This window comes from Prenolepis imparis, unplaced genomic scaffold (genome assembly GCF_030444845.1).
Source record: "Prenolepis imparis isolate NDT839.2.m4 unplaced genomic scaffold, iyPreImpa1.0 SCAF_1, whole genome shotgun sequence".
NCBI lineage: Eukaryota > Metazoa > Arthropoda > Insecta > Hymenoptera > Formicidae > Prenolepis > Prenolepis imparis.
Genome location: NW_028141159.1, coordinates 162,728 through 306,906, shown reverse-complemented (window position 1 = coordinate 306,906; position 144,179 = coordinate 162,728). Strand labels below are relative to the sequence as shown.

At 35.8% G+C, this 144,179-nt stretch overlaps 8 protein-coding genes and 1 long non-coding RNA gene across 20 annotated transcripts in view; 3 read left to right on the top strand and 6 right to left on the bottom strand.

The window, feature by feature from the left end:
- The window catches only part of LOC145940182 (osmotic avoidance abnormal protein 3), a 13,981-nt gene extending 2,471 nt beyond the window's left edge, over window positions 1–11,510 (bottom strand). The window contains exons 1-8 of the mRNA XM_083045102.1: window positions 11,293–11,510; window positions 9,577–9,648; window positions 3,876–4,165; window positions 3,047–3,523; window positions 2,479–2,800; window positions 1,744–2,120; window positions 1,084–1,589; window positions 405–726 (exon numbers count right to left, since the gene is read on the bottom strand). Of these exons, the coding sequence (XP_082901228.1) occupies window positions 405–726; window positions 1,084–1,589; window positions 1,744–2,120; window positions 2,479–2,800; window positions 3,047–3,523; window positions 3,876–4,165; window positions 9,577–9,648 (2,366 nt within the window). The 5' untranslated portion in view covers window positions 11,293–11,510. The remainder of the gene's footprint in view (window positions 1–404; window positions 727–1,083; window positions 1,590–1,743; window positions 2,121–2,478; window positions 2,801–3,046; window positions 3,524–3,875; window positions 4,166–9,576; window positions 9,649–11,292) is intronic.
- A 2,853-nt stretch (window positions 11,511–14,363) lies between these two features.
- Window positions 14,364–16,526, top strand: Serrs (Seryl-tRNA synthetase). The gene is made up of 5 exons (XM_083045095.1): window positions 14,364–14,964; window positions 15,058–15,342; window positions 15,440–15,661; window positions 15,747–16,003; window positions 16,086–16,526. Exons 1-5 carry the CDS (start codon window positions 14,503–14,505, stop codon window positions 16,339–16,341), a joined length of 1,482 nt encoding a protein of 493 aa, XP_082901221.1. The 5' UTR covers window positions 14,364–14,502; the 3' UTR covers window positions 16,342–16,526.
- Window positions 16,527–19,852: 3,326 nt separating this feature from the next.
- Window positions 19,853–48,909, bottom strand: Cic (Putative transcription factor capicua). 10 transcript variants are annotated; one of them, XM_083045041.1, is made up of 24 exons: window positions 46,543–48,394; window positions 45,574–45,901; window positions 33,417–33,700; window positions 32,699–33,097; window positions 31,798–32,353; window positions 31,446–31,703; window positions 31,066–31,177; window positions 30,726–30,932; window positions 30,509–30,624; window positions 29,351–30,252; window positions 28,994–29,231; window positions 28,679–28,765; window positions 27,220–27,491; window positions 26,657–27,082; window positions 26,111–26,429; window positions 25,931–25,999; window positions 25,683–25,873; window positions 24,669–24,897; window positions 24,372–24,587; window positions 24,005–24,265; window positions 23,427–23,607; window positions 23,131–23,339; window positions 22,564–23,034; window positions 19,853–22,403 (listed from the first exon to the last, which is right to left on the bottom strand). In XM_083045041.1, exons 3-24 carry the CDS (start codon window positions 33,489–33,491, stop codon window positions 22,333–22,335), a joined length of 5,865 nt encoding a protein of 1,954 aa, XP_082901167.1. In that variant the 5' UTR covers window positions 33,492–33,700; window positions 45,574–45,901; window positions 46,543–48,394; the 3' UTR covers window positions 19,853–22,332. The 10 variants fall into 10 exon arrangements, with proteins under 10 accessions (XP_082901167.1, XP_082901176.1, XP_082901163.1 ...); XM_083045050.1 differs by having other exon boundaries at window positions 22,607–23,034; window positions 25,683–25,999; window positions 46,543–48,395; XM_083045037.1 differs by having other exon boundaries at window positions 25,683–25,981; window positions 46,543–48,395.
- A 26,808-nt stretch (window positions 48,910–75,717) lies between these two features.
- On the bottom strand, window positions 75,718–94,339 carry Trx (histone lysine N-methyltransferase trithorax). Of its 2 annotated transcripts, none has more exons than XM_083045002.1 (10): window positions 94,094–94,339; window positions 91,686–93,216; window positions 90,968–91,537; window positions 90,391–90,827; window positions 89,769–89,930; window positions 89,233–89,628; window positions 82,386–89,098; window positions 81,976–82,138; window positions 81,728–81,874; window positions 75,718–81,454 (listed from the first exon to the last, which is right to left on the bottom strand). In XM_083045002.1, the coding sequence occupies exons 1-10, from the start codon at window positions 94,187–94,189 to the stop codon at window positions 81,281–81,283; spliced, it is 10,389 nt and encodes a 3,462-aa protein (XP_082901128.1). In that variant the 5' UTR covers window positions 94,190–94,339; the 3' UTR covers window positions 75,718–81,280. The 2 variants fall into 2 exon arrangements, with proteins under 2 accessions (XP_082901128.1, XP_082901120.1); XM_083044994.1 differs by having other exon boundaries at window positions 75,719–81,454; window positions 94,025–94,339.
- A 117-nt stretch (window positions 94,340–94,456) lies between these two features.
- On the top strand, window positions 94,457–101,687 carry LOC145940101 (uncharacterized). The gene is made up of 3 exons (XR_014425963.1): window positions 94,457–94,741; window positions 99,574–99,725; window positions 99,951–101,687. It is a non-coding gene; the product is annotated as an uncharacterized LOC145940101 (long non-coding RNA).
- A 23,157-nt stretch (window positions 101,688–124,844) lies between these two features.
- On the bottom strand, window positions 124,845–130,816 carry Toll-7 (Toll-like receptor 7). The gene has a single exon (XM_083044948.1). The coding sequence runs from the start codon at window positions 130,656–130,658 to the stop codon at window positions 126,333–126,335; it is 4,326 nt and encodes a 1,441-aa protein (XP_082901074.1). The 5' UTR covers window positions 130,659–130,816; the 3' UTR covers window positions 124,845–126,332.
- Window positions 130,817–130,826: 10 nt separating this feature from the next.
- LOC145940093 (uncharacterized) lies at window positions 130,827–131,571 on the bottom strand. Its single transcript, XM_083044961.1, has one exon. It carries the CDS (start codon window positions 131,061–131,063, stop codon window positions 130,827–130,829), a length of 237 nt encoding a protein of 78 aa, XP_082901087.1. The 5' UTR covers window positions 131,064–131,571.
- A 2,392-nt stretch (window positions 131,572–133,963) lies between these two features.
- LOC145940080 (uncharacterized) lies at window positions 133,964–135,612 on the bottom strand. Its single transcript, XM_083044936.1, has 4 exons — window positions 135,394–135,612; window positions 135,004–135,169; window positions 134,686–134,893; window positions 133,964–134,307 (listed from the first exon to the last, which is right to left on the bottom strand). Exons 1-4 carry the CDS (start codon window positions 135,492–135,494, stop codon window positions 134,252–134,254), a joined length of 531 nt encoding a protein of 176 aa, XP_082901062.1. The 5' UTR covers window positions 135,495–135,612; the 3' UTR covers window positions 133,964–134,251.
- Window positions 135,613–141,125: 5,513 nt separating this feature from the next.
- Window positions 141,126–143,538, top strand: LOC145940074 (uncharacterized). 2 transcript variants are annotated; one of them, XM_083044913.1, is made up of 3 exons: window positions 141,126–141,390; window positions 142,511–142,870; window positions 143,178–143,538. In XM_083044913.1, exons 1-3 carry the CDS (start codon window positions 141,321–141,323, stop codon window positions 143,270–143,272), a joined length of 525 nt encoding a protein of 174 aa, XP_082901039.1. In that variant the 5' UTR covers window positions 141,126–141,320; the 3' UTR covers window positions 143,273–143,538. The 2 variants fall into 2 exon arrangements, with proteins under 2 accessions (XP_082901039.1, XP_082901047.1); XM_083044921.1 differs by having other exon boundaries at window positions 141,129–141,390; window positions 142,571–142,870.
- Window positions 143,539–144,179: the final 641 nt, after the last annotated feature.

Genomic DNA, 144,179 nt, shown 5'->3' with positions numbered 1-144,179 from the left:
GCGATATATATATTTATATATATTTTTATATATTTTTTATATATAATACATAAACTATAAATTTAAATAAAAGATCACATACATACACAAAAAATTAACAAAATAAATTGACTAAATATAATAAAACTATAATTTTAAAAAAAACTATAATTTTATTATAATAAAACTATAATTAAAAAAAACTATAATTATAAAAAACGATAATTTTAATAAAATTTAACTAAAGTTTTATAGATGCAATTTATTTAAATTTATTAAGAATTTGAACTGTAGTAAATTTTTAATAAATTAATAAATTACTAGAGCAAAAATTCGAACAAAAATTCTCAGAATTAAAAAAAAATTTATCAACTTATTTAAATTTACTTGATCAATTTTATTATAATTTATTTAAATAAACTTACTTTAATTCTTCCTTGCCGAGGCGAACAGGTGATTTGAAAGGCACTTCGTCGTGGGGGTACGAGGGTAAGGCTTCCAGTATCCTTGGAGGAGGCTTCTTCGTGGTGTTGATAAAAGAATTGTAGATATGCCGATTGGGTTGTTCATCGTGAACCCAGCCACCGCGAATCGCCGATCTATGCTGATTCGGACTGTAGCTGCTGTCTCCGCGCACCGGCGCGCTACTTTGTAAATTCAGCGCGTTTAGCTGCAGATAGCCGCCGCTATCCGCGATCGACATCGAGTCTTCCGAGCCGCCGGATCTGCTCAGACGACTCCCCGGTTCTGAAATATATTCATGTTATTATTATTAGTTGTTACACAAAATCCAAATTAATAAAATCTTTACAAAAACTACCTTTTTCTAAATCTAACGATTTTGTATTGTTATATCTATTTATCCGTTGAAGACATATGAAAATGCTGACAAATCTAACACAATCGATATTTTTAAATTTCTCGAATATTTTTTGGTAGAGAGATAAAATAAAAGCATGTGTATGTGTGTGTGATGAGAAAAACATATAATACATAATAAAAGTAAATAATATAATGAGTATAATATTAGAAAGAGTATAACATATATTGTATAATATACAATATAAAAAAAGTATGGCATACAATATATTGTAATATACTCACGAAAAGTTTTTGCTTCTCTCGCGTGTGCCAAGAGAGTATCCACTCTACTCCTCCGGAAATAACTGTCCACGATATCCCAACCCTTTTTTTTTTCTATGCCTTTACTATTTCTCTCGTTATCATTATCTTGATCACTCTCGTCCTCATCACTGTTATTACTATTATTATTGAGATCCGCCTTAGATGAATTTCCGGTCAGAAGAAGAACATCCCCCCGTGTAACAGGGGGGGCGGCTGGAGGTAGAGGAATGTGAGGAGACACGTCTGGCAATCGCCATCGTCCTAATTCGTCGCACCATGTTGCCGCCTCTCTCATCGCCGTGATATCTCGAAAAGGACAGCCCGGACGAAGATAGGGTATCATGAGATCACACAATTGAGATGTCAATAATTCCCTTCGAAGAAGCTCGCGACGCTCGGCATCCCAAGATGCCTGGAGATCCGCCGCTTCGGCTTCTAGTTGCTTCACTCGCTTCGCCATCCTTTTCAGCGCGTCTTCTGTCGATCTGTTAAATGTATCAATAAATTGCGTACGTGTATTATGAATATATTAAAATTTGAGTATAATTGCGTGAAAGAGCATAATTGCACTAAAAATTGAATTGCTCTCTCTATCAAGCTAAATATATATTAAATATAATGCATTGAAAATTAACAAACCTGAGTTGGCCATATACTTGGAAGACACTATCATTAGCGGCGTTAGCTTCTAACGCTCCTACAAGAGCTTCTAGCTTCTTCCTCCTTTTTTCTCTCCTCTTTTTCAGTTCCACATTCCCGATTTCCTCTCCGCCGATTGTCAGTTTTTCCAATCTTCTTAATACGTCTTGCAAAGCTGTTTCTCTCTTCTTCCTTCTTCTTTCTAATCGTTCTTTATCCGATTCATCCATCTCTTCATTTCCTTGATTAAGATTTTCAGTCTTATTTTTCGTCATATTTAATCCCGATTCATACCGAGACTTTAGGGCTTCTAGTTCTTCTTTTAGTTTCTGGGCCGATAAATTTGAGTTTTCGCATTCTCTTCTCAGTTTCTCCACCTTTTTATTCATAATTTTCTTTTATTATTACATTTTACATACAGTTTTCTGTAACAATGCTGATGAAAATTGTGTTAACTGCATTTTTACATAAAATTTAAACTCTGTCATAAATTATAGAATTTATAGAGGAAAAATATATATATGTATATATACATATGTATATGTGTGTGTTTTGTATAATATTGCGTGTATAAGCCCATATATAACATTAATTAATATGGATAATTTAATATAAGAAATTAAGATGACAAAAGATAATTTTTTTAATTATTAAGAAAGTTTATATATATTTCTAAAATTAGATTTCTAAATTAAGATAATAAGACGAATAAAAAAAATTATAAAATTATTATACCTCTTCGGCGTATTGTTTCTCTTTTAAACTTTCTCCCTCTTCCTCTGTATCCTTCTGGAAGTCCAATCCAATATTTAATTGATCATTAGAAATGAGCAACTTTTTCAAACGTTGAAGTTCTAACTGATACTGTCTGAGAAGAGCATCTTTGGGGTCTTCATTAACAATAGGTTTGTTCTTGATACAACGAGCTCGGGCGGCATAGCGCAAGGTACTGAGAGTCTCTTCAGCATCGATGTCGCTTGGACTCACACAGGCGATCATCAAAGTTCTGGCATTTCCACCCAAACTATCTCGTAGCAGTCTCGTCAGCTTGCTATCCCTAAAGAATATTTTCTTTTTTATTCGTAATATTTTGATTTATTTATTCATGATATTTTATATAATGTGTAACTATACTTTCCGTTATACATATGTTTCTATAAAAATATAGATATTATATGAGAAAAATAATATAAATATTATAAAATAACAATAGAATGAATTATTCTATGCAAGGAAAGATTGAAATGATTGAGAAAAGATTAGCGTAAAGATTTATACAAAGAAAAATAATCTTGTTTTATACCTATAAGGGACATGTCTTCCATTTCCAGCAGCCAAGGCACTAATGACATTCCCCAATGCCGACAAGCTTAGATTGATACTGGCAGCTTCCTTCAAACGATCACCTGTAGCTCCGGTCCTAGCTTGTCTTTCAGATCCTGCAAGATCGACCAGATGCAGTCGCCCCCTTCTAATAGCGTTGCCACGTTTATCATCGTCATTAATGGCGATTGCTTCGAGTGACAAAGTTAAAACGGCGTGACTTCTCGAACTGGCAGCGTTCATTTTCGTCGCGGCTGCTGCTCTTTTTCGATCCCCTTGCTGAACCAACGCGGTGCATTCGGCTGCATCTTTGACGGTGACCTCGCGCAGACCGCCTGCGACATATGTGCCTTTTGTGGGATCCTCCTTCAGAGTCAGAGTCTCCCCGGTATCGTCTTGCAACAGATCCCGCAATCGTTCATTGTAGATCTCAAGATAGCTCAGCAACGCCAAGTATCTAAACATAAAAAATATATATAATTAGAACTTTTAAAATTTTTAAACAGAGTTTTGAAAATGTAATAAAAATATAACTTTTAAAAATATTCTATTTAACTTTTAATTGAATTTATTTTAAGTATTCCAAGTGTACAATAAATTCATTAGAAACATTTACAATTTATTATTTCAATTTCTCTTAGTTTCTCAATAATTTTAAAAAATTAATTAAATAAAAATTGATTAATGATATAATATATAGAGATTACACTTCCTCTGTCAATGTATATACTATATGTATATACGTACATTATATGTTTGTAAAAATTGATTGAATGATTTGGAAAAGTTATGTTTGAATATATACATACCTTGTCTCGGAACTGGCAGTGGAGGTCGCCTCAAACAAATGTTCCAGCGCTCGTTCGATGAATCCTCGCATGGTGAATGATTTTCCGCAGCCTGTTTGTCCATAAGCAAACACGGTACCATTATAACCCTCCAAGACAGCCTCGACAATAACCGAACCCACATCTTCGTAAACCGATTCCGTCGTAGCGGATGGACTAAACGCGGCATCAAATTGATAAATTTTTCCACTTCCACCGGCGAAACTTTCCAGGGTGCAGGATTTCGTCAGCGAATCGATTGTCACGATGTTCTACAACAAACATGACAGTGAAAAATGAATAGTATATGATAAAAATCAACAAACGATATAGCACAATCGATATCTCCCATTTTCCGCACTAATGGTCGATTATTTTGTAGAATTTTAATATAGGAAAATTTTTTATAGAATTTTACAAAAAATTGTAAAATTTCACATAGATAGAGAGAAAAAAGAGATTATAATATTTTTATAATTATTTTAGATATAATAGTAAACGTCATTCATTCGTTTAGTCATTATTCTTTAAACTTATATTTAATAAATTAATCATAATAAAATGGCATTAATATATAAATAGCAGAAATAGAAATATTATTAATAATATACATATTGTGTGTATATTATATATATATATATATATATATATATATATATATGCAGTGTTAAAAAATTAGACCGACAAACTTTGAAGGGAGAAAGAAGACATATAAAAATAAACATTTTTTGTTAATAATAATTTTCTCTACAGCGTTTTAATACTACATTATATGAGATATGAGTTTGTGACTTTTCATGTATTATTAACTGGTTTATTCAAGATACCATACATAACTCATCTAAACAAACCCCTAGCAACCGTTCCTAGCCACTGTCCATTATCGACACGCATGAACTAAAGATCATTTCATACAGTACACAATAACATCATGCAACATCTCCTTTTTTTTAAAAAAAAGAAATACAGTTTTGAATTAATATTTCCTTTCTTCTATCTTCTCAATTTTCTTGATCTATCTTGAAGTTGTTGGCTTCGAACCACCTAAGGTTTCGTAACCCCACCGGTGAATCTTCTTGTGATCACGCGTAGGATACATCTTCACAGGTGTTTGACAAACTGGATTGGTGTTCTCTATAGAAACATCAGTTGAAACATCAGCTTCTCCATTTGAGATGGGTAAGTCAGCCTTCTCCTGTTCTTCAACATGCAAAGACTTCTTCTCTGGAGACTGTGGTGGAGTATGCCACTCTTCTTCCTCAGATACATTCTCCATATTATCAAAGTATCCAAGAGGTATATCCAAACGATGCAAGTGACTTCTGTTACGACGGTACTCTCCCGATCCTGACTGCACAATGAAAGATCTTGGTTGATTCGCAAGTTTCTTCACAATGCCCCAACGACGTAAATCTCGAATCCAAACACGATCACCAATTTCCAAATCTTCACGCTCTGTCTTGTGATGACGTCTATCGAAATCTTCTTTTTGACGACGAATTCTCTCTCTCTCTCTTGAAAAGAGCACCTCGCGATTGATAGTTTTTGGCTCCAAAAGAGAAGGTAAAATAGGAAGAAAAGACTTTATTCTTCGACCCATAGATAACTCACTAGGTGAAAAACCACATTTCAATGGAGTTGCGCGATATTCCAGTAACCATATAGTAAAATTCTTGCATTTTTCTAGGCCACCTTTAACTGTTTTAACCATCACCTCAATAAATCCATTACTTTGAGGAAAATGAGGAGACGATGTCTCACGTATAAATCCATAACTTTTTTTAAAAAATTGAAACTCCTTCGTTCTTAGAGAGTTAAATTGCGTTCCATTGTTTTATAATTATTTTAGATATAATAGTAAACGTCATTCATTCGTTTAGTCATTATTTTTTAAACTTATATTTAATAAATTAATCATAATAAAATGGCATTAATATATAAATAGCAGAAATAGAAATATTATTAATAATATACATATTGTGTGTATATTATATATATATATATATATATATATATATATATATATATGCAGAGTGTTAAAAAATTAGACCGACAAACTTTGAAGGGAGAAAGAAGACGTCAAAATAAACATTTTTTGTTAATAATAATTTTCTCTACAACGTTTTAATACTACATTATATGAGATATGAGTTTGTGACTTTTCAGTTTGTCACCTTTGTATTAAAATTAATGGAGGAATTTTTGAGCATTTACTGTAAAAGAGTTAATTACTTTTATGCATTTGTTCCGCGTTTTTGTTTAAGATTAAAATACAATTTAATTTTTCCACTTATATGTTTGTTTATGTTTAAGTCACAAACTCCTATTTCATTACCGCATGTATAGTATAAAATTAAAAACGTCGTAGAGAAAAATAGTATTAATATAAAAAAGGTTTATTTTGATGTCTTCTATTTCCCTTCAAAATTTGTCAGTCTAATCTTTTAACAGCCTGTGTATATTGTATATATATATATATACACTAAAGTTATATTAATAAAATTTCGAAGAAAGTTCTCATGTAGATGATAAATAACACATGATAATAGTACGAATTAACATAAAGAATGACTTCAATATAAAGAGTGACTTCAATACGAAATAATTTGAAGTAATCCCACGATATAAAATCCATTCAAAAAAACTGTTGTGTATAATAGCAAAAAATATGTTTGATAATGACAACTGCAATGACTCACTTATGCGGCAAATTCCGCGAAAAGATAGTTGCGCGGATATACAACTCTATGTATAGGAATGTGAATTACTAACTGCGAAACTTGGACGGAAATATATACGTCGACCTATAATCATCTAGTATGGTTATAAAATTGCAATAAACGATTTGTTAAACAGCTGCTATACACTTATGCCATACACACACGTATACACTGTAAAAAAATATGTAAAGTATTACATAAAAATATGTAAAATTACATAAATAACAAGTGTAAAATTACACATTAAGTAATAAAAATGTATTCATTTTATACTTTACATATTTTACATATTTTTTTTATACTTTACATATTTTTTACAGTGTACGCGCGCACGCACATCGCGCGCGCGTGTGTGTGTGTGTGTATATATATTTTATTAACTAAATTATTAAATAATTTAATAAAAATAATAAAAAATATGTATATAAAGAAAAAAAAAGAAAGAAAGTAGGAAATGATTACATAATCAATAATTAATTAAATACTAATATGAAAAGAATAAATAGAATTATAAATAAAAGTAAATTAATGTAAAAATAATAATTATAAAAGTGATAAGTGTGTAAATAAAAATAAAAATCATCACGTATAATGATATGATTTCGCAAGTGCATTCATATAAACGCAATTTTCCAGTAAATATTGATTTTTTAAATTAATTTCTTAATATAATACTTTTTGCCTTCTTTCGTCGGAGAACGACTTCGCTTCATTTTGATATACATAGGTAAATGCTGTAGGTAAAGCATGTTAATGTGGATTACGTATATCGATACATAAACTATTTAGCGATCTGCGAGGACGCGCACGTTATATCTGTTTTCATTCGTTATATCTACCTCCACGTTCCGCACTAACATGCCTTAAACGAAATCTAAATTCTTTTTTTTCATCCAGAAAATATTCATATAAATATACATATAAATATAAATAAATATACTAAAGTAAATAGAATTAATTATTATATTCTATATTTATGTGTGTCTGTTACATATATAAAATATTAATTATAATGGAGAATAGAATCTTATTTTTTGACAGAAGAAATAATTTTTAAATTAAAGCTTCTCATAGAATGTTGTGACACTTTCATATATGTATATATAATAACTGTTGCAATATGTAGAGCGTTCATGTATTTTCTAATTCAAAGCATTTTTTCAGAAAAAAAATTATTTTTCCAAATCATATCAAATTGGGGGGGAAAAAAAAAAAAAAAACAATGAAATCTTTAATTGAATTGTGGAATTAAATATATTTGAAAACAAATAAGTTTTTTTTGAAAAATGTTTGATTAAAAAATCTGGGAAGGCTTTGTATATTACAATAACTATCACGAAACAAAAGAAATAAAAATTTTATTCGAATTCCAGTAATTTAAAATCACTCAAATTTAAAATTGAAACGTGCAAAACTCTCTTCGCGTGAGTTGTCACATCACTGGAAGCGAGAAGTATAGATTGATGGCATATACAATACATATGTGTGGGTATATGTGTGCGTGTGTATACGAGATAGCGCGTATGTCATCATTTACAGGAAAGATGGTAAAGAGTAACTTGGCCGCACTATCGATTTGGCACATATTCTACGCCATCGATAAACGCCTACTAAATGCGCTGCTATCTGTATTGCATTGCATGCATTGACTCGCATAATGGTATGCGATAGTTAATAAAACTTTACATTTTTTAAAATTTTAATTAATTTTTTTAACATGAAATATTATACTTAAATCCATCTAATTTGATCATCCGAAATTTATAATAAATCTATAATAAATTTTATGCAGTATAATATATAATCATGTAATTTAAAAAATATAATTTTAATCAGTATAATAAAATATAATAAAATTCTATAAAATATAAAATTATATTTAGAATTGTAGAAGATACATGTCTCTCTTTTGTCTATGTATATTTAATAAATATGTGAGATATTATAAATACAAACACACAACACACACATATATATGTATACGTATATATGTATAAACACGTCATATAATAAAAAAAAATATATAATACAATGTAATATATCTAAAAATATATTTATATTAAAAAAAAATCATTCCACGAGGAAGGAAGGCAGAAGGTACGTGATTTTTTTAGTAAGATTTAAGTATGCCTAAATCGAGAGAAATCTGTGACAAGTATGAAGAACCCGTTGCGGCGTGGCATCTTGTTGCAGCGAAAAGTGCAACATCTGCATGCGTAGGCGTAGACAAACGCGCGCGTGTTTTGATGCGGTCGTCTAGGCTACAACGCGCTCGATATATAACAATGTCGTTTTTCGCGCGAGCTTTCCAGACCGGAAATAAACCAAATAAAAAAACTAATTGTCTAACAAGCCTACAAATTGAATACATAAATGTATGCACGCACGCACGCATGTATCATACACACATACACTGTATGACAGAAGCGAATATCTTCGCATTACGTTGCGTTTCTTCGTTATTATAGTCAGATTGATTGTGAGTCAAATCAGGATGAAGCAAATAAAATGAATATTTTTGAGTCTTTTAAAAGTTGATTGATTAGAATTGTTTTTCTTTTTGTTTTAATATAAATATCGATCTACTCGAGAAATAAATTAAAGGCATAAATTTGCACATGCTCTTCTTATATTCTTCTTATATATTTACATATATTAATAATATGTTATTACTTATATATATAGTTTATTATTTGTAAATTTTGAATTTTTTTGACATACAATACAATTAAAGAAATAGAATACAATTATATTCGATATTATTTCATTATTTTTCCTTATTAAACACGCATCACATATGTGTGTAACAGATTATGATTACCTAATACTTACTTTTACAATGACATTATTTAACATTAGTAAATATTAAAATTGAGATTTAAATTTTGTGATATTAATACTAGTAATGTATCGATGATAATTAAGAAATGTTACTTTATCCTTATAATATAAATATAACGTACCCGACATCCTTGCTGTAATTCCTTGTTGGACATAGGCCGACATCTTACTGCCACTTTCACGGATTCGGACATCTGGAAATGAAGAAAAAACTATCATCTATATTATTATTTAGCAAATTTGCATTAATATCAATTATATCTTTAAGAAAGACACGCATATAAGATGAGTAACAATAAGTAGACAGTAACAGCCAGTTCTGAGTTTATAATGGGATGACTATGAGAATCAATGATGAAAGCTATCAATATTATTCAATCAATATGCATCATTCGCATCTCATAAATAAAACACAGAAATTGTTATCAAATTTACTCATCAAATATTATAACTTTGAAAGCTTTTATCTCGATATTCTATTCTTACGTCAGCCAACTTTTGTAGGTGGGCTGACCTTGAACCTAAAATTGTCTGGCTCGTAACACACCACGTGCTCTTATCAATGCGTGAACGTACTCATACAACACATGTAAATGACACATGTATCTGTATTTATAGCAATCCAAATAAACATCGAAATGCCCAAAGGTATAATTAATCCAGAAATTATATTTTTCCAATTTACAAATCATACTTCTCTATGCGAAACATTAACATCTAAATATACTTTTATATTACTAAATATACTTTTGTTAAAGAAAAACATTGTCTAAAAAGATTCCTTAAAATTTATGTTACATTTATATTTAATATTTCTCTCTTTCGTTTTGTTTCATTAACTGATTAATTTTATTATAATTGATGTAACTACACGATCCAATATTATAACTTGAATTTATCTACAAATATAAATTTTCTCACCCAGAAAAATATTCCAGGGCTAAATATAACTTATGTGATTAGTAAAAGGATAAACATATTTTGAAAATTATTATAAATCTAGAAATATTAACTTAAGCAATGTTGTATATTTAATGTTAGATTGAAAATTAAAACTTTTTCTCTCTCTTTTTTTTATAATATTTTGCTTGCCACGATTTTTTACTTTGAGAAACAATCATGCGTGCGTGTATAGTAAATCAACTGTCTAATTTTTCTATAATATAATGCGTGATTGTAGTTATATATATAAGCAAATTTAGATCACAAAGGGTGATATGCAGTGACCCCTTGACCGAGTAAAGCCTAAAGTTTGATCCAATCATAGAATTGGCTACAACACTGCTACAATTTCTAAAAAAAAAAAATGAATAATGAAAAGAATTGTAATACGCATTTTTATGAAATATTTTTTTCAATTTTGGATATTATTATTAATACATTGTATAAAGTGTGCACTGCGTATATAGTTAAATATAATTAAATATATAGTTAAATATACACTTGTTTATTATACAATGTATATATTGTATATGTATATGAATTTTTAAATTAATTTATAAAAACACTTTTATTTCCAAAGAAATATTAATAATTACACGCCATATAGCTTTCTTTTTGCCTGCGCAATTTCTTAAATTTTCAACATTAATAAGTATCAATGACTAAGTTTTTAATTTATCGAAGATTTTTCATTAAGAATTCACAATTTACACAGATTCGTCGAAAAATGCATCCATATATAAAGAACGAAAATTCCTACATCTTAAATATATATAATCTATACATTTGGTGTGTGTTGTGTGTGTGTGTGTGTGTGTGTGTGTGTGTGTGTGTGTGTAAATACTATAAATTCAAGAACATCTATATATAATATGTGTAAATTTTTCATTACTTACACCGACTATGAGCGCGTTCCCTCGTAAGTTTATATTGGAAAACGGGAGAACATGACTATATATTCGTCGTACGAAATTCGGATCGAGAAAAATTCACGTAACAACGACACGCACGAAACGACGAACACGTACTAAAGACGCCGCGCATCGCGACGCTACATTCTCATCATGATGTATTGAATTTGAATCGTCGCAGCGATATGCGCGCGCATTCTTAATAGCGCTCGCTCGGTAAACGTAAATCTCTGTCCATATCAAGATTGACAAATTTTAGAAATTCTTTAAATCACAATTCTTTAAATTTTCACTATAATGCTGCCTCCTTTTACCTGATTTTATTTTCTCGATTTCTTATCATGCAATGTTCGTCAGTTTCAAATTTTTGCGATTTTCGCGCGCTTATACGCAATATAATATGTCAATATATATGATAAATAAAATTTTCTATTATAATCTAATGTTATCGATATTAGAAGATTGACAAGTTTTTTTTGCGAATTTATAACGACGATATAATTATATTGAGCACATATGAATAATTTTTTACAATACTTATTATTTTGTATACGACAGTGAAATAAGTTTCAATCACGCGTCATGTACAAATAAAATAATCGCGTAAATTCGAGGCTTAAATAAAGAATTGCAATGCCTAAAATTTTATGTCTGAATAAGATTTAAAAACTTAAACTCTCAAGCCGATTGGCTCGATAGAAAATTTCTATAGAGTTCCAAGAGTTTAAGGGTGAAAACCCATGGACTGATATTTTCCGCGTAACGCGTACCGCGTAACCAATCAGAGCCGTTCCACGTTTCCTTTACGCGGAATTGAATGTTCTGATTGGTTACGCGATACGTGTTACGCGGAAAATATCAGTCCATGGGTTTTCACCTTCAGTCCATGGGTTTTCACCCTATAAGGCCATTTCACGTACAAAAATTTTAGTCGTAATCGTAAAGCCATAAGCAAATCGTCCAATCATAGAGAAGAATTATCATCACGTAATAAGAATGCTTGACTGTGATTGGACAATTTGCTTAAGGCCATTGCACGTACAAAAATTTTAGTCGTAATCGTAAAGCCGTAAGCAAATCGTCCAATCATAGAGAAGAATTACCATAACGTTATAAGAATGCTTGACTGTGATTGGACGATTTGCTTACGGCCTTACTATTACGACTAAAATTTTTGTACGTGCAATGGCCTTTACGGCCTTGCGATTACGACTAAAATTTTTGTACGTGCAATGGCCTTTTAGCGATAGCAGCCAATCGATACTCTCGACAATTTATCGTAACGTTAAATATATTACTTTCCTATCATCTTATTTCTTATCTCTATGGTGTCAACATCAACAGAGCATTTGCAACCTATTGTGGAATGGCCCTAAAGCTCCATTTGTCATACGATCTCTCTTCAGACTAGAGACTAGAGACTAGACTAGAGTCCGACGAGTCCGAGGATAGTCCCATGGAACGGAAAACGCGGAAGCGTAATCTGCGCGAGCCAATAATATACACTGTTCCGATCATGGACGTAAGGGTGCCGTCACATGGGGCGTAACTTGCGTAAGCGTAACCAGCGGATCGCCAATCACCGAGTTATTCCGATAGAGCCCTTCGTCGAGCTCTATCGGAATAACTCGGTGATTGGCGATCCGCTGGTTACGCTTACGCAAGTTACGCCCCATGTGACGGCACCCTTAGAATATCTGGACGGAGCGTAAAGTACTCTTTTAGACGCGGGGAGTAATTCCTAAGGGGAGAGGGGTCCATGGTCACGTCCATCTTAGATGCCTCAGATTTGGCGTCTATTTTCACGTCGCACGACGTTAATTGAGACACACAGATTTGTATAGACATCTGTGTTGAACACATTACACATTCCAACGATAACATTCCGTGAAATTATCCGCCGCCGCCATCTTAGATGCCTCATATCCGTGTCAATAGACATTTCATTCCCTTCACCCTTTGTGCTTCACCCCCGCAGTATTGCGCCCGTTCAGATATTCTTATCTCCATGGATCCGATAGAGACAACAAAAGGATCTATGAGAAAGAATCTTGTGAATGGCCAGCGCCAATTGCGCTTCCGCGTTTTCCGCTCCATGGGACATAGGAAAATGCATTTCAGCCATGGACGTAAGAATACCTGGACGGAACGTAAAGTACCCTTTTAGACGCGGGGAGTAGTTCCTGAGGGGTGAGAGGTCTACGGTTGCGTCCATTTTAAATGCCTCAGATTTAGCGTCTATTTTCACGTCGCACGACGTTAATCGAGACACACAGATTTGTATAGACATCTGTGTTGAGACATTATACACATTCACAACGATAACATTCCGTGAAATTATCCGCCGCCGCCATCTTAGGTGCCTCATATCCGTGTCAATAGACATTTCATTCCCTTCACCTTTTGTGCTTCACCCCCGCAGTATTGCGTTCCGTCTAGGTATTCTTATGTCTATGATTTCAGCGGAACGCAATTGACGGAATGTCTGTGATTGAACGAACTTTCGTTCTGCCAATTCCGCATTCCGCATGTTCCGCACCAGTGTTAGGATCCGTACGATAATTATCGTATATGTACAATAATTTTAGCCATTGTACGATGTACGATAGCACTTTGGTATCGTACGTAAATTTACGATAATTTGAGAAAATTATAGAATTTTTCAGCCGACAACACAAATTGACATATGGCTCCTGTACACAGGACGCGGTAAAGCTTGCTGCGCGGCAAGAAGCGACGTGGTGGCCAATCGAAAGTTGAATTCAACTTTTTTCGCGCGGCGGAAGTTATTTCCGAAATAGCAAACATTTCATATTCACACACACACATATATGTATGTGTATGAATTTAAAGAATAAATAAAATATAAATAAATTAAAATTTTTAAGAATAAAGATTTTTTTCCAGCGTCTAATATTGATAACGAACTTATTTGCGATTATCTCTAATATAAGAAATAATATATAAATGATTATTTTATTAATATTTTTAAAAATACGATAATTTTAGTTCAAATACGATAATTTGGCGTCACGCATACGATAAGCGCCCTCTCGGGACCTGGGAACGCTGTTCCGCACCGCACCATGGGACCGCGAAGCGGCGTTGAAGCTGGTTTCCACGTGTTCTCCGGTTCCCCGCTCCCACGTTTCCAAGATAAAGTTTGTGCCTAGGTTTGATCAAAAAGCGTGAAAAATGGTTTTGGATCTAGATCTTTTTCGCAAGGACAAGGGTTTCGATCCGGAGAAGATCCGGGAGAACCAGAGGAAGCGTTTCAAGGATGTGCAGCTGGTGGATACTGTGATCGAGAAGGATAAGTGTTGGCGGCAGCTGCGGCATCGTGCCGACAACTTCAATAAGCTGAAGAACTTGTGTAGTAAGGAGATTGGCGAGAAAATGAAGAAGAAGGAACCACTCGGAGATAATGACGACGTACCTCGAGCGATCGCTGACAATCTCGCTGACTTGACTTCCGAGAGCCTGAAAATATTGACAGTGACGCAGATTAAGAGGATACGTAGTCTCATCGATGATGCGATACAGAAAAACGACGAGAGCCTGAAGACAACTGAATCAGAAAGGAATAGCGCTCTTAGAGAAGTAGGAAATCATCTACACGAATCCGTGCCTGTTAGCAATGACGAAGAAGAGAACAAGGTATGAGTATCGATGAATATCTCTTCTCTTATTCGACTTATAATTAAACATATAAAAATTGATTATTATTTTTCACATCTGCTCATATCTCAGGTAGAAAGAACTTGGGGAGACTGCACCGAGAGGAAAACATACTCTCACGTTGATCTGATTCACATGATTGCTGGAATGGATGGTGAACGCGGAACAGGCGTGTCTGGTGGACGAGGTTACTTCCTTACCGGACCAGCAGTGTTTCTTCAACAAGCTCTAATACAATTAGCATTGAGAAAATTATTAAAACGAGATTATGAACCTCTTTATACTCCATTTATTATGCGAAAAGATGCGATGCAAGAAGTAGCACAACTTTCTCAGTTTGATGAAGAATTATACAAAGTACATTTGTGTTGTGTTTACTATAAAGATTTTAACTATCTTTAACTATCATTATATATAATTAATTATAATGTTTATATATTTTTTTCTATTCTAGGTCATTGGTAAAGGTAGCGAACGTAATGAGGATAAGGAAATGGAGGAAAAATATCTCATCGCTACCTCTGAACAGCCAATAGCAGCTTTTCATAGGGGTGAATGGATAGCTGAAAATGCTTTACCAATCAAATATGCCGGTATCTCTACTTGCTTCAGACAAGAAGTCGGCTCTCATGGACGAGATACTAGAGGTATTTTTAGGGTACATCAGTTTGAAAAGGTACTTAGGGTTAAATGAGAATTAGTTATTATTCATGCATTAAACAAAACAGCACGATACATGTTCATTATTTTCTTATTTATAGGTAGAGCAGTTCTGCCTCACCTCACCTTATGACAATAAATCTTGGGAGATGATGGAAGAAATGATTTCCAATGCGGAAGAATTTTATCAGGCCTTAGAAATTCCTTATCGCATAGTTAATATTGTATCTGGTGCATTGAATCATGCAGCTTCTAAGAAGCTAGACTTGGAGGCCTGGTTTCCTGGATCTGGTGCATTCCGTGAACTTGTATCGTGTAGTAACTGCTTGGATTACCAAGCAAGGAGATTGCTAGTAAGGTCAGTACATTAAATAGTATATAAATATTACTAATATAACCAATATTATAAGAATCTTATAAAATTCTCATTTAATCCATAGATATGGTCAAACGAAGAAAATGAACACTACAACGGATTATGTCCATATGTTAAACGCAACAATGTGCGCAGTAACACGCGTAATTTGTGCAATTTTAGAAGTACATCAAACAGAAACTGGCATCAGGATGCCAAAAGTTCTGGCAGAATACATGCCCTCCAAATACGAAAGTGAGATTCCTTTTGTAAAGCCTGCGCCGATCGACGAAATCGAAACGAAAAAACAGAAAAAGCAGAAAGAAAATGTATCAAAGTGAAATAGTACGACTACGACTATTAAATATGGCAATGAAGCAAGTAGGACTGTCTATCTACAGATCTTATTTATTGCATTCTTAAATTGCATTTTTTAAAAATATTCCATTGCGATCTAATCGGATCGCATAGATGTAATGGTCAGTTAAGAAAATATATACACAAATGCTTTCAATTTTTCTCAATATTAAGATCTCAATATCAATGTATCTCGTAATATACCTCTTTCCCTTGGCCATATGAAAAAAGATTTCCTCTGGCCAGTTGTATCTGGAGACAAAAAGTTTAGATATATAATAATTTTTGTCCCCAAATATCAAAAAACCTCTATCACTCAAACAGGCATGTATCTGTTAACGATCGTGTTAAGCTTAGAACATTTGGCGATTGTCAACACAGATTACAACATTTTATTTGATAACACTTGTTCAATACTTCATAATCAGACATCAGTATATAATATATATGATTCTGTAATATTTATACATTTGATGAAGAATATTTTTTCGTATATTTCATTTTTTTTTTTTATCTGAAATCGATAATGTGCTCTAAGAATCTCTTCTTGCTTTTTGTTTATACAGTTATATCAATATCATTAATACTAATGTACAGAGGCCATTAAAATATCTCCCCAAGAATAATGCACTTCAGTGTATATATAAAAAAAAAAAGAAAAAAAAATTGCTTTTTATGTGCTTCGCTAACAAGTTATCATTTTTCTGCTCATAATTATATATATTTATATATATATATTTATCAGAAAAAAAGCACATGCCAACTCTATAAAACTAATTGCAATGTATTTATCATTAATAATAATACTTTGGCCAGGCATTAGATAATTCACCACACACTGTGCTTTTTCCATCTTATAATAAAATATACTTTACATTGTTACGAGCAAATTTTTTCATATAATTAATACATTTCATATAGTAAATTATCACTGTTTGCAGCAATGTGCCTTTCGCTAAAATAATATTAAAATTTTGTCAAACTCCACGCAACATCGCGGCCATATAACATGTACTATGATATTTATTACTGTGAGCAGAGATAACTTTGATGAAATTATATTAGAATGTGAGAGATATGGAAATGTTCGACAAGAAAATTGACAATGTGACATTATACAATTATGCTAAGAAATCGATTTATATATATAATTTACATATATATATATATATAAAATAAGAAATTAACTTGGATTTTTTAATAAAAAAATCATGACTCAAAATTTTCGAATTTTTATCGAAGATTATATAAACCTATTTTTTATACAACAAACTTATTTCTACTAATCGAACGTGTAACATTCTCAATTTCACGTCGAATACAATTACAAATGAGATGATTTCTACGATCGATTTTGAGATAAGTGTACGAATTAAATTTTGAAATGTAAATGCCACAATGTCGTGCGAATAAATTTTTTCTTATCTTCATTTTTTGCTCTCTTTCTCGCGAATTATTCTCTAGAAAATGTAAACGCATCTCGGCCGTGAGCCGGCAATTTGGTCCAACAACTGGTTCTCGTGTTTAGGGGCGTCAGTGTTAAAATCTGCCAATCTGTCATCGATCTATCCGCGCAAACTTGTTCGTACAAATTCAATTTTATGCCGAAACAATCTTTATGAATAATATTTCGAGATACTGATATAGGCACAATGGCAAAATCAGTAAATGAACAATTGTTATGAAGAAAATAATCTCTCGAAATAATTTCTCTCTAACATATTTATGATATATCTTTCTATACATATATATATATGTATCGATGCGTGCGCGTATTGAAATTATTAAAATATTAAACATATGAACGTGCATATACGCATGTACTTTTCAACATAATTCCATAAAATTTACAAATGTGTCGATATAAATTTATACCTGAGAATACGCTCCAGACAATATTGCTGTTAAAAAGAAAAAAAATTATACATACAAAATTTTCGGTCAATGATGTTCGAGGGTATAAAGAGCGGATTTATCTCTTATTGGATTGGTGCAGATTTTAATGCCTCAGCCAAATATATATATATATATGTTTTTCTATAATACATATAATATATGCCATGATGTCATATATGCGATTGCGTTTAATAATTTTTTATACATTTATATATATATATATATATATAATGTGTGTGTGTGTGTACCCCACACGTGTATATGCATGTATACATCGCGTACAATGTGTCGACGTAAAGTTTTTTTACTGCACGGATACATATAGAGTCATTGTTTGCGACTTCTATATATGTAATATTTTATACTTTTGTGTTCTTTCTAATATTTTCCATAACATTAATCTTGACTGAGAGATATATATATAATTACATAACAGTTTTAAAAATATTTCAAAATGAAACAAGAAAAATAATAGAATAATGAATATTAAATCGTATTGCGACTATAAGCATAATAAAAATACGTCTAACGCAAATAGTAAAAAAAAAATGAGTGGTGTAAAGAGAAGAGCGCTCGATTATTTTAGTGCATATTCGTTTATATATCGAGGAAGAAAGAGGAAGGGGAGGAACACACGCGCAGGAAGTCATGTGGTGAAGAAATAGTCGGTAGAGTAGCTGCCACTTTACTTTACTTCTGCTTTTTCTAGATCACAGTCACATTCATGGCTGCTAAATCACGGAACGTATTTCATCACCATGTGAAATAAAGGGGGAAGAAGATATATCAAAGCTTTTTCAAGAATCTTATAAATACTGGAAAGTAGTTTTGCTAGTTTACGCAAGTACAAAATATATATATTTTTTTAATCAACTTTGAGTTGGGCTAGTGCGAGAGATATTCAAACCCTGTTTAGATCCTGTTTCATCTAGAACTAAGAATGTGTATATGTGTGTCTCAGTTTTATCTCGCGAAAAAGATTTTTACAAACAATAAAACGTGAAACGTATAGATAAGTACCTTGAATAATATATATTTGCCAAATTTGTTAGATTCTGCGTAGAACAGATTTTGTAGATAGCATTTAAATTTATGTAAGTATACATAGTAAATACATAGTAAAAGCGAGACACACACTCACACTCACACGCGCGCATACACTTGAGCATTCGTATTTAAAATATATTTTTATGATAAAATATCCTCTCTCTTAAAAGATTCTCCGAATCTCATGTTGAACAAAGTATTTTATTAAATTCCTCCGAATTAAATAAAAACGATTCTGCACGTATTTCACAACACGCGACATAAATGTCACATATAATTCTAGAATATTTTCACAATTATACCATATCCTTTGATTGCTTGCATGCTACGCAATCATAAAAACCGTTTTAAAACATTAAAATGCTCTGCATTATAAATCAAGAGAATTTTTTACATATTGGCAGAATAGAGACATTAATTGAATGTCAGAAAATTCACAAAAGCATTACAAACAGGATCAATTCAGGCTTCAAGTTTCCCTCTTCCTATGCTACTGTTTGCCATTAGTGCACTTAACGTTTGATAAAAAATAATAAATCAAGAGACGAGAGATAAGAGGATGATAATATAATTATATTATATACAAACAATAATATATCCTAACGCTTTGTAGGAAAGGATTAACTTTGGAGAAGGGTGGGAGGACCGTCCCGAGCACAAGAGTCCACTACAGATAAAGGCCCATAATCTGCAATTATTCTAAGCTTAATCCTGCCTGCGCTTTTTTTGCATAATAATTATAATTTTTTTTTCTACAAATTACAATAGCGTATATTCTATCATCTCCATTTTATACATGCTAAATTTATATATAGATAAATATGTATTTATATATAAAGTTAGCGCGCACACACACACACACACACATTGTATGTTTTCTATTTACAAAATATGTAGAATAGACATGTGTCTCATATTCTAACTACAGTATACGTGCCGTGGCGCGAGACTTGTCGAGACCTGTCAAGGTGCGCTTTTTTTATATCACTAATTACAATAATCTATTTTACAGCCAAATTCAACAACCTTTGCTAAAATTCGACACGATAATTCTTTGAGATTTAACATACAAAAAAAAAAAAAAAAAAAAGGGGGGGGAAAACGTTGGATCACTAAAAGAGGGTGTTAAAACAGACGCGATATACTATGTATTTTGCGTGTAATAAAGAATATAAATCAATTTAAAAATATATATGATATAACAACACTCCAACGATCCCGTTCAACGTAATGTACAAATTTATAAACAGTATAAACGTTTATATTTTGATAAAAATGCACATGATTTTATTCTTAGTACATTGCTACTGTTAATAATGTATAGTAATTGTCATACTAAAAATTGATATCGACATTACAATTTTAACAACGAGTACATTTTGTTGTCTCTTTATATAGTATATATGTTAAGTACTTGATGCATGCGATAAAGGTAATAATAAAATGTGTATTTGTCACGGCCAAAAAAAAGAGAAAAAAAAATACGGCCTGATTTATAAAAGTGCTTAAATCTAAGGCCAAAAAAAGAAAAGAAAAGAAATAAAAATAAAAAAGATAAAAAAAGAAAAAAATTGAAAAAAAAAAGGAAAAAAGGACCGTTTTTAAAATACCTGTAAAATATAGATTAACGCATTGAATTTCAGCAAAGCTCTAAAAGAACAATAGTATAAGTACTTTCAATAATGTTGGAAACATATTACATATTATCTATATCAAGAATTATCTAACAATCATTCTTTCGCTAATGAGGGAATTATAGCGCATGCATTCCCTTCATTTTGTCGCCGCACAATGGCACGATTTTTATCTCTGGTATTATAATATGTATATAGTTCAAGAATACAGTGCTTTTACAGTTCTTCAAATTGAGAATTGCAGATATTTCACAACTGTTTAGATATTTTTTGTTTCAAGATATCATTTCGTAATATTTACACGTGAAATAAACATCTCTCTGATGAATGATGTATTACATAAATTTTGTGCAGTTTATCGCAGTTTTTTCATTCTATAGAGAGAGTTTTTTCAATCTATATAATATATACATATACATACATGCATACATACATGCATACATACATATATGTAAATATATATATATAAAGTATAACTACAGTATATAAACTCTGATTTTATTTTATAATTAATTCCATAATGTTTTCAATTACAATTTTCTCTCTCTCTCTCTCTCTCTCTCTCTCTCTCTCTCTCTCTCTCTCTCTCTCACTCGTCTCTTTCCTTCGTGAGTTTTATTTCATATTCTCAACAATATTTAACAATGGCTTAGGCCCTTCTTGAATCACGCAAGACGTGTTGATATACAAATAACAATTACACAATTTTAAGAATTTCACAGTGAAACACGAATTGCTATTTCCAAATGTAATAAAATATTACGTCATATATATTCATATTCATTCTCATTTTCTAAACTATTTCCGAATTTATATTGTAGTGCAGTATTGTCTTTCCCAGAAAGAATAAAATTCTTGTTTCTTAAACCGGACGAATGTTCGACATTTATGTATACATTGCCTATCTTGCGCTAGTGTATATATATATATCATTTTTTAATGCTCCGCATGTAAAGCCAAATTTATACAAAACCATAAAATGTTGCGAAATATTGCAAACTCTTAGCTATTATTATGTTTGCAATTCTCTTCGTTTTCTTATCGTTCAACGGATTGAACAATTAAACAGAAATATCCAAACACACTATCTAAGAGAACAGTTGACATCTCGATAAATAGTTAAATAATAGTTTCAAACAATGGTACACATAATACCTTGATATTATAAAATCACTTGTATATCAATCACGTCTCGGCGTGCCCATTAAATCAAGCCCACAGCAGGCTTCATCAAAATCTAAAATTGCACTAAAGCCTTTTGCAGTACTTTACAAGTCCGAAGAGAGTGTGCACGACTCTTAACGACTTTTCTAGTAAATATTTAGCTCTTCAAAGGATAATAATGTATTCGTGTTGCGGAGTAAGGGGATGCATAGTATCACAGTTGGCACGTGGGTGCTAGCTACCACTACTACTGCTTACAGGCAGTGAATGTGGAGCTCCCATCGACGTTGGAGGAGCAGTTGGACCTAAAAGAGTATTAGAGAAATATACAATTGCGTTACGTAAATAAATTCGTAAAAATTCGTAATAAATGAAAGAAAAGCGAATCGGAAAAAAAAAAAAAAAAAAAAAAAAAAAAAAAAAAAAAAAAAAAAAAAAAAAAAGGCTCAAATCTCTTTTATTTACCAGTTACGACAAGTGAGGATTCAGAGATTGGTGATGGACTAACGAGATTATTAGCACTCGGCGTCGAATTGGCCTTCAATTTCTGCCTAACTTCTCGAATTTTTAGTTGCAAGCTCGTCTTTGTAGGAAATATATCCGCATGCTTGGCTTGAAACGTGGAAGTGGCTTGCGTGGATGGAAAGTAACCGTGCTCGTGAAACAACTGCATGACCAGATGTCTCCGTTGCTCCAATATCTTTCTATGACCACGCTCGTTATCGCTTCTACCGATTCCTACAGTACTTCCGGCACCGCCTCCCGGGGTTTTTGGCGTTCGCGGAGAACTGGCATCGACGTCCAATAAATCGTTGGTTCTGTAAGCGTCGACATTGAAATCCGGACCGAAGAATGTGTTGCCGGTCAACTTGACGCTCGAAGTAGATTTTGGAGTGGCTGATACCGATGTGTCCGAGTCGATCTCATCCTCATTCACTATTGCAGGAAGAAAAGAAAAACATTAAGAGTGCAATATTACTATACTCAAACCCGATAAAAATAATATAAAAATGATTTAGTGTAATTATTTACTTATGGGCCTATGAGGTCCAGATTGTGCAGATTTCTTTCGATAACCTGGCATCTGCATAGATGTTTGCGAATGTAATCCAGAAGCTACAGTACTATGGCCAGACGAACCTGGGTTGTTCATACTGATCGCACTCGGACTCTGTATATCCTCTGGTTTGAATTCTGGCAACGATGAAAACTTTTCTTGAAAGTTTACTTGTTCGAGAACTCTGTAATTACGCATATCATCAAGTTTAATCCGACACCTCCAATTAAAATAATAATCCTAATACAATATAGAAATTAAAAATATGTACCTGTCCATACCATCCTCTACATTTTTCTTAAAAAAGGAGCCTTTCTTAGTAGAAGGAGAAGTATGAGACTCTACTATGTTCTGTTCAGTTGTTTGAGATATATTACATTGCGGTCGATTGTCACAATGTTGAGATGTTGTTATTGGCCCATGATCTCCTGCGATTGATGCTGAAGGCATTGCTGTCAAAATGAACAGAAGAAAAATAGAAGAAACCACAAACAACAAATTTATTGAACAAATCAAATTGGCGAATAAAATTTCATAAAAATATGTAAAGTGTTTGAAAACTTGTTTGCTTTTAGATTCTTTTAAATCGTTTAAAATCTTTTATCAAGAGACTTGAAATATATTATAACTTTAAAAAGTTTAAAAGTTAAGCCTGGTGAAAATAATGTTTGTGTCGTTATTACCACTAAGGAAATCTTTCATTTTCAATTAACTAAAAAAACTGGTTATATAAAAAAAATGATATTTTGTAACGTTATCTTGTGTTATCTCAAAACATCTTGTATAATAGTATTATATAATTACTGCTCTTTTATATAAAAATCGTAAATTATAAGACTTGTTATATACCCATTGATTGTCTCCTTTGTAGTGGTGCTCGACCGAGTTGTGCCGGAGTTGGAGCAAGCATGAAAGGGCCTTTACTCGGTCCCATATCATTGCTTTGACCTTCGTCGAACGAATATGATTTATTCGACGGTAGTTCACCGCTTCCATGATTACTTTGAGGTGTATGCGGCGTGTGAGGCGTCGATGGTTGCTTGTGTTTCTCATTCGTCGCAGGAAGAACAATGTTTATAGTTTCCTTGTCTTCTGTTTTTATGTTACTGACTGTAACGAGGAAGAAAAAACAATGAGATAAAAGCGTCGCATATATCAATCGAGTAAAAGTGTTCTCATACCCATGAAATAAATTTGTATAAACAAAGATATATACCGTAAAACTGAGCATGATTCATAATAGCCTGTTGATTATCAGTGTTCTCGGATCCAGCGAGACGAGCGATGGAGTGACTGGTCCCTCGGCCATAAGTCGATGTGGTGGAATTTGTCGAGACGGGATAAGACTTGCTCACAATCACGCTTTGAATCTCCATCTTGTTATTGGAAACCAAATTTTGCACTGGTATAGAATTGTTGCGACCACCGGCATCTATAAGCGGATTACATATTCGTCGTTTACATATTATCCGACATTTTAGAAAAGGAGCATGCGATAACAATTTATACTCACCAGTGATAGGTATCTGAAATCCACCGTACATGTTGGAGTGTGGCGGTGTCGGATTATGGTACTGCGATCCCTGCTGCGGTTTGGAAACAGCCACCAAATCGTTATCGAGCAATGTTAGAGTGAACGGTGGTTGATAAGGGACAGTTGAAGTAAGGGGGCGAAGAGTAGTGCCTAAAGACTGCAACGGCTGTTGTTGTTTCAACAGCGCCATCATAGGTTTCGATCCAATCTGTTAGTATTGTTAAACTTGTTACTTCATCTCCGAGTTTACTTCAAAGTCTTTATTCAATATTTAAGTCTACGGCACACGGTACGATTTTTCGTACTGGATTTGATAAGATTTAGTAAGATATTAGAAATGCTGTATTCTGATTGGTGCATTTTTAGTATGTTACTATATCTTATCAGATCCAGTACGAAAAATCGTACCGTGTGCCGTAGGCTTTATTCGGAAGAGACATACGCACTACTTTCTTAAGCAAACTAATGCGTCGAGATAAAATAACTGGTATCGTTCAATAAGGAAAAATAAAGTTGTATAAAATAATTTACGTAAATATGTTTTCGTATATATAAATGCGGAGAAAAATATATACAGGAGAGCAAAGAAAGGCGGACAAAAGAGACAAAAATAAGTTCATAATAATATTCTTGTTAAATGTGAGGGATCTAAAGCAAATTTCCCCTTTATAATTTTTAATATTCTCAAGTATAAAGGAATGTCTGTAAAATTTTGAACTTTTTGTAAATTATAGACTATTTTTTTTGTTCCGAATATTACGAAATTGATACGTACGATACAAGGGATGATAGTTACTATCAACAATCCGGATATATGTATTGGATGATTGCAAAAGTTCGTGCCCGATTTGCATAGATGGTGGTAATAACTTCAAATCGGGCACGAACTTTTGCAATCATCCAATATATATATGTACAACAATCCAGTCGTGCGATATTTGTAGCGAGTGTCTCTAAACAAATCGCTAAAATGTCCACTTGTCTGATACTTACGGTATGTAATACCGGAGCTGCTGTAAATTTAGGCACGTTCCGTCCATTCTCAGTGTGGATGCTTACAAGATTATTCACGCTATACTGAGTGCTGTACTGCTGTTCACTCTTTACTGGTTCTGGCTTAATAACTTTTGGCGATATTGGCATAGTTATGAAAGCACCGCCGGTAGGTTGGAATCCTGACACTCCTGTTGGATTGACAGGACTGTGATAAGGATACGTACTCGACAAAACTGATACAGTACCGCCTTTATCCATGGAAGTATGATGATATTTTGTTGTAGATTCTATAATACCTGTTGAGGGTATCCGTGCTATATAAACATTAAGATTCATATTGTTAAATCTTTTATTAATCTCTAATCTAATATTAACTTTTTAGATATATAAAAATCACACATTAGTTTAAGTAATGCAAAAGATACCTTTTATCGGTTTAGGTCTGCAGGTTATTTCTTGTTTAACGTTGAGCACTTCCCTCTTTTGACTGCTCACAGGCGAGAATCGCGATTGATTGAAACATTTCTTTTCCGTGTCGTCGTTATCTTGCACATCGTTATCACTGTCCGTTAATTTATCCTTGCACTTTAAATCTATTTCCGGTTGAGGATCTTCGCAAATCACCATCTGATCGTCGTCCGACCCGTTCGCATCATCGTCTTGCTTCATGTAGACTTCGGTGTTTTCAACTTGCAAAGGAATCTCCGAAATCCGATGTTGTTGTGCGTGTGACTGGTTCATAATCTATCGATTCATCATAATTTTATCAATGATTATTTTTTCTTAGCAATTATTTAAAATAAATACAAAGAAACAAATAACCATTACTACTATTTTGATAGCAATGGTACTAGCATTAGTATATAATTACTATTATATAGAGTATAATTACTATTGTAATAATACTATATAATTTCTTACTATGTATATACAGAATACCGATACATTTATGTATATGTGAGATTTCGTACCTCAATATTACTGGGAGCTTCGTTATACAAAGTACTAATCGTAGTAGATAATACTTCGTCGGTGGAGAACGTAAGCGCTAATGGATCATCCGAGGAAGAACCTTGAAGTGCATCCGTTTCCTCCCCTGTACTATTCAATTTTGCCCTTCCAACTTCGTTTCCCTTGAAGCTGGTCGTCGATGATTTTCGTCTGTCCTTGCTACACCACTTCCAGTCCGGATGCGCCTTGAAATGCGCTTCCTTCACTTCCGAGGCGAGCTCGTGATATTTTTGTTTCTCTTCCTGTCCCAACGCATACCACCACTCTCCCAGTATCTTGGACACCGTGCGATTATCTTGATTCGGATGACGTTGATGTACGACAGCGCGATGTCGTTTCGAAAAAATCATAAAAGCATTCATGGGCCGTCGTATTCTATCTTTAGTCTAAAAGACAAATATATATCGATGAATAACTTTTTTCTTTATTCTCTTTAATATTTCATTCTTCGTTTCATAAATTACCCAATATTAATTGATATATAATTAAGCTAAATATAATAATATAATTACGCCAAACTTACTTTCAGCGGAGTCTGCGATTGCAAAGCACTGAGCGATTGACTGCGCCTCTTATTAGCGTTGGCTTCCACTTCCGCGGTTGGAGTCGGTTCCGTTTCAAAAACGTCATCGTCTTCCTCTTCGGCAGGTGTTATAGGATCTGAACCAGTACCAGGGCCGTCTTCAGCAGGTGTACTCATACTTATTGGAATCGGAGGTGCGCTCAGTGGTGGGCTGAGAGCGGAGGGAGGAGGGCTCACTTCTGATTGTTCCAAAACTGCCGTCTGCCAAAAAGCTGTAATGAAGTTAGTGGGTTAGTTGTAATGATTGTGGTTAGTAATGATGATGTATGGAAATAGCAATCGATATAATACATATATGTATATGTATGTACATGGACGTGTTTGCTGCTCTATGCTGTGTCTTTAAAAAGGGAAAATAAATTAGTAGTAGCAAAATGAAAAAATTAAGAGAACTGCTATTAAACCAATAAAATATCCATGATGAATACAAGGAGAAATTAGTATGTTACATTTTAAAGATTATTCGAGATTTATTTAATGATGTAATAACACGTATGGTGAATTGCAATACAAATGTGTCTGATGAAATGATAATAATTCAAAGATGAATTAAATTAAATATTGGACTGTTCATTTAAAATTTAAACAGATTATCGGTACAATAGCGATTCTTTTCTCTCCTGAAATCATTGAGACTGTGAGCTATGCCTGAAACTTGTCCTCAATTCTTATTTTAATGATATATGCGTAAAATTAAAATATCGTCCGCGCGTTATTTTTCACTTTATACATGATCAACAAAAGAGGAATGCAAAAATAAAATTGTAGTTTACTAGAAATAAAACTATTCCAAAATAGATAGAAATTGAAGATAGAATAAAGAGAATTCTATTAATGTAGATGATTATTTTAATACAATGTATCATACAACTTGCTCAGACGAGATCTTTAAATTGTGTCTTTTATCAAAAGATATGGTAAAAAGTTGTTTGCATTTAAAAAAATCTGCCTATACTTTTCGAACAATCCAATACTTATGGACATCCTTCCCCATTAAGTTTAAAGTTTAAAACCCAGCATTAAAGTTTAACCTAACCATTGAAAATGTACTTTGTCATATGTTAAATGAGATAAAAAGTTAAAACATGAGAATAAAGTTTGTTAATTAATTGCGTCTGTTGCAAGATTAACACTGGTACATGAGAATAAAATTATAAAATTAAAATAACACTTTTTATAACGCACGCAAAAGAAATGTATAAAAATTTAATGGAAAATTATATAAAAAAAAAAGTATAGAGAAACATTCAAAACACAACAATAATAAAGTATCGGTACTTGTGTAATACACTTGCTTGTAATAAATGAATGTCTTTGTATCATGTACCACTGATAACTACTGCAACCTACAGTAATTCCATAAACTTGATACATTTCAGTTGTCAGTTAAAACTCGAACCTTTTTTAAGCTTCCAGCTGTGCGCTGCATTGTTCAGTAATGATGGGGTATGGGGCTGGTATGCAGGAGGAACTTCATGGCTGCCATCTGTGAAAGCCTTACCGTTTAGTCAAACTTGCTCGCTACTATTGGTTTTATATTATTACATTAAAATGACACACATCATTGAAAAAACAATGGTAAAATAATAAAATAAAGCAAAAACAAAAAACTCAACAACTTCCATAATATACATAAAATGTAATGCTTTAAATAATTAATTTATAAAATTGCTTATATATAAATAAAAATATAAAAAAGACATAAGAAACTTACAGAGGATACCATTGTTTTTCGCATTCTCCTCTCTAGCGGGTTGAGTCTTTGGAATCTGCAAGGGCTGAACAATTACATGCTGGAAGACACTCGTCGGAGTAGATGGATTGATAGCTGTCTCCGTGGTAGAGGTAGTCATTATAGCACTCGTAGGTGGCGGTTGACTTCTCTGCATGTCCATGCTATGCACGGTCGTATGCAAGGTCGTACATGGTGCATGCGCGCCCACTTTATTCATCTAATGACAACAAATAATAGATTTATTTGTGCGGTATAGATCTCGTTGCTATCCCGGCTATTTATAAATAATAAATCACTCATTTAGCAATCCCGTATCATGTATCATTGTCAACTTACAGGTTGTAGAACGGACAGTTTGTCAATGTGGACGGATGAAACAGCGGGTGATTGAGGTGGCTGTTGACACTGAACTTGATGCAACGTGGACGTCGACAGCTGACCCAAATGGTTCATCACGCTCTGCCGATACTTGTCATCCTGATTGCTCATGTGCGCACCCGTCGATGCCGCTGACATGTCCATGCTGTTCTTTATCACGAGATATTTTTTCTCGTGCTGCATTACATAGATCGGCGGGCCCTGGGACGGCGGTTGCGCGTAATCAACCGGTTGCTCCAGCGGTTTGTGAATGAGGGTCAAATTTTGCGGCACAGGAGTAACGGGTAGAGACATATGAGGCGAATGCGATGAGTGTTTTATCAACTGCGGACTTTGTTCGGGCATCTCGGTATGATTGACATGGAAATCGTTGGCGCTCGACGTTAGCGCGTGCTGTAAGATTATGCTTTGTTGTTGTTGCTGCTGCTGCTGCTGCTGAGCGATCGTTGACGTCACGACCGAGGGATGTCTCGTCGGTGGTGGGCTCTGATCGGACCACGACAGAGCCAGATTCTGTCCGGGTTGCATGCTGCGATTCACCGGAGAGATTCTTATCACGCTCGTTCCTATACTGGCGGGAGTCGGTCGATTCGATCTGACCACTCGATTCGGCTCGGGTTTTATCACTTGCTGGGGATACTGAACCAAAAAGTTGGATTGCGTGGGCGAGTGCTTCCATTTAGCGCCGGGTGAAATCAGCGGAGTCGCATGATGAGCCGGACTCGAGATAGGCATAAATACATTATTCTGATTGAGTCCCAACGGTGGAACCGGCGACTGATTTATGCACGGAGATATAGAAGAGTGGCCAGTTGGTGACGAAAAAGCTGGCGTAGCTGATCTGGAGCTTCCCAAAGACACTGCAGCAATAACGGAAGACGATTTGCCGAGTTGAGCCAAAATTACTTTTATACAGAAACTTGATTTATAACATTATTTTAGAATATCTTACACAAAAGGAGAACTGTAATAGATTTCATCTTTTATTCAAGATAATTTATAATAAAAACTTTATAATAAAGCGCTCTATTATTGATAAAAATATAAAAAAAGATGTTTTTTTTTTTTTTTTTTTTTTACTAAATATGTATATACATATATAGAGGAGATATATACCGAGCATATTAGCAGCTTCAGTTTCATCTTGATCGAATCTACCGGCTATTCTTCTGTCACCATAGTTTGGCGAGGTATCGGAATCTCTCGATGTCTCTTCGCCATCCATTTTACTACTGTAAATAAAAAACAGAATCGTAACTATAAGCGATAAAGAAAAATTTTTATATTCAAGCAACTGTCGTTGCACAAATTTAACGCGAACAAACATTCATACCCGGGAAATGTGTTTGCCGGACCTCTAAGACCAGATCCTTTTAAACTAAGATGACGGGAACAATATCCTCTTCGTTGGCTTTCTTTGTTACAATCCTTCTTACTGCAAAGCCTGCGCCATTGTTTCCCATTAAATTTCTTTCTAATTCCGCTTGGTGTAACCACTACGTCACCCTTTTTATACCTATGTGGCGTTGCCGCCTGAGATCTGTTAAAAAAAAAAGAAAAAAAAAAAAAAAAAAAAATAGAGTAAACTAACAAGCTATTACTTAGAGTTTCACTATTCAACGCATTAATTATTTCATCTTATTAAAAATATATTTAATATATTTGATTGATACCTGGGTGTGGCTGCCTGAGAACGAGGCGTTATACTACGTTGTTCAACTAGGCTACTGGTACTTCCTCGGCTCTGCATACTGCTTCTTTTGCTGCTTCCTGACAATTTTGCATCTGTCAGTTGAATATATCTGAATTACTATACTATTGTTTTGACTTAAATTTTCTTGATAAAAGTCTTAGGTTTTTCTTTTTATAATATAAGTAGGAGCGCTTCTCTCGAGAAGAATGTATCGAACAATATTTTAATGATTAATCCATTTATTGTAGTACACAAAATAAATCTGACTTTACGTTTGCGTCACGCGCGAAGAAACATAGCAAATAGTAAGTAACTGTTATCTTACACGAAAATGAAAACTTTAATGATATATTTTCTAACCTGCATCCGAGGGAAATGTAATGTCTTCCCTATCTAAGTCATCCTCGCTTTCTAAATCGTCGTACGGCCGGCTGCCGTTACTTAACACCGTGGCAGAATGCGCAGAAGTGCCTAAAGTCATGAGAGGGCTGGTACCGGTCGTTCTATAATAGCTCGTATCGTTATGAGTTGACATATGCGGCGTGTGATGAGAAGTATGATGGATTTGCAAAATTGGCACTGCTGTTGGAGCTTCCGTGGTACCGCGATATCCATGTTCTGTGATAAGTTTTAAAAGTACACGACAAGTTTAGTTTAAATACATTCGTTTAAATACACGACTGATTTCTCTTTCGTAAATATGATTTATTACCAATCGTCTCAACCCTCGAAGGATCGCAATCTTCCAGACCTTCCTCCAATTCGTCGGCCCACGGAGGTTGTACTAGTCGCAGGTCCGCGCGTTTCACAACATAGCTTTCACTCTGATCGTCCTCTCGCGGTATTTTCACAACAAAACGATAAGGCTTCGTTAATATCTTGCACACCGTCCCCTTTACAAACACTTTGGTCGCGTCCACGTGACTGTTCGCGATCGGACACCTGATGCAAACCTTCGTATCTAAAGTCACCTGTCCCAAAGACGGGCTTGCATCGCCTATCACGTCATATCGTCTCGCGCCCAGAACGTCACTGTAACGCACCAACTTCCTTTCGCCGTCGAATTCGATGAAAATCTCACCGTGAACAACATTACGTATAACACCCGGATAATAATATGAATCCCTTAAAGCTAACACTCTATGGTCGCGCCACTCACTGAGATCAATAGCAAGTCGAGGACGAGACCGTAAAGGTTCCTCGCGAAGAGAGTAATCTACCGCTGTGCTTTGAGGAGGTAACACTACTACCGAATGAGCCGAGGATACCTGTAAACACAATATTACACCAAAACGTCACACACATATTTCCGAGGTGATTATTCAAAGATGGATTATGTCGAGTAAATATAATATTTACAACATATATCGCGTATTTATTATGTAGAAATAATTAATAATTTTAATGTTTATAAATGTATATAAATGACCGCCTTTGAATAGAAGAGTAGAAGAAATTTTTTGTGAAATCTTTTTTAAATTGCCGTGTTTCTAATAACATTTATAATTTTTTTCACATAATGTTTAAATATTTCAATTATTCGCAAGATTTACATATGTCTGCACTTTGTCATCAAAAAATTTCAACAAGAAGCATGTATTTTATCGACATACCTGATAACAATCGGACTCTTGCGGTGACTGCCGACTGATAATAGTTGGTAAGCTCGATTGTTGACCTAAAGCAGCCGGCTGACTGGCAAGCGGCATTGCCGGCGCGCGTATGTTAACCACGTTGCTGGTGATGTTGCTGGTGACATTGCTAGTCTTGTCCATCTCCTCGAGTTCGGATGGATCAAACTTTCGTTTCTTCGGAAGCTTCTTAGCGCTGATGGTGGGGTCCGACGGGTCTCGTTGCGGCGGTACGGGAGGCGGGGGTGGTTGTTCCGGAATAGATTTCTCTTCAATCGAAGCGCCGCCACCACCCCCGCCTGCTCCATATTGTCCGCCGCCGAGGCTGTCCCGCTTCTCGTGCATCTCAGGATGAGCAGTCAGCATTTTGGCCACCTCACTCTGCTCTGAATATTGACACGTGTATTATTGTCGTTGATATTGTGCATTTATTGTTAAAAAGAAAAGCTCCCTCGATTAAACGAGAAAAAGAAATTTTTTTATCGAATAATAGATAATAATGATAAAAAATAATAATAAAATAAAAATGAATAGAGAATAATAATGATAGAAAAATGTTATCGGAGAGAGGTAGAGGTAGATTAAAATTTTTCGGGGCAAATGGCACAGTTGAACGGAATTTCGGAAAAGCGAGAGAGAGAGAGAGAGAGGGGGGGAGGGGAGGGGGAGGGGGGAGAGAGATAGTAGAAAAGGGACTCACAGTCCGTACAGTCGAGAGGAGGCTGCGTGCTGAAATGTGGCGAGCTGGGAGGGTGGTGACACCGGCTGGGTGCATACCTCAGCACCCGGCTGTCAGGAACAGGATGCGTCGAGTCTGGGCTCTCTCTTCTCTGTTTCTCTTGCAACGTGGTTGTTGTACCCACTCCCAACTCCAATTCTTCTTTCCAGCCCCAACTGCCGAGCATCCTCCTCCGAAAATTCTCTTTTTAGGCAAACACTCGTCGTCGTCTCCTCTTTAATTGTTTCGCGTCTCCACTGAATATCCTGAAAGAAAGAAAGGCGCTAGCTTTAGCTCGACCGTGGACTCGTGGACGCAGCCAATTCATCCTTCTGCTCTTTTTCTCTCTCCCTTACTGCGTTCATTCTCTCGTTTGTTTCTTTTTTCGAGCGAATTTCTTACTTTAGGTAACTATGGGGAATATTTGTTATAGCGGCTTTTGTATATCGAGCCAGTACGGGGATTCTGTAACTCTTAACGACGATATCGCTATCGTTAACGTGTCGTTGCGCATATATTTTAACATGTCAAAATATATGCGCAACGACACGTTAACGATAGCGACATCGTCGTTATGAGTTACAGAATCCCCGTACAGGTCAGCCAGTTTGTCTCGGTAAATTCAGAAAGAAAAGAAAAAAGTATGGAGATCTTTTTCTCTCTCATTTTTTATCTAAATTTTATTTTAATACTATTTTAATAATCCCAAAAGAGATAACAATATAAAATTCAATTTCGTAAATGTTACATATTTAAGTTATTTGCTGAATTTAATAATTATTTTTAACATATATAATCACGCCTATCATAATAATTTCAATCAATTAAATCGGAAAATGTAAAAAATTTTAATTGTAAATAGTAATCACAATAAGTAGAATAAGCCGTTCAACATTCTTCTGGATTTTTTCTATCAAAAACCGAGAAAAATATACATGGATATAGAAATAGTGTAAAGAAATATCAATAGATTAAGAAATACGAATAATGAAAAATAAAAATACGAATGAACATGTTCGCTAATATTTCCGAATTAAAATCAAATAAAAGAAGAAAAACAATTGAACAAATTATTTTACGAGACTGTATATTAAAATAGTGACAGATGGAGTATATGAAATAAATCGAGCATAAGCAAGTTGTAAGAATTTTACATGGAGCCATTACGAATCGTGAATAAAGAGGAGAGAACACTTGAAGCGTGATAAGAAAAGTGACAAAGCCATGAGAAAAACGAAGAAGTGAAGGAAGACTCGAAGTGAGACGAAGGTCAACCCCGCGATCGCTGATCGCTCGGAAATCACGCGTAACTGCAGTTAAGAATACGTCCGCTATCGATCACTAGAGATAACTAGTCGATTATTACCAATCAGGGACTTACTCGAGTACTTGCAAACTAAGAATCGAGATCTTTCCAAATTTTGTTACAGTTTCGGATGACATATGGTAGGGTTTTGAAAAAACATTCTCAACATGTGATTCACATGATCTTGATCGGGCAGCTGAGATTTTCTTTAACTATAAATTAATTAATTAAAATTTAACTAGAATTTTTAATACATGTATCTAGTAATTCGTTATTAATAATCTATTTTTGTAAGCCTGTAAAATTAAAAATCGGTTCAAGTAATTATAAAATTCTTTGATTTACAATTATTAATTGCTCTCAAGAACTATAAATGTGTATTTTTATCGAATTGATTTTAAATCGATCACAAATAATTATAACAAAAAGAATACTGGGATAATTTTACATATATACATATAACATTTTTTCTAAACATTTTTATGTTCTAAAGAAAGATATGTTATATCTCTTCAATTGTTTGCAGAAGGAAATAGATTGTACGATTAAGGATCGAGAAAACGGATTAGATCTAAATGCATTTTATGGCACAAAAAGCAACATTTTTTTGCGCACTTTTAATTTCAAAGAAAAGTGCCCTTTCTTCCTCTGTGTCTCTTTCTTCTGTCCGAGAAATTATAAGAAGGAATGCATATCACACGCGTAAAGTTTGCTGTTTGCTACCTCAAATTTATATGTATGTGTGCGTCGTGTGTGACTCATCGCCGTCTCGCTTATATGTATATATATATATATATATATGTATTATGTATATATCCAAAAGAGAGTCTGTCATCGTATTGTGTTCGCTCGCTTCTCTTCCTATGTGTATGTGTTATCTACTCTTCCTTATACATATATGTCTCTTCTTTTTCTTTTATTCTCGCACCCTTTCTTCACAGAAATGAATTTTTCCGTCAGCATACGCGCTCATTATTTTTTTCTTCTTTTATTTTTTTTTAAAGAAGGGATTGTTACGCTTTCTACGAGCTTTAGCTACTTGTGGCCATCCAATTCTTTAAATCGAAATCAAATTTACAATGTTACTTATACGAACTCTTAATCTTTCACTAATCTCTTTTAAGAGATATACGGGATACGATTCAGGAACTTGCCGACTATGAGTCAGTCGCTCCTACATAGAGCTATACAACATCTTACCTGAGAGTGGAAGACGTATTCTTTTGAACGCCAAAGTTCGAAATTTGACGAAACATTGAAAGAAAATACGTGTGTCTTTGAAAATTTGAGCGACAAGAACAAGGAACCGATTATCATAGAGTGTCGATTAAAAATAAACTTTTCATTTCATACCATCTTTATACTTTGTAATTGCCGCATACATATACGTGTGCAAACTTTATATTTTACATTTTATAATGCGATTATTATTAATTTTATTTATATTTTACGATATATCAAAAATTAAGATTTATCTTAAATTTTATATTCCACTTGACACACATTTATCAAGAATTTTACATTTTGTAACATAATTGCCACATATGAATAATTCAATATTTTATGTCTCATAAGTAATGTATAAGTTAATGTATGCATCATATATTTTATGTAGATATATATTATGAATGTATATAATATTTCTCCTAATTTGCTAATAAATTATTTGGAATATAGCTAATTTAATTTAAGCTTTACATATGTATATTAAATATGTATAATAGAGAAATAAAATAATAATCGCAATGTATATAATACATATATCGCAATATATTCACAGTATTAATCTACAAAATTTTAAAACTAACAAAGCTAATAAAAGCAATATAACCGATCATTCGACATTCATAATGGATGACTTGAGAACTTTCTGCTAATCTTAAATAATTTTTTTAATTTCAAATAAAAATAGTACGCGCATACATATACCCACAAGTACAAAATTCAGAAAAGATACATTGAGATTTCATATGCATTATTGTATATGCAAAGTTTCCATAATACCATACAATAACACTGTGTAATATCCATAATAAGAATACAAATTTTAAAAAGTGCGCCAACTCTTCGTTTCGACTAAAATAAACAAGAAATAATGGAGAGAGATTATTTTATTTTATCAGTCACGAGTCAGCATCATCACTGCGTTAAATACGTATAATGTCGTGTACATCAATTATATTCAGCTGTAAAATAAGAGTTTCGATTGATTTACTAAGTCGATTGATTTACCATCCGTCATCATACAGATATTATTTAGTAAAAATATGCATAATGTATATTTTCTTCCATTCTGTTGGGTTTGCTTTTGTAGATTCGAGGAACAAAAGCGCAAAACAGAGCTAGTTTATGCGACGTAACAAGAGGAGAATAGCCAATAAATCCCATGTATCCCCTGCATACCACCTATAATTCCGCGTTGTTCATTTCAAATGGAGAGTTCTAACAATAAGAAGTCTTTCCTTTTTCCTTCTAACCGATACCTGTGCGTTCAAGAAATGTCTTTTATGCTCTTAAAATAGAATGAACCTTCGGTACATTGTGTAAACAATCTGCCGGTCAAGAGACATCCCGTAATAATAATGGACTGTGAATGCGTCTGAATAAAAGAGGTTCAGAGGTGCGTTCTTCGGCAAGAACTTATATAAATCAGATACTTGTCGCCGCGGCGTTGGTGGTTACTATACTAATACCACTATCCGACAGGTAAAAGGGCCAGTTTTGTGTGACCATAATACAATTGTGCCTCTTATAGCGGTTAGATATTGTCACTTCGATACATCCTGTACCTATCATGAGGAAATCATGCCGTCCGTAATCAAAGTGTTATTAAATTTCGCATTGACAAAGTGTGAGTCATATATTGTGGCAAAAATACGTTCGTTTAAAATATCTTTTCCATCTACAATGTTGTAATCTTTTTATAGCAGATGCATTCAACGCGATTTTAATCTTATATTACGAAAGCACCATTATTATATGTAAATGTAAATTGATCGACTACATTTTAACAACTTTAGTGTGTGTATATATATATATTTTTGAAAAAAAAAATCTTCATTTATAAAAGTAACTTTATCTACATCTTCATCCATTTATTTCACTATTATTCAAGGGAAAATGATATCGAATCAAATGATACATTTAGCGATAAACGTGCAATACAAAATACAAAATGTCGAATGTACGTACAATTTCGTGAATTAAATTGTAACTTTGCACGATTGTGGCGTAATCGTTTCACTACGCACCGAAAAGTATATGTTTCTCACTGAGAGTCAGCAAACGTTTTTGTATAATCCACAACGTTGCGCCACGCGTGAACAAGTCGCGCCTACATAAATACGGTGCGACTTCCGGCGTATACCATAGATAATGATATCACTGGAATGTACGACTCGTTAAAAAATTGCAGACATCATTCACGTGAACGCCACTTTGCATACAATTATTGGTAAGATTTCTTCAGATTTTATCTGCAAACACTTTTAGTTAAAAGAAACATAAAAGATCACACAATCCTGACATTCAAATAATTTATGTTCTCGAAATATATAATTATATTTTTTTAACGAAATTTCGTCTAAAATTGAACTAGCAAGTTATTCAACTAAAAAAAAAATAATAATAATAATGATGATGATGATAATTCTCGAAATAAATTGTAAAATTGCAAGTGAGAAAAAAGTGAATAGGAAGACATTATAATTTTTAATAAATAATATAAAATAAATTTTTTGCCTGAATAAAAGTTTACAAATAGTAAATTTAAAAAAAAACGTAAAAAATTAGTCCTCCCATTTTTAAAAATATAAAAGGCATTAAACGACATGTATTATAAAGTCTACTTATTGATAGATCGATCCAAATATGGAGGCACCGGAAGTGAAATATTCGTACGTAAGAACAAAATCGATTTTAAATTTCTTAAGAAATAAAAGTTTCAGCCTACCATTGATATTTCTTTTTAAATACATATAATTAACTTTTAATTATTACTATCATGTAAGTAATGTTAAGCGAATGTTAAAAATATAGTTATACATTTACACACCATAATTGCAACAGCGTCGATTGCATATAAAAATGTTTATTTTATTTATCATATATTGTTTAATATTTTACTATAATATTTGAAATTATAATATTTATAGCATAATTTTTACATGATTGGCATAACTATGCATATAAAGTGATTATTATATATATATATATATATTGACATTATAGCAAAATAATAATTATAAAAATAAGAATCTCAAACAATTATTTTATTATGCAATTATAGTTGCAAACACTTTTCTCTTTGTATCTCTTACGTGCTTTCTCCGCACAGGATAAGGAAACCTTTAGTAGGGTGTCACGACAGGGAAAGTGATGTGTCACAGGCGCATTAAGTGACATTTATAGCGATTTAAGAGCGAGGCATCGATGAATTTCCAGGTTCATTACGGCGTGACATTGCCCTTTAACGTTCCATCGTCACGTACACGCACGATATCGCATGTTGTATTCTCTACGTACGCACTCGCCTTACTCTCTACGCGACATCGCATCATCTTTGCGTGTCGGAAATGTAATAAATATTCAATTATTATTAAAAATTCACACACAAAAATTACTCTATAATTTCCTATCACTATTTTGCTGTAAATTTTTATTTTAAAAATCGTGATATGATTAAGATTGTTTTCCCGTAAATTACAGAAATTTTTTAAGAACCGCGTTTGTTACTCGTGTAATAAAAACGACTTTTATATCGTCATCAATCATCCTATATCATTCTACATACGAGATGATAAAAGACTTATTTCAATATCTCGTAACAAAATTCAATCGTGATTCAATGATGATTCGATACTTGTAATTACAGGTCACATGTGCAACCGTTCATCATCATCGATCTTTCGGCAATACCGAGTGGTTGAAAATGAAAACGATCATCTCCCGACAATAGTCATTACTTGGAAGGGGAGAGTGCATTCGAGCCGCGGTTACATGCGAGGAGGCCGCAAATTATTCACTCGGTTCATCTTACTGCGATGAGCATATGCGCGTAAGTACACATACACACACACGGTTGGACGTAACGTACGCGGAGGCTGTTAAGGGCCGCTTCACAGCACACAAATCGCAATCGAGAGTTGCACGCAAGTCTCTTCCATAAACAGATTGACCGACGCCCAGCAGTAGCACACGCTCACATACACCGTCATGACGTCATATTTTGTAACCAAGTGAGAGAGAGAGAGTGTGTGTGTGTGTGAGTGTGAGTGAGTGAGTGTGTGTGTGTGTGTGTGTGTGTGTGTGTGTGTGTGTGTGTGTGTGTGTGAGAGAGAGAGAGAGAGAGAGAGAGAGAGAGAGAGAGAGAGAGAGAGAGAGAGAGAGAGAGAGAGAGAGAGAGAGAGAGAGAGAGAGAGAGAGAGAGAGAGAGAGAGAGAGAGAGAGAGAACGCGCACGAAACGTCGACCGAGCGTGTCGAGTTGTGTTGCGTGTTACACGGCTGATGTGTATTTCTCGCATAACATACCGGGTGTCTGATGAAACATACGTCGATTTGCTTGTTGAAGGAAAGTGAAATATCTGAACTCTGCTCGTCAGCCTCGTAATATTAAATTATGATATATCGTAAATTAAAATCTTTGAAATGATTTTAATAAGTTGTATTTCCCTGTATTTGGAGAGGGGGGTGGGGGATTTGCATAAAAGTATAATTTTCTCTGATAAATAATAAAAATAATACATCTTTAAGTAAGAAAATATTCGTCTACTTATATTTGCAATTATCTCATTATCAATAGCCAAAATTTTTGTTGAAAATGTAAATTTAAAAAAAGGGGAAAAAAAGGAAAAATTTTTGGTCGCGAGATCGTTCCTAACAACTGCGCTATCCTAACTTAAGACTCCTGCATACTCGATTGCCAAGTCCGTAAAATTTGTACGACAGCGCCACATTTGGCAAAACTATAAACTATAAAGCGTGAAAATGACATAAATTATTCTTGCGACTACAGCGTCATTTATCATTTTAGTGCAGTGTTTCTATTTTTAAAATAATTGTTATAGTGTTAAAATATACCGAAGACTCTCATTTTGTTATAATTTAATATGTAAAAGCAAATATTTATTTCATTTCGATACCTGTCAAACAGCGGGTTTTCGTCCTTGATTAGGCTCAATTCAATTCGACATATACAATGTTATTTATTGCTTACCCAAACAAAAGGAGAGTATTCGATATATTTTACAAGTCGGTTCTATCAATTACACAAACAAACCCTATTTTATTTAAAAACATTTTTATTTTAGCGTAAGTCGAAAGAATTTTCATGGTATATTTTCTCGCTTCTGACGTCATCAATTCAAGATGGCTGCAGTGAGTATGCAGGAGCCTTAATCTTCGCGAGATAATAAAGCGCAGTTTATCACATTGCATAGGGGAGCATTGCAAATACACATGGACGAAAGATCGCGTGTAACGAATTTCAAAATATAGCGAAACACACTGGATGCACGTGGTTTAACGCCCGGGATAATAATGCTCTATGAAGAAATAAAGTTCACACGCTAGCGCAACAACCGTAGATGCACCCAAGAGTAACGCTCGCATTGCTTCGAGACGCAATTCAAATTTGCAAAAAAAAAGTTTCACCCCATTGTCTAAGAATATACACAACAAATATATTTACGACATCAAAAAAGTCATAAATATATACATATATGAAATAATATTCAATTTTAAATAACAACAAAATGTTTCCATATTCTGTGATGTTCGTTTATGTTAATGCCGATTGTTTAATTAATGTATCTTTATTCGCGTGTTCGTTCTCTTATATCACAATTACAAAATAAAAGAAGTCGCTAATCAATTAATATGAGGTTAAATTAAATTAAAAACGGGCCGATTGCGACAATATATACATCAGCTATGCTTTTTCCAGCATTTTCCCAAAAATATATTTCAAACTACTTATGAGTATTTCATAATGTAACAACAGATTTATTAGTTTTTTATTATTATATTGCTATGTTAAAACGTCTACTAGTATTACATTTTCTAGAGCATTATCGCATTAAATTAAGACAATCAATTAATTTGATTTGTCAAACTTTGTTCCATTCGATCTGTGAATTAGTCAAGAGAGGAGAGGAAGGAGGTTGTACGCGTTTTCGTTCCCGATGACGCGGATTTATGCGTGACACGCTGAACCCACGTGTGTTGCAACACGTACATAACTGTGCAACAGACGTAGCATTGCGACCAATGAGTATTGTATGCACCTGGATGCATGTACGTGCATGCCGATCGCAAAAAGGAAGAGTGGAAGAAAGGAAGGAAGAAATAAAAGAAAATAAAAGAAGAAAAAAAAAAAGAGTAGAGGGAAGGGAATCGTATACGCAATGTCAATATTTATTTACAATATCATCGAAAGTCGCAAAGTTGAATCATAAAAGTTGCACAAGGCCAAGAAATAAAGAAAAACGTAATATGTCGCACGCGAGGCCATTCTTCCATAATAAAAAATAAATAAATAAATAAATAAAGGGAAATCTCTCTATTTTAGCAATGTTCACGACAAAAAAAAAGGTTGTCTTTAAGCTCACTCACTTTAAACCACGTGCAGTTTCTCCGCACTTGAGAGGAAGTAGACATACATTCACAAGTATTTGTTTATAAAATTTACAATCTTCTTTATCTTTCTTATCGTGAAGCTATCGATTACAATTGTCTACGTATGCTTTTACTTTAAGGTTTTAAAAAATTTTAGAAATCTCAATCTTTATATCTTTGAGAAATATGAAAAAATGTGGCTGAGCAAATATTGAGAACTCTCTTGGGAAAAAGAAACATCAATATAAAAAGTGAAAACGACGATTTATCTTGACACATTATACGTATTTCTTTATTATTATTATACGACATAAATGTGGGTAAGGAGATTATAGATTAAATTTGGAATAAATTTGAAAATAAGCCATACGATTCTTCTGGTTTTGAATTCGACGATTAATTTTAAGCACATTTTGCGAAGCGTAAATTTTATGCTGAATAAGTATGATAAAAAATGCAGCAGGGTCCGTTTTGTTACATTTGCCGAAACGTTTATGACATTTAATCGTTTTTTTCACGATATTACTGAACACATCGTATATACGATTATATAATATATACATATGTAACGTGCTTTGAGATATTCCATTATCTTACTGATATTATTTGTGTATAGACAACGTACGGTGAATTTTGAATAACAATGATCTATGCGACAGATGTTATATTGATAAACAAAAAAATTCGAGAACAATACTATATTTACAATTATATATTTCGGAGAAGATATTAAATCGCGTTTGTTTGAAACAAAGACTGACGAAATAAAAATTTAAGATTATGAGCATTAACTCCAACATAGAGCGAATGTACCAACGTAATACATCAATCAAAACGTTATTTTAGTCGCAACTCTTGCATCTTTCCGGTTAATCTCGCTTTTGTACGTACATACAAGTATGTTGATAACTTCAGACCTAATCGAATAATCAATCGCAGATATTCAGAGGATTTAGAAATCCTCTCCGGAAAAAAGAAGAGGCTCGTTATACATTTATCAGTCGCTGATGATAACGCCACGCAATACGTACGATAAGGATTATCATACATGTAAATTTTTGTAAAATATAGTCCATTCCACGCACATAGAAACGTATATAGATCGCGGGAAGAAAAAGGACCACGAAGATTGTTATAGTCCAGCATAAATAATGTGTCAAAGCACGTCTGTGTACGAAGAAAAGAGAGATATTTTTGACATGTCGATAATGCAATAAACGTTCGGTGTCGTTGCGCGAATCTGCGCCTGTCGAAAATCATTTTCGCCATCAATTTAAAATATCTTATATATCATGAACAGTACGCATATAACAAAGCTCTCATTTTTTCGACAAATTATCGAATCATCGAGCTATATTTCCTATTCCACTTCGCGCTTGTCTGCTCGTTTTTTCGATCGAATCGGCCAGTATACCAACAAATTTGAAAAGATAAAAGATATAACAAAATTACATTACATTTTTGTTTCGCCTTAAAAATCACATAAATTTTATTTTATTAATTAAGATGCATAATTATCCGAACGAGAGTATAACTGTCTGAATAATTTAAATTGACTTTATTAACTTTTTCCAAGTAGATGATAAATGGATTTTGTCTTTTACGCATGCGCCATTTATATTGAATTTTACATGCAAAATTTATATTGAAAATACAAGATGTGCCTATATGATCATATATAGGTTTCTAGCTGTAAAAAAAAAGTATGCTATAAAAAATTAAATTCTATAAAAGATTCTGTATTATAAGATTACGTCTATCAAAAAGTGGCACGCTTCTCACGTACGATATGTATTTCAATATTAACACTTTCGCGATGTCACAGCTCTAGATCGTAGATTGCGATCGAATCGCTTGGATTACACAACACCGGCTTACTGTTTAAAAATCGAAGCAGATATGACAAATTTGGTCGCGTAAATCCGTATTAATAATGCGTAACAAATTGATAAACGTCGACACTCTATTTTGCGACAGAATTTTTCTAAATCTCCCCTTTTTCGCGATATAAGTTTATAGATAGACGATATCAAATTCTTACTAATTCTTCGCAATTATGTACATTCTATCCCAACAAAAATATATACCTACTGTGTAATATGAAAAATTTGAATTATATTAGTATAATACATACGACAGAGCTATTGTTAAATATATAAATGAATTGGGAACATAGCTAAGAATCGGAATTCTTTCAACTTTGCTTTCTCCTTTAACATGTTGAACGCGCATCGAGTTGAATTCACTTATTCACATTTCTTTGTTTTACAACTTACCAACTCCCGACTTGCTCATTTTGGCTTATTTGCCTTAAAGATTTTTATTCATTCACAAAATTTCAATTCCATCGCCCACTTTTATATATATTGTCTCTATTTAGACTTTTTATTTTAATTAACTAATATATAATATAAATAAGCCTCCGGTCAAAGTTTAAGTTGAAACTATATTTAACATTTATGATTGAAATAGATTAATGAATCTCTCTCTCTAACGAATCTTACGAATCAATATGTATTTGAATCTCGCGTAATCGGCAATGTACGTCGATGTGAGAAATGATGATGAAGAAGAAGAGCAAAAGAAGAATGAGGTTACGGAAGAAGAGATGAGTTATAGATATGCATACACGCGCGGTGTCATATAATCTTATCGTCGATCGCGAGTGATTCAACTTTGAACTTTTCGTCGGACGAAAATATATCCGTCGCGGATTCAAAGTGGCACGGCTTGAACGAGAACGAGCATATACGTATAACGTAATCATGAGATATTTTCGCGCAAAAACGTTTTTCCAATTTCTATTCAATCGAAATCATCTATTGGAAAAATGGACTAAAGACGACTGATTGATTATCCGTTTCGAGCATATAGTTAATCTTTATATGCATCCTGCGCGATTCGATCTTTACAAAAAAATTATATTTGAAAAGGAGATAACAAAAATGATTAACTGTATGATAACTTGAATTATGCCAGTGAGAGGTAGAATAATGAACCTTTAATATTTTGGAGCAGAGTATAATAAAGAAGTATAAATACTTATGTCAAGCTGTCGAAGAATTTACTCTGTAATGCTATGTGTATATATATGCATTATCGATGCAGGTTTTATCATTGTATTGTATATTTAATACGTAAACTTAATATAATCCTCATAAAGATAAATTTGAAACATACAATTTAAGCTACGGCAGAAAAGTGTCAAAGAGACTTACTCCTCGTCTAGGACGACGAAAATTACAGAGCAAGCTGACAATTCCAGATCGGTAAATCCGCCCACAGCTGGCGTGGCGTGCAGCGTGGAGAAGAGCAGCACCATTTCATCGCTCAATTGCATCCCGTACACCACGAGTGCACTTTCCATTTAGACGATGACGACGGTTTCGCCGCAGCGTGATCAATTGCACCGCGCAAAGGCATTACTGTGCACATGTACACACACACATATATATACACCCACACGTGAAAGTGAGAAAGAGAGCGTAATCGCCGACACACTCGAGTGAACCATCACACTGCTGTGTACCAGTCTGCGAAGATGCACTATGGAGAACCGGCGTAATCTCGTTACGAAGAAGAAAGAGAGAGAGAGAGAGAGAGAGAGAGAGAGAGAGAGAGAGAGAGAGAAAGAGAGAAAGAGAGAGAGAAAGAGAGAGAGAAGAGAGAGAGAGAGAGAGAGAGAGAGAGAGAGAGAGAGAGAGAGAGAGAGAGAGAGAGAGAGAGAGAGAGAGAGAGAGAGAGAGAGAGAGAGAGAGAGAGAGAGAGAGAGAGAGAGAGAGAGAGAGAGAGAGAGAGAGAGAGAGAGAGAGATCTGCACGTTATATACAAGTGCGATTATTTATGATATCGTTCAGATACGAATACATTGACCTCTGATCGATGAAATCAACATAAAATTGGCAAAAAGGCAATTTTGACAGAAATTGCAAACAAGCCTGGTAACAAATTACGAGCGATATCACAAACCACGCGCGACACTCGCAAGATAAATAAATAGATGGCAACAAAGAGAGGAAAAAGAGTGAGAGAGAAAGAGGGGGGGGGGGGAGAGAACACTTTTAACGATATCACGATCGTCCCACAGAGAAACGTACGAACGAAACACAATGGCACTTTGAGTATAGAACTGTGGGATACGGCGTAAAGATAGCGAGAAACGAGAATCATCAAGAGGCAAACGTTACCGTACGAAATTACGGCGCATAAATATCCCAGCGCGTCGACGCGTCGCGACGGTTGAAAATATTCTGTTGAAAATATTCTGACGGAGCGGCGACTTTTTTACGCGGAACGAACGAAGCGAGCACTGGCGAGGAGAAACGTAGTGTCGGATCCGTGCGGTCTTGACGCGTCTAGCAGCTCCATCTTGACTCGACTCGACTCGACTCGACGGCGGCGGCGGCGGCGGCGGCGGTCGCTGGGCGCTCTCGGAGTCAAGTCCCGCGCGCACACGTTCCTTCCAAGTCGCTCGCTCACTCATTCGTTCGTTCGTCCATCCGTTCGTCCTCCCTCTCTCTCTCCCTCACTCTCGTGAGACTGTCGGGAAAACGCGCGCGCGCGTACACTCGGGCCTCACCAACACAATAAATCCATTGTAAGAGAGAATTCCTGACGGCGTATTCCGCACGTAAGAGTACGACGGTGAAGAGAGCCCCGTGAGACTTGAAAAAGTAAGTGTGTGAGTGTGTGAGTGAGTGTGTGTGTGAGAAAGAGAGAAATAAAATCGCCGAGACACGACGCGGCTCGACCAACTTGTGGATGTAACTCGTTACGGGGGCAAAGAGACAGAAAGTGGAGGTGGAGGTGAAGGAGAAAGAAAAAGATGTGCTGTCGTGAAGAGGGGAAAGGGGCGGAAGCGGGAAAGAGAGGAGGAGGAGATGTAGGAGAAAGCAAAAGTGTGCGTGCGTGTGTTCGACCGAGGTGGGAGGTAAGTAGCAAAAGGAGCGAGGAGAGAAAGGAAAAGAACCGATATATACTAGAGAGACTAGAAAGAGTGGGAAAGGAATTAATGCATGCCAAAGAGAGAAGGAGGAGAAAGAGAGGAATCAGAGAGGAAGAACGATGGAGAAAGAAAAACGAGGGGAAGAGGGGAGGAAAGAGAATCGTGTACGGTCGTTGTATAAATAGACGAGAGACGAGGGAGATATAGTACGGCTCCTAGGACAGGTAGGGATGCTCCGTAACATGCGACTAACCCAACTAGTCCACACGCGTTCGCTTCCTACCCAGTGTTGGCATCGCCGGGGCAGAGAGAAAAAGAATCACTCGCCAATACACGCGCGGAGCGCACAACGCAAGGCTGAACGACCGAGAGAGCAGGCGGTGCGCACGCACGTGCATGCACGCACGCACGCACGCATGCACGTACAAATGTACGCGCACGCTCGTGCGACACCGACGCAGTAGCCCATCCGAGTTTGCTCTTGCATTCGCGTGAATATCTTGTACAAATACGCGCGCGTGTTGCCCAGCTTTACACTCGGTTTCACTCTTGTACACTCGCGATATGCGTGCTTCGTAATGCACCATATACGATGGAATCAACAGAAGCGAATCACCGAGAATTGTCCGTGCACGGAGCATCGATACGCGTTTACCTATTCTCTCCGTTCCAGGGCCAGAGTCTCACCGTTTCTTGGTGCACTCGCGTCATATCATCAAGTATAATTGCTACACGATAATCATTACCAACCGGGAGACAGCGCGGCCGTGACAATAACAATGACAACGAACAACGACGACGACGACGACGACGACGACGACGACGACGACGACGACGACGATGGCAGGAACATCGTCGTCGAGGACGCGAACAAGGATTTTAGCCTACGGCACCAAATTATCGACATTCATCGGCGCCGCGTCAATGTGCGCAATGATCCTTTCGTAATGTCTCCCTCTCGGAACAATAATAATAATAATATCCCCCCCTTCTACATCTTTATCGATGAATCTTTCCCCACTCTCTCGCCCGTGCGCGTGTACTGACTCCGGATTCGATTGCTCAACTGAACCGCTTCGCGATGAACCGAGTATAACCGTGCAGCCAACGTCCATGCATACATGTATATATATAAATATACAAAGGAACATACGTCACATATCTTGCACCACTACTATTACCGTTGTGTCTTCTCCATTTTTTCCTGCGTCTCCGCGCCACCTTCTTTTCCTCTTGTTCCTTCAATTTCACCTCTTTCAACAGCTACTTTCTTCTCTATGATATGGGATTCTGTGCTCGTGTATATCTCGACAAACGTGTACGTGGGATACACTTCACCGAGTCACTTGGACGACACCGAAACGACGCGCGCATTTACCGACAACCAAAGCTGTCACGCTTACATTTACGTAAACACATACATACACACACACACGCGCGCGGCACACAGATGCAGCAGAGAGCCGCGCTTGCTCCCGCTGCTTGACAGTTGTATCTCGCGCGCCCGCGTCCGCCTCCACGCACAGCTCCGGACTCTGGCGAGGCGCACTAACACGAACGAATGCACTTGCGCACGCCCGGTTATTCCGATTCCGCACGCTGCTTACGCGAATAGTGGCGGCGCGACGGCTCGTTCGACACGCGCGACCATCGATACTACCGTACGTATAACGTATATGAGAGCGTCCGAGAGAGACTCTAACCCGGAGCAGCACACCTACGTATATACGGAAACCAGTCGTCCGTCCGTTCGACGTCACGGACTTCTGTCTCAGGAGCGTAACCGGACGTGTCGCCGCCCCGTCATAATTTTTTTCACTTTTTGTCAATGAAGAATCGACGAATTTATCAATGCAACAGCCACCCGAAAAAATGTGAGAAAATATTACAGTTGAAAAGGTCACAAAACTAAAGGTTTTTAAATTTTAAAAAATTTTGTAATTTTTTCCATATGATATTAAGTAGAAGCTTTTTCTGCAAAGCGGCTCTCTAGTTAATTTTTTAAAGAATTTAGGGAAATTAATTTTGAAGTTAAAGCGGGAAATTAAATATAGATTAACTTGCTCGAATAAAAAAACATTCATTATTTTTGTTTAATAATGTAACTTGAGAGAAAAATATATACGCAGTTACATGCTCTAATCCATCTTCTTAAGAACTCAACTCTTAAAATTCTTTTAAAAACTTTAAGATATTAATTTGAAAGTCGAAAATATTATAAAAAATTAATTTTCTCACATTTTTAATAAAAAAGTGAATAAAAGTAGACTATTACACACAAAAGTTTTGATTAATATTGATATTAATACAAAATTCCAAGTACAATATTTGGTAATTAGCGCGGATGATGCACACGATATTCCTCGTTCGAAACGGAAATGGTGTTTCCGTGATGAAAATGTCGAGACGTGACTAGTTTTTGAATTATGATGATAAAGTGAGGTTTTGATAAAATGTATTTCGCCATCCAGATATATGTATAATAATTTATCATTTATTTACATAAATACATATATGTAAATAAATGATAAATTCTTACATATTCTTTTTAACCAAACCAGTCTTACTAGTATTACTAATTGAGAAATGATCACATAACATTCTTCCAAAATAAATTTAAAAAATATTTGTTCGATTTGAAGTCTCTCGATTAATTGTAAGATATAGATACCAGAATATACAGGGTGTCCCATTTTAATCTATCACTCGTAACTTTGCAGGAAGCGATCGTAGTGATCATGTGTTTTCTTTACACCAATTAATTGGTCTTAATATTCTGTACATAAAAGTATTACAGTAAGATTACCGAAAAGTGAATGTTTCACAAGATATTTTATATTTTATGTCAAAATACTGTACACTTCAAGTCTCAAAGTACTTAATAAAAAATAACTCATATAAAGGGTTTTGGAAAGCTTTCGAGGTAAGCTGCAAGAATATGCAATGAAAAATAGGGAGTTCCATTTAAGAAATTGAAGATGACCTTCACGTGACCTTCAAACGACTATCCAAGGTCAAACCAATGACACCATCTTATGTCCCCCTCAAAGTCAAAAAACTTTTGTATGAAACATTTTTCTCTACGATCGCTTCCCGCAAAGTTACGAGGGGTGATAGATTAAAATGGGACACCCTGTATATATAGAAATGAAATCTTTTCTCGAAAAGACGTAACGTAATTTGCTATTGTTTGACTTATTCATATTGCTGCATAATTGCTTTGTAATAGATGATAGTAGATAGAAAGAAAATATAGCTTCTTGCAGACTTTCTGTTACGTTATACATATATTTTTAGCAAGACAATTATGAATCTCGTATCTTTTCTCTCTGTCTTCTTTCTCTCTCTCTCTCTCATCCTCTCCTTCCCTCCCCTTCCTCTCTTTCTCCCTCTGCGAGCTGATTACACACAGCTGATAGCCTCGCATCGACAACTAACTGCTAGTTGGATCGCGACGAATATGAATCATCCAAGTAGACCAAGTCATATGCTATTTTAGAGTCTCGAGTTTTATATAAATTCTATTCAAAAGATTAATAAAACAAATTCAATTTCGTTCATATTTACTATTATTGTCGTTATATTCAACAGGATCATCAACGAATCATTGATATTTTATTTTTGTCAAATGTCGAATCTTATTGTAGCCATTACACACATTCAATCTTTTTTATTCATTTCTCTCTTTGTTTTAGACACACTAATTTTTTAATTAAATGGCACAAGTATCTTTTTTTCGATTTCAAAAATATTAAACTAAACAGAAAACATTTTCTACTTATATTCTAGAAACAATGAAAAACTAAACTTTTTGAATAGATCTTTGCAAGAAACAAAAATTGAATTCTGCTTTTATCAAAAGTATCGTATCTATTTCTTCTTATTTTATCATATTCCAAGATAAGTTTTTGTTAGAAAATAGAAAAAAGCGCACAGCTTTATATTTTATTATTTAATAAAATATCTTATCTCAGAATCTCTTTCTGTAAGCATTTGTTGGAGAGACAAATTAATCTATTTATGTCTTCTCTGTCAAGAATCGCGAATCACACGCTTTAAAATCGAGAAGGCTAGACAAAATAGATATCTGACGTAACAGCAAAATACACTGCGTAAACGCTTGGGATGATTCGTGCGCATCACGTACACATGGTTGCATGTGTACACACAGTAGCTTATTGCATAGCTAAGTAACGGCGGTCGTTACTCGCGAGTAAACAATCAATTTCGTAATAAAGCCGGAAAAAAAGTAAAATAATAATATAAAATTTAATTTTTCAAAATATTATTAATTAGAATTAAAATACAATAGTAGAAATAAATTGTAAAATGAGACACGTAATAATTACAGTAAACCATAAAGTTGAATGATGTTGACAATTAAAATTATAATAAAAGGTCATTAAAATTTCTTTTTTCTTGTTCATATTTTTGCTTCGCGTTCAAGTAATCGGTTAAATATCAAAAGCTATTGTTCAAAATACACTTGCAATTTTATTTTTGTAGAAAATAATTTTGCCTTTTTTTATTTAAATTGATTTGAAATAAAACTACCCCCTTGCGCGATATGATCCATATATATACGTACAGTTGAAAAATTTGTTTCCTTGTTAAAAAAAATGCCCGTTAAAATTTTTGCGTTAAATATTTAACACATTCATGTGTTAATTTAACATATTGCTGTTACGTTAATTAAACTCAATTGTTAAATTATCAGAACTGAAAAAAAATGTAAAAATGTGCATCTATTTTTAATATTACACAATAAATATGTTCCGTATTATTAGTAACAAGATTTATTTGTTAAAATTTACAGAAAAAAATGTTAATTTTACTTTATAATATAAGTGGGGATGATAAAATGTACCCGTGTGGAAAATTGTCTCATGAAACTGAGGCAAATGCTTGTGGCTAGCTATTCTAAACTATATTGAATATCTAGCTAGTAATATTATTATCACTTGCCAGATTTTTCCATGTATGTCATACTTTAAATGCTTAGTCAGTGATTACATAGTTATTTGGAGTTAACCATATGATATCGTATTCAACTACAAAAATTATAGTTATTAGATTGCTACTAGCTAAATACTAGTCAGTTTTGAATTAAAAAAAAATCATGTTTCTCATAATACATATCCAATTTCTACCTATATATTATCTAGTTATTCTGAGTTATAGATGGCGTTATTTAAAACTTATCTAATTATCACCTCATACTTGTCTAGCAAAAAACTTTAATTAAAAATGAAAATCATTTTGTATACCATTTAAACTTTTTATATAAGTAACAAATTTACTGAATGTATCAATTCGAATTTGGCGCAGTGAATAACGCGCACAGATCATAATGTGAAGATTCCAGGATCGAATCTTCGAAGGTACCGAGATTTTTCAGCGATTGAAAAGGTAAAGTAAAAAAATATAATATCAATATATTAATAATTAACCACAAGCTTACTTCAGTTATCTAGTTGTGAAACAGTAATATTACCTAGTATATACAAATAAAAGCATTACAATTCTATCTATCTGATTATCAGACAGTTGTAGGATACTGATGATTTTGATTTTCCACACGGGTAAAATTAACCATTTTTTAAAGTTAATTTTTACATTAAAACTATGTTAATTTTACACAAAATTTATTTTAAGTTTACTTGAAGTTTGCATTTATTTTATGTTAAAATATTAACACAATATTTGTGTCACCATTTAACATATCCATATTATGTTAAATTAACACAAAAATTTCTGTGGACCGTTTGGGACATGTGATATTTGTTAAATTTAACACAAATTTTTCAACTGTGTATGTATGCGTGAACGGAATAAGAAATGTAAAAAAAGAAATGAAGAAAAAAGACACAAGTTTTGTGTGAGTATGTCTGTGTTTGTGTGTGCGCGCATACACTAGTAGTTGTATTGCAACTATACTGGTTATTGTATCTGACGTAAAACAAATATTATATAGAGATATCGTCTCAATTTGGTTCTTGGATTTTTTTTAGGTCACTTCAACAATTATCACATATCGATATTTATAAATGTTATCAAAGTATAAACAGATATCGAAGTAATAGATGGATATAAAAAATCGTGAAATCGTTGTCTGTTACGTCCGACTCGCTTACTCTCTCTCGAGGTATACTTGTTCTTCCGTAATGATTACGAAAGAAAGCGCGTTAAACTTTTTAACGCATCAATTTACATAGACATACAATAAATCTCACGAAAATTTATGACCAACAACGATTAAAATTCATTAAATTAACTTCTATAAACTAGACAAGATAAAAATTTTATATACACTAGATTAAAATTTATCTAATTGCTCCGAGATAAAAAATATGATGAATAGAAAGAGAATAAAAGAATTTTATTACATACACATACACACACGCGTGCGCGCGCGCGCGCACGTATACAAAATAGAATAGTAATACTAATACCAATATGCATGCTATACTACTCGATGCAGCACGAGCAGTGAGATGCTGTTGAATGAGCCGCGGCCTATTGGCTAGTCTCAGGTCACGTGCACACCGCTAGACATTCATTCTCCCCTCGCAACTGGTCTGCATATAATTTGCACACATGCCTCCTCGGCTGCGCGCGCCTGCCATCGCCATTGCCCCGTCGATATGATACAAGTTCACACACACATTCTACAATTATCGCGCAAAGTACCTCGACACATTGTTACACGACGAGATGGATAAGAGATGAACGCGAGACGCAAATCGCTTTTACGAGCAATCTCCGAAAGACGGCGAGAGAGCACGCAGGTTGTTCGTAAATAGTCTGCAACAACCCTTACACTGACATTTTCCCCAAATTCAAATAAGCAACACTAATCTTTTGTATGAAAAGGAGACGTTATATAAACCATCCATAACTGAATTTACTTTTATCTCATTAATAATTTTACACAACATTTTACACGAATGCATTATATATTTAATCTAGAAAGAGATTTTAATGTTTCAAATTATATGTACATATGTATATAAAAATATATACATATACACATATACATATATTGTACATACATGCAATTGTATATACGCGTATGCAATTGTATATAATTATATCATGAGAGAGAGAGAGAGAGAGATTCTCTATATGATTATATCGTATGATTTTAAAAATATAAATCAAACTTTACAATAATTTTTTGATCGGAAAATTACATGTAACACAAATACATCTTTTTATGCAATTCACGCTGATGTATAATAAAACTTTTTATAAAGAATAAATTTAATCACAAAAAATTAATTTAATTTTTAGTTTAAAATTATAGCCATATCTTTTTTTATTTTCTACTAATGATAATGTCGAATTTTTTAAAGATAACGACTTGATTGAAGGAAAACAAAATTTTCTCTTTTTTAATTTTGTTCAAATTATAGCACGCTCACATGCTATCATGACAAATATTAATATTAAACTTGTAATGATAGTATTATATTGATATCATACGATATTTACAAAAAGCAAATATCATAAAAATCTTAAAAAATATTAAAATCACGATTTTTTAAACTTTGAAAAATTTAATTGCTTTGTTTAACTTTTTGAAACAAGCTGTTTTTAAATATAAACAAACCATTTATATATTTCGTGCTATAAATTAAAATTACAACAACTGAATCTCTCAGAAGACAAGTTGAATAAATTTTTTCTAAATATCTTAATTTAACGAGTAAAAAATAATTTTAATTTTAGAGAGCACACACATGATTAGTGTATACTAATATTGAAATTAAAAAATTTACAAAAAGTGTAGTTGACGAGTTTTGGCTTCCGAGAAATTCAATTATCATCAATAATTCATAATAATAATTATTATTATCACAACTATTGTAATATCAATTGTAAATCAATTGTCGAATTATTCATGCGGATTAACGAAGAAGACACCATTGAATTTCATATTCAAGTCCACTATTCGGATAAATTTGAGGCAAATCGCGAATCGCGATTAGCTTATTAGATTACGAAGCGTGAGCGAGTGTTTACGAATGAGAGGCTAATGCCCGTTTCCTCCAACGTGGTTCAGTTCAGCGTTCAACTGAACTGCGTTCAACTTTGATCGCAGTTTAATCTTCGATCAACTTGTTTTGCTTTCCACCAACTTTATTTTCGTTTTAATCAACTAAACGTATACCTTATGCGTGCTAACTCAAACTATATTTGAATCTAATGATGTGATTGGTGCATATATTTAAGGGGGGAATTTTGTTTAACTTGCTAAAAATAGCTTTTGTGAATTTTTTTTATAAAACAATTTCATGGATCTGTTTGAAACTTTTATAGTATTTTATTAAATTTTTAAAAAAGTAAAAAAAGTAATTTAAAAGTAATTTAAAAATTTCTTATATGTATATTCGTAGACTTCTAATTGATGAAATAAATGAATAGGTAAAAAAAATCACGGAAAAAATTAAATTATAAAATGAGGACAAATAAAAATAATTAAATACACACACATTTCAGATTATAATAAAAAATATTATTTTAAGCTTTAAATGATTAGTTGATTCGTTGTGATGGAAATGTTAAAAAATATTTGTAATTTTAACAAGTAAATATAAGTTGTAAAGTAAAAGAAATGGACAGTAATTAATTATTTTGTGAAGAAATCAAAATATATTAATGAAATGCACGTAGAAATTTTGTAATAAAAATCAAAATACAAAAAAATTGTCCTTAACGAAATTGCTTATTTGATCTGAGGCTGCTTGATTGTTCACATGAAATGGTATTTTCTCTCAATTGCATTGGTAAACCAATTGTCATGTTTATTCTGCTGCGAGGAGAGGAGAAAAATTAATCCAAATATAATATTAAAGTCAGTATTTATAGACGGATCTAACATTGAAAATTGTCTTAAAGTCTATAACCGGATAAGATGGTAAAAAATGCCCCCGTGCGAAATGATTTAAATTTAAAAGTATTTGCACAATACTTCTGAACTAAAAAGAAAAGTTTTTTAACGGTTCATAACCCTTCATCCCTTCTCTTTCCTACATAGCAAAAACATGTTTTTTTTAATTTAATTTTTTTAACGTGTTTATGCTTATTCTTGATATAAATTTTATAAGTAAGAATTCTTGATATAAAAGATATGTTAGTAAGAAAAAATGTTATTTGTTTAAAAAAAATTTTTTTTAAATGGTTTTCTGAATTGTTTAAATTTTAAAAAATTTCTAAAATTAAAAAATGCAATTTTCACAAAGTTGTTATAGAGGTGAACCTTGAAAAAATTCTCGAATATTTCTTTTAAAAAATGATAATTTATGCAATTTATTCAGAATTTTTCGATTATAGCTTTTATCTGTGATGGTAAAAGAATTTCTTATTGACTACATAGCATCTTACAATAAACCTAAAATAAACTTTATCATTTCAGGTTTATTTTTAAGATGCTATGGAATCAATGAAAGATTTTATTTTGATATGAAATTCTTTATCATACCGGACTATGAATATCGGTCTTAAAATTAATTTTATATTTTAATGAATTTAATTCATATTTATTATTTATACATGCACATGTTAATCATTGTTTCTAATGTCTGAAACAACATTGAATTATTCTAGTTAGAAAATAATATATTTAACATAAAAGCTATATCATATACAGGGTGTCACTTGAAGACCGCCCACTAAGTACATAGCGTTATTCCTTACCAAAAAATAAGTCGAAAAGTCCTGAACAATTTTTTTTTAGAACACTTAATAATGGAGTAATAATTCAGTAAAGTAACGGCCAAACAGCGCCGAACTTTATCCTGGCGCACGTCAGTGAGTCGCACAATGTACGTGAGTACATATTACCAGGATTTACTGAATTATTACTCTATTATTAAGTGAATTATTACTCCAATACTGAATTATTACTGAATAATTACTCCATTATTAAGTGTTCAAAAAAAAATTGTTCAGGACTTTTCGACTTATTTTTTGGTAAGGAATAACGCTATGTACTTAGTGGGCAGTCTTTAAATGACACCCAATATATATATCTCTTTCTAAAAGAATTAATTACAGAAAATCATAATTCCTAAACAGTTGCAGTTGTCATATTTTTTTAGCACTGCCATATTTAATTGTAACTCTTCTGCTTAAACGCCGTTCAAACTCGTTAACCGGCCAAAAATTGGCGTTCACGATAAACGCCGTTCAACTGAGTTGAACTTTCACTAAAAACTTGGTGGAACGCAAAATGTCATTGATCGGAGTTTAAACTCGGTTTAAATTTTGAACCATGTTGGAGGAATCGGGCATAATAGTATTATAAATTGTATAATGTTACGCGTGCTACTCGCTTATTTTTACATACGTGCGTAGGACTATTACGTACGAGTATCCGTATACGTTTTTTCTTTCCTTTCCCCCATTTTTTCTGCTTTCATTGCACATTGCGTATCGATCGCTACTCAAGTTGCACAAGTATAATTATTTTTGCGGGACACAAATAAAGGGAATTCCGAAATCGCCGTGCGCGTATCGATAGGTTGTTGAAACCAGTTTCGCGAATAAGCTACCAATATTTAAAGCATGAATAGTTGAGCATTGTTTGTCGTCGAGATGAATGAAAAGCTGCAGGAGACGCGCGCACACAGAAAGAGAGAGAGAGAGGGGGGGGGGGAATGACGCACGGCCGTCATATAATTGCTGCCAAGCGTTCATGCGCTCCGATGACATAAATGCGGGAAAAAAAAACGAATCTAAGAAGGAGATAACTGACAGTATCTGACAACAGAGCGGTATTTACGGTCTTTTCGAGTGGTGTTTATGGCGGACCTCACGCGGACTTCGTTATCTTGCCGTTAAGCGAGAGCAATCGGGCGCGATTATGCTCGCGCTTATCTCGGATATCGCTGAGACGGAATGGAAAGATGAATCGTTCGTATCGATATATGCACGCGTGGACACGGCTCCTCGAATTTTTAACTCTTAAAATGTGAATAACGGCATTTCTTTTCATCATTTCATATCACATGCATGCTATCTCAGTAATAATACAAGTTGCATTTACTTCTCGAAACGTGATTCTTTTAGAATCCGAAAAATAAAGTTTTATCGTCAAGAATAATATCTCGATCGCGCAGATTTTTATCGTTTCGTATGACATTTGTAAGAAAAATGCGACATGTTAAAAATACACCAGCAAAAAATATCTTTAAAAAGAGCTAATCGTGACGTTGATGGATACCGTGCGACGATGGAAGATTGGTGAAGGAGAGTCGCGATTGTCTTCCTACGATATTGCCTCCGCACCCCGTAATCAGTGGAAGGCCAGACTGCTCGGCAGCATCATCACCCCTACTCGCACGCTATTATTATAACCGAATCAATCGAAAGTCGCCGTACGCTTGCTTGCGTCATACACGTATCTCCTGCGTAATACTATGCTTATACATATATTGAGTTAGTTAAATGTTGTGTTCACATCATTATTTTTATGCGTTCACCTCAGTTGATGTTTCAGTCATTTACAACTTGCGAGTACCAAACCGTCGAATACAGTGATGCAATTTAAATACATAAAATAATTAACAAAAAAAAAAAAAGATACAATGATTTAAGTAAAACAGAGTTAAGGACTTATGTAAGTATACCACAACAGGTCTATGAAAAATTCAGTCAAATTTCAGTTCAGAAATTCTTCTCTTAGACCTCTCAACTTTTTGCTTATTGTATATGAATATTTGAAAACATAAAGGGAAAGTGTGATAACAATAAAAGTTATAACACGACTTTGAAAATATTGTGTGTGTGTGTGTGTGTGTGTGTGTGTTGTATACGTATGCGCGCGTGTCCTCCAAAAATAGAATTATAATAGCAAGAAAAGTTGCAACTTGTGTATTCAATAAAGAGACATTGCTATACAAATAATGAACATTATAAGCATTCTTATTCAAATTGTCATAGATGCTTTTGAAAAAGATGAGCGCGCTACAGCATCGAACAAAGACTCACACGCAAAAAGCAATGATAAAGGTCGAAATCGATGACTCAAACGATAACACGAAAATATTTCTAGTTACATTCATATGAAACTTTAAATGTGTTCTTCACAAAACATATGTTTCAAGATATTATACATAGTTATTACAAACTTTGAAAAATTAATGAACTAATTTATCTTTTAAATTTAGGGGGATTTATTCTACATGATGTTACACTGTGTCAACAATGTGTTAAATCTTTCTCCGAATGTCTTGTTTGTTATTGCAAAAAAAAAAAAAAACGATTTCATCAAAAATTATAACATAATTTTAATATTATAAAATTATATACCTATATATAAATCGTTTTTTTTTTTTTTTTTTTGAAATTCAGTGAACCACTTGTGAACCATTCCATGTGACGGAGCAGAGTCCCCATAATACTTTTTTTGCTTTTCTTCAGTTTCCTTAATGGTTTTTCCACGCAAAAAGTAATGTTTTATTAGCACACGAAATTCACTTTTTTCCATTTTAGCAAAAAACACAAACTTATCCGCTTTAGAACGCTGTCAAAAAATTTCTATTTGACAGATCTACTTGAAACTTGGTGTGTATACTTAAATAAGATGGTAAATATCAGAAATAAAATTAGATTACGATTTGAGTGCCATATCTTGTAAAAGTCACTGACTTATCGAACTGCCCTCGTATATATATATATATATATATATATATATATATATATATATGTCGATTTTGTAAGATATAGCGAATATTATTCTTAAATATATTGGCATGTAATTAAATAGTAGTAAGTATAATAGAGCATTCTATCTTTCTCGCGTAAAAATTTATGTTCGCGCATAAACTCATAATTTAATAGAAGAGTCTTTTCGAACGAATGGACGACATAGCGTAATATCATTTGTTTAATCATCTACTTGGGGAAAGGGGGAGGGATATATGGCGACACACCTCAATTGGATCGAATAGTGTCTTGTGACCCGTTCGTGATGTATAATATAATACTGTGAGGAAAAATTATCTTCGCCACTTGATATAGCGCGGACTAGCAATAAATGAATAAATGAATAAACTGCTCTCAAGTGAGATAACGCATTTCCTCAGTAAATATTGCGCATACTTTTGTTTCAATAGAAGGAAAGACATTTGGCAAGAAGGCTTTACGAATAATAAAGCGTTCAAATATTAAAATATTCGAATATCGGAATATTGTAAATTCAATATATATATATATATATATATATATATATATAACTGTATATGTATATGTATACTATATAATTCATATATATGTATATGTATATAAAATTCAATTTCGCTAATTTTCTATATTACACGTATAACTTTATACTATGTTTAGGTTACACTAAAATTTACTTTAGATATAATTTTATATTTCTGTAGTAGATAACTTTAAATGATAGGTGATTCACATCTTTGATTTGATTATAATAAATTCAGGCATTTTATTTTATTTAGGTATCACAGAGAATTGCAGAAACGTGATATCGTCGCTGTCATAATTATACATATATTTTTACATGATCTTTTTGCAAAATTTGCAATATTAATTTTGATGAACGTATCGCTTATAATATTGCTTTATACTTGTAAAACGAAAAAGAGCTCGTTGATTTGATCTCAAAAGTTACATGTACAAATTGATCTAAATAGAAATATGAGAACATCAAACTTTCAACAGATATTCAAATATCTCTCATTCGACATGTGACATTTTACTCAAAATAATACATTAAACATGATAATGATGACCTACAATTCTCTTGGAACTTTAGGAGTTTTGATTCTAAAAACATGGTAATTTATAAATATATGAACATTTAATTTTCAAGTGCTCGAAAAAATCCAATGCATGTAATTGTTAATTATCACGTTTAGTGATATAAACGTTTTCAATTACATATCATTTAAATTTTTAAATATATTCGTATACTGCTTTTTTAATAATTCCATCATAGTTTTTCGAATAATAACATGACGTGAGTCACAACGAGATAGGAAATACAGTCCATAGCGGTTTAAAGAGTTATGACTACCTACTACAGAATTTTCATTCTCCTTACTGCGCAAATCATTCATTGATAAGAATATCGGTATGCAAATTTAATTCATGATAGTACATATTTACATGGAAGCATCGCAAAGCTTCTTGTTTACAAAGCTTAAAAGTTTAGTACAATCTTGAAATCACAAATGTGAATAAAATTTTTTTGCGAATAAAGTTTTTTTTTATGATATCTAACTTGGATGATATCTAACTGTAATCCAAAAATTTACATAAACAATGTTATGAATATAATTGAAGATCTTGTTATAGCAAATATTTTATTTTTTTATAAAACATAAGATTGTATATTTATAATGTTTATAAAGTTGTCTGTAATAAAAGAGCTCTATTTTAACACAAAATTGTAAAGACGATTATGTCAAGACAACAATTTTGTTCAAACTCGCAAATTTTATTTAATCAATTATTTGTCCCGATTATATAATTATATAATTTATATTATATTATATAATTACAATCAAAATGGAAAAAAAAGAGATTATCCAATTTTATCATCTGTTCATTTATATATTTATGATATCGTAATTAAAATAAAAATGAAAAAAAGAACATAACGTGTAAAGAAATTATTTGTTGTATATAAGTCCATTATGGTTAACAAAAAATATACAAGTACACTAGATAAAAATTTGATTTGTGAGCAGAGTTCAAATTGATCGTAAAGAAAAGATTTTGTTTTATATACTATATTCTTTTATATATATTCTTGTTTTATACTATACATGCTTAAAAATTTCTCATTCCAAGATAGTTTTGCCAAACAATTCTACTCTAGTTATATCCATCATGTACATCGTATATGTACGTATATAGTCACATATATACACACAGTTCGAGAGAGCCGACGTCGCCATATGCCTTTGAAAATATTTCATTCAATGTTCGCGATGTGCCGATGTGCATGTACGGCATGTGCCAAGCATTGACCGTGGACAACGTCTAGCGCGCGTCTATTAAGCCTATTCCGTCGTCTATTAAAAGAATAGCCACTTGTAAATCTTGCGATTACATGTACCTGCCGTGTGTTAATAACGCACACAATAACGGCGCGGCGCATCCGTATTAGCTTACGCTCGCGTTTGCGCGCGCACGCGCATGAATGTACGCGCAAGCAAACCACGCAAACCACGGGCCACGGGTAGTTGCGTCTGTTGCGTGTCGCCGACGCGGCGTCTCGACGCGCTTCCTCGTAGTCTTTGTGAAGCGTCGCCGCCCGCTCGGTTAGCAACAGATTTCACTAGGTTCGGACGAGCCGTCGAATAAGAAAGACCCTGGCAACCGCGTGGTTTAGAGAAGGAGAAAGAGAGAGAGTCCATTCGCTTTATTCCGAACGGAGGTGTGGGCACGTGAATCGATCCACGAACAAGATCACGCGCAATTGCTTGACAATTCTCATTTAATTCTCTCTTTATACTTAAACGACGTCAATTGTCAAAAATATAAACGCGAGAAACATATCGGCTTTCGTGAAGAATATTTTGCTTGTTTCTTTATATACTCTTTTAAAATAGAATCGATATATTATGACTGAAAAGCAGTGAATAGTCGCTGATAGTTACAAATATAGCACTGCAAGGTGAAATTTCCTTAAAAAAAAATTAGTAGTTTCAATTAGTGATATTTTATGTGTCTTATAATATTATTATATTTGACATAAATGTCAAGAGCGATATATTTTGTTTAAAAAAAATCTGAGTTTTTGATCGTCTTATTTATTTTTCTAGATTTATCACACCTTAAAAATAAAGAAATGTAATATTTATACAATTCTGAATTTCAGATTCAAAATAAATAAAAATGTTATAAGAACTCTTACAAATGCATTTACGGTTATTATTGTATTGACTTTCAGTGAAATCTTATTGACAATTAGTCATAATCAATGCGACATAAGACGGAGGAGCAGTGTTAAGTGTTTTTACTAAAGATTTAAAAGTTTTTTACTCACTAATCTTTGGTGAAATCTTGCGTCACTGTTTTAATCAGTGACATTTTCACTTATTTAGTTTAAGAGAATACAGAGTCTCACATTTATGTATAAGCTAATGATTTATTAAAATTATTTTAAATAAAAAATTTTATAAATATGTTCTAAATCTCCTACAATCTTTATGTACATTTTATTAAAGGAAATGTAAGTTTTATGAGTCTGCAACTGACAATGCGCGCATCAATTTATACATATAGTGTATATATATTTGGTTAATTTTTTTGTTTCAATATCGAATGGAAGATTTAATTACTTGGAATAGTATCCAGATCCAGATCGCATGTTTTTTTATCGAAGATATTCTTTTCAAACAAAAATTGTCAATTTTCGTTATGAAAAATCCATCATGTGCTGTAATCAGTTTTACGAATAATGACCGAATATAAAACATTCGAAAAAACATACGATAAGAAATCATATATCAATGATATATGCTAAAATGCAACGTACCTTCCTTTCTCTGCAAAATTTCGACAATTGTCTCAAATTTAAAAATTGCTTTCTGTTTAATATAAACACATTTTTTGGTTTTATTATATATTACATATAAATTACAGATATTCATGCACAGAACATTTATTCATTCATTCATTCATTTTCAAAATACACGATCAAGTTTGAAGCTTGTTTTAGTTTGAAGCTACAGGTGTAATGCGTTCGGAGAAACTATTGTATGTACTCAAGCCACACACACAATATCGGGAAAATTGACAAGCAATGTCTCGCATAGATTCAGTTCGATTTAGCGAGATGCCAAAGATACGCATCTCCGTTCCCGATGTATTTACATTGGTTTTATTACGAATAGAGATTGCGCCCACCCAGTTCGTCGCTCGTGCGTGTTGCATTGGTGACCCGTACGCGGCGAAAGTTCTTTTGTTCGTCGATGAATCAACAAGATCTCATGCGCTTACGCGATTCGCATTTACGAAACGCTCTATATAAGAAGGACGATTCACGTAATACTAATACCGACATGCATATAGTATACTCGTGTATTGAACAAAATGATATTATCCGTACAAAATCGATTTTTTTCTATCTATCTCTTTCACTTTTTACATTTATCAAATCTTTAAATATATGAGGATAAAAACTTGATGCGTTTCTCGGTAAAAAAAGGCATACTTATTACACATAAGAATATCTTATTAGAACTTTATTTTTTTATAGTTTTTCAGCATTAAAATAAAATTTTGCTGTAGTAAAAAGCCTTTTTTTCACACTAAGCAACTGTCTGCCTATACCTAAACCTTGTCTCTATCAAACGTATACAACGTATATGACAAGCTTGACGACAATTACAATTCACGACGTTTAACATTAAATGTGTAAAGAGTACGAACTTAACTGTCATGCCTGACTAGGGTTGCCATCCGTTCTCTTTTCCTCGGACACCGTCCTCTTTTTTAAGGTGACCGGGGACGTCCGGGGGGATATTTCGAATGTGTCCGGGGAAATTATGAATGTCCGGGATTGGTCCGGGGTTTAAAGAAATTCCTATTTTGCTTTTTATATTTTATTTTTGCTTTTTATATTTCATTAACCCACATCATATTCAATTAATTCAATCAACAATGAAAATTATTAACCATCCGTTTTCTTATTTTTATGAGTGAGACGTGCGTGTGTGTTGTAAAGCGGGCGAGAGTGAAAAGTAGATAATCATCGACACACACAAAGAAAGAGGAGACGAGTCGTCTCTTTCCGTCTATCCCCTCCACTACGATTCTGCGCGTCCTAAACTTTTATATCATTCAAAAACGAGATGGTTAAGTTTATATCCTGCCATTGAACGTTTGTTAAAATTATTTAAACCCTTAAAGAATTACTTTTTAAGTCTAGAAAATCCGCCAAAAATCTTAGATTTTTTTTTGAAAACGATTTCAGTGAAGCTCTTTTATTTACAATACACTCGACCATGAACATAATGCATACAAACATTGAAACAATCGAAAGAGCTGATAATTCTATTATTGAAGTAAGAAAAGTTTTAAAAGAAATTATTAATAATTTGAATCAGAGAATCAATCAGAAATTTGTGCCATTGAAAGTAAAAGAAATATTAAGAGAAATTGAAAATACTGGAAAATACTACAGAATTCATCGAAGAAATAAATAATTTTTATATAACAATGATAAATTATTTAGAATCTTGGATTAAGCCGTTAGAAGAGTTGAATGTTTTTGAATGGATGGATATTAATAAAATTAATTCAGCACAATGGTCAGATCTAGAAGCCTCACTTGAATTTTTACGTTCTTGCAATATAGTAGTGGATGAAGAAAAATTATTTAACGAGATTCTTTGCTTCCAAAAATTCGTAAAGGATTTATCTGTTGATGAATCTACCACTAATTGCAATAAATTGTGGTGCAATTTTTTTAAAGAATACGAAGCTAGCAAAAATTGCCAGGAAATGAAAAAACTAGCACCATTCTTTTTCTGTTTACCAGCGCACAATGCAAATGTGGAAAGAGTATTTTCTTTAATATCAAGTCAGTGGACTAAAGAAAGAAATAAACTACAACCACAAATTATATCGGAAATTATAAAAACAATATATAATTTTAAACTGACATGCGAAGAATTTTATCAGTATCTTCTAAAATGTGATAAAAAAGTCCTAAGAGATATTAGAACCTCAAAAAATATATTGATAAAAATTAATAACACATTTTTTACTTTCGAGCGACCATAGGAGTAAAGAAAGTTTTGTAATGGCGAAAAAAATCTTAAAGATTTCGACGGATTTAAATGTTTCACGGTCCCTACATACAAAAAAAGCGAGTTTCAATGTCCGTCCGTCCGTCCGCCCGTTTATATGTTCAAAAGCCTGATTGACATACCGTTCAACAGATCGACATCAAATTATTTATACTTTTTTTAGGGGATTCTTCATAAGGGTTTTTTTTTATTTTTTTCCGTGCTATTTCTTTGTTCGTATGTTATTTTTTGTTTTTATGTTAAAATAATTATAGTTTGTAAGTTATAAATTATAATATTAGTGTGCAATTTAAACTGATAATTTAATGTATGTTTGTATGTATAAGTTTATGGTTGTAGTCAAAGATTATTGATCAAAGATTTAATTTTTTCATTTTCCTTTAAGTATACTAATAAAAACGAGATGTAAAATAATTATTTATTTATTGTTATAATTAATTTGCTAACCAGTTTGCATTTTTGTATGTGTCCGGGGCTGCAAGCGAAATGTCCGGGGTTTTTAACCTATAAGTTCTAGTTTTGAAAATTTTATTATGGTAACCCTATGCCTGACGCACTTTGCGCGTCACCCTCTCTCTCTCTTTCTTTCTCCCACTTTCCCTCCTTCTCTGATTCATCCGCAATGCCGGGGCCGGCTCTCACAAACGCGTTCGATCCCGTGGAGCTCACGTGCCGTAAATTATTCGGTGAGAATAGCAGAGAAGCTAGAGGAGTTGTGTCGTGACGCATGCGCCGGCACGTTCGGTGCAGAAATTAAACCTGCGACGAGAGGAGCGTCCGCGATCCAAATAACTTGTCACAGAGAAACAGGTTTCTACGGGGTCGCGCGCGCGCGCGCACATTCGGCGCTGTACATTGTATAGATATCGCAGTAGTCGGCGACCCCCTGCTAGGTACTACGAATTTTCTTTGTAAAGACGATGGTCGATTTTCCTTTATCTAATTTAATTCTAAACTTTATTATTCTATTATATATATATATATATATATATATATATATATATACACGTGAAGATGAAAATACGATTGACATAATTATATATATTCTGCTTTGTACGATTACAAAAATAAAACTTGTAAAATATTAAAAATAAACATCAGCTAATTCAAGTTTTTTTTTTTTCATTAGTTATTGCGTTACGAATGTTGTTGATAAGAAAAATACACGTGTGTGTATAATCACGATTGTTTAATTAAAAAAAAAAAAAAAAAAAAAAAAAAAAAAAAAAAAAAAAAAAAAAATAATAATAATATATATATATATTTATTTATAAACTATCAGCATAGTTTTATATATACATATATGTAATATTAATCTTTTACGATCATAAATCAAGGTAAAAATAAAATAATCAAATTATCAATACAGAAATTGCAGTAATGTGTCCACATATATGTATACACGATAAATATTTAGCATAGCACGACATGACGAAATCGGCAAAATACATTTCTACTCATTGTCAGTTAAAAAAAAGAGCAACTCGATATTTTTCACCTATATGGATGTCTCGCACAAAGTCTAGAAGCGAAAGTCTCAAAGAGGTAACTCGATCTACGCGTGTTTACGCGTAATTAGCATAGGCGACTTAATGTTAGACAACGTGTATTTTGCAGCGATACGGGGCGAACCACGAAACGCGACCGCAGACGAATAACGATCCGCGAATATTTACGTTGCCGGTTGATTAAAACGATTCCGACGGTCGTCTACCTCCGGCCGACGTCTATTTTCAAGTAGATTCCGTACACTCTCGACGTTTACATTTCGAATTTCATTCGTACACACACATATATACACACACACACACACACGTTCGTAAGCACGCATGCAGTTTCGCATCAGCCGTGCGTAACGCAGAGCCTAATTGCATTTTCATCTATGCCTTCAACCGAGCAACGATTTATTTACTTCCACAACGCTTTTTCCGTTTATCCTTTCTTTCCCTTTCTTTCCTTCCTCGATATGTTAAAATCAAGCAGATGTGTTTCGACAAAAACACAAAAGAAAAAAATTATTGCCGCCAGTAGTGTTGTAAGCCTATTTCCAATAATTTCTTTGATTTTACCAAAATCTTTATCACGTGATTTATTTATTCTAACGGAATAAAAAGCTTTATTTCGACTAACACAAGAACGGTAAGAAAGATATACATGTAACGTTTTTATATTTACATATACTTGCTATGTCTGATTTTTATTTGTATATAGTTTTCAATTTTTTTCGTCATTTTAATAAGTCGAATAAGTTGTAATTTTTTTAAATATACCAGGTGTCCCATTTTAAAGGACCCACTCAAATATCTCAGTCAGAAACACTGCGTTAAATCGAAAAATGTTTCCTACAAAAGTTGTAGGGTTTCGAGGGGGACATAACATAGTAATATTCATTTGACCTTGGGCGGCATCTCCAAGGTCAAGTGAAGGTGAGAATTTGAAGGTGAGAAGGTGAATTTTGAAGAAAATAAAAAAATGCTTCAGATAAAAGTTGTTCAAATTAATTAGTAGAAAAAGATGTTATAATAAAAAATATGGGTTTCCATTTAAAAAATGTATTCTCACCTTTACTTGACCTTGGAGACGCCGCCCAAGGTCATATGAATATTACTATGTTATGTCCCCCTCGAAACCCTACAACTTTTGTAGGAAACATTTTTTGATTTAACGCAGTGTTTCTGAGATATTTGAGTGGGTCCTTTAAAATGGGACACCCGGTATATATGTGTTGATTAAAGATTTTAAACATTGAGAAATTGCTGAAGATAATAAATAATTGTTTCGAATTTTAGATGCACGTATTTTCCAGCAAGAATATAATAATAAATATCGAGATGAATTTTAATATGTGTATAATATAATGAAATTGCATCCGACACATATATCCCAGCATTGTTCGAAACGTCACGTTGTTTCATGCACATGCCGTCGTTATCGGCCACGCGTATAATTCCGAAGCGCAACGAAACGATTCACAAGAGTGAACTTTTCCCATTGTATTACGCGAAAGCGATTCTCGCACGCAATTCTTAATATCATGTACATACGAAGAGGGAATCGACCGAGCTTGGCGGCTACAAGTCACTCCACATGTAACACGATCGGCGTAAGACGCTTCCCTTTCCCTCTCGACCTTATCCGTAATTCACGACGCGTAGCGCACATGTTCGCCGTCTTCTGCTCTCGCAGTTGCTCTCCCAGCCCGGCCGATCGAGTGAACAAATGAACGACCGAACGATCGACTGTCCGGACGACCGAATGGCCGATAAGATGCGTTTTTATGACAACTCGACGGGGGGAGGGAGAATCATCGTCTTTTCGCTTTCTGACAAAGAATACGCGCTTGTCGCCAATGACAGACTACGGCGACTCTAACTTCATTTTTTATCATCAAAATTTGTTTAATCCATAAAAATGAGCGTAAATATGTATGCACGTTTATCCTATTATATATTGTATATTAATCTCATGATTGTGTTATATAGTTGTTATTAGAACGTAAACATAAAAAGTAAGGTGTTTCTTACGAAGCTAATAAAATACAGAAAAGAGAGATCATTTAAAAAATATATACATATATGTATAAACCCTGGCGGATCCTAAGGGGGGGGGGGGTAAACCCCCCTTGCAAATTAAAAGAAACAGTTTTGCTGAATCCGTTTAAAAAGTATAAGTAAAGAAAAATAAACATTAAAGAGCTATCGACGTCGTTGATAATGGAGTAAAAGCTAAGCATAAAACCAAAAATATTAAATCAAATAATTTTGCACAAACCCTCCCCCCATTATCGACGTCAGGATCCGCTAGTGTGTATAAATAACATATAGCGCGAGAATTGCACGTACAGTGTCTGAATGCGATCAATTATAAAAGTACATAAATTAGAAGATAGATTAGAGACGCTTCATATCGATGCTCCTATCTGATGGTATACAACGGCCAAGCGTGATATATTTTCAATTCCAGCCCTCCTAATACGCGAAAAATGCAAATATGCTCCACAACGGTAGTGCACAACAAACGATCGCGCCGCGTATTTACGCGATAATACGCCTCCGGGGGGGCCTCTTATCGATACACGTTAAAGAGCGCGGCCAGCGTAACTAGCCGAAGTGGCGTATCGATTTGTGGACGTATCGTCGTGTCGCGCGCGCGATTCCCGAGGGATCGACTCGCGCGAGAAACGTGCCGACGAATCTCGAGAATTCAAAATTCCCCCCCTCTCCTACTAAAAAATCTAGTAGCTCCTCTCTCTCTCTATTTATCCTCCAATTCTATTTTCAATAGCATCTATAATGCTACTGACATATTATGATACAATATAGGTATTCATACAAACACATGAAAAGGGAGATTTAATTTTTTACGTCAAATGTATGTGTATATGATTTATATAAATAAAAAACAAGAATTTTAGGATGTAAAGTTGATTAATTTTACACACACACACACACACACACAATTCTCGAGAATGTTATTCACATATTTTTCCATATATGTATATATTGACACTCTTGTAAAGATACGAGATAGTTTTATTCGATTAATTTCTCCATTTCTCAATTTCAACGTTATCATTCATGGAATATTCTAGTCATTTTCTGAGTGAGTGAGTGAGTGAGTGAGTGAGTGAGTGAGTGAGTGAGTGAGTGAGTGAGTGAGTGAGTGAGTGAGTGAGTGAGTGAGTGAGTGAGTGAGTGAGTGAGTGAGTGTGTGTGTGTGAGAGAGAGAGTGAGAGAGAGAGAGAGAGAGAGAGAGAGAGAGAGAGAGAGAGAGAGAGAGAGAGAGAGAGAGAGAGAGAGAGAGAGAGTTCTTTGATTCCAAAATTCTTTACCATCTTAATACTCTAAACTCTAACAAATTTTGACTTCAAAGTAACAGTAGCGTATTTGTTTGTCATGATTAAGTTCGAGTCTATCACTATATGCCGCCAAGAGCCATAGTGACCTATTTTTCAAAACGTCAGTCAAACACAAGATATAAACACAAATATCTAAATCACAATATAGTCGTTTCTCCTTCCCTTTTAAAAACGTATCGCTTTCAAAATGAAAACGGCCTTATTAATGAAGAAAAACATAATCGGGCAAGATTATACCCGTATTAATTTCTTCATACGTACAGATAAATGGATGAACATTTTATAAAAATAGAAACGCTCTCTCGAATCTCATTCTTCAACATTCATAAAAATAATTTACAGAAGGTTAAAGTGGCGCGTCTCTTACAATGACAAGAAGGATGGATACAAGCCGTCATTGCGAAAACATAAACATTTCCGTCATTTCCGAATCGAATCTCGTTACAAAGAGAAAGGGAAGAAAGAGATGCGAGAAGCTTTTCAAATCTCTCGGAGGCATTATTTACCTGTAAGTTTCGCCGTGATGAAATTGCCGGTTCAAACAAAGACAAGAGAGCGACCGGCGCGTCGACTCGTCGCCGTTGCTGCTGCTGCGGTCGTCGTCGTCGTCGCCGTCGCCCTCGCCGTCGTCGTTGTCGTTGTCGTCGTCGTCGTCGTCGCCGTCGCCGTCGTCGTCGCCGTCGTCGTCGCCGTCGTCGTCGCCGTCGTCGTCGCCGTCGCCGTCGCCGTCGCCGTCGCCGTCTTCGTCTTCGTCTTCGTCGTCGTCGTCGTCGTCTTCGTCTTCGTCGTCGTCTTCGTCGTTGTCGTCGTAACCGTCGAGGAAGAAAGAGACAGGAGAGAAGGAAGAAGAGATGGTGGAGGAGAAGGTACAGGAAATAGCGAACAAGGAGAAGGAAGCGTAGCAGCAGACGATAGAAGCCGATACACTCGTCGTTCCGGGCACCGTGACGGCGCTGCTATCGTTGCGTAGCACTCTTCTCGCTTGGAAACCACTATCGTAGCACAACCGCACCTTCCTCCATGTTGCTTGCACGCGAATTCGACAAAGGGCGCCACTGAGCATTGACGCGCACACACCAGGAAAAGAGCCACGATTGCTCCGTCGCGGAGAAACACAAGCGAACGCGCACGGGACACGTCGTTGCGAGCGAGCGAGAGAGAAAGAGAGAGAGCGAGAGGGACGCGGATGATGGGTCGAGCGGAGTGAATAAAGGGGAGGTGGGATAAGGAGGAGAGAATGAGGACAGGAGCGACAGGGACGGACGGGATGATGTACACACACACACACGCACACACTCGCGATTGCGCGGCGTATTACAACTCCGCACAGTTTGTACGAAACTAAATACGTTTTATCGACGGATTATGCGTGAGAACTCGTTCTCGCGAAACTACCCCGAAGAACAAGTGAGAGAGAGAAAGAGAGAGGAATCCGTGACGTGTCGACGCTCGCGGCTAGGCGCCATTTACAGAGACTCACGGCACCGGCGCGAGCTCTCCCCGTTCGCTTCCCCCTCTCTCGACCGCGCTCACTTCCCCCTCCAACGCGTACGATCGAGCTCAATCTCTCTCGTGTTTACCGTCTCTCTCTCTCTCTCTCTCTCTCTCTCTCTCTCTCTCTCTCTCTCTCTCTCTCTCTCTCTCTCTCTCTCTCTCTCTCTCTCTCTCTCTCTCTCTCTCTCTCTCTCTTATATACTCGGCTCGCTCTCCATTCTTTCATTCGTTGTCCTTGTCGCTGCGTTTGCTCGCATTTCGCGTGTCTTTCTCTCGCACTCTGTCGCGCGCGAGCGCGTTTCTTTTCTATGTCGAAACCAAGTCCAACTAACCTCTCTCTTTCTCGCGCGTACGTGAGCGGTTTTTTTTTCGTATGTACTCTCTGTCGGTCACTCGATGCCCTCTCTTTTTCTCCTTTCACGCTCTTCCACAATATACGTTTCTACTATATCTTGAAGCGCACGATCGTCCTCTCTCTCTTTCTCTCTCGCTGTTTCTTCTTTGTCGCGGTCGCCGCTCTTCCACTTTACCACGCCGCGCGCAGCCTTCTTCCTTTGTTGCACGTCGATGGTTCCGTCCGACCTATCCCAATTACAACGAACGTCCTTGAGGTGACTAACACTTTGTCGCTCGCAAAACAGTAACGTATATGGATTTTATGTCCACTGCATGAATACTATTTTGTTACAAGTGTACATTTTCATTACCAATATATGTATGTAAACTCGTGCAAGAGAGAACAGATAATTTCCATAGTGTACGTTGCACTAGCGGATCCTGACGTCGATAATGGAGGGGGTTTTGCAAAATTATTTTATTTAATATTTTTGGTTTCATGATTAGTTTTTATTCCAGGATCAACGACATCGATAGCTCTTTAACGTTTGTTTTTCTTTACTTATTTATTTTATATTTTTATTATATATTTTTAAACAAATTCAACAACTGTTTCTTTTAATTTGCAAGGGGGGGATTTTAACCCTCCCCCCCCCAGGATCCACTAGTGGTACGTTGTATTATACATATGTGACGTATTGCGTATTTTCATTTTTTACTACTACAATTTGCGCGCGCGCATTTTGTCATATACGCGCATTGAATATCCTTTTGCTACAAAAATATCTCCTTTGCTTTAATAATAATAAAAGAAAAATCCCCTTAATAATTTTTAACACGCGAACACAAAGCAAACGAAAATTAACTGAAAATTCACAAATACCTAAAAGTATCGGTAAATTGAGTTAAATGAACGCAATTTTTAAAAATGCCTATCTAAATTTCGCCCTTTTCAATCATTAATATATCGCAATATTACATTATATCGCATCATCTCTCCATAAATGTGTCAGTTTCAATAAATCGAGATGAAGCGAAGGAAGGAAGCGCTACGCAGGAAATTCTTTCGGGAACGAGTGCCTGTCACGTTCCTGAATGTACGTATGTATGTACATACATACGAACGTACATTGTGGGAGACGAAGGAGAGTGAACAAGAAGAGAGGCTGGCCAGGCAGGCGGACAGAGCCGCCCAGAGGAAGGTCGAAGAGAGGGAGGGGTACACGCGGCCTCTCGCGCGTTACCGAGAAGAACACGCGTTGTGTCAAGCGGAGCCAAGCGGAGCGCGTTCGCTGCTCGCTCCAAAGGTGGAACGAGGACGGCCAAAGGTAGTAGGAGTAGGAGTCATATGGCTTTCTTGAAATCCGTAGGAGAAAACGCGCAGCGGTGCGCAACGATGAAGAGAGAGAGGAGCAGATCCTGGGCGCTCGTGCACGTACGTACATCCGCGTGTGAGGACGAATTCTGCCGAGAGAGGTTATTCACTGGTTCCGCGGAAACAAATGTGCGCGGCCGCCGCGCGCTTTCGAACGAGTACGAAGAGAACGAACGTGACGTAAGAACGAAGAACGGGCAATTGCGCGCCCAACGAGAGAAAAATGAGAGGATACCTTTGGCACGCTTGCTCGCACTATGCGTGTTACGTGAACGCTACAGGCTACACCCGCGTGCGTATTCCTCGTCTCGGTCGGCGGCGTAATTTGGCCGATTCCAGCTGTCCGGTTGCCAGAATCAAAAAGAGAGCGAGACAGACAAAGAGGGGTCGAGGAATGCAGGGAGATATTACAGGCGAGAATTCATGAACCTAGCGATTTATAAATGGACCGGTTCGTGGATGAGCGTTCGTAGATTTCATCAGTTTGAAAATAGAAACTTATCAATTATATATATATATATATATATATATATATATATATATATATATATATATACATACATATATAGCTTTGAAAACTCGATGAAACAAACGATAGCGTATGATTCGTATGAAAGAATACAAGTATATTTTCGAAATTAAAGCATTGATTCGAAAATGAGAAGCAAAAAGAAAGATGTATCGATTTAGTTTCGTCCATAGCGCGAGAATAATTTTTATCAAGTCACTACAATTTCTGCACTCTTCCCTTTTATACCCGATTAGATTTCTGATCTATTCTATAAGCGAGTAAGAAAGTTGAATTTTATATGTTACGTGTGTAAACGCATCATCGTCGAAACTGGCAGTGTGATTCCATTGAATCGGTAACTCGCGTCGACGCGCAGTAACGTAAAAGTATAAATTACGTAACGTTAAACACAAATGCAGAAATGTAGAACATGTGTACATATACATACCAATGCTGTAGTAGGATAAGTTTACAGTTTTTCCAAACATATCGCTGTGCGTAAACGCATTGTTCGCACGCATCGCGTCCGTCGTGATTCATCGTTTACGACAATGCGCATCCTTTGCGTGTATCGGTGTATAACTCTACACCGTACGGAATAATGTACGAAAGGCTATACAAATGAATTTTCACACGCGGAAAAAGTGTGATACTCACACGATGCGACCACAGGCATTGAAACAATACACGCCGCGGCTGATCTTCATTGCGCTCTCTCGGACAAACTTTGCGACTCTAATTGCACGATATTTTAAATTAAATTAAATTACGAGATTCGGACTCGCAAGGCCGTGAGATTTTTCATAGCGAAAGACACCGGTGCCGCAATCATCAAAGAATAATCGAGAGAATATAAGCATTTCGAGATACATGTTCCTCGAGAGTGATTCTCGCATAATCAAAGCATACAATTCAGAATTTAATGACGTTTTTATTTGTTTTTTTTTGTCGTCAATACTATGTGATGATTCTAAGAATAATTTAAGAAAAATAGAAGCTAATTTATATAGAAAACAAATACACAAGAAGATATAGTTTTAATCAATTTTTTTCTACTATTTTATATAGCTTTCATCATATCATTCATCTAACGCAGGAGATTTGTTAGAGACTTTTCGCTACGTCTCAATTATTAATTAAAATTCTACTATTCTTTTTATTTTTTTTAACAATCGTACTAGTTTCGCTCAAGAAATAAAGAGATTACAGCAAAAGAGATTTAACGTAAACAAAAAAATAATTTTAAAAAATATTTCAAAAGAGATGAATAAACACATTAAAAATCGGAAAAGTTTTCTCGGATCCTAAAAAACAGAGCCTCTATCCTCTACGTGATAATTAAATGACTAATACGTGTGTGCGGTTACATTTTCCTTCATTTGCGTACATTTTTGAGAAACCTGTCGTGTTATAAGGGAATTGACATTTCGCTCGGCATACAAATTCTTGTTTACGTATGCGATTGCAATTTTAATTTACGCACGGACCACACACGTGCGGTTTAAAAAAAAAAAAAGAAACTAAAAGACAGATCGATGGCTCGATATATTTGCCAAAATGGTTATTCTTATAGAAAAAGAAAAGGAAATACGTTGCGTGTATGGCAAAATGCACAACATACACACGTTTCTCTCATATTTCCACTTGTGTTTTTATTTTGTTAATTTCTCGTATAATATACTAACAAAACATTTAATTACAAAACATGGGAATATTTCTGTGTGTGTGTGTGTGTATATTTGTATCGTGTATATATGTTGTGTGTCTGTGATGAAAGCGGCTATGTGTTTTCTATGCGGTATCTTTTCTGGTTAATGCAGATATTACGATTAAACTTGACAAGTTCTCTACGATAAGTAGATGCATCGATAACGACAATTTACACGCAAAAAACGTGTGGCAAATGCCCCCTGTCCCTCCCATCGTTTGCTCGATTCGATTCCGCAACTTGGTTCGTTCATTTGTCGCATTAATTGCAAGATTCACAATAAGTTTTGGGCCTATTTACCGAAATTCTTTCTCTCTCTCTCTCTCTCCCTCCCACTCCCTCTACTTATATCCATCATAAATACGCAAACACAAGAAGGGATAAAAACGCTACTGTAATATGCAATATAATAATATTACTGTACTTCGATATTAGTTATAAATAGTTTTTAATAATTATTTGTCCAAACACTGAATATTTTACACAACAGCCATCGAATCTCAACTATTATTTTTTAACTCTATTTAAACAGTTTGCAACTTTTACAGTTCATCTTTTTTTTCTCAATTTTACTTTTAATATTATTATGCACGCGTAGCGTATCTGATCCAATATCATATCAATAATAGGGATATATCATAAATTTAGTAATTTCCTAAAAAATATTCTCTAAAAAATATGTCGACCTAAAGATTATTATGACTGATAATCACAGACAATTTTTTCAATTTTTTTTCTCTTTTATACGTCGTCGAGTTTTTTTTTATCAATTATTGTGTAATTTATCTCTTCTTTCTTTTCTCTTTTAAACAATTATACAATATTTCAAAACTCTATACTTTGTTTAAACGTTAGAATAGGAGTTTTATACACATCTTAAGAAGCGTTTTACATTCCTTTGAAAATTTTTCTCTCTTTTTATTTAAATTTCTTAAATTGTAAGAATAATTTTTAATCTTTTTCTTTTTTCCTCCCTTCTAAAGAGATCTAAAAAGCACACAGAGAGACGAAATCGCCGGTTGCGAAATCGGTCGTAATCAATATGACGATACGCTGAAATACACGTCACGTAATCGTCACATTTCCGCGAAAAAATTTAATTACTCGATTTTAACGCAACACCGAGACGTAAGATCTATTCGAACCATTGTTCGGAGCGAGTTCGTCTGTCGAGAAGTGAAACATGCGTAAAAGAGAAACAATCTACCTATTACATCTATACATTAGTATTTTGTTTACTATTGTTAAACTCTCTATACGTTTATTCATCGTATCGTTTTTTCGGATGTTCTTTGTTTTTACACGTAACGTTATTTTTTGAAAGGTGCTGATGGATGTAGTGAACAAACGGTGCTCAATGTGCTCAAATATACGAGTGACTTGAGTAGTGATGTATTATGCTTTCTCTCTTTTTCTTTTTCCCCTTTATAAAGTGTATGTAGATTATAATTAATAATTATATTTATATATATATATAATAAAATAATATTATTAGTAATAATAAAGTCTAGATGCATAATTATGAGAAGACTCGTGCGCATTCTCTCTCTCTCTCTCTCTCTCTCTCTCTCTCTCTCTCTTCATAATAGTTTAAGATTTAAGGAGTAGTTTAAAAAGACATAGAGAAAATGTTGTTCCAGAAAGCACCTTTTAGATACTCGAACAGATACTCTGAATTCGTTAAGGAAAGATTATCTCAGGAGATAGATAGAATTTTGTTTTCTCTTTCGTTTTTCGTGTCCCGCTAATAAAACACACACGTTCAAACATACTTTTTCTGTTGCCAAAGTAATCATTTTACAAAAGTGGTAATATAGATATAATGAGACAATGTAGAATTTAAGAATCTCTATTTGTGTGAATGTAGAAATGAAATTGCATAGATAGCCTACAGTTTACAATCATAATACGTAACGATGTAAAGTCGGGTTACACAGTATGCATGCTTATACATTTTGTAAAGCCCAAAATACTTTTGATGTCTGTAGCATAACGTAGTAAGAATTAAAATTTACACGTTAGCTAAAAAAAAACTTGATCTTTGTGTCTATGTCGGTATAGTGAGTACCATTGATCGTAAATCGTTCAGTTTACGTTAGTATTTTTTTTCCGTCAACCCTAATACCGTCGTTTATAATCAATAAATATCAATAAAATATCTAACATTGTTATATTTTCAAGTAAGTTATCTTTCTTACTAGTCGTATTACTCTCTTTTCATATACAGATTAAAATTAATTATCATTATATTAACAATATTTATTTTCCAATAATAGTTATTAAAATTATTGGTAATTATAATATAATAAAAAGAAATCGCAAAATACTTAAAAAAAATGGCAATTTCACGTGACCAGAACGAGTTTCCGTTTTCCCTTATTTTTATAACTTTTTACAACTCAGCATACGCGCTTTGTACCAAACCAGGCCGATTAAAATCGTAGCACGTCTGACGATTATTCGCGTACTCAAATAATGTTTCTGCCATCTCATTTTCATTTCCATTTATATTATTTACCTCTTTAAATAATTCGCGCTTAATATTCTTCGTATAACGCATTTCTTATTATTATCAAACACTTCCGCAATCTACTATCTCTTACTCTAGGCCATTTTTTTTCATAAAAAGTGCACTTAACGGTGTCCATGGAGCACCAAAATTTAAGGGACAACCACCTCGGCAGAAATTGATTATTCACGCTAGAATACATGATCGTAAAGTTGTCTCTAGAACGTTTCGGGGATTGTGTTAGTTTCCAATATAAAATATCATTTTCGCATAAATATATATAGATTTATAACTATCACCGGGCATGTGAAAGCATAGGTACACCAATACCTATCAAAAGTAAGGCAAAATTGGACTTTATAAAAGGGTATTGATACAGAATACATTACATATACCCACTAGTGGATCCGGGGGGGGGGGGGGAATTTAAAACCCCCCTTGGAAATAAAAAAAAACAGTTTTGCTCAATTTGTTTAAAAAATATAAGAAAAACAAACATTAAAGAGCTATCGACGTCGTTGATGCTGGAATAAAAGCTAATCATGAAACCAAAAATATTAAATAAAATATTTTTGCAAAACCCCCCCATTATCGACGTCAGGATCCGCTAGTGCATATACCTATACATATATACACCCAAAATGTATACATATATGTAATGTGTATGTATCCGTAAAAGAGTAAAATGTATGTATATTCTCCTATATAAAAGCATCTCAAATATTTCCTATTATGAAAAAATATCACAAACGTTCACCGGGCGCATTTCCGAAGGCGTTTATCGCAAACAATGCGTAATCTTGATCGAACTGAATAAACAAATCAATTTTTCGATAGAAATTCTTAAAAATATCTTTGTATATATCAGCGTTTTCTCTTTCGAAGATATTTGTTAAATAAAAAATGTCATATTCCTCTTAATATAGATTATGTACCGTTCGAACCGGCTCTCAGAATTCAGATGATAAAATCAATGATCGTACTTTTGGCAAGGTGGAAGCACAAATATATAGATGCAATATCTAAAAATGTATATATACACATATATATATATATATATATATATATATATATATAAAGAAAAGTATTGAGTTTCTATTGAAATTAATTTTAGGAAAGAGAATATTTTTTTCTTTCGTGAATCATATCGCTGTGCAAATAATAAAACACAAAATTATATCAATATCTGCCAAAGTAGGTACACCTTCGAACAATATCCTTGCTATAGGAGACTGTTCTCGCTTGCCATTCTGTATCTCTCTCCTTAATGCCTACATTCCTAACTTAAGTTAAAACTGGTTTGCTATACTTACATCAAAGACGATATATCTAATCTAACAATTACATATTTTACAAAAACATTTGAAATCTGGCCCTACAGCCACAGGACATGAAATGTCACAAAGTTAGTCATACACTGTACACTAAATTTAAAAAATTTACAAGTTATTAAAATGTACAATTATCGCAGATATTATCTACGTACTTGATAAGATTGTTTGTACACTATGTTTATATATCACGTTAATCTCGAGGAAAAGAAACGATAATTCGATTTGTGAAAGCTGTAATGCTCAAAAATTTACTGCTTTTTTTTCGTGCTCGTGCGCGCCACAATCTGTTTTTATCTTTGCGATATGTTCGTCCAAGGGAAAGAATTTTTAAATTCAATCAAACCATCGAGAGACGTTTGTCTCTCATACGAGATGTATAAAAATTATGCAAACTAAGAAGCACTCGCATTTAGTGTAAAGTGTAAGATAACTTGTACACTTAAGCCTCAATAGTAGATAATAGGTGGAATCTAAAAGTCGTGCGCGAGAAAGCAGCACACACAGGCGTGAATAAAATAACACTTTCAAAAGTCTGAAGCGCATTAGTACACGCACGACTTTGTCGGATACGAAAGCGGGGCATATTCCAATGGTTTATTGCTATAGATATACGTGTATATACATATATATACATACATATATATATATATATATATATATATATATATAATATACATACATACTCCCCCCCCACACGCGGGCGCGCGCACACACACACACACACACATGTATTGTGTATGTATGTATGTATGTATATATATATACCCCATTGAAAAAAAAAAATAACACGAAAACGTAGCTGTCTAAAATAACATTATCGTACCACTGTGTGCTTCGTGTATATTATATCTGGCCTTCTAATATTTAGAGTGTATATGTAATCTATGTATTCTTTTATAGTAATAAAAAGCTGCAATCTCTGAAAATAGTTTGATGATGAGTAAAATGAACAACATTCAATAAAATTCGAAAACGTGCATACACGCGCTCGCAATTATAGCACATATTTTGCATCTCTGTCATCGGTCTGCTGCTTAAGAATAAGCTGTATATACGCAGTCTCAATTGAGGTATTTGCGACATCTGCGAGAACCGCAAGTACATGGGATCTTGATGTCCTCAAATGGGAATTTGTAGTCATACGTCAATTCTTCCCCTTGAATGATGCGACGAAGAGCAAAGATCAGTATATGTTTCTTCCCTAGAATATCCACTACTCGCGAGTAACAGTTTGGCTGTAATATATAACACATTTAATACATATTGCTATTATTGCGAGAATTTTAATATCTGTAAATCATTAGTGTGACTATTATGTCATATGTCAATATAATTAAAATGATTATATATACCGTGTGTATGTGTATATATATATATATATATATATATATATATATATATATATATAATTATATATATAATTATATAAAATTAATGAAATATTGGAATACATTTTTCTTATATTATCAGCCTAATTCTTGGCGAAAATTAAAAGAAAGAAATCGTACCTCGCACGAATGATTAATAAACCTAGCTGCGTTCCCTTTCATAGTGGCATCAACAACTAGATGATCGTCGATTTTAAACATGTAACAACCTATGTTTTTACTGTCATAGTACTTTTCTCTCTTGTCCGTCAAGGAAGATCGAATAACCTGAGAATTATTAATAATTTCGATATTAATTAATACCTGGTAAATTTAATAACTATTTTGATATATTAAATATCAAGATGTGTACTTCTCTCCATCCTTACCTCACCAGCATATTCAATGACCATTTCGCCAGCCTCGATATCTCTCAAACAAAATAATCCTCTACCATGGATGTGAGAATGGTATACACCGACAGATTTTTTTGACGTTTCTTTAAGTATTCTAAAACGCATTGCCATGGGCAAATTTGTACTCGCGACTCGTCTGAAAAAGAATGATATTCAATGTATAATAATGTAATAACAATTCTCTCTCTCTCTCTCTCCCCCCCCCCCTTAAGTAAATATTGTTAATATTATTAGCAAATGCATAAAATTTATATATATTTTTCTCAACCATTTAATTCTACGATTGCAATTTAATCATTTAATCTTTAATCGTAATATAAAATGTATAATTTTCAATGTTAATCTATAATACTATCGAGTATATAATACTCAATGAATTTTACCTGGACTCTGCCTCTGATATAGCAATCATTTTCGGCTGTTGTCTGTGCTGCGATGCTAACCAACTGAACATGTCGTGCACCTTCCGGCCCTTGAACGGTTCCGCTCGAACTGCCCCATTGTCACAGGCTGCCGGCAATTCATTTTCTATCTCGCCAGATTTCGGCGGCGGTGGGATGTGAAACTTGGGTTTGTATTTGCTACATCGGTTGACTCCCGGCAGTTGTTCGACCAGATAGACAGTCGCGTTGTTCTCCAAACCGAGACCCTCGGACAAGGGGTTGTGAGGTAGAGGGGGCAAGTTGTGAGCTTTGCGAGCGTTTTGTACCGCCTGATACACCGTCTCCCAGACCTCAGCCATGGACGAAGCGGTATGGGTGAAGCCATCCTGAGACTTGATTTCGTACATTAAAATCGGTCCCTTTACGAAATTCTTTTGATGCGGATTCTGCTGCAGACTATTTCGCACCGGTCTGATTGACTTTGTCACTATTCTGGGTTTCTTGACAGCGATGGGTGGCGACTTGAGTAGGTTTATCTTTGCATCAATCTTGGGCTTTACCTTATCATCGACTTTATTCGTTTTGAGCGTGAATGTTTTGATCGGTAGCAATTGCAGCGACGCGATCTGAGGCACCTGCTTTGATGGTAGTATCTCCACGGATGTCACTTGCGGTGATACTTTCTTGCTCTGACTAACTGCTGCCTTCATGTTGCGTGTGATCTTGTAAGAACCATCTTGCAGCTGTTTCTGTAGCACTATCTTTAACGACGTATTTTGCAGCTTCTCCTTGTCGAGCTCCAGTTTGAGATTCTCTTTTACCTTTTCTATGGTCTCCGTGTTCAATTTGATACCGTCTTTGATATTGAGCGTGGCCTCAGATTTTTTGATCGGTGTAATCTCCTCGATAATTTCCTTCTTTGATTCCGCGATTTCTGGCTCGGCCGGCTTGAACACTGGTTTCGTGGGTTCTTCAATTGCCAAATTCTCCTTCTTGACCGGATCCTGTTTCGGTGTCACCGCTTGCATCGGCAATACTCTGTTCATCGGTCGACTAGTTGGTATGTTATTGCTCGTTGGCATCGATATCTTGTTCTGCATAGAGTTAACGTTGACGATCGAGTTGTTACTGTTTACGGTCCCGTTCACGATGCAGTTGGTACTCGGTACAACGGTACCGCAGCTCTTATGAACATTATTTATATCGTAATTTAGCTTATTATTTACAATTGTATTCCTTTGCGCGATAATATAATGATTCGGTAGAGGCGGTATCTTGGACGATGATATGCTCGATTTGATCATGCTGGTATTCTCTGACACGTGTTTCGAATCGAAGTACGGTCGCACGCTGTTACTCATCGGTTGTTCGAACATATGCTCGGTGATTTTCCAAGCGGATCCGTGATTTACTTGCGCGACCGGATTGGGTCGTACTGCAACGCGAGGTATCGTCGGCATCGTGTGCGGCGGCAGCGAAGGTGACAGCTTTGCGGACGACGTCGCAGCAACGATGGTAGTATGTACGTTCAGCGGACACACGTCCGCTACTTGAACTGTCGTCATCGATTGTTCGATGGCCGCGTTTTGACACGATATCGGTGATACGGCATTGCATGGTGTGACGCCACTGAATGCTCGCTCTTGGGTCGCGACGGATATGTTGATTTGTGGCAGTGTCGCAATCGTTTTCACTTGTGGTGACGATATCGAAGCTGGGGTTGGGACTGTTACTGGTGTCAGCACCGATATTGGTACTAACGATGGTGGTGGTGGAGCTGGTGGTAGTGATAATGATGATGATGGTGGTGGTGGTGGTGGTGGTGGTGGTGGTGGTGGTGGTGGTGGTGGTGGTGGTGGTGGTGGTGGTGGTGGTGGTGGTGGTGGTGGTGGTGATGGTGGTGGTGGTATTGATGGTGGTGGTATTGATGGTGGTGGTGGTGGCAGCGGCGGGGGTGGTGGTGGTGGTAACGATGCCGGTACCAATGGCGGTGGTAACGATGCCGGTACCGGTGGCGGTGGTAACGATGTCGGTGCCGGCGGCGGTGCCTGTTGATTCACTACCACGTAACTGTTAGGCACCGCCGATATACCACTCACACTTGCAACGTTTGGTACACCGGCAATGTTTGGCACGCCGGACACGTTTGGAACGCCTGATACATTTTGTACAGCCTGCACCGTCGTTACTGTAGGTACAGCTTGCATGTCCACGATAGGCTCCATCAGTTTGGACGCTTGAAACACCTGAGTCGTTGTTTGATAACTGCTGGCCAACACTTGTGGCACCGCGCCCGCCATAAACTGGCTAGACGACATTACCGTATTGCTGACAATTGTTTCTAGACCATAGTACATCGGTTGATTCGACACAAACATACCGCCGGTTGGATCGGTGAACATTTCCAGCGTGGGCGTAGAACTCAGCAGCAATTGTTCCGACGATATAACGCCGCACTGAATCGCGCTAGGTTGTTGCTGTATGATAGTTCCTAGCACTGTAGGCTGTGTCGGTGCGATCTGCACACTCGGCAGTATCGATATACCGCCATTTTGCAGCGTCAATAGATTGTCACCGGACGGCGCTTGTATATAGGTGGTGCTCGGTAACAGAGAATTCGTGGCGATTAATTGCGGCTTAAAGCTGGCCTCGTGCTGCCCACCGCCAATTGTCGTGATGTACTGCAAGTTTTGACCCGACTGTTGTTGCAGCGTTTCTACGTAAGCGGACACGATTCCCGGTGATGCCACTTGTTGAAGAATCACCGTCGGTCTTTGGGCGGTCTGTTGCAGCTGGATGATCGCTGGTGGATGACCGCTCTGCATCGTCGTCGGCTGAAATCTAGTGTGCGCGACATTGTGCTGCGCTTGTACAACGTTTTTCAGGATATGCTGCTGCTGCTGCTGTTGTTGTTGTTGCTGCTGTTGCGACTTGACATTCTTAGTCCTGGGCTTGGTTATCCGTGGATTTTTCGATTTGGAGGAAGCTCGAGAAATTGCCTGCGCGTTCGCCTGTGCGGATTCGTGAGCGGTCTGGATGACCGTGGATGACAAGTTAGGCGACATCTCCGGACTGGGAACAGTCTGCGAACTCGTGCTGTCCGGCGAACTCATTGGCGTATTTACTATACCATGCATCGTAACATTGGAATCGCTGGAGATGGATGGTGGATCTGTAATCTCCGTTATCTGCACCGTGCTCTCCTGAGGAGGTAATACTGTTGCATTCGGCAAGGTGGTAGTTCTGCGGGTGTACTGGGTCTGCACAATCACGTCATTGGACGTTAATACTGTCTGATGCACCGTCTCGACCGTCGCGTGTGCCGTATGGATCTGCGGCGTAATGATCGCCTGAGCGATCGGTTCGATCTGGATGCTCGGACGAGGCGATGGCACAGATGCCTCGATGGGTGACGTCGCCTGGATGTCTGTATAATCGGTTGTCAGAGTGCGACCTTCGGATGGCGAAAGCGTGATAAACTGCGGCGAACCCAGGCTCGGCGAGAATCTCGACTCTGGCGATGCCTTATTGTCCACGGTCTCAGAATCGCTGTCGCTGGTAATCACGATGTCACAGTTGGTTAAATGTCGGTTGTAACTATCCTGGGTGCGATACGTGCAGCAGCATCTTTTGCAGGTGACAGGTCGATCGATGTGGTGCTCGAATGGCGGTGATTCATACGGGGTATGAATCATTCTTGCTGCAGAGACATGCTGCGACGAAACGCATTCGTCGTCGCTCGAGATGTCGCCCGCGCCGTCCACTTGAGGAATTTGCAGATTCAACTTGAGATTCTTCTTGAACAAAGTTCCCGTTTCGTACTGCAAAGTGTTGCATCTGCTAGGAGCAATCACGTGATTACTGCTGCCGCTCCTCGCCTTTTGCAACTTGTCGCCGACATTACTCGAGACATGCGATCTAATGAAGCCGAGGATACGCTTCGAGTGTAAAAAATTTGGAGAGCGTGCATATAAATCAAAATCCTTCTCCACGTTCGATTCGCACTCGGACGTGTGTTCGTCGTCGTTGATGCCGTCCAATTGCGGAATCGATTCAGATATATGATTTAGACCCGCGCATTGATTTTTCTCCTCGGCGTTGTATTCCGGCGAACTGCACTCGCTAGCGCTATTAGCATCAGCCGGTCCATCTACTTGCACTATTCGCGGTTGCTGCTGTCTCGAATGCCAAAATAATCTTTTGTGCTCCTTTGCTCCTTCGTCTCTAGTTGGCAATACGCGGCAATTTAGTCCAGCAGAATCTTCGATGCAGTACTTCAACTCACGCACGGAATCGGATAATATGTTTGGTGTACTTCCTCTTCCTACGGTGACCATAATACTTTCCGGAATCCTCAGTTCGTGAAACATGGACGTGCGTTCGTTTTGAGCATCTAATACAATGAGGCCAGTTTCACTCGGCTTGGTGCTGGATGGATTTCGGGGTAACTTCCGTCTTTTTATGCTAGGGCCATAGGTGTTGTCTAGTTTACAACTCCAAGTAAGGCTACAGGAGCGCTGATGATGCCGCTGGCCGCCAACAATCAGCGGATTATTCGACATCACCTCGGATTTGGATCGTTTCAGTTCTCTACCGCCGCGTTTCTGACTCTTCGAGTTGAATAGATCGTCCACGAGGTCTTGAACCGCGGTCTTCGCCTCCAATCGCAACCAGAGATCGTTGTGTGTTCCCAATTCCAGCAAAGACGGATCCATCTTGGAGATCTTGCTCTCCGAAGGTTTTACCGTCTCCTCAATCTCCGACGGCAACATATCGTCCTTGAATAGATCCGCGATAAAAGTACCGTCATTCTTCAAGTCCATAGCTAAAAAATCCTCGTACGACATTTTGGGGAAAATGTCCTGCATGGAGATTCCGTCTAACAAATCGTGCGGTAAATCCTCAAATATGGCCTCCTTCAGTTCAGGCGGTAGAAGATCCGTATTGCTTTGTTCCGCCAAATTCTCGTCAACTTCTTTACTGCACACGATATCGATGAGCGTGTCTAAGGTCTGTTTAACGGCCAAGTAATCGACCCTCTGCGCATCTACCGATACTTGTTCCCTTTCTTGCTCCTTGGTGTGATCGATGGTGATGTTATTTTCCATATCGGATGTAATATCAGGCATGTATACCTGAACATAAGTCCTGATGTAATATCTTACAATCTTGTAAGGATTCACTGTAGACCAATAGAGCCTGGAGCATTTGTAGTCGCATGGTATTATCTTTTCGGTTGTATCGGAGAATTCGGGAACGATGGTCCCCAGACAGTCAATTATCAGAGAGCCAATCATTATTTTAACTTTATTAGGTTCCGCGTACTTTTTCTTCTTACGATCCAACTCTACGTATACCGGTCGCTTCAAACTAAACTCGTTCTCGTTTTGCAGTGACTTGCGCGCATTATCATTCGAATGCAAAATACAGAATACTGTTTTGTCGTCGTTGAAAGCGACTCCAATGTTCCTCGCGCATGGAAAGTGAAAGGTGTTGCTGCAGTTCTTCGCGCAGCATCCGATACTCGCGCCTTTCTTACCGCATTCTGTGCAACGGATCAAACGACCTCTCGAAATAGCCCTGTGAACGTTCTGCAACGAGCCATCGATCTCCTCAAACACCTCGTTCGACCATAGTACACAATTTGCGTGCACCCATTCATTTTGCCCGCAATAAAACAATCTGCCCTCCTTTGTCTCCTGTCCGTCGCTCAGACCCTTGCACAAACAACATGATCTACTATCTTCGACATGGATATTATATAAATTCGCCGTTTTTGCCGCGATCGCTTTCGGCACCTTTATCACTTCCTCCTTCCACATCTCTAGAATAGAATCCTCAAACCTTGTCGTCAGAGGAGTAGTGTAGTCTCTGCTAATATCCTTGGTAGGTGTTAATGTATCGTCGTCGTCATCGTTGTTTTTGAAATTTTTCGGAGTAAACCAGGGAAATACCTCTTGCAAAATTTCGTGATAAGTCTCCGTCAGATCCCTCGAATCAGCGCGGTTGATCACATGCTCCATATCGCAATAAAATTGCGATAGCGATTTGTACTCGTTACCATTTACCTTTTGCTTTATCGACATTAAAGTAGCCGAAGGTCTCGCGATGATTTGTTGCTCGGAGCAGCGGCATTCCATAATGTTTGAGGAGTTTAACGATTCCGTCATATCTTTTCTCTCGATGTCTTGTGAATCTTTTGGAACGCAATTCTTCACCCTAACCGAGCATTCTCTTAGATGAAATTTTTGTCGCAGCCGTCGCAGACCTTTTCTACCAGAACCGTCCGTTAAATGTTCTTTCGCATCGGATTTTATATTTGAATTGGTATTCGAGCTCGAGTCAGTATCCGTAGATTTGTCACCGTTGCACTCTTCCGACTCCTCGTTTTCTTTCGTCTCGCTCTTGTCCTCTCCGGGAAATTCGAATCCTCTCACGCTTGAAACCGGCCTGCAGAGACATTCCTTCCTGGGACTCCACTTGAGAGCCACGCAAATCTTGCGATTTTTACTTAGGGATTTTATGACGCTGATAAAACCTGCCTTTAGCTCAGCTTCTATGGCATTCCTCCAGACGGAGTTTACGTTAGAGGAGCATTGGCTGCACGTAAACTCAATCGAATCGGGTAAGTAACTAAGTATCTGGTAACGCTCATCCGAAAGGCCTTCGCAACGGGCATGTACCCAGTAAGAACATTCGTTACACTCCATCATCTAAAAGAAGGCATACAATCTCAATATGCAAATTGGAAACGTACAATCTTGGATACTATTAGAAATAAACGACATAAATTTATTATATAAGAGTCTTTACTCTACGTCTAAAATTGATAAATACGTATATTTACCTTCGTGTCAAAATCATTTTCGTTGTAACATTTCTGACACAAGGGACAATAATTGCCTTGCTGTCTCAACTTAAAGCACATGGAGCACAGAGGTAAATTGCCTACGTGAACGTTGACGCCTTCGCTACCACAGCTCTTGCACTTGATACAGCTTTGACAAACGTAGGGTCGATCAGGACTGTACAATCTCGAACTAACACCGGACTTGGACAAACATGAATGGTGAAACGACTGACGACAACGGATGCAGGACAATTTCGGACCGGATCTGAGATGGCAGGCTTGACATATTGTACAACGGGGGCAACACCAGTTTGGCTGTGCGCAAGCATTCCATTCACTGGGTTCCAAACAGAAGGCGTGGTATGGCTCGCAACAGCATTGACAGTGGATTAACTGCGGAAAAATGATGATCATTATGTCGACAGATATCTTCGATGTGCTATACATGTATAACATACTGTTACTTATAATTATTACACATATCCTTATTATTACTCATCTATCATAATGATCAATTAATATTATTTATTTACCGGCTCTTTACCGGCACTCCCGCATAAATAACAAATAGCAGGTATGTGAAACAATTCAGAACCGATAAGGGCAAACCCTTTCGCTCCGACTTCCGAAGGATCGTACTGTTCCCAGAAATCTATGGAAACTGTATATAAGGCATCTGTAGCTGCCTTAGACATCTGCAATAATTATTGTTTACATTAAAATCATTATAATTTCGCAGAATTCAAAATTTAATATCATTCACTGTATGCCAAAATGAGCATTTATATTTAATCATCGCAAATAAACTAAATTAAATTTAATAAACTAAATTAAATAAACTAAATTAAAGTAATAAACAGACAGTTTATACAAAGTCATAAAATATAAAAATAATGTTAAATTAAGCTTCAGCATACATAAAAATTTTTTCTAAAGATGATATGCAAAGAGCAAAAAAATATCAAACCTTTAATTAATTTATCACAAAATAAAATATACAATTTATAATTTTTGTGTTTCTTGCTATCTTTAAATATTTTTAACTTTTTTTTCTGTTTATTAGCAAACTGAAAATATCGGTCTAAAAATATATTTTTGTTAGAAAACATCTGCATATATACATATATGTCGTGTTTAAAAGAATATCTCTTTTACCACTGGAAAATGAGATGTTGTTGATACACTCTGTTGCGATTTTCCCCTTCTTGAATAAGATTGTTGCGTCGCATTAACGTTAAGATTTAAATTATTATCTTCATTATGCTTATGCACTTCCTTCTCTTTCATCACTTCGTCTCTCTTTTCTATTTTCTCCGTTTCTTTTGCCGATTTTGGAATGTTTTTGTCGTGTTCGTTGTCTTCTTTCGCGTCTGCACTTGAAAAAGTTGCAATAGGTTGTCCAAGAGCGACACTGGCGCTTCGACAAACATGCTTTACTCTCGGTCCCTTCAATTCGACCCTTTGCCTAAGAGGCTGTGGATACTGGCTATTGGTAGAGGAAGCGAGCACTGGACTTTTAATTTTCCTTCTCACTTTAATCCTATTATTTTTTCTTCGCTTCTTATTCGGCGATATACTCATCGAGGAATCAACTGTAAAATACAAAATTGTTATATAAATTTAAATAAACATGTCCGAAACGTGCTCGAAATATGTGGAGGGAGGAGGGGGGGGGGGGCTAATCAACAAACAAACCAAAAAACATATATAATGCAAACTATAATTCTCTTACATTTGTCTATCTTTGTATAGAGGAAGCCTCCGGTACTTTGATAACTCGTTTTATTTTGTACCATGTCGAAATTTCTCCAATCCATCGCAGATTTGAACAAATTTCGTTCCGAACTGTCTTCCGAAGGCCAATACGCGAGTTTACACGAGCCCAACTTTTGTCCTTGACCGTCTTCGTCTTGACCGAGCGGTAAGGAAATACTTAGAGGGTCTCTCATTAATGGTGGTAACAAGGCGTTTAAACCTGTCCTCAAAGCAAATGGAATGTTGTAACATTTCAAACACATTTTTAACCAACACGCCGGACATCTTGTTTTATAAACGCATCTCATGTGATTCCATTGCTGGCTCCTCACAACAGGCGGAACTAAACATAGACCGTCGCCTTTATGACACTGGAGAATAGGAAGAACATTGTTTGAGGATTTTGCGCAAGCTTGACGCTTGATCATTTTGCTTATAAACTTGCGGCAAGATTCGCAACTGTTTATACCAAACTTGCGCGCCTGTTTCACAAATCGATAAAATCGTACCGCGCCACAAACACCGCATTTTATAGTTCCTGTTAATCCTAAAACATTGAAAATAAATAATATGATTATAATTGAAGGGCACAAACAATTTTATATACATATATGTAGATATGCTCTTCCGATTTATATAATAAACATAATAAATATAGAGCTCTAAATTTATTACAGGACGAAAAATTGATTTACCTAAGTTAGTGCTTCCTCCCACGGTATTACTGGTGCTCGACGTTGAAAATGGTCCTTCTGTTCCAGCCAAGCATTTATTATCCAATTTCAATCTTGCTTTTCTCAATATCACTTTTCCATTGAGTTTTATTCCACTGAATTCAGATTGCTCGTTATCCGAATGATTATTGTGCTCATTTTCGCTTTCGGATAAATTGCTTTCCGTCTCAAAATTATTCAACGCATTAACCACAGTCTTGTTATCATTTTCAGACTCATCTTCGATCTTCGTACAGTCACCTTCCGATAATCCTGCACCACTTTCGAAGCTCGTCGGATTATTTAAATCGCTCGCTATCTCATTTTGAGTTCCTGATCTCGTTTGAACCCTGGAAGACTCAAAGTTTGGAACATTAGAATCGGGAAGAACTTTTGTAGGAATAGAAATCTGTTTCTGATTTCTGGGAACTGTTGATTTTATAGTTTGTGCCGCTCTACTCGAGTTTTGTAAGCATTCCTGATTATTATTAGAGTTGTCGGATGTATCATTTGATATTTTATTCTTATACCATATAGTGTGGGATTTCTTTACTTCTCTATGAGTGGTTTTTGATATTTGTGCGTTTTGAACAGAACCTGCTGATTTCTCCGCATGCTTCACTTGCTGAGATACAATCTCGGCATCAAAAGCGTCTATAGTCTCAATCACTTTTTTTGTCTTGTTTTTTACCTCTTTATCTTTAAACTTTGTACACGACTTACTAACCACATCTCCTTTTGATTCCCGGTTGCTAAGCTTATCCAAATTTAATTTGGCCTTTTTCACCTGTGTACCAATTTCATTCTCGCTGTGCTCTGTATTAGAAATCTCTTCCAGTTCTTCGATAAATCTCTTATTCGGTTTTATAACCCTCGATGAATGCACACTGCGAACGGGTAAAATAAATTTTCTTACTGTGCTGGATTTCTCCCCTGAATGCAATACCAAGTTGCGTGTGTTACTTCCATTAGATTTCGCCCTTTGAAGCAATCTTTTCGCTGTACTGTTACGTAACTGTCTAGTTCTTTGATGCTGATCCAAGATGTTGTTTACTGATTTTAACACTGGATTTGTCAAATAATTAGTAAACTTGATATTTTTGCAATTCTTAGCTTTTTTAGCTTTGTGAATTTTTGGAGTATCTTTAGTAGCAGCAGTAGTAGTAGTAGTAGCAGCAGCAGCAGCAATAGTAGTAGTAGTAGTAGTAGTATTAATAGTAGTAGTAGTAGTAGTAGTAATAGTAGCAGTTGTTGTATTCAGGTTTGTAACTGTTTTTACATCTTGGAGCGGTTTTGAATTTGTATCAACAGGCTTCTCTGTGTCACTATTTTCGATATCTGTAAGAGAATTTTTAACATCGGTAATGTCTTTCTTCGTATTTGATGCAAGATTTTTGACTGTAACAGAGGATAATTTATCCGTCGTTTTTTCCGCATTGTGTTGTTGTGTTTTTATATAAGATGCGGAAAGGTTAGCTTCTTTAGTGCTAAATCCATGGAACGGTGGATGTTCCTATAAAGAAAAAATGTTTATATAAATATTAAAAATGACAGATTATAATTGACAATTACTTAACCCTATATATATATATATATATATATATATATATATATATACATCAAATGTGTGTGTGCGCATGTGTGAGAGATTTACGTAAACTCTCATCTGGAAGGTAAATAAACGACTTTTAAATTATATTTACTTTCTCTAGATGACAGTTTGCTTATTGTAAAATCTCACACTCAATTGATATACACAACTGACAACTTTACATTCTCTCTAACACGAAAAAATGATGAAACAAGAAAATTTAGCAAATACGTGCCACTAATATAACATCTGTATGTACAAATCGGAGCACAATAGAAATTATAAACGGTTACACAGATAAACGTGTAGAAATCGCTCAATCGCGATTCGTGGACAAGGGAGACAATGCCAAAGTGAGAAGTAAATGATTTATCATGGAAAAATTTGCGGACGTCGTGCACCTGCCATTCCGCGACCGCGGTCGACCGCCGTTCAGATAGATAGGTTAACTCGCACGCTACGCGATATTCGATATCAAGGTTCGTCGTCTCGTAAAGTTCACGTATCCAAGCCAAGATTCACCGTATGTGTTTTCGATGACGCTTCGCCGGATGGCGAACGTCAGCGATACCTGCGAGAACACAGGCTAGGGTTCGCGACGCGACGCCGTCGATCTCGCATCTCGCACCGACCTCGGCAACGCCAACAACGACGCCAAAAACGCCAAAAAACGACAAGGACGACGGTAGCGGCGGATGCCTCGACGCGTTAATTTTTCTTTTCCCCTCACCTTGTCGTTGTCACCGAATGTTTCGTTGAACAGGGAAAGTCCGTAGTAGATGTTCTCGGCGACAGTTACCGGATCGTTTTGCGCTGCCTTAGGTTGGCCGAGCACCTTGATCCGTTTCCTGGTAGCCGTCTTTGGCGGCTTCCCGGGAAACTTGGACCTTCCCATGTTCACTGTTTTCAACGGCAGACTTCAACCTCGGAGCGAAATTCCGCTTCCATTTTACTCCCGATTTGTGCCCACGGCCGAGAGGTGCACCGACTCGATCGCGTACACTATAATACCGACGTACGCTCTCCGACATACGCGCGCATACACGGCGCGCGCAGACACACGCACATGGAAGCCGCGGCCGCTGTGTTGGTCTCTCTCTCTCTCTCTCTCTCTCTCTCTTGAGCTGCTCCGCTGCTACCCGCGAGTCCGCGTTCGGTTAACGTCGGCCGCGCTCGGTCCCGCTCGGTCGCGCCGCGGCCGCAAAATACGCGCGTACTTGTCAAACAGAGAGCCTGAGCTACCAAGGCAGGCTACGTCGTTACCCGATCGTGCCGCGTACTCGCGTACCCGTGCATGCCCGACGCTCGACGTCCGACCATTGGTGACGACCTTCGCGCGTTTCCACCGCCTCTTTTCGCTCATTCACGAATCTGCATTTCGGCATAATTGTGAGACACGATCGCGCCACACGATCATTAGAGTGGCAGAATCGAACATTCCAATCGAGTAAGTATAAACATTCGGAAAGCATTTGGAAATTTTTTATTCGACGATGGCGAAAATGACTTTTCCACGTTTGTTCGTAACAATGGAAACGCGGCAATTGACGTAGAGAGTGATATATATTTCTTTCGCTCTCTCTTTTGCAGTTAGTAAAATTAAACTTTTAAAATTAAACTTCGCGCGAGATTATCTGTATACATAATTATATAAAATTATATAAAGTTGCGGGATATCTATATATCTATAATAATTGTATTATCCGAAATAACATGTAATATTTTATTACAAGTACGAATATTTCATTTTTTTAAATTTAAATAAGTATTATTTTTAATTTTACTTTACCTTCTCGCGTTTTGCGGACTCGATAAACGATTGATAAACATCTCGCATGTGAACATCCAAGAGAAAAGCAGCAAGGGTAGTACGCAAGAAACGACGCGGCTCGAACGATAAAGATCACTCCTCGTTGGGGAGCGTTGGACATTGAGAACCGCAACTAGTTTGAATATACATACTTAATGTTCGCTTCATACGTTGACGTTTGTATTTCGTACAAGTATTTACTCATAAATTATTATTTGTCATTTAACACCAAACTACATATTGACTGTTATGTGTGTGATTTTCTTTCTTTAATAAATTGAGAAAATATGATAAAAATAAAATAAATAATAAAAAGTAAATGATTGCGCAATCAAGTTTAATAAAGTAATTTTGTGTGCACTATAAAATTTAGTAAAAATTTTAAATTTACTTACCACACATACAAAGTATCTTTTATTGTATAGTTATTGTAACATTGTATTACTTGTGTAATTATGAAAATAATTTTTAGCAATTTTTAGCATACGCAATCTCGTATTTTATGTAATCTTTGAAGAACAATTACACATCTCATATATACATATACATATATACAGAGTGACCCATTTTAATATATACGTCAATATATATCTTCTAAATAATTTTGAATTAAGAAAATTGAACACATAGATGTTGAACGAGATTGAAGGGGTCATTAGAATATCGCAAATAAAATTCTATAGATAGAAGAATCTTGGAAGTTTATATATATTGTGTATATATATATATATATATATATATATATATATTATAATTTATCAAGTTTTGATGTGCTTTATTCAAAGAGAGAGACTAATATTGAGTAAAATAATTGTTCTGAATAGAGATGTAAAGATAGAAACATCATATTTCGTTGGTTATATGTATATTAATTTCATATATTTACATTCAGTGAATGATATTTCATACATATGTATATACAGACATACACAATACATATATATATATATATATATATATATATATACATATATATGTATATCGAAAAGTTGAAGCGAATAAACGCAGTCCAATATACCTATAAATATAGTTTATCTGTCTTTATTTGCTATAACTTCGGACAAACTCAAGTTTTAACAAGCAAACGCTATTTTAGTCGATAAACGATAAAAATATCGGAATTATTACGAATGCAAATAAATATTGTTAATTATATATATTCGAGAAAAAATTTATAGCTTTTACATATATGTACGTATAACATCTCGGCAAGCCAATATAAATATTCCGTTTTCCCGCAACAAGTTGAAATTTAAACAGATTATGATTTGCAATGTGTACATGTTATTGTCAATTCTTTTAAGAGATATACAATGTGTTTATGCATCATGTAATACGCAAATTGTAGATTTTAATTTTAAGGAAATATTGTTTGAAATATATATGTCAAAAGAGAATTCCCGCAGAGAAATAATTTATATACTTTTTACGATAATACATGAGCGACTTGCTTGTGTTTATCCTATGTGAGGTGCGTAAACATAGAACTTTGTCTTATTATAATTTTTCTTTGATATTTAAAAAAAGATGTTTCAAACATTTCTCTGTAATATAAATATCCTTTAATATATTCGGAAATATTTTTTTATTTTTATTTTCTCTTCCTGCCCCTCTTTTTTCTTTCTTTCTATACAAGTTTTAATTTTGTTCTCTTTTTCATGTTTTTATTGTACATTAAAGCATGAACGTTACTTTAAATATTACATGGCTCTATATGAACACAAAAGTTCTGTTCTGTATTCAGTCGAACAAATCCTAATATATGCGTATTTATATACGGAAATACACAGTATATGTACAAGAAATCGATCTATCGACAACTTGCGGTTCTTCAACTGTCTTAATACCTCGCTGCACAGTACAACGTCGACAAAAGCGATCTGTTACGACTATCTTAATTACTGTTTGAGTAACATATATATATATATATATATATATATATATATATATATTGTGAATATGTATGTTTAATAGAATACCGGAAACAATTAAAGTGCCGCTAAGATTATCATCATTCTTGTGTGATAGCTTTAGTAAAAATAATAATGAATCAACTATCTAAGAATGCAATAAGGAGTAAATTTCAAAATCTTTTATAAACGAGGTGAGTTTATAAGAGGATATTGGACTGCGTTTATTCGCTTCAACTTTTCAATATGCATATATATATATATATATGAAATACCATTCACCGAATATGATATTTATTAATAATAACATATTTTCGATTCTTTTCTAAAAAAAATATCGATAAACCGTTAACTTTTTAATAAAAAATGTACAAGGGCGAGAATTAGAATATCATTCTATGTAATATTATCCTACATTCTGTACGATATAATAAGTAATATTCTCTGCAACTTTTACTAACTCTTCGATATTTCCGTCGCAAATTTCTGTAAAAGATGCAGTGAGTTGCACTTGAATCGCTCAATATTGAAACAAAGAGAGAAAAATTTAGGTACTGAAATTTTCTTTTTATTCTTTACTGAAAGTTTTAATTATAGTTTTGCAGAGAGAGAGAGAGAGAGAGATTCAAAGTATTACAACATTTAGTAATGTACTATGAATCAAGGTGTGGTTCGATTCTCGAGAAAAAGTCATTATTTTCGAATAAAATAGCTTTTATCTTTGATTTTCTTCAAATCTCGTATAAAGTCGCTCTTTTTTTAAACTTTGAGTGATTCTTTTTTCGGGTCGCACACTTTGGTCGGTCGGTTGAAAATTAGCAGCTGCCGCGGCTGCTAAGGTCGCGTGTCTAATAGGCGCGTGTCGTCGCGCCGAATCGCGCGGTGCGAGAACCAGCATCTGGTCCGAAGGTGCGTTGTCTACGAGTGCAGCAACTCTTCGAGGCTCGTTACCAGAGCGAGCGGGCGAACTCGCTTATCTCTCCATCATTCCGCTCGAAATACTCGAGCGGGTGTGGTACCACCGGTCGTACTCGTTGGGATCGGTCAGCTAGCCGGTTGTAACGGAGCTATAAGATCTGCTGTTCCGTTTCGTTGCTTTGCATCGCGTACCTTTTCCGAACCCTCTACATCGCTCCGACTTGTGGAATATTAACGGTATCATTTTCGTCATTGGCCTGATTTCGCAGTTAATTTTTTTTAAGTTTAAAAACAAGTATAATCAAGGAGTTGTTGATGTCGACAATTGAAATTTAAGGCGAGCGCCAAGTGTATAAAATGAATATAGAATATAGAAAAAAATATATTTATTCATAATTGTGGAAATACTCTTCAATTTATTTAGATTTATCACGATATATATGTAGGAGATATAAAAGCTAAAAGAAACAAAGAATGGAATCAATACTTGTTTTCTGATTATATAATTATGAAGAGTTACATACATATGTATATCTAACATTGGAAAATTAATAGACATACATTTCTGGAATTTTGTTTTTCAATTACACACACACACACATTGTATATAATAGTTTTGAAGCATATTTTATTTCAAATAATCTTCAAGACTCGGGTTTAAATCAAAAGATGTTCATTGAATATTTAAAAGTTGCAAATTTAAAATTCTAAATTTTTTTATAATAAATAATTTATTATAATTGCGAATCACATAATTGTGAAGTTGTATCGCATTTTTTTCAAATATTTGGAAAAATTTTCATTATCTGTTTGTCTCGCTGAGGTTACAAATCTCCAAAGACTATATTTTCCTATCGAACAAGTGCACAAGCCTAGAAAAGTAATACGTTATGCACTGAGAATTGCTAATCCATTCGCAAAATATATGGACGAACGAGCGAAAGAAAGCGAGGGGAGGGGGGAAGAGAGGCTGATAATATACATATTAATATATTTGTATGCGGGCGCGCTCGCAAGTATTGAAACCGGGACCGGTTCCAGTTTTATGACGGTGTCGAATGTTGCGCGAGAACCGGTAACAACGCGATTTATATATTCGCGGAGCGATCATTTCGAACGCCCACGTGGCCGTGCATTTTACTCGCTCAGCATTGCGACCCGTTGCATTCGCACTTTTTATTATATCGCTTCATTGTATTTCACTGTTGTCCTCTCCTTCCTTTTTTTCTCTAATCGTCTTTCTCTTTATTTCTTTCTCTCTCTGGCCAATTTTGAATTTATCGCGCCCAAACACCGGCTTTACACGATATATTATTCGTGTGTTCATCATGCTACGATTTTATTACGCGACATGCGTCAACGCGCGCGCGTAGAGTGTGTGTATGTATACATTTGTTATATTGTTATTGGTCGACTTTTAATTTGGAATATAATTTTATTATTATTCTAGAGGAGAGAGGTTTATGTGCGCGCGCGCGCGCGTGTGTGTATAATATACTTTTCTATTTTTTTATTCAAACCAGCATGTTTTCTTTCATAATTCTAAATACATGATATCGCTATACTAATCGCATGACTTTGCTTCATTCGAGTATTGCTCGAGGAAAAGCACAGCTCATTAATAATTATGAATTGTTCTAGGACGTTCAAAAGAATTCATTTACTCTGATAAATGCAAAGCTGAAATTGGTTATGTATTTGGGAAGAAGTTTACTCCGATCATCGTCGGTATAATATATTTAACAGAAACCAAACCAGAATCCAGATTGCTAGATTTCCATCGATTCAGATCGGTGAGTCAGATCCGTTTTTGGCGCATATTTTTAGCGTAATTTTAGCGGCATGTATCGAACGATTATATTCTACTTGTGTGGTGATATCGGCCGCGATATGACACTGACTGTAGCCACGACGGAGACCGGTTCGCATTTTACGAGCACTGGCAAGGCATGGGACGCGCACTTGAGAAGCGATCCAGTTTGTGTGCCTGCATGTATTAACTGAATCATTTGTTACAGAGGCTGGAAGATTCGAAAGTTAAATTTAAGAAATAAAAGTGAGTGTACGAGTCAGACGCCAATGTAACACACATAATTAATTTTAATATAAAGTCAACAAGTTGTGTGCATTAAAAGTGACGGAATGATTTGAATTACATTTATCTCGCGATTTAAATTGTATTTGTGTGTGTCTGTGCGCGTTTGTGCTTGCCTTTATCACAATCGGTGACACGTTTTTCTTCAGTCTCTTTATTACATTCTTATATTATTATCAATGATTCACCCAAAATAATTAACCGATTTTATTTTTGAATTTTTTTAAAAATTATTTCCAATTATTCTTTCTCGTATACGAGAATTTTGCTCCAGTTCAGTATCCACGATATATGAAAACTGTCAAAGAAATTCGCTGTATTTCGCTGTAGGGAAAGGTAGGGCAACGCGGATACCCTGGGCAAAGCGAATAAGCTTTTTTTTCGCTCATGTATACTAAATGGCGCTGCGAGTCTCTAGAGGTAGAGGGAGAGACCGGCCGCCGACGCTATGACAGTGTAAAAAACCATGTGAATGCTCTCGTGAGTTTTTTGTTAACAAATAACAAATTTTGTGTGTTTTCTTGCGATTTTCGCCAAGGTACATAGCTTGATTATTAATAGTAATTGTTCCTTAACCACGGTGAATGTTTTTTTTATATATATTCTCTGTTTTTAAAACTCTATTGGTTTAAACTTTTCACTTGTTGCTCATACGTATTTATAATTTTTCTAAGTCCGTGCCAAGTTAGGTCCTTTGGGCAAAGCGGATGGGGGCAAAGCGGATGATGAAGATTATGCTCCATTATCAATGACAGACCGTTCATTAGAAGAAAATACTTCATAAAATATTGCACCACTACGCGACAATATCCAACCGGCTAAAAATAAAGAGAACATACAGTGTTTCTACTTGGTGTTTTCTGAACAATACACCGATCCGCCGCCCAAAGACTGGATCCAGTGCAACCAGTGCATTAGATGGTCCCATGAAGGCTGTACTGCATATAGAAGATTTGGCAGCAACTTTTGTGACGATTACCAAGACTAACCTTGATTTTTTTTGCTCCATCCGCTTTACCCAGGGGGGTCGGGCAAAGCGGATAATTTCCTTTGCCTTAGTTTTTGATACCAAAGAGGTATAAATGTTTAAGTTTTTTATGTTTTTCTTATTTTATTTGAAAGTTGATTAAATTTAGAGGTATATTAAAAAAAAAAAGTTTCTGATCTCAATTTTAACTGTGTCATTTTTCTTGTCAAACCTTAACACATCCGCGTTGCCCTACCTTCCCCTACTTATCATCTTGTCTGACATGTTTAATCATATGTTGAATGCCGCATAAATTTTATCAAAAGTCTGACTAAAAATTGCATATTGATGATTTTTAATATTTAATTAAATTAATTTTTAATAAAATTGATAAAGATATGTTTTTTTGATACTGATAATAATTAAACATGTAATTAGTCACGAGACAAGTAAATATTTATATTTATAAATTCTTTAAAAGTGAATGTATATATAATTCTTCTGTGTGTGTGTTTAACTATTTCGTTTCTGCGTTTACATTTTATAGTGAAGTATAGCTTTCAAGTGAAGAATGACATTGTTAATAATACCCATGTTGTTGCACCTCGCTGTAATTTGCATTTTAACAATATATATACATAGGAAAGCATGCGTCTTATACGATAAGTTTAGCGAATAACTGATAGTAAAATATAGTTGGATAATATGATTTAATAATAAAAAAATGTAAAAGATCTCAATGTATAGTTTTGCTCTTTTTTAAATACATATATAACAAATATATTTTTTTCTTTTCATTTCCTTATACCTAATTCAATATTTATATAAAAGCTTATAGTCACTCTATCTATGCGCTGTTTCATTGTATACATATAGTATTTAAATCAATCGGTCAATCCCTCAATGACGCCACAGCTTCGAGAAACGAGCATCGAAAAAGCAAATAGATGTAACACGTCAATAGCTTCGCGTACATACATATATATATAGGCAACCATTAAGAGAAGAATCGCTTTGCGCTTTCTAACAATGTTAAGCTATTATAATGGACTTGATAAAATCAATCTGTATATTTACTACGCAAATCACGTTTTGAGTCTCACTTTTTGCCGATTTCTCATCGTCAACTCATTATCCAATTCTTCTATTCTAGGATTTTGAGGTTTGGTTTTTCTATTTCCGACGCGAATTCCATTTTTAACGCAAATGACCGCAGACAAAAAATTACCTTTATGCGAGATTTAGTTTTTATAATCAATGTAAGAATTTTTTTTCCAATTACATAATTGTTTTCCATTCCTAGAATAGTTGTATGTAAACCTTAGTTTTAATAAATATGATTTTTGAGACCATCAACCGCAGAATTAAATTTATCACTAATAATAATCCACACACAAGAAACAATAATACAAAAAACGATAACAACAACAATAATTTTTTCGTGATTCCTTACATAAATAACATTTCGGAACTTGTTGCATCTTCTATTAAAAGATCAGAATTTGGGGTGGGTTACCGTTGTCTCAATAAACTTGACAGGACTATCAGAACACAAAAAGATAAGAATGACCATTCAGCTAATACCAATGTTATTTACAAAATCTGTTGTAATGATTGTAATGCGTCATATGTAGGACAAACAAAAAGACAATTACACACCAGAGTTAAGGAACATATGAATAATATCAGACTCGATTCGGCAAGGCATTCGGTTGTCATAGAACACATTTTAAATCTACAACATACATTTGATTGGAATAATGCCAAAATTTTGGACAGAGAAAGCAATTATCATAAGAGACTTATTTCTGAAATGATTTATATAAAAGAACAAAAAAATGGAATCAATATGAAAAATGACACCGAATTACTTGATAATACATATTTTGATATTATAGACGAATTATCGAATACAAGGGTTAAAAATTTCGTTACAGAGGTTTAAACAATATTTATTTTGTATCCAAGACCTTAAAAAGTTGTTAGTTTATACTTTGTTGTCGATGCCTCACAGAGACACACATTACTTGTCACTCCGTTATAATAAACATCAAGGTGAAGTCCTAGACACTGCTTATATCATCTGTACATATATCATTTGACACAATTGTAAGTCAACTAATTTATAATTTGCTTTCTTCTCTAATTGAGTTATGTTTTTCTTGTAATTTGTCATCAGAACCATGATTTATCAAAAAAGACAACTTCTCGCCTCACAACGAAGAAATTGCTTTTTTATCAACATCTTTATGGTCGTCAAAACATACTCAGATGAAGATAATTTTAGCTCTCACACATATTACTCCGACTGAAATGTTCTTGTTTCTATCTTATTTTATTACGATTCTATTTTACTTGAAGTTTAATTCTATCTGTAAAATTTCATACTTCAATGCGTGCGTTTTCATTTTCTAATACCTATATTGATTGTATTATACTGAAGATGACTTAGTAAAGTCGAAACGTTTATATAGTTTTAATTATATTCGATTAAAGAGATTGACAGTAAAATCACATGTCACTTAATTTCTAATCACCTTTTATTTGCTCGTTAAATTGGTCATTTAAATTATATTTGCGTTGCATTATACGAGCCACAAACTATTATAATTTTTGTTTTAGTTTTAATATTTCCTATGTTGTTATAAAACTTGCGAAATGTCATATAATGTATGTATATGACGCAATCATGACGACGAATGTAACATGAATGTGACCCAAAATGTATATATGTATATAAACACACTGAGTAAAAGAAACATAGATCGATATCTGATACACACTTTGATGAAATGTTTGTTATATAGAGAAGCCAACATTTTTATATAATATAGTCACAAGTTGCTGATACAACTATTAGATATATTATATTCAAGTATACTGGCGTTCCTTTACAGATAAAAACCGAACACATGTAGGTATATATCTTGTATATATACAAGAGCATATTTATACATCTCGTATATCTCAGTATATTTCATGTGTTTCAGATTTGCAGATTTTACAAACCTCAGCTCCATTTCGTGCCGCGAAACAGCATTTGTTTTATTTCTGAGTAACGAATATATAGCCGGCGTACATTTTCATTGTCGGCAACGGTTTTCGACAAATTACTTTTAATTGCGGTCTGTCGGAATTCGTTCGCACGTTTCTATGGCATATCGAAGAGAGAAAAGAGAGAAAAAGGTAGAGAGAAAAAGAGAGTGCGAGGGGGGAGGAGGGGGGAAGGTGTACATATACACATATAGCAATGAATATATGGCGTGTACGGCGATGAGAAATCAAAGATCAGTTCATGCTTTATAACAACTGCAAACGCCAAACTATTCACGGGACTCAATAGATGCAATCTGCACAATCGAGAAACGAATCACTGCAACCTGTTTACGTGGTCATCATTATTCAATCTTGCTTTGCTTATACGGTAAAAGTTTAATCTAATAAGAAATTATAAGTTGGGACGAAAATTTGAGAAATACGAGTAAAAATAAAGAATGAAAAAATAAAGAGAGTTTTTGATAAATATTTATTTATAATTTTAATATAAAAAAAAATAATAAAATTGTGCATATGTGTGTTTGTTATACCAACAATTTAAATATTCAGATATTCTTCAGGCTTTTATTCTTTATCTTTATAATAACTCATAGAAAAATAATGAATTCTGTTTCTTCTTTTATGTTTATCATTTTATTTAGTGTTTACTTTGGCGTATTCGGTGCAGTTTAACTTTTTATTTGTAAAGGTAAAGTAATATTAAAGTAATATTAAAAAAGTAATAATTAAAGTAAAGTAAAATTAAAATGAAAAAAGGTAAAATAAAATTAAAGTAAAATAGACGATTCTCTAAATTCTTATACAATGTTTTGATTAAAAGAAACAATGAATTAATATAGATATCAGCATTTCTACACATTTTCATATAATACACATACTTATACACACAATTGCATGCAATAATATTGCATATATACATTATACATATATATATAATATATATCAAATAAAGTTTCGGTACATTATCTCTAGAAACCAACAAGGTTTACCATCTATGATGTAAGAGACTATTTTCAAAAATATTTTTAGAACGATTTTATTATAAGAAGCTATTAACGTTGCACCTTTGTTACAAATTGTAGATATATTGAATAATTTTAATAGAATAATTTGCACGAGGCATACTTTGTCATAAAAAAAAATACATAATTTATCTCTCTCTTTTCAATTTATATTTTTCTTTTACAGCTGGAAAATGTATATGTACAGATCGTTCATCAACAACGATATTATTTAGGGTCGAGGCATTGGATCACATCTATCGATTAGCTGCACGGTTGTTTATATATTTAGTACGTATATAGATTATGCGTACAATTTAATGTGGTTATCCATTATCGGGATAACGATGCGCCATTAAACAATATACGCGTCGTGTTTCACGTACAAACATACAGATATCTGTATAATGGGATACGATGTTTCTCTACGATTCTGTTTATGACATGGGATTATATTTATTCGATTTGTGGGGAACTCGGTCGATTTCTGTTACGTAGAATTTGTTTTAACGCATATATATGTTATAATAATTGAAAATATAACGATTTTTAGTGCAATGTTGCCTTATTTTTTGTAAGGTTGCATATGAGTTTGATTAAATTGGTCCGCTATAATGTACATTTGTGTGACTTTATGTGCATAGAATCCCACTAGACCATCACTTGAGGAAAGTTGCTTGAAAGACATTAATATTCAAAGAGAGTGATTAATCTTGCTGGCGGATAACCATCGTACGTGTCAGTATTCAACAAGGCAAGTAAGCGGTCACTAACACTAGATCCGCCTTTAATTAACATTTCTTAAGCGGTCGCGGGAAGCAAGCTAAACGCGAGAATCAACTTGACATCAATTCACTCCTTCTTTTTATATAAAAAGGGTATTTTATTTTCGTAGCGATTACATTACAATATTTTATAAAAAATTGTTTCGAGATGCTAGAGTCCTTTTATAAGGAGATATATTTTTTCGTGTGATAAATTTGTCAATCACATAATTTGTCAATTTTAATTAAGATGACAAACATGTGGAATGTTGGACAAATGTCTATAAAACATTGATAAAACAGTTACAAAGAAATACACACACACTATCCTATATATATATGTGTGTGTATAGAGAGAGAGAGAGAGAGAGAGAGAGAGAGAGAGAGAGAGAGAGAGAGAGAGAGAGAGAGAGAGAGAGAGAGAGAGAGAGAGAGAGAGAGAGAGAGAGAGAGAGAGAGAGAGAGAGAGAGAGAGAGAGAGAGAGAGAGAGAGAGAGAGAGTGTGTGTGTGTGTGTGTGTGTGTGTGTGTGTGTGTGTGTATGTGTATTTCTCCTTTTTTATAAATCTTCTATTATTGAGTTTACTCTTACAATAGGATCTGAAAAGATCAAGAAAAGAATCCAAGAATATTTGCTTCATCGTATTTGTTACAATTTATAATGTTAAAAAAGAAGATACGTTGATAGAGAGAGAGTGAGAGAGAGAGAAAGGGGGGGGGGAGAAAGGGACGAATCTCTCTCTTATATGTGACAAATACAATTTTGCAATTTATTAAACTCCAACTATTATCTCAATTGTTTTTCAAGAATATATACATATATTTAAATTTTTATAAATTACCCTTATTGTTGACTTTATCTTGAAATGACAATAAGTTAGCAAAAGAAGGAATTGAGAAAAGATTCGTTTAATCGTATCGGTTGAATGCTTGCGGCTGATCGCGGAGCACATATTGCCCGGCATTCTTCTCAGTTTCGTTTCGGAGACGTGTACATACTTATCGATTAGCCCAGCCACGCGTCTCTCTTTCTACGATTGTTCCGCTCTTGTAGCTTCAGTGTCGCATTGGCGGCCTAGAAATACCCCTCGCTGGCACGATAATTACGAAACGAGAATTATCGGTTCATTTCAACGATTTCTTCAAGTTACGGGAATCCAAGGGGGTACTTCCAAATTTTTCAGCCACCTTCTGCGTGCAATATCGATTTTTCATATAAACCAGGCAAACTTAAAAATATATTTCATGACCCGGCGAGTCTCGTATTTCTTTCCGCCAATAACTCTCGTCCTATCGTAGATCGAGGCACCACTGATGCCTATTCTAGGAATGATTGAAAATAAATTGCTTTAATAAGACGAGCGTTTCCGTGATAGGTCGCGACAATGTATTTGCTTTTCCTGGATCGGTCGTGTTACGTTAAAAATCACATTTGTACGCGAGCATCACTCGAACAAGAATAGATAAACCAATATATATTTTGTGTAATGATACCCTCTCCAATACGTCCTTTTTGGTGAAATTATACTTGAAGGGTTTGGCGTAATAATAATTTATACGAGGAAAAATTGTGTAGTATTAGTATTTATTCACAAGAATTTGTGCGATTATATAGTCATGACAAAGAATTTTTTTCCAGCGTACGAACAAATTTTAAAAATTGATGGAAACTAAAACATCGTTAAAAGAAAAATTGTATCACGTACAAAAGATATACTTGTATAATATATCTTTTATTTATCGACACGTTTACGATGAAGAGAGAGCTAGTTCCTAGCTCTTCTTCGAATACCGTCTCCCCTGTGCCCCCTCCGTACAAAATCTATCTACAATTTATATAACATTTTTAGCAGTTGTTCTATAAATATTATCGTTATATCAGTGTAGTTCAATATATTGTTATTTCGGTTTACTTTTTCTAGCGATGCCCGACAAAGTAAATAATAAAACAAGAAAATGGCTCGCCGCTGATTAAAGTTTACGCGACAGTTTATACACATATTTATTTATGTCGCAGTTGAACGTCGCAAGTTGAATGAAATATTGGTGACAAGTTGGCCGCGTACAGTCGGCTGCGTTGGCGGTTCATAGCATGGTAAATGTGGGAAATGTTCACACCATTCAAACTTTCATTTCTCTCTCTCTCTCTCTCTCTCTCTCTCTCTCTCTCTCTCTCTCTTCCCTTCTTTTTCTTTTTTCCTATCGTGCCACCGCTATATACTCCAGGCAAAGCCATAAAATATGCTATGGAAAATCAAGCGCTCTTGTATACTCTTGCGCCTAACGAGGGAGTAACCAAGTGAGGAAAACTGTTAACTCGTTATTACACATATTATTACACTTATTTCAATCTTGATCAACATTCACTGCTAGAGCGTTCCAAAGCATGCGCTAATACGAATGTAATAAATGTGAATGTATGTGCGTGTATATTTGTATAAATATAAAATTTTTGATCGCGGCTCGCTTAAAGTCCAAATATATGTGTATTTTATTCAGCTTCAACAATATTTATTTAGCTTTTTCATGTTACTCTGATCATAATTATAATTATTTGTTGAAAGGAATTTTATTAATTAACATTAAATAATAGAATAAATTTCTTGATTTTATTATTTTGTACAAGTTGTTAAATGAGCAACGCATTATTTCTTTGCATAGCTATTGGAGCGTATAAGTTCCATTTTTCAATTTGGTGTCTCTCTCTCTCTTTCTCTCTCTCTTTCTCTTAATATAACTCTACATTTTATGAAGAATAGTACCGTATAAAAAGTTTGAACCATTAAATCGATTATATTTATACGAATAAATTTTTTAATCGGCTAATTTTTCCTACATACGATTCGATTTATATTTTTATACATTTATATTATATTTTTAAACATTTTTATCATTTTTTTTATCTTTAATAATGCGTTTGCTGTATACTATATATATATATATATATATACATATATATATATCCTACTTTTCACTTTTTTAATACAGCTATAACCCATACTTATACATATAGAAGGGGAATAGGATGCGCACAACTGTGTCCAAGAAGTGAGACAACAAACTATGGTTCTGTCTCATTCTAAACTATGAGATTCTGTCTCATTCTATTACTCTTCCACGAAATGCGCATAAGCGGTCGAAGCGAGATTGTGTTTGTAGGTATGCATTTTCGTCTGTGTATGATTTAGCGCGTGCGCATAACGAACAAAAGTCATGTTCTATCTATCCTTGTCGCACAGATGTCGGACGTAGTTTCGACTATAGAAAGTATATGCTATTCCCCTTCCATATGTATAAGTTCTATGCTATAACCTTGACCACTATATTTTTTCGTGAACTGTGGCTGGTCTTGTATGAATCTACATCTATTTATACATACTAAAAGAATTCTTTTTTGTTTAAATAAATAAATTCACTAAATATTTTTCCTTTTTATTTCACTCTTAAGATACTATTCTTAGAGAATAAAATTAAATAGAATTATCCAATTCGCGCGCACGTTCTATATTATTGTTCCAAACTTTTCTTGTCTATACTTGTATAGACTGAAGATATTATTGAGATACCTCTTTTTTCCGTCATTATTTGATGAATCAATAATGAAATTATGAAGCGCGCGACTGAGCAAATCATTGATAAAATGATACGAGTTGAAGATTAATTGTTCGTTTCCCGATGGCGAACCGTTATCGAATGGCGACACGTGAATCGATCGCGAGACTTACAATTAGACAAGTCATTATTTGGTTAGCGAGGGGTAAACGAGATCGCGGGGTGCGGTTGCACAATACCGAAGTAGCGATACACGCTAATGGTCGAAGAACTCGCGGAAACACAATAAGGCTCGGATATCGTACAAGATGCTGCAGACTAATGGAACAGTAACTTTGCCACCATCGAGCCGGTTTCCCGTCCCTTCGGGAAACAATATATGTTTCCATTGATCGATAATGTACCAGGAAAGAGAAGACGGATCGCGTCTTATCTACAAGAAGTAACATTCGCGCGCGTCTAGAGTTTGTCTCTAGGTTCATCGTACGAAACTGAAACGATAGCTTTTCGTCACTGGAGCAAATACAGCGATTAACGGTTTAATTACATTCTCTTATTCTTGAAATCAAAAAAATGTGATGCTTTCAATATTGTTGCACTTAATCTACCTTAGGGCCACCGCACAAGCTTTTCCGTAACGCTTTACGTTATGTTAAATACTGAACCTTAGATTTAAACTCGTACGTAATCTTAAATTTTAGTCAATGCACAAAGAAAATCATAATGTAATTACGGTTTTACAAGGACGATTTTCTTTGTGCGTTGACTAAAGTTTATGTACGAGTTTAAGTTTAAAACATAACGTAACGCGTTACGGAAAAGCTTGTGCGGTGGCTCCGGGTGAAAAGCTTAAGTAAAACAAATCGGCAAAAATTAAAAATTTTTTTATATTCTCTGTATTTTGATTCTAAATTATTAGAAGTATATAATGCAAAAGAGAGAGAGGGGAGAGAGAGAGAGAGAGAGAGAGAGAGAGAGAGAGAGAGAGAGAGAGAGAGAGAGAGAGAGAGAGAGAGAGAGAAAGAGAGAGAGAGAGAGAGAGAGAGAGAGAGAGAAAGAGAAAAGTAAAAGAAAGAGAAAGAAAAAATAAAATAAGAAAAATTGATACAAATTTTTATTTTAAGACATAATTTCTATATTGGATGAAAACTAATTTAAGATTAGCAAATTCATTGTTATCTCAGTCTAGTTTAGGTAATTAAAAAATAATGTTAATAGCCAATAAACTCGGCATAGTAAGAACTTCTACTTTTTTTACTCAATCTAATCGACCATCACAATAATGATAATATCGTGGTGTCTTTGAAGTATTATATACCTATATTAATGAGTACGTTTACACGGTACCCTTAATCAGGTTTAATAACACCCGTAGTTGTAAAACTGGCCAATCACAGCCATTTCCCTGAAGAATGGAACGGCTGTGATTGGCCAGTCTTACAACTACGGATGTTATTAAACCCGATTAATGGTGCCGTGTAAACGTACTCAATGTTTGATAGACTCGAGCGGAATATACATATATATATATTGTGTAAGTTGGTGTGCAACACCGTATGAATTATGCCTGAGTGCATTACAGCGCAACCAATTACCCTCGCTTGAGAAAGATCCCAGCTTCTTTCATCTGTCCGTCGCAACAATACAACAATCTTTTCCGGCTTCACTTTCTTGTCTTTTACGGAACGACAATAACTCGAAAAGGACGCGTTACGTTTCTTCCTGTAATTGTACGTTATACCGATCGTAATCGCGGAATTTAATTCAATCATTTTCAGTCTTTTGCGATACGCCATTGCGTCCTTTCGTCAAATCGCATTTTATACATACATAGGGTAATGACACCAATAGTCGGACACTTAAGAGTGTATAACATTTAATCAATTTCTTTTACTAATTATTAAGTTATTCGGGTTTTTGAAAATTATTTCATTATGTTCTTTGATCTTCAACAATTTTTTTAGTATAAAATTGTTAATGAAATTTTTATTCATTGAATTAAAATACAATAAAAATTTCAATTTTTGACTAATTTACCAGTAGTCGGACATCATTAAATAATGATGAAAGACAGTTAATACTAATGAAAGACAGTTTCATTGTAAGCGAAAAACTTCAAGGAATATTATATGGATACTTAATTACACGATTATTTAATTTAAAATTAATACAGCAATTAAACATGTTACATGTCCGAATACTGGGTAGTGTCCGACTATTGGTGTCATTACCCTGTGTGTGTGTGCGCGCGCGCGTGTGCGTGTGCGCGTGTGTGTGCGTGCGTGCGTGCGTGTGTGTGTGTATGTACTGCGATTTTTTTTTATATAATCAAACTATCTTTTTGTTCATACGCGGGATATTTCGAAAGAGATTTTTTTCGTAGGCACGAGAGACGGCAACATAATTCTGGCGATGAGTCACTTTTTTAAACTCGTTAACTCATTACAGAGCCAACTAGCGAGTTTTTCCCTTCGTGCTTCTTTGTCGTCGGTGATGACGAGGTTGATTGGTTGGTCGGTTGGTTGGTCGGTCGGTTGGTTGGTCGGTCGGTTGGTTGGTCGGTCGGTTGGTTGGTCGGTCGGTTGGTTGGTCGATCGGTCGGTCGGTCGGTCGGTCGGTCGGTCGGTCGGTCGATCATCGTAACGTGTACGCTGGACATATGCGCGCGGCAAGGTGCAAATAATAATAATAATGCTAATAATCGCGCGCGCAAGGGCCGGGAGCGTGCCGCGGTTGAAAAGTCAAGAGACTCGGGTGCAGTACGGTGCGCGCGACACAGCACGGCACGGTACGTCGGGATTGGGTCGAAGAGTTCGAGTCTCGGCGCTCGGGGACTCATAATCGGTTCGACTTGCTCCTGTGCGACAAGGACGGCAGGCGAAATCGCCGCGAGCAAATTAACGAGAAGAGCGACGGGAAAGGGTAGGGCGCGCGCGACCCCGCCACTGAAGCCGATTGCGAGAACGAGATAGAGAGAGAAAGAGAGGGAGAGAGAGTGGGAGGAGAGAGGGTGGGGGAGGGAGGGAGGGAGGGTGGGGGAGGGAGGGAGAGAGGGAGAAGAATGAAGGGATCGAGCGAGAGAAACCGCGAGTAAAGGGGCAGGGGATCAATGGGAAAGAGAGAGAACCGATGAGAGAAAGGCGGAAGATCCAACCACGTGCGCACGCAAGAGAGATAAGGAACAAGAGTAAGAGAGCGCGCGCGAGAGACACGCCCTGCTGCAGGTCGATAACGGAACCGACGCATCCTCTCTCGCGGCTCTCCGGTAGCTCTCTTGCTTTACACTACCCCCCTGCACCCGCACCCCGTTTCACCACTCTCCTTCGCCCGCTCTCACTCGTCCGGGCCCATCTTTTCGACCTTCTCCTTCTATCTTCTATCGCGCGCGCATAGTCACGTACCACACCCGTCATTCTATCCGTGCTGATCGAGAAAGCGGACTCCCGCATACCTACTCCATCGTAGGGTGTATACCCACGAGTTACCCCTTCCTACGATCTCATCCTTCTTTCCGTGCGCGTCCCTCTTCTCGCACGCTCCAATCTTTTGTCAAGATACCATGTGCCGTGTGGATCGCATTATCACGTGCATCTAAACCTATCCGAGAGAAGGCTGGCGTAGCGCGATTCCGTTTCAACGCAAACCGTATACGCGTGGGTACGGAACGTGTGTTTTCGAGCAAAGTGAACTCGGAACGTATGTACTTATGTACGATTCTACGCAGTAGCGTAACTAGATGTATGAGCGCGCGCTATATATCTTCATCTCTCTGTTTTGCATTTCTAAACAGATATACACTATATATGATTTTATACACTATACACTATATATGATTTTGATAATTTCATTTTTCATGTATGTGTGTGTAAAGACACGGGAAAGTACGTCTAATTTAATGTAACGAAATTTCCATTGTGTCACACGAAAGATATACAAATCACTTTCGTCTACCGTGTCCACCGAAATCTAAATCCAACTATAATTATATAACAGTTTCAAAATATACAAGTATCGCGAAAGATTTAAAGATTGAGATTCTAGTCGATAAATATATATAATACATGCGCATTTTTCCTGTCTCACACACACACACACACAAGTATGAGCGAAATATTTGATCGAAACAGACACGTGGCTCTTTGTAAGTTGACAAGTGTCATATTTAATATAAATTTGATTAATTTTTTCTTCTAGTTACGACACTAGATGATTATACTATCTACATGTCTGTAAGTTCGCCGGATGGTGCGGTACATGTTACCTCGCGCGTACAAATATGTATATGTATGCGTACAAGTGCGCGCTCACACACACACACACACACACACACACACACACACACACACAGAGGAAGAGATACGTATCGTCGCATCGAACGATGACGACGACGACGAGAACGGTAAACCGGAGCAGAACCCAATGTTTCTCTCTTCCCCCTTCTTCTTCTTGTCCCTTTTTTCGTCGCAACATCAGCCCAGTCAAAAGTATCCTTTTCCCTCTCTCCCAAAGGATATCATCTTTCTTTTAGACTGCCTTGTTTCGTCGTCCCTTCGAGCGCCCCTTTTGCTTGTCCCTAATGTCCTAGACCTCTCCCTCCTTCCGCCATCCCTTGCCTCCATCCTTGCCTCCGACTCAGAAGTGACTCAGAAAATTTTCATCGATAGATGAGTGTCACTTTCACGACAGCAGTTTTTATTATGACGCGCGTGATATTGATCATTGAAACATCAACTGAACCGATGCGATATCGTTTTGCAAAGTTGCGAATCTCGAAACAGTATTCAGGGTATATTTCATCGAGCAAACAGTTTGCGTGAACGTGAACAATGGTGTAAATTTTTTGTATCGTTTAATGATAACCGCAAATCTGCAAAACACCATCGTTGCATTCGTCGTATATCAATTGTAAAGATTGGACATTAAAAATTAAGATTAAAAATCGAAACATTACAGATTCCTTTGAAAAGTTACCTGTACTGGACATTAACAAAGCTTGTTGGGATAGTTAAAAGAGTATAATATCTGAATATTCTTTTATCAGTTACTTTTTCGTGTTGTTGGCAATGCGATATGCATAATTTTGCGAGAAGAATTTTAACAAATAAAATTATTGCACTTTTGATTTCAATTCCATTTGAATCATGAAAATGACGATTTCAAAGACAAAAAATTTCGATGCATCTATAAAAACGAAACAGAACATTGAATCTGAACAAAATAAAAAAAATGCTTACATATAAAAACAATTTTATTTAGTACATGAATAATGAGGTACACGAGTGTTATTTGTCATATATAATATATTACCTTTACCTCCACATTATATATTTATCGTACAATGTAATGTAAATAAAACACGACTTTAGAACGCATTTCAAAAAGTATACACATCTTATTAGATGGTCTTTGATTGTGTAGCACGAAAATTGATTAAGAGAAATATCGCGATAAAAATTAATGATGAATTAAAAATTCGGAGCAAAAATAAAGATACTTCAAAGCGAAATGATGACACATTTGTTACTTGCGGGAGAGAAAGAGAGAGAAAGAAAAGGAAAATTCCACAATACAAACATTCCGTAGAATTATAATTTCGTAAATTCCTCGCAAACTAAGTTTGAATGAAAGTCGACGCGGACGAATCCGCGCTCCACTTTACGAGCTTCCGCAACGTTAACACCAAACTTTATCCCTCGGAAGAGAAAGAAAGGCAAAGACTGAATCCGTAGAGAGTTAGATTTTACAAGGTTCCATTTACATAATTCCCCGAAATATATTAGTGTTGCCCGTTTTCCATTTTCAAATACGGCCTAACAAGTAACAATATCTCGTTATCCGTCACGATGTCTTTCCACCTCTCCCCTTTCTCATCTCTCACCATCGATGGGGATATTTATAGTCCCGAGTTGGACAGAACCCACCGCTACAAAGGGACGATAGATTCGCTGCGTGATTTCTTTGTTGAACGATTGCTGGAACTAGAAAAATATACGCGGTGTTTCCTAAGGTTTTGAGTTTTAGAAATTTTCATACAACTTTGGAACCGACTGTTAAATGTCATTTTCTTTTCAAATTTTCTATGTCAATATAATGATTATTTAAATGTCGATTAATATTTTTTTTTTAATCTCGTTACTTTTAATTTGTTTATACATATATATATATATATATATATATATATATATAAAGTAAAACTTACTTATAACTTACTTAAATTGCTTTCAACATTTGATTAGTTTTCTTCGCGATCTGGTTAATGAAAGTTTCGCTTATCGTTTTATGGTTACAGTGAGACAAATCTTAAATCTAATAGGTTACAGTCTTATACATGTATTATAACTAAAATATTTTTAAAATTTATTATTAGAATGAATTTTTTGTACGTGATTTTAATATCACATAATCTATACATGAGAAATTTATCTATTAGAAACATTGTAACAGATATGAAATTTTATTTTGTACAAAAATAAAACGTACTCAAAATGTTCATGAAATAGGTTATGAAACTTCTTTTGGAAAAGTATGTTATACATTTTGAGAAAAAAAATTAATAAATTATTCGTTATATTTTCACACAAGTCAACCTCTACTCGGTCTACTACTTTGTCGAGGAATATGCTCCTGATGCAAACCTTATGAAACTACGCTGTACAGGTGGTCGATGCATGTTGGGTCGGCAGGCTGGCTAGCTTATCTGACCGCGTTACAAGCGCGCGCCTACTCCGTGTGACTCCGCAGCCAGTTGAATCCAAAAGAAACGAGCCGAAAGAAAAAAGTCATTGTTGTGTGACAGTTGGTGTCTAGAGTTGGCGTCGAACAGTATATTCCTTCATTGTTGGTGTATGTCATTGTGACGGATCGTCAGAACAGATCGAGAGAGAGACAGAGAGAGAGAGACAGAGTGAGAGAGCGAGAGGGGGGGGGGGAAATAAGTTAGATATTTGTTACATAAAGAAAGCAAAATAATGAAAAGATGTGAAAATTTATAAAGTTTTTCTTGCAGTTCTAACACGAGTAAAAAAGGAAAAAAACAGGACGAATTAAATTCTAATAAAAAGGAACAATTTTTCTGATTAATTTGATATTTTATTTGGTTTCCTGTTATTTATAATTATATATTAGCATATTGTTTTTAACTATATATTAATATATTTTTATAATTGTATGTGTGTATGTGTAATTATATTACACATAGTTTCAAAATTTCTTTCTCTCTCTCTAAAAATGTAAATATTTAAAATAATACAACTAAATGTGCGTGTATATTTGTTGAACAAGTAAAGTATTTTTTCTTCTTGCAAATTAAATTAATTGGGCAATTAAATAAATTTCATACACTGTAGAGGAAGGCGAAAGCGATTCATAGTGCACGGGGTTCCCTTGGATAGACAGGTTTGCGAGGGAAAGGCAAGTACGGGTGGTGACGGAAAAAGCGCGGGGCAACAACTCGATGAGGAGGTAAATATGCGACAACTTAGCGTCCGCATATAAATCTAGCAGCGCTCACGGTGACAGGTCACGCAGCGCGGAACCTTCCAGTTTAGATCGCTGCCCGTTCGTCCACCTACATAAGTGCCGCGACGCGAGGTTAGAGTTAGGGTTGGGTTAAGTTATAGTTACTCTGACGGGCGATCGCGAACAAAAGGGTGTATAGCGGAAATTTTTTAGTCTATCGGAATTTAAGGAAATTTCCTTTCTTTGAGTTAAAGCGTGTATTGACGTAAAATAAATAAGTAGGTCAGATAAACCAAATTTATAATAGTCTATATAAATAAGTTATATGCGTATAATGTGTAGAATATTAATAAGTCAGTAAAAGAAATATTAATTTTTGTTTCTTTGCTCTGCTGCAAAAATTAAAAATATTTTCTTACATCACGTTCTTTGTAAAATGTATAACTGATGATTCTTGTATTGTGTTAAAAAATTGCTCAGTTTTAGCACGTTAGCACATCCGATGTCAATGCGTTGTAGATATACATATGTATGGATAAGCCAATGTATAGATAGATTTTGTATATTAAATAAATTGCAATATCTGCGATAATATTAATGAGCATTCGAGAAATACCGTAAAACTGTTGCATCTTATCTTATTTATTTTTAATTTCAAAATGGAAAAGCGAAGCTTTTATTTTAAAATGTTGTAGAAAATTGGAGTAAAAAAAGTACTTTGATATGTTAAACTTGCCGAATTATAAAATAAAAGCTCTCACAAGTAAAGCCACACATTTGTGTTACTCACCGAGTTTGATGAAACTCGGTGTACTTGTAGAGTAGTCAAAAATAATAGACACGTATTTTTTTATATCGGCAATAATGCAATTTTAAGGGTTAAAATTCATCCTTATATTTATAAGCACAAGTAAGTAACTCGCATTTAAGCTCACAGTATTAGAGTTATTTTTGATTTTTGGAGATTATAAGTTATAAGAGTTTTTCATGCTGCTAAAAGCAAATCCAATGTAAAAATTCAAAATGGCGCATCCAATATGGCGATCTGATAAGTCAATCTTATCTCGCTTTTTGCCGAACCCAGGAATAACCAATGAAAAGATGGCGAGAGTTTATTCCCTTTTTTTTGTATTTTTATTATAGTGTTTATAGTATTTTGTTTTTTTTATTATAGTATTTATTATAGTATTTTGTATTTTTTTTGTATATCATTTCTGCAAAGATTATAAAAATGAAAAAATAAACGAGAAGTGATGTAATTATAATTAAATTGAAGAAATCAATAGAAAAAATTAAAAAAAAATTTTTTTTAATTAAACATTTAAAAAAATTAAGAATAAAAATAAAATATAATAAAAATACAAAAAAAGTGGGAATAAACTCTCGCCACCTCCTCGTCGGTTATTCCTGGGTTCGGCAAAGAACGAGATAAGATTGACTTATCAGATCACCATATTAGATGCGCCATTTTGAATTTTTACATTGGATTTGCTTTTAGCAGCATGAAAATCTCTTATAATCTCCAGAAATAAAAAATAACTCTAATACCGAGCTTATATAAATGCAACAAGTTACTTATTTGTGCGCTTATAAATATAAGAGTGAATTTTAACCCTTAAAATTGCACCATTGCCGATATAAAAAAATACGTGTCTATTATTTTTGACTACTCTACAAGTATACCGCTTATAAATATAAGGGTGAGTTTCATCAAAATCGGTGAGTAACACAAAGGTATAGTTTTACTTGTCAGCATCACTAATAGGAACGGAAAATGCGTAAGGAATGGCGTATAATTCACGATATGAAATATATTAATATTATAAACTGTTGTATTAATGAAATTAGTATATTTTGTCCAATTTTTCTATCCTTTTTTTTAAAAAAAGAAGCGCGTCACACAAAGTTGGTTCGTAGCTCTCACGATAGTCTCTACCCGCTTGTGTGCGTGGTTCTTATCCGGACGGTTTGCCGTCTGATTAATTGTAAAAAGCCATCGACGATGGTCGCGTACGAGCATATCCGGCAAACCAAGACGTACGAGCGATACGCTTTTCGCGTTGCGTGGGCGGTCGAGTGTTTGCCGGACGGGAAGAATGGAGGGTCGAAAGCGAGCTCTCTCGCGATAAGAGCGACGAGTCGGCCGCGCGCGCGATCCATGTCTGGGATAAGGGTAGACAATAATCTTTTAATAGAATTGAAGAAACGAAAAGACGAACGCGCGCTTCGATGATTTCCAACGGGTACGGATACCTAAATTACTCGTCGATGCTGACACTGACACTGAAGGACGAAAGCGCAGCGTGCAGATAGCAGATTGCGTGTAGACACGTGGTGTGTGCGCTCCGTTTCTCTTGGGGTAACTCTGTAACAATGTGTCGTAACGGTATGTCGTTGCAGCGAGCAAGAGAAGGAGCAAAAGAGAGAAAAAGTTGGTTAAATCAAAGAGGAGTAAAAAATGAATTTTATTATGGGGAAAAAAAAAGAAGAAAGGGGACGAGTGAAGGAAGGCGCGCGCGCGCGCGCGCGTGTGTGTCTGTATGTGTGAGTGAGAGAGAGAGAGAGAGAGAGAGAGAGAGAGAGAGAGAGAGAGAGAGAGAGAGAGTGAGAGAGAGAGAGAGAGAGAGAGAGAGAGAGAGAGAGAGAGAGAGAGAGAGAGAGAGAGAGAGAGAGAGAGAGAGAGAGAGAGAGAGAGAGAGAGAGAGAGAGAGAGAGAGAGAGAGAGAGAGAGAAAGCCGAGGTTGTGACGCTAGTGGTGGTAGTTTTGTGCGAAATTATTGGGTTTACCAATATACGTTTAAGCAGGCGCGGGTACGCGAAACGGGAAAGGGAGAGTAGGAGAGGGATGTAACTTGACGTGTGCGGAGGCGGAAAGAATAGAAAAGAGCGGGGAAAGGGAGGACTCAGGAAGGCGACTATGTTGCATGCGTGCAAAGCGAGCTGGTGCGATAGCGCAGGTTTCAGGAAGAAGGGGGGCAGAGGACAAAGAGGGTGGCAAGAGAGAAGGGTGGAAAAGGGAGGAAGGCGGATCACGAGAACGGGGTACGCGGGGCAATGAGAGTCGCGCGCTAAAGTTCTCTCTCTGCAAACATGGCAGTCGTCACGCAAGTCACAAAACCTGCACACCATATCTCGCTCGACTTTACTTCGCCACAGGAAAATGATGTCCGGGTATATATGTATGTATATATGTGCAAGAGACTGCGATGTGTCACACGCAAGCAAGACTCTGCGGACGAGCACAGGCATCATCGTCCATCGTCGTTTATTTGTGCGCATTGAGAGAAAGAGAGAGAGAAAGAGAGAAAGAGAGAGAGAGAGAGAAAGGGAGGGAGAGAAGAGGGAGAGAGAGTGGACGAACGGATTTAAAGTGCGCGCATGCGTTCTCATCTAGTAGGTACATTTCTTTTATATTTTTCATGTCTCTTTTTTTCGCGCCTTTTAAGCAACTGTGAACGTGAGCAAAGCTGGTAAAAACGATTTAATCAACGCAGTATAACTTGAGAGAATCAGAATCAGACTTTTCTTCTCGATCAGTGCGACGATTAAAGTGGCAGAGGTTTAGTTGTCAAAGAAGTCCAAAATGCGCGCGAGATAAATTAAAAAATGACGTTGGCTATTTCGAACTCGATTATCGAGCACGTGGCTTAATGTCTGGTTTACCTGAAGAAGAGATTTACATGTCAAGCGAAACACTTGCTTATAACTATGTTTCTAACCGTTTAAGAAAAATAAATGAATGGCTCGTTACTTCTTTCTACAGGATAAAAGAAACGAGCAAATGTAAGTTGTTAATGGTTCAACTTGTCTACTATGTTGGTATATTCGCGGCGTTAACTGTCTGCCCACCTACGACATTCTATAGGCATAACTGTCGCGAACGCTTTTCGCAAGTTGCTATTAACTACAAAGCTCATAAATGTGAGACATTATCGCATGATATTTTATTAGGTTAGCGTTAAAAGCTTGTTCTGCTAGTTACGCATTACGTCTATTAATGGTAAATAAAAGCTTTTGCGCACGATTACGTATAATTAGATATGTCATTCGTGTATGATTTAATTTTACATAAAATTTAAAAGTATTGAAAACACAATTTGTTTGGATAGATTCAGCCTCTTCTTTATTGGAGCATCTTCTTGAATCGACGAGAGATCTGCGTCGATCGTTTAAATCGAACGCTTCTCAAGGCCGACGAAGATAGCCCTGAATAGCGTTTCGCAAGAACGACCCAAATAACGAACTTGACGGCGACGCTTGGCGCCCATGCTTTCTCGATACTTGGTGAAAGGTATTTTCGTAAATATCTCGAGAACGCTCAAGTATATTACCATGAATTTTCTTTCTTTCGCGTCAAGTATCCACGTCAGGAATTGTGCAATTATCGTTGATAAGAGAGAGAGAGAGAGAGAGAGAGAGAGAGAAAACTTAAGAAAAAATTTTTAGATTTTTCACACAAAAAGATTTTTTTATAACATTGATTCAAATATTAATTTTCATATATAAAGATCTACATTTTATTATCAAGAACTACATTTCGGAAATGTCAAAATTAAAAAAAAAATCTGTACGTATTTAAGTAATAGTTATTTATTATAAACTCATTTATATCACGAGAGTTCATAGTAATTGACCATCATAGTAATTTGACCAATATTATATACGTCAACTTGGTGTGACTTTATTTTATACAGGTAATAGTTAAAAAATATCAAGACATTACCGTAGTGTCAAATATGTATTAAGATTTTAACGTGTCAAATATGTATTAAGATTGTATATATTTTCTTAGATTAACCGCGTGTCAGAACCTATATCATACGTGTTTATCTAAAAAGAAAAAACAGCAAATCGTTTTACTATCTTAGTAATTTAAAATTTTTGAATATTTTTACTTTATAATTTACTAAAGAAACTAGTGCTGCAATAATTAAAAGATAGGAAACAGCATATTAGAAAGCTGAGAGAGAAATATATTTCAGATTGGAAATATATAATTTCAACTAATCACAAAAAATGTTGGTGAGATGCTCGTAAATTATGGACAAATCATGTTTCTCAATGTGGACACGATCGTAAAGGCCATTACACGTGAAAAAATTGTAATCGTAACCGTAAGATCGTAAACAAATCGACAAATCGCAGTCAAACATTCTTACTACATTGTGAGAATGCCTGACTGTGATTGGTCGATTAGCTTACAGTTACGATTAAAACTTTTTCACGTGCAATGGCCTTAACGGAAAGAGGGCGTTGTCGAATACAATGAAAGCATATCGCGAGACGGTGGAAATCGGGACGACCGCGTCGAGATATACCGCAAGGATCGAGATCATAGAGGTGATCTTACACAGCCTAGATCCGATCGTGGCACGGCGCGGCCGGCAGCTACGCGCTGCAAATAATTACAGCCGTCCTCTTACATTCCATAGCAAGGCGGGCAAACTGGTTCCGAGCGCGGTCACTTGTGCTAGGATACGGAGAGAGATTCGCGGAGAGGAAACCATATTTCTTTAAGTATCATATACGTGTTTTTCGCGTACCGCCTTACATGGCGTTGCGTCCAAGACAGTAATCGCGATAATATTGTACCGTGTAGGAGTTTTGATGATAATTGCGCGCATGAATAAAGAATGCTATTTGGATTATCTCGTCGTTAGTGTATTTTCTTTCAACGACGGATTTTTTAACAAAACAAGCATTACATTTCCTCTGCAAATTCGATAAAACGTAATAATATTTTTTACATTTTTAATGTGAAGCTTTTTATAACTAAATATCTCGAATTAAGATTTCGTTAGCCCAAGTTTATTCATTATCATCATTATATCGAAAGATTTTATATATAAATAGACGCACAATGCCGATCGACAAATAAATTTATTGTTAGAGCAAAATCCTTAAATTATATATAATTAAATATTTAAATCTTTTTTTATAATTAATTAAAGAATAAGATGCGGTTGTGTGTCAAACTTGATTTATCATATTTTTAATCATTCCAATCCCTCTAATTTCCAATATAAAGTACAACTAGATTCTCTCTCTCTCTCTCTCTCTCTCTCTCTCTCTCTCTCTCTCTCTCTCTCTCTCTCTCTCTCTCTCTCTGAGAATCTCTAAAAAAAGAAAATAGTTATTGTATAAATAGTTTAAAGAAAACTGTGCAAATTACAAATCAACAACAGCCCTATGCGCGATATCCCTGATGTTTACACTCGATCGTGAAAAGATTTTGCAAACAAACAGAAAAATATATACTTCCACCGGTACGAGCCGCTATGGCCGTCGTAGGCGCATTAATAATGTAAGTGTGCAGATGGTGTGCAGTGAGTGCGCGGCGGCGCTGACTAGGATCAATGTTCCGTTTGCGATCTATATAGTACGGCCGCGCGCGGTGATATATAGGTAACGATAGACAGAAAGAGAGAGAGAGAGAGAGAGAGAGAGAGAGAGAGAGAGAGAGAGAGAGAGAGAGAGAGAGAAATATAGTGTATATGTGTGAAACGACACGATACATACATTCTCTCTCTCTCTCTCTCTCTCTCTCTCTCTCTCTCTCTCTCTCTCTCTCTCTCTTTCTTCCGTCCTTGTATAATGCATTTACACGAATATTTTAATCAATCGTAGCACAAAATTTCCATATGGAAATGAATTTTCTTTTTCCTTTTCTCCTTCTCTCTTTCTCTTTCGCTCAATCGATCTGAATTTGGTTACAACTCGATTCGCAGGCAAAAAACAACTCCTTTAACTTGTTCCTCCAAAGGAAAAACACGCTTTGCAAAGTTTCACGTATTCCAGTCCTCGTGTTTTCGCGCTCGCTACTATATTTATATAATTGTTGTAGGAAGCTTAAAGCACATATTTTAGACATTTTTTTATAATTTGGGACGAAAGTCTATTTATACACTTACCCGCAAAAAAAATGGGCCACTGAACTTTAGCACAATTTATTGACATCTTTGAATTGCGATAACTCAGAAAAAAATTATCGTATTGAGATAAACCAATGCTTAAATTAAAGCTTGAACATTTATCATAATCCAAAAGACCAAAATTTAATTATAAAAAATGTTTTACAAAATGGCAGACGTTAAAGATAGACGTTAAAAAATGCGGAAAAAATGTCTCTTTTAAATGTTTGCATAGTTTAGGAAAGTCGGCTCCCTGATACAAAAAATATGAGTTTTTAAGTTCATTAATTTCCTAACAAATTCCATATTTAAAAAATTTTTCTACGATTTTTTTAATGCTATATCGTTTTGGAGAAAATGTTACAAAATGGACCTTTATCTTCAACGTCCGCCATTTTGTAAAACATTTTTTGTAATTCAATTTTGGTTTTTTGGATTATTAAGAGAAAAATTCAAGCTTTAATTTAAGCTTTGGTTCATCTCAATACGATGATTTACTGAGTTATCGCAATTCAAAGATATCAAAAAATTGTGTTAAAGTTTAGTGCTCCATTTTTTTGGCGGGTAAGTATATATATATATATATAAAATTTTATGTGTCAAACATGTACTAAATATAAGATAAAAATATATATTATATATTAATCCTATATTTAAATTAGAATAATGTATCAATGCATTCGTAAAATTAAATCATTTTAATTTATTAATTCCCCTTGTTTTCAAATGCGTCATATTGGCTTATTACCACATGTACCGCTCGTCTATACAAATAATTTAATACAGTCGTATTATGAATAACAAAATTCTCGACACAATGCTACGATAGATAGCATTAAAGCTTGGATTGAGATTGTTAAATTTAATCATTTAACTTTGTTGTGTACACACCTGTCTATAAAAATACAGCACATGTTCAAACTTCATAAATATAATTGTAACTGTACAAATCTTCTTTACATTTTGATATATTAAATTATATATATAGAATTTTGACTCGACTATTTCAGCGACGATTTATAGATCGTTCAAAGTAAACTGAAATTTTAATGTATTCAGATCGTTGTCAAAATCAGAGAATCAGGTATATATGCGAGGATATAAATAATAACGTACTTTATAAATTTATTCACATGATTTAAATAAATCAAGTATACAGTTAAGAGAGTTTCACGACACATGCGCAAACGTTTACACGGCGTCCTCTCGACGGATTGCGGGCGCATGTCTCTCGTTTTTGTTTCTTAGTCTTTATTTCTTACCCTTCTCTCTTTCACGCGACAAACAGTATCTTACACGAGGCGCAGCAATAAAGGGTATGTATTCAATATACATATTTACATATCGTACAATCATACTTTTCTCCCTTTTCTTTCGCGGACATATAAAATTACAAAAAGTCATTTATTTAATCGAAAATTCAGAATTCAAGCTAGCATCATGATCCTATTACGCGGCGAAATGTGACGCGTGTAAATTACATGTATTATTTACACACACACACACACACACTGTATATACGTACGTGTTATATATACAGATGTATATTGCATAGTAGCGTATTTACACGAGTTCGCAGTAAGTAGAAATAAGTATTTACACGAGAATGAAATCCGCCGCGAAAGGGATAGCTTGATTTATACACGATCACGCGAAATGAGATTCTTACGCGCATTCGCGCTCTATTGCTCGCTGAGAAGTTATCGAGTAAAATAAATAAAGTATCTCAAAACTCTTGGTTTTAACGACGATTTATCTTTATGCGTATATAAATTTCGAATTGATTTGTATTCTTAGAAAAATTACAGAAATTTTATTTTTAATATTTTATTGCAAATAGATTGTAAAGAGATCATTTCTTAATGGATCGTTCGAAATAAATTAAGATTATAATAATATGACAAGAAACCACCTATGAAAATAAATGCGAGATAAGAAATTAAACATTTTCTTATCTTACGCTTTTAAGTAAAAAAATTTCAATTTACTATATAATATATAATAATATATAATATAATTTACGAGTTACATCAACATTTTTGTGGCGAACAAAATTAATTTTGTGTATAAAGGAATATCCTATACCCAAACGAAGTGTATTCTCGCGACACGTCATTCAGAAATTCCCAATTATTTCGAGGGTGCGCATACGCGCAGCAAAGGGGGAAATCTTATTACGTCGAACGGAGTGAAGGAAGACGGAGGAGAAATAACAAAAAAAAGAAAAAAAATGAATCAGGAGAAAAATGCGTCAATCACATTATAATAACAGAAAACAATAAAAGCTATCGCGTATCGTCAAAGAAACGGACGACCCGTTATCACATCTCCAAAATCTTGACAGATAATTATGATACGCGGATATTCTGTCCCTCTTCCTTCGCAACAATGTCTTTGAGCTATGTACACGTGTCTCGCGGAGATTCGTAACTCGATACGCGTCCAGCGTCTTTGAGAATTCATAGTCTATCGAAATCGCGGATCGACTTAGGATCGCGATGACGTCACGAATCACAAGCGCAAGATTCAGCACAACCTTTCGAGAACGAGCTACCTCATCGTTAGCGATGGTCGAATCGACGACACGATGACGGAGCTAAACTAGATAGGCCTGTCCGGTGGAGGGCGGGGGCGGCGATGGCGGCGGTTGCTGCTGCCTCCAGGCGGTCCTCTCGAGGGTTGAATAATCCGAGTCGATGGACGAGTAGATATGCTCGGATAGTGGTCTCCTGTGGTCTTCGCCGATGCCGGGGTTGGTTGCAGCGGTAGCGGTTGTGATGAGATTACTGGCCGGCATCACGTCTCGGTAAGCGTGATTGACCGTCAGCCTAGGTTGCGCCGGTGACGACAAAGGCGGCTGCGGTGACGACTGCTGCTGCTGCTGTTGTTGTTGTTGCGGTAATATGGGGGAAAGCGGGGCACCGCATGAGTAAGCGGGTGGCGCGTGTTGCAGCATTAGCGCCGAAGAAGTGTCCTTGAAGAGCGCAGCGCGTTGACCACCGCGCAACGTAGAAACGCCGCTCTTCTCGAGGTTCCCGATGCCACCGTCCAGCGTATAGGTGTTGATATTACGTTTGTAAACGAGTGGGGAAGATTTGCTTTCGACGGATACGTCACCAGCGGCGACGCCGGTAGTGATATTAGTGGCAATAATGGCGGCGGTGGTGGACGACGGCATGGCGTATCTCAATCGTTCCCAAAATCTCTTCTCACCCCACGTAAGTATGAGTGCCGCGGTTCTCAGGTAAGGCCGTAACTCGGGATCGCGTTCAATCTCGATGTCGACGTGACCGGCCTGTATAATGATCAGCTGGGAGGCACGACCACGCAAAGCCTCGTGCAGAGCTGCGCGGAATTCGAAGCGCGACCATTCGGTCTGGAGGAATTTAGGGGTCAGCACGATTAACACGCGTCGGGACGCATCTACCGCCTCGAGGATCGCTGGCGCGGGCGCGGAAGCGCGCAGAATGCAAGGTAAGTCTCGGTGATGGAGGCAGAGTCTCAAACTGGCGTGCTCCAGCTCGACCGCCAGCGATCGTAACACAAAGTCCTCGTCATTCGGGCTATAACAAACATAGCAGTCGTACACGCGATCGCGATCGGCGTCGCAGCAGCCCGTGCCCATGGCAGCCGTGGAGCCCATGGTAGCCGTCGTCACGACGGTCTTGCTGGGTTTCGCACGCAAAAAACGTAATCCATACTTGGAGTACGCCCAGGCACCGACAGGTTCACGGAACACGAAGGCGAGTACTATAATCACCAGAAGAACGAGGACGGCCGAAAGAGTAGCAGCCACCAAAGGCAGATAGTCCGACACCATGATACTCTCGATCACGCCACCCTGGGAGAAATAATCCGAGCAAGCGGTCTCGTTGACGTTTAGACGACGCCGATAGGCCGTCTGTCTGGCATCACCGCCGTAGTAACACCACACATCGCTAGCGTCGATGACCTTGTGCGCGTTATCTGATACCCAGGAGGATAACTCCTGCAGAAACTTGCAGCGGCAAGACCACGGGTTGCCGCCCAGGGACAGTTCGACCAATCGGGCGTTCAGAGTAACCTGCCATACAGGAAAGGTTACCAATCGATTGCCATGCAATCTGAGAATCTCGAGCGATCGTAGGGGCAGGAACGTAAGATTTCCGATAAAGCCAATCGCGTTGTTTTGTAGATAAAGCTCGCGCAAGTGTGACAATCGCTCAAACTCGAAACCTTTGAGCTCACGTATTCGATTGTCCTCGAGATGGAGAATCTGTAAGTTGTTAAGACCGTTGAACGTGCGATTCTGGATGGACTCGATACTACTGGCGTTTACGTATAGCACTCGCATGTTCTTACGGCCAATGAATGCGTGATTCTGCAATTCTCGCAACACGTTGCCATCCAGGTACACTTCGGTTGCGTCCATCGGTATCCTACGTGGGATCTCCTCGACCCCGAGGCCCGAGCAATCAACCGCGTTCGTGTTCCATGTGCGATCGTTGTAGCACTTGCATCCGGCTGGACAGGTCATTTCGCAGTCGCAGGCGTCAAAATCGCAGCAGTGACACAGAGCAAAGCAGTGCGCCTCGTAGCGGCAAAGAAATTGCTCCGAGCGGGCGCTCGAGGCCGGGATAATGGCGACTCCTCGCGGTCCAGAGGTACGGCACATGGCGTTGTCGAGATCCATGACACGCGGATACTCCCGCGTCGAAGTCTGATTATTGATGGCCGGTAGCCAGTCCATTGAGCAATTGCAATTGAAGGGGTTGCCTCCGATGTAGAACTCTGGCAGGGGCTTACTCTCTGGCACTTTGGTCAGTAACAGCGATGTCAACTCCATCGACTCGATCATGTTGGCGTACATGTCTACCCGGGTGAGATTCACTTTGTCGGCGAACGTATTGGGTCGTACGGTGCTGATGTAGTTATTGTTAATGAACAGTAACTCGACACTGTCTGGCACGGATAGCGGCGAGAGCTCGGTAATGCGATTGTGACTGGCGTCTAGGGTTCGGACCTTGGAATCGCGTATCTTGTAATAATTGCCGAGGCTCTCGATGAAGTTGCCGTGAATATCGAGCCACTTGAGATTGCCCGGGATAAAAGCGTAATCGAACCACTCTATGTGATTTTCCGATAGATTTAGCAGCAACAGACTGGTGATACTGGTAAATACGCCGTTGATGTCCGACAAAAAGTTGCCGTCGAGGCGAATAGCCTCGAGTCTAATGTTGCGATCGAATGCATGCCTTTCCACGTGTTGTACCTTGTTACGGGCCAGATTGAGAATCTGTAGATTCGGTAGGTCCCAAAGCATGCCGCGCGTCAAATTGCCAATATCGTTGCCGATCAGTCGGAGACCAGTGAGCTGGTGGAGATTGCGAAAAGAGCCGTTATGGAACTCGTTGATCCGGTTCTCACCTAAGTCTAGGGTCTTGAGAAAGGCGAGATCGCGTAATGCATCCGGCACGGCAGTGAGCTCGTTGCCACTTAGATCCAATTCCTTAAGATCAGAACAATTGCGAAACGCCACGGTGTCGATGTTCGCAATTGAATTCCCCGACATAGTCAGGCGATTTAGGACGAAGAGACCGTTAAAAAGTTGCGCTCCCACAGTATGGAGTTTGTTGTCGGACAGCTCGAGTGTATGAAGATTGTAGAGCGGTAGAAATGCGTTGCTTTCGATGCGATCGATTGAATTATTGCGTAGATCAAGGATTTGCAAGAAAAACAGGTCCTTAAACATGCGAGCGTCGATGTGCGTCAGTTGATTGTACGACAGATCGAGTACGATGAGGCGAATTAGGCCGAGAAAGGTGGTCTCGTTGACGCGATCGCTGCCGAGACGATTGTTGGCAAGATTCAAAACCAGCAGTTGGTCAAGATGAGTAAACACGCCCCAGGGCAAATTGCGTAGCCCGTTGTGCGCCAAGTGTATTTCCCGCAGGTCTCGCGTGCTGGCGAATAGGCCCTCAGGCAAGGAGTCTAGGACGTTGTGGCTGGCATTGAAGGTGCGCAGCATCGTAAGCCCGTCCAGGGCGTTCTTGTCGATCTCGGCGATCACGTTGCGTTGCAAGTGCACTTCTTGCAACTGTCGTAAGCTCACTAGTGGCCCATCCACGGACAATCGTCGGAGCTCGTTGCGCGACAGATCCAAAATCCGGACATCAGCGCGGCAGGGCTCGGTACCGCGCACTTTGAGACCGATGTCGTCGATATCGCGAATACGGTTACCGGTGAGATTGAGAGTTTGCAAGTTATCTAATTCGCAAAGCAGATTGGGCGGCAATGCCAGCACGTTGCTTTCGACGATTTCGAGAGTGTGAAGCTCGCGAAGACCTAGGAGAGAGCGTGGCGCGAACTCCAAATATCTGGCGGCGCCCCAGGCAGTATTGAAAGTTTGCACAACGAGCCGCTTGAGCTCGAGAAGTGGTTGAAATGCACCTTCTGGTATCCGTAACACTTTGCAGCCGTGCACGTGCAGCTCGTGCAGACCAGCGAGTCGCTGCCAGCTCTGCGCGCTCAGGCTGCTCTCGAAATGATGTACGTCGCTGCAACGAATCCGCAATCTGAGCGCGCCGTCCAACGACGGCGCTAAAGCGATGATTGCCGTGGGATCCAACACGCGAAGGGCGCAATCCGCCGACCGGGTGTCGTTCCCAGCCTCATTGGTCCATCGACAGGAAGCCGCGGCCGGGCCAGGATGTGTTGACATTAGCAGCAATAGCAGTAGCGGCAGCGTCGTCGCGAGAAGGCGGCGCGACGATCCGGCCGCGCTAGCCAACGACAACGACGACGACGACAATGACGATGATGACGATGATGATGATGATGATAATGACGACGACGACGACGATGACGACGCTGTCGTTATTGCCGTTATTACCGTCGTCGTCGCCGTCGCCATCGCGACAACACTATCTCTCGTCGTTGTCATGTCGCGCTGCGTTTTCACTGAAAACGAGCTACCCCTTTGCTCTCGATGTCAATGTCGAATCGGCGGACGATGACGCTCGTTTCGGCAATCTCGAGGTAAGCAACCTTTTTCTTCTTTCTCTTTCATTCACGCAAACGGCACACGCGTACAATGAATGATATACAACAGCTACGCGACTCGGCACAACGGCAACGAAAACGACGACGACGACGACGACGACGATGACGATGACGACGACGACGACGACGATGACGACGACGACGACGACGACGACGACGATGACGACGACAACGACGACGACGACGACGACGGCGACGGCGGCGGCAGCAGCGACGACGACGACGACGACGACGACGACGACGATGACGACGACAATGATGACACACGCATGCACGCACGCCACATATACACGCGCAACTTACGGAAGGGAGCGCGCGCGCGCGCGCGCGCGCTCACGCACCTCGTATCACGTATCAAACGTGGAGCGGCCCATTTCCTTCGCCCTTTATCCGCGGGCTGGCCACCACCGTGAGCCACCCCGTTGCCGTTCCGGAAAATGCTGCACTGTCACTTCTGTCACTCGCGTTTCACTCGCGAGTCTCCTTGTCACCTTTTATGTTGTATATTGGCAGTTGAGCTCGTCAAGCTTTTCTCTTCTCTCTCGTGAAAGATATCGTTATCGATATCCAATCCTGCGGGATAGTAGTGCGCGCGCGTTGCCGTTTTCCCGTATTCGCGGCGCCCGAATTAATTTCCCGATCTCGTGTCACAATTGTGCACGACGGCGAGAACGTTTTTCGATCAACGATCAGCGAAAACAAGCTACGTACGAACGCGATTCAAAGCATTCGTGCTGCACTGTCGCGTGCGCACTCACCTCACATCGAGCACCAGCACTGAATCCAGTCGTAAACGCCTGAGCGCGCATCATCGGCATTCCCGACCGTTGCGGCCCCCAACCCCTCCGAACGTATTCCGAGGGCGCCACTTTACTATAGTTGCCGACCAAGAGTGATGGAACGTATTGGAGAGTCGTAATTGACAGGATTTGAAATTTATTCTGTAATATTTCCGAATAAAGTAGTCCCTTGTAGAATTTTTTTCGCTGTATTTTAATTTCAAGAGACAATACACAGAGAGGAGAAACTATATGGAAATCTCTATTGGTATAATCGTCAACTACTGATTTTAATTTTTTTTATTTTATGGACAATGTGTGAGAGAGAGAGAAAGGGGCAGGGGCACTTGCACCATCTCCGATTAAAGGCTGGATTATAGAGGCCGTAAACTTTTTCCGTAACCGTAAATTTAAGGATTCAACCAATCGCGTTGCTTGATTCGGCAACGTGATTGGTTGAATCCTTAAATTTACGGTTACGGAAAAAATTTACGGCCTCTATAATCCAGCCTTAACTCAATCGGCCGATTAAACTATATCTTTGTCTCTTTTCAGCTACGTTCTTAAAAAGAGACAAAGCTGTAGTTTAATCGGCCGATTGAGTTAATCGGAGATGGTAAAACCGGCCCAGAGAGAGAGAGAGTTGCATTAAAATCGTGATTAGTAAAAGGGCCATTCCACAATAGGTTGCAAATGCTCTCGTTGCCAGTTGATAATTGCGGATTGGTCTTAGGGTGAAAACCCATGGACTGATATTTCCCGCATAACGCGTACCGCGTAACCAATCAGAGCCGTTTCACGTTTCCTTTACGCGGAATTGAATGTTCTGATTGGTTACGCGATACGCGTTACGCGGAAAATATCAGTCCATGGGTTTTCACCCTAAGAGCTAGCATATAAATTATATTAATTGCTAATTATTAAAAAGCAATTTTCTTAAACAAAAGATTAAGGTAAAATTATATATTACATACAGTAACGACACTGAGCTGTCGGCACCTTTGATGTAGTTTTGTCCCAAAAGTCACATGACTCATCGCCACATTGAAAATTGTACACCGTTTAAATTTGGATGCTTAGAGTAAAATGTAAAGTTAGTTTTTATATAAATAAATAACTAGAATATTTAATTTTTATATTAGAAATAAATATTTTTAAGGCCATTGCACGTACAAAAATTTTAGTCGTAATTGTAAGATCGTAAGCAAATCGTCCAATCACAGTCAAGCATTTTTATTACGTTATGATAATTCTTCTCTATGATTGGACGATTTGCTTACGGCTTTACGATTACGACTAAAATTTTTGTACGTGCAATGGCCTTTAATATCATACACTTTTTTGGATTATCAAAAACAGGCTATGGCCGATATTCATAGTCCGTTCTTATTTCAAGACCGTCTTAAGTAATGTCTTAAGATGCAAATACGGCTCTGTGATTGGTTAATCACATCTTAAGATTGTACTTAAGACATTCTTAAATATAAGAACCAACTATGAATATCGGCCTAAGGTACTTACAGGTTATAATATCATACATATGGACAAGTCCGTTGGCGTCCTTCGACGTGTGCATGTGGACGTGTTTTGTCGCGTTTTTACGCATAAAGTATATTTTTTGGAAAGTATATCCTCAGATCTGCGATCTGAGAGTTTGAATCATTTTAGTCAATTAATGACGTATGAGTAATCCCTAAAACTCAAGCAGCCATAAAAGAAGAAGAAGAACATACATATGGACGCAGCCATATCTTCAAATGGGCTCCATATAGGGTACTTTTCGATTCACGCATGATGCGCATGAAGTGACAGAAAATCTATAGTTCATGTCACGCATATTATAGATTCTCTGTCACTTCATGCGCATCATGCGTGAATCGGAAAGTACCCATAGTTAGCACCTCATCTACAACCGATTCGATTTCTTTTGGATGCAATCGTTTGGTGGTCGTTTGACGATCAATGATGGTCATGGATGTAGGAATAACTGGATGGAGCATATGAGAAGGGAAGTGAAGCCAGAGACGAGGGAGGGAAATTGCCAACCAAGATGGCAGCGATAGATGATTAAACGAGCAAGGCGATACTCAACCTCATTTTATATTTAAGATTATCTTAAGTTAAGATGCTGTGTAGAACATTTTACAATTAAATGGCTACAGAGTATCTGAAGATAAACTTAAGATGATTTTAAAGTTGTTTTAATTAATAATAATGAATTAAAATAATAAACCATTACAATTAGCGTATAAATTAAATTATGTATTATTAATATCATCTATAAATAATATAATTTATAAATAATATAAGTATTATAAAAATAATAAAAAGGATAAAAAGTTAAATCAACTATAATAAATAAGTATATATTATGTTTTATTTGTAAAACTATTATAAACAAATAAAATACATTATAAAAGATTTTATTGTCCTTTAAATAAAACAAGTTTGTTGGCCGCGTGTCTTTCGCTTAATATAACATCTTTAATAAGTGAACGTCCTATTGAAAGAAAATTCTTCTGACGTAACGATACTCGTACTCTTTGCATCTGCGCAATTCGTTTATTTTTTCTTTGAATTGTTTGTCGAAGAGTTTTAATTTTATGTTTGTACATCACCCTTGTATTTTCTAAAACTGTCTTCAGGAAAACTTTCCGAGGAGAATTTTCAGTAAATGATGGGGACACAGATGTACCTACTGTGACTCGTTTTGGTGTAGTTGCCATTCCGTTTCTAACACTACTTCAGTTTCTACACAAATAAAAATAAATAACACTTTAGTACATAAACCATGACAAAAATTTTATTCTATATTTAATATATTGGATGATTGCAAAAGTTCGTGCCCGATTTGAAGTTATTACCATCTATGCAAATCGGGCACGAACTTTTGCAATCATCCAATATAATCAAATTTAGTGTTGATTCTTTTTAAAAATACTAAGTACTAAATAATGAAATAGTGATTTTTGACATTTATTGTATGGAGAAATCTTTTAACAAAAATGGGTTCAAAGCATATTTAAAATAAAAATCTAAGGCTAAATATAAACAAAATATACTATTTCAATGATTAGCAGTATGTACTATTAACAGTACATTCACCAAATTACTTTCATTATTATTTACCTTCAAGTTTCTCCTCGAGTTTCTCTTCGAGTCTCTCCAAATGGTCACTTTCTTTCCACCGTTTTTCTAATGGCTCCTCACTTATATCGACAATAAGTGAATCTTCTTGTATTTCTTGTACAGGTTGTTCTTGTATTTCATCCATGGATGTAGTGATTTCATCTGATTCATGGTCTGAACAAGTGTCATTTGCTTGTGTAGACAATATCTATAATTATGCAGTTATGTTATGTTATTTACTTTATATAATATACATATTAAGTAAATTAAAAATACATATGTAAGTAATTTAAAAATTCTTCATAGTAGAAATAATACCATTGGAAGTGCATTCTTTCGAAGCCTAACACAAGAAAGGGAAGTTCTATCAAAGTCAACATCCTTGAAGTGCAGGGAACATACGTAAGAATTTATTCCCACATTATCTACAACCGAGCCAATGCGATCTTGCCATAATTTTCTGAGCTGAATGTCTTTTGGAATTCTACAATCACACATACATAATAATATAATAGATATAATAATACATATATGATAACAAATTTATAAAATTAAAAATAATAATAGTAATATTAATAAATTTATATCATGTTTTAAATTAAGTAAAGGTTATAAAGTGAGATTATAAACCAAGTTGGATTTTAATGCTTAAACTTGTAAAAGAATGTAAACAATAATATAAAAATTTTAATAATTAATAATTCTTACCTATGAAACGAAATCTTCTGATGCATTTTCTCGTACTTTATTTGCTCTGCTTTTTTTGCAGTTCTTCTATTTTTGCAATATTGTAAGCAACAATTTGGCATTTTCACTTCATTATTTTTTTGTTAAACTGCACAATTCGTCTTAAACCTTGACGTCGATACCTTTCCGACACATCATGTATTTCGCACCGCCATGTTAAATTGCCAACCAAGATGGCTGCTGACTGATTTTCCCCTCACCTCTCAGGCTTCACCCCCCTCGCCCATAAAAGTACCTTACGCTCCATCCAGTTATTCCTACATCCATGATGATGGTCCATTATAAACGTTTGACGGTAATTAGTTTAATTATAAACAAAGAAACAAATTTTGCTAGTAACTTTTTTTTCAGTTAGCACCTCATAATAATATTTTTAATTTTTTTTACATAAATTGATGTAGAATCGTTTGACGGTGATTGACGGTCTATTATTAATACAGAAATATTAATATTTTCTCTGTAATTTTGTAAAATTAATATTCGCAATGCAATATCCCTAGACAACACGCATGCGCAGGGTCAATTTACAACAACACGCATGCGCAGGGTCAGTTTACAACAACACGCATGCGCAGGGTCAGTTTACAACAACACGCATGCGCAGGGTCAGTTTACAACAACACGCATGCGCAGGGTCAGTTTACAACAACACGCATGCGCAGGGTCAGTTTACAACAACACGCATGCGCAGGGTCAGTTTACAACACGCATGCGCAGGGCCAATTTACAACAACACGCATGCGCAGGGCCAGTTTACAAAAAGATGTTGAAAAATACCTAAAAATTATATTAGCTCCGTGAACTTAGCCCCCCAATTTTGACTTTTTGAGTTTTTTTTTTAAATCGTTTGTAAGTCGTTTGTAGGTGATTGTTAGATTAATTAAAACGTTTGTTAGATTAGCCTCGCGCTGCAAAATAAAAAATAAAATTGACCGTGAAGTTAGCCCCCGGTTTTTTATTTTGATCCTATTTAAGTTTTGCAGAGGCTCAATCGATGCGGAATCGTTTGTTGGTCACGAATATGCTAATTAGAACGTTTGTTAGATCGTCGTTTCTTAAATAAAAGCAAAAAACGATATTTCGCGTGTCGCTAATCGCGCTGGTCTGCCGGAGCCATAACGCGTACCGCGTAACCAATCAGAGTCGTTCCGCGTTTTCAATTACGGCTCTGATTGGTTACACGGTACGCGTTATGGCTCCGGCAGACCAGCGCGATTAGCGACACGCGAAATATCGTTTTTTGCTTTTATTTAAGAAACGATGATCTAACAAACGTTCTAATTAGCATATTCGTGACCAACAAACGATTCCTCATCGATTGAGCCTCTGCAAAATTTAAATAATCTAAATTAAAAACCGAGGGCTAACTTCACGGTTATTTCCCTAGAAAATTATCAAATATCGTTTTTTGCTTTTATTTAAGAAACGACGATCTAACAAACGTTCTAATTAGCATATTCGTGACCAACAAACGATTCCGCATCGATTGAGCCTCTGCAAAACTTAAATAATCTAAATTAAAAGCCGAGGGCTAACTTCACGATTATTTCCCTAGAAAATTATCAAATATCGTTTTTTGCTTTTATTTAAGAAACGACGATCTAACAAACGTTCTAATTAGCATATTCGTGACCAACAAACGATTCCGCATCGATTGAGCCTCTGCAAAACTTAAATAGGATCAAAATAAAAAAACTTCACGGTCAATTTTATATTTTATTTTGCAGCGCGAGGCTAATCTAACAAACGTTTTAATTAATCTAACAATCACCTACAAATGACTTACAAACAATTAAAAAAAAAAAAAAACTCAAAGTCAAAATTGGGGGCCAAGTTCACACCTTCGCAAAGTTAGCCTCCCCACTTTGACTTTTGTAATTTTTTTTTTTACCAATCGTTTGGTGGTCGTTTGGTAGTGTTTGGTACCGCATTAAAAACTTTTGGTGGTCTTTCGTTTTTTTAGAAAATTATTTTCAAAATTTTTATCCTTCTCTTAGCCCCCCCACTTTGATTATTGTAATTTTTTTTTTTACCAATCGTTTGGTGGTCGTTTGGTAGTGTTTGGTACCGCATTAAAAACTTTTGGTGGTCTTTTGTTTTTTTAGAAAATCAATTTCAATTTTTTAAGGTACCATTTTATGCGCAGCGTACTGCCGCAGCAATTCGCTCCTATTGGTTGAAGTTCAATTGAATGAACAGCAAAGGCAGCAAAACAAGAGAACACGCAAGATGCAATTAGTTGATTCTAATTATTATTTCAGTTATTATTGTTGATATCAATAATAAATTTTAGGAATACAATAGATAATTATGAGAATAACAAGTAAAAACCGTAATCTTAACCTTAAAATAATAAAAAAATAATGAAATAATAAGGCTATAGCACACACTTTCCGTAACCATAAACATAACCGTAACATAAGGATTTGACCAATCGCGTTGCTTGATTCATTTGACATGCAACCAATGTCAAATGAATCAAGCAACGCGATTGGTCAAATCCTTATGTTACGGTTAGGGCCGGTATTCATAGTCGGTTCTTATATTTAAGACTGTCTTAAGTACAATCTTAAGATGTGATTAACCAATCACAGAGCCATATTTGCATCTTAAGACATTACTTAAGACGGTCTTGAAATGAGAACGGACTATGAATACCGGCCTATGTTTACGGTTACGGAAAGTATGTGCTATAGCCTTATTTCATTTTTTTAAAAATTATTTTAAGGTTAAGATTACGGTTTTTACTTGTTATTCTCATAATTATCTATTGTATTCCTAAAATTTATTATTGATATCAACAATAATAACTGAAATAATAATTAGAATCAACTAATTGCATCTTGCGTGTTCTCTTGTTTTGCTGCCTTTGCTGTTCATTCAATTGAACTTCAACCAATAGGAGCGAATTGCTGCGGCAGTACGCTGCGCATAAAATGGTACCTTAAAAAATTGAAATTGATTTTCTAAAAAAACAAAAGACCACCAAAAGTTTTTAATGCGGTACCAAACACTACCAAACGACCACCAAACGATTGGTAAAAAAAAAAATTACAATAGTCAAAGTGGGGGGGCTAAGAGAAGGATAAAAATTTTGAAAATGATTTTCTAAAAAAACGAAAGACCACCAAAAGTTTTTAATGCGGTATCAAATGCTACCAAACGACCACCAAACGATTGGTAAAATAAAAATTACAATAGTCAAAGTGGGGGGGCTAAGAGAAGGGTAAAAATTTGAAATTGATTTTTTAAAAAAACGAAAGACCACCAAAAGTTTTTAATGCGGTACCAAACACTACCAAACGACCACCAAACGATTGGAAAAAAAAAAAATTACAAAAGTCAAAGTGGGGGGGCTAACTTTGCGGAGGTCAAGTTCACGGAGCTCAATTTATGTAAAAAAAAATTAAAAATATTACTATGAGGTGCTAACTGAAAAAAAGTTACTAGCAAAATTTGTTTCTTTGTTTATAATTAAACTAATTACCGTCAAACGTTTATAATGGACCATCATTGACCGTCAAACGACCATCAAACGATTGCACCCAAAAGAAATCGAATCGGTTGTATGAGGTGCTAATTATATAAAGCCCTTTAAATGTACGATCAACGCATGCGTACTAGAAATTTAGGTCTCATATAGAACAAAGGGCTTCTGCATACAGTACGGGGATTCTGTAACTCATAACGACGATGTCGCTATCGTTAACGTGTCGTTGCGCATATATTTTGACATGTTAAAATATATGCGCAACGACACGTTAACGATAGCGATATCGTCGTTAAGAGTTACAGAATCCCCGTACAGGGCTGCTTTCGCAAGAAAATCAAAATGATCCAGATTAAAATGATCCTGTGCTGTGATTGGTCAAATCTGAAATTTCACTGAATTTCATTGAAATTGGACTGAATGAAATTCAGTGAAATTTCAGATTTGACCAATCATAGCACAGAATCATTTTAGTCTGGATCATTTTAATTTTCTCGCGAAAGCAGCCCAGAACGTGTTGACCAATGACATATACAGGGTGTCCCATTTTAATCTATCACCCCTCGTAACTTTGCAGGAAGCGATCGTAGAGAAAAATGTTTCATACAAAAGTTTTTTGACTTTGAGGGGGACATAAGAGGGTGTCATTGGTTTGACCTTGGATAGTCGTTTGAAGGTCACGTGAAGGTCACCTTCAATTTCTTAAATGGAACCCCCTATTTTTTATTGCATATTCTTGTAGCTTACCTCGAAAGCTTTCCAAAATCCTATATATGAGTTATTTTTTATTAAGTACTTTGAGACGAAGTTTACAGTATTTTGACATAAAATATAAAATATCTTGTGAAACATTCACTTTTCGGTAATCTTACTGTAATACTTTTATGTACAGAATATTAAGACCAATTAATTGGTGTAAAGAAAACACATGATCTCTACGATCGCTTCCTGCAAAATTACGAGGGGTGATAGATTAAAATGGGACACCCTGTATATATAGACGAAGCATTTACTTTCACTGTAGCAGCAAGTGAAGCCGGAAATTGGCAGAATACGACAGAGTGAGATAGTTGTTTGACACTTCTTTCTCATTCTATTTTCTTTCTCTTTCTCACTCTATAGCTCTTTCTCACTCTATCTTTTGGCTGTCATGACAGTATACTTGACAGCTTTGACAGCTAGAGGGCGGCCATATTCTCTTCTGTACGATAGAGTGAGAAAGAAGAGTGTCAAAACAACTATCTCACTCTGTCGTATTCTGCCAATTTCCGGCTTCACTCCACAGATGGAATGCTTCGTCTATATATATTATATACAGTGTTGTCAACAATTGAAAGCAGTTATACACCAGATTGCTGTTTTCAATACACCAGAAAAGCACTAGTTTTGTTTATTATATATATATATATATATATAAATTGTGAAATAAATTTAATTATTTGTGATGTTGTTGAGTTAAAATATTAATAATAATTAATAAATAAAAGCTCGAGCATAATAATTAACATATTTATGACATAATCTGTTATTAAATAGACATTAATAAAACTAATATATATATATATATATAATTAGACATTAATAAAATTTTTTACCTTGAATTTTTTTTAATAAAAATGCAATTTTTGCATTTAATGCAATCAAATCAACAATTAAAATTCGTATCCGACTATTTTTCGTGCAAATCAGTTGCTAGGTTAAAGTCAGTTTCACCAACGTCGGTTAACTTCAACCTCCGATTAACCTATATCTTTGGCCGGTATTCATAGTCGGTTCTTATATTTAAGACTGTCTTAAGTACAATCTTAAGATGTAATTAACCAATCACAGAGCCGTATTTGCATCTTAAGACATTACTTAAGACGGCTTGAAATAAGAACGGACTATGAATACCGGCCTTTGTCTCTTTTCAGATATGTTCTTAAAAGAGATAGATATATAGTTTAATCGGAAATTGAAGTTAACCAACGTTGGTAAAATTGGCCCTTATTCAATTTAACCAACATTAAAAATTATGTTGGTAGTGACAAATTCTCTAAAAATATTACTACAGTTGCATGCAACTAGGTACTTTCTGATTCACGCATGATGCGCATGAATCCACTAGATTTTGCACTAAGCGCAAAAACTAAAACCAGATTTAGTGCCTAATGCACTGAGTTGGCAACACTGATTATATATGTCATCGGTCGTTGCCGCTACAAGTCGCTTGGGGTCGCTGTTGCAGGTAGACGTGAGGCAAAGTGGTAGAGCAGGGCTGGAATAGGGCAGCGGCAATTAGTCTAAAGTCTAGTACTTGTGATTTGCGTAATACGTACGTGAGTGTATCGTCCGTGCGCATTTCCAAACAGCACGAGAGAATTACGTTTCCACATTTTTTAATACGATTCGTACCAAAATGAAGTCGGCTTACATGATTTGCGTGTTACTATGCATAACGATTGGCTCGCTAGTGTTAGCTAACGGTGGTGAGTTTTTTTGATTCTTTGACATTAGCGCGATTGCATATTATATGTTACATATATATTATATGTTACATATATATTATATGTATATATATTGCAACATGTGTGACACTGCATAATGACAGGTTTTATGCGGTAACGGATTAAAGGCAGTCGCGATTTTATCTCGTGCAACGCCTATCCGCGTTGAATTACTGATAGCGGCACATGTGCTTTCTAAAAAGACATGTTTAAAACTTGTTTTTTTTACTGCTTTCGACATTCTCTGTTTCCGAAATGTCGAGATATATACGTGTTTTTATATTCGTGCACAAAACATGCAATAAAAGAAAAACTATAAATGTAAAAGTAAAATTTAAATGAATCATGGCGTCGTGACTCTATCGAGCATTTATTACGCGTCTCGCAATTTTCATGTTTAAACAACGGCCATAACGACGACAGCAGCAGCAATCAGCGATTTCAAGTATTAGATTCTTGCTGTTATCGATTTTCCGCCGACCACTGGTCAAATCTTGTGGACTTGACTACGCTATCGAATGATAACGATCGACGTATGCGCGACGACGAGTTATAATGCTTCGTTGTCAAATATCGTGGTCATTGACGATACATATTTTTTCGATTTTTTGTCGTATTGCGACGTATGTTTCTGAGAGAAATTATGCTTAATTTATATATCAAAAGATTTATCAAAAAAGAAATTTGTCATTATTAGATATTTGTCAATTGATCACATTATTTGTAATATTTTTAAGATCATAAAGGGAATGAAATTTAATGCAAATCTTTTATCTTCGCTCTTTATACATTTATTCCCGATAATAAATATTTTATAAATTTAAAGAAAGTAATATATATTATTGGTTTTAATTATTACTTGTACATGATTAATATTAATATATCATGTACATGTATTTGTCCATAATGTATATATGTATGTTAAAATGAGATATCTACACAGTGCTTACATATTAGCTTATTATCATGAATAGATAAATGATTTGAATAGATTTATATTCATTTATTCATAGTTAACAGAGAAAATAGTTTCTTATTATAATTGAAGTACATATGTAAGTTTTATTTGTAAATAAAAATAATGTATGGGTTTTTCATATAGTGCAGATGACGAATAAGACACAAGCATCTAATAAATCTGTTCCTTTGCTAAATTCTGCAGCAAAGACTGATAACGAAATTAACGCGACAACTGTTCTACCAGACATCAATTCTACGCCAATTATATCTCCAAACTCATCTACAACAACTAGTACTAATACTACTACTAGTACTACTACTGCTGTACCTACTAAATCTACAATTACAACTACAACCGTATCGCCACCGACAACAGGCATCAATGTTACGACATCTTCTACAACTATATCCACTAGTACAATTACAGTAAGAACAACAGCTGTACCAACAGCTCCTCCATCACCTTCCGAACATCGCCACTTTGATGGTCTAAGCTTTTTTGGTATGTAAGAGATAATTTAATCTTAGTTTTTATAGAGATTAATAAACAATATCATTTCCAATAAGACAATAATAAAAAAATTAGTGAACTTGTATTAAAATTTCATTAAAAGAATTAAGTAGCATACACACATTGTGTTTATTTGTAAGTATATTAGTTGTACAAGAGTTCTCTTTTCATTAAATTTTTCTTACAATAAAGTTTTATCATATATTTAATTTATTTAGTATTAATTAGTATAATTAATTTAGTAGTGATTTCTTGTTTATTAGATACTAAAGCAATTGTGCACGTCTCCTTATTGCAGGTGGTTTTATTCTTGCTACATGTTTGATGGCGATTGCTGTATTTTCGTGGAAATTCTATAGGCAATGCAATGAAAGGAACTACCGTACACTGTGATAAGGTGCAAGGCTGTAATAAACTTTCGATAACTAAATGCAGTTAATCGAATTAAGAACTACGAATAATTATTTTATTGTAATAATATTGCGTATTTTTATAACGCAGTTAAGTGTTGTGTGGTTAAGTGCTCTTAGTAATGTGATGTATAATCACGAGTTCGTTTTTTTCGATATATATAATTGCAAAGAATCATTCATTGAAAAAAAAAAAAAAACTACAGCAATTTGTATTTATATATTACGGCGTTTTATTAGTGGATGAAAGATGTGATGCATAAGATGCACAAATAGAAATGAGGGAAGAGGAAAGGAAATGATATAGAGAAAAAGATGGGCGTATTAAACATATGAGAGCTAATGACCAATCAAAAGTACACTTTCCACAAGAGAGAAAGAGAGGCAGATGTAGTTCTCTAAACATTATTTTACTTCTTATTAGTTTTCACTCAAACTCTATGCAATTGTCAATAAAATGCAATTTATATCTTTAATGTACAGCGCAATATGCATATTATAAAGTCCTATACTAAAGTTATATGAGCTTTAACTTTTCTATAAAACAGGAGAGAAAATCAACTTGAAAAATAAGAGCTTGATACAAAATATCTTAGCATAGAGAAGTTATTATATCGAATCGAAATAAATTTCGAAAGCATTCCGATTTCAGAGAGGTATATCGCGCTGTATAAATAATGATATCGATTCGTGATACACAATTGGAAACACAATGTATATATCGAGTTGAGAATATGTTATTGAGAATATTGATAATTGTTATACGATAAATGCGAGCTGATAACTCTCTTCTTTGTATTTCAGTGAATATTTTTGTCGTTGGTTTTATCGTACAATATTTTTTCAATGAAATTCTTGAGTTCAGGTAAAGTTCAACATGTGGATAATCG

What these genes read in the sequence shown, in the direction of transcription:
- LOC145940093 (XM_083044961.1), bottom strand. Translation starts at nt 131,063, where the DNA reads ATGTGGCGTGCGTGCATGCGTGTGTCATCATTGTCGTCGTCATCGTCG.
- LOC145940080 (XM_083044936.1), bottom strand. Translation starts at nt 135,494, where the DNA reads ATGCCAAATTGTTGCTTACAATATTGCAAAAATAGAAGAACTGCAAAA. An exon ending in GAAAGAATGCACTTCCAATG is followed by an intron (nt 134,894 to 135,003) that starts GTATTATTTCTA and finishes GCATAATTATAG; the next exon opens with ATATTGTCTACACAAGCAAA. An exon ending in ACTCGAGGAGAAACTTGAAG is followed by an intron (nt 134,308 to 134,685) that starts GTAAATAATAAT and finishes TTATTTGTGTAG; the next exon opens with AAACTGAAGTAGTGTTAGAA.
- Trx (XM_083044994.1), bottom strand. Translation starts at nt 94,189, where the DNA reads ATGGGAAGGTCCAAGTTTCCCGGGAAGCCGCCAAAGACGGCTACCAGG. An exon ending in GGGAGGAAGCACTAACTTAG is followed by an intron (nt 91,538 to 91,685) that starts GTAAATCAATTT and finishes TCAATGTTTTAG; the next exon opens with GATTAACAGGAACTATAAAA. An exon ending in TTATTAATCATTCGTGCGAG is followed by an intron (nt 81,455 to 81,727) that starts GTACGATTTCTT and finishes TATATATTACAG; the next exon opens with CCAAACTGTTACTCGCGAGT.
- LOC145940074 (XM_083044913.1), top strand. Translation starts at nt 141,321, where the DNA reads ATGAAGTCGGCTTACATGATTTGCGTGTTACTATGCATAACGATTGGC. An exon ending in GCTAGTGTTAGCTAACGGTG is followed by an intron (nt 141,391 to 142,510) that starts GTGAGTTTTTTT and finishes TTTTTCATATAG; the next exon opens with TGCAGATGACGAATAAGACA. An exon ending in TGATGGTCTAAGCTTTTTTG is followed by an intron (nt 142,871 to 143,177) that starts GTATGTAAGAGA and finishes TCCTTATTGCAG; the next exon opens with GTGGTTTTATTCTTGCTACA.
- Cic (XM_083045025.1), bottom strand. Translation starts at nt 33,491, where the DNA reads ATGCACCCAGCCGGTGTCACCACCCTCCCAGCTCGCCACATTTCAGCA. An exon ending in AAGAGTCCGATTGTTATCAG is followed by an intron (nt 32,354 to 32,698) that starts GTATGTCGATAA and finishes TTGTGTTTACAG; the next exon opens with GTATCCTCGGCTCATTCGGT. An exon ending in CAGCTGGAAGCTTAAAAAAG is followed by an intron (nt 27,492 to 28,678) that starts GTTCGAGTTTTA and finishes ACTTCATTACAG; the next exon opens with CTTTTTGGCAGACGGCAGTT.
- Serrs (XM_083045095.1), top strand. Translation starts at nt 14,503, where the DNA reads ATGGTTTTGGATCTAGATCTTTTTCGCAAGGACAAGGGTTTCGATCCG. An exon ending in ATGACGAAGAAGAGAACAAG is followed by an intron (nt 14,965 to 15,057) that starts GTATGAGTATCG and finishes CTCATATCTCAG; the next exon opens with GTAGAAAGAACTTGGGGAGA. An exon ending in TTGATGAAGAATTATACAAA is followed by an intron (nt 15,343 to 15,439) that starts GTACATTTGTGT and finishes TTTCTATTCTAG; the next exon opens with GTCATTGGTAAAGGTAGCGA.
- Toll-7 (XM_083044948.1), bottom strand. Translation starts at nt 130,658, where the DNA reads ATGACAACGACGAGAGATAGTGTTGTCGCGATGGCGACGGCGACGACG.